Genomic DNA, 121,896 nt, shown 5'->3' with positions numbered 1-121,896 from the left:
TGTCTCTTTTAACACATGGGGAATTCTTCCTGAATAGTCTCCGTTTCATTCAGTGACTAAAGAGAAAAGCAAAGGAGAGAACGGTGTCTTCTCTGGAACAGTGGAGAAGGAAGCAGAGAACATAGTGGAAGGGGCACGGTGTGGGTGAGGAGGTACTGGGAAATGGGGTGTAGGCAGGGTTCCCCTTCCTCACAGCCTCCTCTCCTCGGCAGCTCTGACTTACCAGTCGAGGCGTGGTCCACTGGTGAAGACTTTTAATTCACTAACATTTTAAACCCAGCATTCTGGGAGTCAAGACTGGGAACAGGACGTAGTTCTGGGGGCTGGGCCTTGTGATCATCATGTGACTCTCAGATGCCACACACCCTGCTGTAACCAACCTGCCTCCTTAGTGCTGTGTCCTGGTGGCTCCAACAGCCTGGCCTGAAGCTGCCCCATCTTAGACCGCTCCTGTCCTAGGTCCTACGGGAAGGTCATGGCTAGAGCTAACTAGCTAGCCCTGTCTGCCCAAAGCGGTGCTTTTCTCTGCCGAGAGCCGGCTGGGACCCCATGCCAGTGGGAATCGCACACCAAGCCCTCCAGGAGTCTTGGAAGGACCCATCTGCCAGCCTTTGTCCCAGGTGTAGGCACTGAGATGGGACAGAGGAGCCGAGCCCTGGCCCTCCGCTAGTCCAAAGTGCTCCACGGCCGGCAAAAGCTCCGGCTGCCTCTTCTCAGGACCAGTCCTTGCCAAGGATTCTGGCAGAAACGAGTGCTTATAAATGGAGGAGCGAGCTGAGGACCCTGCCCAGGTGGGGCGCACAGGAGCCCCAATCACAGGCACGTGGTGAGCTCTGCATAGGGTCGGGGGAGTCCGTGATCCAGCTGCTGCCTTTACAGGCCTTCTTCAGGATGTGGGGATGTGGGCCCTTGTGTGGGGCAGTCAGCAGGCTACAGGGGCATCCTTTAATAAAAGTGTTGCTGCTGGAGCCTTCGGTGCAAGCAGCAGGTGAGAACCATCCCGCAGATCTGCCAGATGGAGAGAACAGAGAGTGAAGAGACATAAGAACCCCGTAGGCTGCCGGCTGAATGCTGGGAGGCTGTTGCTCACACTGCAGAGGGCTGGGGAGCCACACCCTTCCGTCCCTGCACATCTGGAAGGGCCTGCTTTTTTCACAGGATCCCAGGACATGCTCATGTGGCCTGAGCGCTGGGGAAGCTATGAGAAGGGCTCCCCAAAGGGTGTGGCTTCTGTGCTCAAATCATGAGAACCTGCTTACACAACACATTTCAATCCTGTGGGTCTGGGTTGGGGCCCAGTGGCTGCTACCCTTCCCAGAACCCACCCAGCCTGGCTACTGGCCTGTGGGCCTAGAGGTTCTCTATAGACAGCTCTGCTTATGTGGCTCTTCTGTGAGGACTCTGCTGCTCACACGGGAGCTGCCTGAAGCATCTCTGTTTCCTGCTTCCTGCTACCCCAGGGCTCCAGAACCAAACCAAAGCCACCACAATTCCAGGAGGAGCACTCAGTGTTCCTATGAGTTCAGCACGGGGACTCTGGCCTTGTGCCTTCCAGTACCCCTCCTGGATCCACAGCTGAACAAAGAAGGAACAAAGACACAGGAGATCCCACCTGCCCAGTTTCCTAGCCGGTTCTATTCCTCTGTAGACCAGGCTGGACTCGAACTCACAGAGATCGGCCTGCCTCTGCCTCCCATCTGCTGGGATTAAAGGCATTCACCACCAACGACCTGCAACAGTTCTATTCCTAAGCTACAGAGGAGCTGTATTCTCCAGCCCACGCTCTTTGCTCCCCCTTTCTCCTTCCCATCCAGGGATACCTTGAGGACAAGGAGACAGGGTTGTGACAGAACAAGGTGCCCCATTGCTGTCATCCTGGTCCTGATGGCGACAGTGCCGTTGCTTGGTCTCCACTCTGTGTGTAGGACAGGAGCCCTGTGTAGCAGTCCCACAACCGTCACACAGCACAGGGATGAAGGTGAGTGCCTCTATGTGAGCCCTGTCTTTCCCTGGCTTATTCTACAGGCCTGGCCTTGGCTGTGCGGGCCTGGGTGGCAGAGCAGGACTAGACCCATGAAGATGAGCATAGCTTGAGGCAGCTGCCTGTCCTTGTCAGGCTATCTTCTGGTCATCAAGGACGAAGAGGATGGAGACAAGATCCTCTGAATGGATGGGGAACACGGCGAGGGGGGGGGTAGTGGGACCTGGGAAGAATAGAGGGGGTAAAGAGGAAGGGAGTTGGTCATGGGGGAACAGGAAGTTGAGGGGGTGGGGGTAGAATAGGGGGAAGAGGGAATCATAGGATCGAAGACAGATCAGGCACCAGAGTGACCTCGAGTGATCTAAAGGTATAACATCAATTGGCAAGCTAAGCAATAGTGGAGGGACCACCTTGAATGCCCATTCCTGATAATGAACTTGATGTCTATAACCATCCGGGAGCCTTCATCCTGTGACTGATGGAAGCAGAGGCAAACACACAACTAATCACTGAACTGAACCCAAGGAACCCAGTGACAGAGAGAGAGGAGTGATGAGCAAATTGGCAAAGAATGGGCTGGCAAAACCAGCAGAGACAGCTGATCTGAACAGGGGAGTGCTCTTGGACCCCAGACTGACAGTGGGGAGGCCAGAATGGGACTGATCTGGACCCCCCAAATGTGAGTGTCAGTGAGAAGGCCTGGGCAACCTATGGGGCCCTGAGCTGTGGATCAGTGTCTATCCCTGGTATACAAACTGTCTTCGTGTGCCTATAGGACAAAGAGAGATGCTCTCTCAGCCTGGACTCTTAGGGGAGTGCCTTGACCCTACCAAGAGTAAAATGATAGACTCTAGATATCCCCTATGTGGAAGGATTTGGCAATAGGGTGGGAGGGAGGGTGGAAGGGGAGTGCGGGAGGAGGGGAGGGAGAGGGAACTGGGATTGACATATAAAACAAGCTATTTAAAATTAAAATAAAAATGATAATATATAAAAAAAGGATGGTTTATGTCTTCACCTTTCTCACCATTCCCCTGCCCCAGGTCCAGCCGGGTGAATAGCTGAGGCTACCCGCTGCTTTCAGTTTTAGCCTCAGTGCTAAGAGCCTTGCTAATCCACCTTGGGGACTCAGGCTCAGAAGCTCACAGGCGGCTTAGAGGTTATCTCACCTCCATTGGCTTTAAGTAGGCACAGTCACAGCAAATCCACAGACATGCACTCAGGGGTTGTGGCATGCTCCTCTCTCCATCTCGTTGCTGGATGCTTTTCTCATGGCTTATCAGGGCTTTTCTGATGCACACAAAGGTGCAGGTGGGAGGAGCCTCTTGGACTGGTCTATGTGTGCTGGAGGCTGTTTCCACCTCTCCTCAGCATACAATTCACTCTAGATGGTCTTGCAGGAGTCGAACTCCCTGACATGCATTATATATTTGAGATGGGTGCCTTTAATTGTCATAGCAAGTGCATGGGGTAGGCACTCTCATCAGTCCATGCAAAACATAGATGCATGTGATACATGCTTCACCCTGAACTCTGTGAAAGGATGCGCTCATTAATGTGTGCACAGGTCCACATATGCATGCATACATGCACATGTTCCTCATCCTGAATTGCATGGTTTGATAACACACACACACACACACACGCACGCATGCACGCACGCACGCATGCACGCACGCACGCACGCATGCACGCACGCACGCATGCACATCCACCCTGAAGTGTGCAGAGAGTAATGGACAGCATCCCACTAGGTTCCAAGTGAGTACCAGTGCCTCCCCTTTGGCAGAGGACACAGAGAAGCCAGCATGGATGATCCAAGCGGCCAGCACACTTACATGAAACAACAGAGACCTTCCTGGAGACAGTAGAACATAGCTGAGGGTAACCTATCTCTTGGGTTTGACTCCTGTCACCAACTCCCCTTGCACAGGCCACAGGGATCCCTGGAGGAGCTGCTGGGTACAGACTTGACCACACATGTGCATTTTTAACAGGGAGGCTCTGATGCTCTTGGTTTCTTACAAAGCTTCTCAGCAAGCACCCAGTGGTCTTTGGACCGCACAAAAGAAAGCCTGGTGTGGCCCAGGTGACCTTTCCGTTCACCTTTTAATAGCCTGCAGATCCCAGGCTCACCTGTTTTCCAGGCTCTAAAACACATTGGCATTCTACTCGCGGGCTGCTGCTGAGGTAGGTTTTATTTCAGCTGGGCACCAATAGGCTGTGTGACCTCGGAGTGATTATGTCCCTCTCTAAGCCTATCCTGGTAGGCAAATTCTTCCCTTGTTAGAGCCAAGCCCCGCTCACATCTGAGAGAGGCTAGCAGGGCCAGCAGGTCTCAGACTGACCACACTAGCCAGTCACATCTTTCCACATGCTACCCATAACTCCTCATCCACTCTGTAGCCTCTTCCTGCCATTTCCTGTTAACACTCCTCGGAACTTAGTATCCATCACCTCCTCCAGGAAGTCTTCCTGGCCTCAGGAATGGCCAAGGCGGCTTTCACTTTCTCCTGTGAATCCAATGCACAGGCTGATGAGGCCTCATTGTGGGGCAAGGTTCAGCTTACCTGTCTACCCCCTCCCCACAGAGGTGAAAGCCCCCACTCCTGCTCTCCATGGGCAGAGCACAGCCTGCTACAAAGCCAATGCATAGCGTGCCCCTGAGCCTCCTCAGAGTGTCCCCTGGGTGGGAGGTGCCTCCTCTGTATGTGAGGACAGCCAGAAAAAACAAATCCCGGGGCTACTATAACCTTTTTAAAGTTTCCCAGCTAGAATATTCTATAAATTGCTTTCTAAGATTATGCCAGAGTGGAAAGCCGCCCACAGGAGAGGAAGCTGGTGGAGAAGAAAGAGCACCAGGAATAGGAGGCCTGGTTGCCCCTGCCACGGTGGCTGTGTGATCTTCGGTGAGCGACTTTGCATCTCTTGGAAGAGTTAGTCATGCTTGGTGTATCTGAGTAAGAGGGCCCAGCAACCCTCTGCCCCAAGTGAGCACAGCCCTGGGCCTTGGGTGAGTTCAAAATTTGCTGAGAGATTCTACATGTGGCCACAGTAATGATTTCTCTTGTGCACACATGTCATGGTGTAAGTGTCATCATTTCCCCTGAGCAACAATTTGGTTGACATGTCTGTGAGGCAATGATGGACAGGCCACCAGGCACCCGACTGAGATCAGAGTGGGCAGCCCGGTACTTCCTGCCCAGTTTCTGGAGTTCACGGAGCATATGTCTAAGGTGGCTGGTCAGTGTGATAGGAGCCTTGTCAGACTCTCCAGGCCATAGAAGCTTAAGGTTGCTAAGGGATGGGACACAGCAGGAGATTCCAAACTGTTCTGGAAACAGCTTCAGGGTCATGAGAGCAGTGAGTGGTGGCCCTTATATTCGGCCTCCCTCCTGTTTCAATGCCAACATCTTGGTCTTCTGGGCCTAATGGACCAGTCTCTTAGGTGGCAATGTCCATTGGCTGCTGCTTTTAGAAATTTTGTCCAGTCTCTCTATCCTACTGATAAAGAAACCAAGGGACACCATCTTATGATGATCTCCTGACTTGCATGTGTCCGTGCGTACGTGCGTGTGTGCGTGCGTGTGTACGTGTGTGTGTAGGAGTCTGGTGTCTGCTGTGGTTGGGAGGAAACTACTCTTCTGGGGAAGAAGGGCTGATTTGGGCCCTTTCTCAAGGCTGCCTGGAGGACTGGGCAGATTAATATCCATCTCTGGCCAGTAGAGGGCACTCTAACCGAGGCTTGGCCATTACCAGCCTCTGCTCAGGGAGCAACTTGGGCAAGGGGTGAGATGCAGAGTCATAGTATGAGGAGGTGTCATTGCCTGCCCAGTGGCCTGGCCCTTTGACCTTAGACTTACATAGCAGCACTGATCTGCTCTGACTTTGTACTCTAAGCATTTGCAGCCCTATGCTTGGCCTTCAGACTTATTATCTTTGGCTACAATTTCTGCAGACGAAGGTCAGGAAGAAGTGGACAGAGGTGGACCAGGCCTGGTTAGTGTCCTACTAGGGAAGTCCCCTAAAAATCTGTGTGATGGGTCTCAGGAAACCCCAAGAGTCAGAACCTGGAGTGATGTGTTACCCTGCCCGGTCCCAGCAGCAACTCCTCTGGGTTCACTACAAGGGAAATGTGAGAAGGGCTATGTAACACCCCTGGGCTCCCTAGTCAAGCAGAAGGAGACCAAGGAGCCATTGGGGAATTTTGGGGAGATGATGGACCTGTGTAGAAATAAAAGCTATGAGCATCTTTTATGGGTTAACTGCATCTGCTTGACAACGAGGCCCATGATTTGCACTCATGATCGTCGACCAGAGGAGGCAGAGGACCACTGAGGCTCAGAGATGAAATAACTGGCCCTGGGTCACATGGTCCAGCTCATCGGCACCAGAATCAAGAAGGCTCTCCCTAAGAGGCTGGGGACTTTCCTTCCAGCATGTGAGGCTGCAGCTGGCAGCCTCCAGTCCCCCTGGGAGGGGAGTGGCATATGGTCCGGAGACATTGCCACACTGCAGTCTCCTCAAGCCAGGTGACGTTAGCATCCCATGCATTTCCTTCCCACAGGCCTCCATGTGGGGTAATGCACTAGAGAAAGCCAAGGGCCAAGCCAGGAGCTGTGCTGCAGATTTAGGTGGACGACCTGTGTGTAGTCTTTTTGGGTCTCGGTTCTCAGATCCGGGAAGGGAGGAGAATGCTCTATGACCCTGATGTGGGTCTTGGATGAGGATCCATTGGAACTAAGCATCTGAGAATCAGATGAAGCTGGCTCGCACCTACCCACAGAGACATGTGTGTGCACCAGGCACCCTATGTGGAGCATGCTCTGCTGCGCATCCTGGCCTCTTATGTAGGCAATGTGAGAATGAGGGAACGAGCCTCATTTTGCAGATGAAGTTGAAGGACAAGGAGGGTAAGCAGTGGCTCACGGTCACATGGAGCCAGAGCCAGACTGGGACCCCAGTGTCTGGCTATTCAGTTCCTTGGGGTGCCACTTTACAGCAGTGGGGTGGGAGATGCAGAGCAGGGCAGCAGGAAGCCTAGGTCCTTCTAGAAGGGCAGCCACCATGCAGCTCCCACCGTTGGAAGGAAACAGGCGTCTCCACGAGGGAGGAATACCTCCTGTGCCTGCCCAGCCCCTGAGCATTCCCTCCTGACTCCTCTCCTAAGGTCCCTTGGTTGGAGCAAATACTGGGACTGATGCTCACTTCTTGGATGGAGGCTGGAGGAGGGGTGTGTAGGGAGAGGCACTGAGAGCAGAGTGTAGCTCCATTCTCAGGGAGATGGGCATATCTTCCTGGAAGCATACATGTACACACATGGGATGATGTCAGCTACATGCATGCATATTTACACAGGCAACTTAAACACACGCATGTGCACACACTCTGTATCACATACACACAGACACATGCAGCCAGTCAGAGATGTTCACAAACCCAGAAGACTGTGCTTGCACACAGGGAACATGCCACATACCTGATCCCACACTCGGGTGGAGTTGTTCAAGGCTCTACGAGGACTGAGACCAACAATGTGGTTCATCCTTGCTTGCAAAGGGAAAGGGGAGGCAAGGGTTGGGCGGGGCCAGGCATGCGTGTGCATAGCATCAGCTACTTTCCTCAAGACAGGTGTCTGAGGCCAGGCGGTGGTGGCGCATGCCTTCAATCCCAGCACTTGGGAGGCAGAGGCAGGCGGATCTCTGTGAGTTCGAGACCAGCCTGGTCTACAAGAGCTAGTTCCAGGACAGGCTCCAAAGGTGTCTGTGACCTCAGCTGAAGGAAGACATCCCCTACTCCACTTACCTGAAGACAGGCCACCCCGATGCCCACTGCGCCCATGAGCAGCAGGTGGTCAGCCAGGAACTGCTCCAGCTTGGCCATGCATCCTCCCTGCAAGGTGGAGGTAGGTTACTCAGCCTGAGCCCAGCAACGGGCAGGGGGAGCGGGAAATGAATGACTGTCACCCTGTGTGTAGCTGAGACTGGGGGATGCCAGCCTTGGAATTTCTCCTGGCCATTTTGAGATCCTCAGGGGACAGGCCATGGTGTCTGAGACTTCCAGGGGGACCTGTTAGTTGTTAGTATTCTGTTGGACCTTGGAGCAGCGCCCCAGGCTCTGTGATCTCAAGCCAAGGCTTGTGTTTTACTTTCTGGGGGTCCTTCCCTGGCCCCTGGATAGCCTTGGCACTCACCTCCACCTTGTAGATGTTGGAGGGGTGGGCCCGCTGGCCACAGCGCACCACCACTGTCTTGCAGCAGCTGTCGGGCACCCGGCGACCCTGGGCTTCCCGAGACAAGATGTATGAGCTGTGCTGCCAGTCAGCTGAGCTGTTACTGCCGCAACATTTGAACTGCGGGGAGGAGATGAAGCTGGGGTGAGGGGCCTGTGTGGGGCTCCCGCCCCTGTGGTCCAGGGCCACTATGCAGGTTTTAGAGTCCTTCTCTCCTCTGTGATTTCCCTGTCCCTTTGGAGAAGGACAGGGTTTCCCTGGGGCCTTTCTCTGCAGGTCACCCATTGGCTACCTTGCGCCAAGTGTTCTGGGGGCAGGGGTGATCTATGAGGTTGGGGGGCAGACAGATGTAGGACTTTTGCGATTGTGAAGTTGGGTACCATTAGGGTGTACAGCCAGGGTCCAGGGTAGGGAGAGATCACAAAGGAGCTACTACCTGTCACTCAGGAGGCAGGACCTGGGAACAAGGACCTAACTAGCCAGAGGTTTTAGGATCCCCATTTGGGCTTTGAAGTTCGTTGGTCCCAAGACTAGAGGGGCATGGAGTGTGTCCCAGAAGCCAGGCAGGCCACAGGTCAGTCAGTACTGACCACAGAGGCTGCTGTGAATGCCAAGGACAATCCAGGAGGTCTGCACTTTAGCACACTCAGAGTGACTTAAAGAACAAATGTTGGCCACTTCTCCCCTCTGAGAGTCAGGACAGTGAGACCCTAAGACCCTGCACAAGGTACATGACAGCTGCACTGAGTCTGTCTCTTGGGAACGGGCGCAGGGACATTTGATTCAAATGTCAACCACCTACATGCCAGGAGTGAGGCTGAGGTCCTGGCTCTTAGCTTACCATTTTCTGTCCTCGAGAGGGGCACAGAAGAGGAAGGGGAGGTAGTTTGTCTGGGGTCAGCAAAAGCCTGTAAGTGTGAACAGAGAGCCTGCACATAACTCTGCATACTGAACATGCTCGCAATGTGAGAGAGCACCCATTGGGCATGCACAATGCAACAATACGCTCGGAGCACACACAGGACGTATCAGCTGGAGCACAGCGTGCACACAATGTAACAGCTAGAGCCCAGAGAGCGCGAAAACCATGCACTATCATCACACCCAGAGCACACACGTATTATAGCAGTGAGATGAGAGCATGACCACAGCTTATGACAGCTCACACGAGGCAATCACTGGACTGGGCTGTGCCGAGAGTCACATGCAGCTGTACACTGTGTGTGTATGTGTGCGTGTGTGTACATGCATGTGCGTGCGTGCGTGTGTGCGTGTGTGTGTGTGTGCATGCATGTGTGTGCGTGCGTGTGTGTGTGTGCATGCATGCATGTGTGTGCGTGCGTGTGTGCGTGCGTGTGTGTGTGTCTGTGTGTGTGGTGCCCCTGAGCTGCTGCATCATTTATAAAATGGGGACGTAGCCTCTGCAGTGGGGATGTGCATGAATGGACAGAGCGATGCTTGGAGAGCACTTAGAATCTGCACAGAGCCAGCAGATGCCGAAGCACGACTGTCACCATCCTCATTGTGTGAGGAATGGTTCATGTGCACGTGTGTCATTTATATACTATCTCAGGCCCAGTCCTTCCTACCTGGAGGCTGGCTGGGACACTGACTGCCCCAGCTTGGGAGCGGCCTGTGTTCCACATACTGATGCCATGGAGGCATGTGGGTGCAGGTGGGTGCAGGTGGGTGGCAGATGGGTGCAGGTGGGTGCAGACGGGTGCAGGTGGGTGCGGGTGGGTGCAGGTGGGTGCAGGTGGGTGGCAGATGGGTGCAGGTGGGTGGCAGGTGGGTGCAGGTGGGTGCAGACGGGTGCAGGTGGGTGCAGGTGGGTGCAGGTGGGTGCAGACGGGTGCAGGTGGGTGCAGGTGGGTGCAGACGGGTGCAGGTGGGTGCAGGTGGGTGCAGGTGGGTGCAGGTGGGTGCAGATGGGTGGAAGGTGGGTGCAGGTGGGTGCAGGTGGGTGCAGACGGGTGGAAGGTGGGTGCAGGTGGGTGCAGGTGGGTGCAGACGGGTGCAGGTGGGTGCAGGTGGGTGCAGGTGGGTGCAGACAGGTGCAGGTGGGTGCAGACGGGTGCAGGTGGGTGCAGGTGGGTGCAGACGGGTGCAGACGGGTGCAGGTGGGTGGCAGATGGGTGCAGGTGGGTGCAGACGGGTGCAGGTGGGTGCAGGTGGGTGCAGGTGGGTGCAGACAGGTGCAGGTGGGTGCAGACGGGTGCAGGTGGGTGCAGGTGGGTGCAGGTGGGTGCAGGTGGGTGCAGATGGGTGGAAGGTGGGTGCAGGTGGGTGCAGGTGGGTGCAGGTGGGTGGCAGGTGGGTGCAGGTGGGTGCAGGTGGGTGCAGGTGGGTGGCAGGTGGGTGCAGGTGGGTGCAGGTGGGTGCAGGTGGGTGCAGGTGGGTGCAGGCGGGTGCAGGTGGGTGCAGACGGGTGCAGGTGGGTGCAGACGGGTGCAGGTGGGTGCAGACGGGTGCAGGTGGGTGCAGACGGGTGCAGGTGGGTGCAGGTGGGTGGCAGATGGGTGCAGGTGGGTGCAGGTGGGTGCAGGTGGGTGCAGGTGGGTGGCAGATGGGTGCAGGTGGGTGCAGGTGGGTGCAGGTGGGTGCAGGTGGGTGCAGACGGGTGCAGGTGGGTGCAGACGGGTGCAGGTGGGTGCAGACGGGTGCAGGTGGGTACAGGTGGGTGCAGGTGGGTGCAGACGGGTGCAGGTGGGTGCAGACGGGTGCAGGTGGGTACAGGTGGGTGCAGGTGGGTGCAGGTCGGTGCAGGCTTTAGGCTGAACCTTTCCCTGTGTGTGCCCACCTCTCACTTGGGCAAGCCCTGCCCTCCCCAGGCCACACCCAGCCCCACCTCCCCTACTTTCTATTCTGCTTGGTGTCACCTGTTGTCCGCAGTTCCATGAGTGAGACTCTAACCAGGGCCCCTGCCCCACCCTTTGTCTCACACAGCTCCTACATGTGGGGCACAGCAGGTGACGGACTGTGTGGGCTGGCCCATCCCAGCTACTGGGCTAAGCACATGGGCATGGCTGCATGTGCCATGTGTGCTTATGTGCACACATGCCCTTAGCCATTTTCTTTGGGATCTACTGAGTCTTCTTGCTAACAAGGCATTTTCTTGTCCCTCATGTGCTGTTCAATGGCTCCCAACCAGAAGATTCTTTCTTACTCTGAGCCACAGTGGCTTGGCAACACTGGGGCCTTGGTGTCCATCTTCCTGAGGAAGGGAGAACTGGACAGGAGGACCCGAGAGCAGCTTTCTGTCTCAGTACATCCAGACTGGAAGGCAGCAGGCATGGGGTTTAGACAGAGCGGAAGGGGAATGGGGGAAGCTAGGGTTCACTGACTACTCTGTGGTGTCAGGGGACACATCTAGAGGTGATCACCATCGCTGTGCCCCTCCACTATACGGCTTAGGTTAGGGATGAACAGCAGGAGCTCAGGGAGGGGGAGTAAATTGTCCCGGGGTCATGCAGACTGGGGAGACAGACAGAGGCAAGATGTAAACCTGCATCTCTGTGTGGCTTACATCCTGCTGCAGCCGGTCCACCGAGGCTGTGATCTCTGCGGCCCTTGGCTGCCCGTAGCGCTTGGTCAGGGTGCTGTTCAGGTGCTGCGTCAGCTCATCACTCAGCTGAGGAGGGGGAGTGAAGGAGTGTCAGCAGGACCCCCACCACTACCACACACGGCTTCCTCTAGGACCCAGGTGTCTCCGAATCCTCACCAGGTATCATCAGGGAACCATATTGACTCAGACAATGCTGTGAGCTTACATAAACTTACATGACTGAGGTTGACACGGCTCATGCTGGGTCACATGGGAGCTGCCTTAAACTTGCTGTGGATTTGAACTCTGATTACAAGATGAGGTTCAATATGTGGGCACTTGTGACCCTGGGCAACTGCGTGCACACTGGCTTCAAATGACTTGCTTGTTGGGACATGCTGTCTATGCCAGCCCAATGCCACCCTGTTCTTGCCTTGAAGTCCTGAACCTGAAGCCATGAGCATAGGAAGAGAGTAAACTGGGCCTACTCCAGTCTTTACAATGTGCCAGTCCACCATTTGACCCTCTTCTGATCCCTTCTCAGTGGCTGCCTTAGCTAGTGAGTTCCTTGTTTAGGGATCCCTGGAGGGGAGAAGGATGAACTAGCCTCTCTGGGAAACTCTCACCCAGGCTCCCTTGTGGAACCCAGCAGTACTGGGGGACCTACTCAGTCTGGGACAGGAAACTGGGGTGCAAAAGTTGGCTAGCCCAGGAAACAGGACTACCACTGTAGACATCTGCCTCGGCCACTAGGGCAGCACGAACCCCAGCATCTAGCTGGCTCCCTCAGGCGCCAACAGCGCTGCAGCAGGACCTCGGACTTACCCTCTGGTAGTACACATGTGCCAGGACCCCCGCCACCAGCTCCACCAGGAAGATGACCAGCAACAGGCAGAAATACTAGAAGCGAGGAGAGGAATGGTCACCCTGAGAACTAGGGCTCCCTGTGACAAAAGCCTCTGCAAACGTGTGGGAGGTGGCAGGGACTCCTGTCATCCCCATTCTCCTCTTTTTACCCACATTCTGGGCATGACCACCCCTGCTGGCTGCCACCGCCAAGTTTCCCACTCATGCCTCTGTTTAGTGGTCCACGGACAGTCCAAGAACCCAACTACCCATCTAGACACGAGTGGACTCTGACTGGATGCCAAATGCCAGGTACTGTGGATAAGATGCTACTGGCTCATGCAGAACAGGGTGGGCCAATATGAAAATTATTAGCGCTCCGTGTTGTCAGTGTTTCCGTGGGGTGACCCTAGAGGTTCCTGATGTGACGGGGAGTCAGAGCAGGCTTTGTGGCGGTGGTGGCACCTGTGATGCCTTTCTGAGAGGGGTACAGAGGCATTGCCAGCAGAGAAGGGGAGACACACATGCCAGGCAGGAGAGGAGCACCAGCCCCGGAAGTGCAGGTCATTTGAGTTGGGACAAGCACCCTGGTGGCTGGTCCCAGGAGCCAAGGCTCTGGAGAGGCAAAGACAAAGTCCCTGGACGGTGATGTGAGGGGCGTCTCCAGCCCCGATACCTGCTTCCCAGCCTGCATGGCTTTCCCAGGGCTTTGGGCTGCCCTCACCATGCTTGCCTCTCCTAGGCTTCTCGGTGCCAGCCCCGACACTTCAGCTTCAGATGCCCATTTGTGCTCTTCCCTCCTGGCTCCCACCTGGCTGTGCGCTGTCAGCAGCACCCCTGAGCCTTGTGGAAGCCAACAGGGCAGGCCAGTGTAGTCTGGGAGAGGAACAGGGACTTGGAGGGAAAACAGATCACAGGCATCCGAGGGACAGGGGACAGAGAAGGTGGAGAGAGTAGAAAGAGTGACAGAGAAAAGGGCCACTAAGAAGAGCGTCTCTCTTCTAGAGTCCACACCTGGCCACCACAGGGCGGCAGCCGATGTGCATTGGGATCACAGTACTTGGAGAAGCCACCTATGGGTGCCTTCTGAGATGCCAGGCTCCTGAAGTAGGGGAAGGCATGTGGGCAGGAGGAGACAGCTGTCATGGGCCCTCAGGAGGACAACATAGAACCTGGAGACTTTTGTACACCTTTCATGACCTTGAGTCTGGACCCCTGAGGAAGGGAGGATACATGGATAGGGCTCGGGAAACCCAAGGGGCGTGGGGAGAGCTGGGCAAAGCTGCCCTTCACAGTAAGAGTTCTCAGCAATGCCTTTCCACCTCTTTCTTTCAGCACTGGGGCTGAAAGAAAGTGACAGGAAAAGTTCCTAGTCTCTGTAGGTGGGGGTTTAGCCTGCCTGTCACCCGTGGAGTCTGAGGCAGAGAGGATAAAAGATGTTCCTGGCCGCCCTTCCTCTTTTCTCCTATGTTGTTATAGAAAAGTACACACAGCTTGCCCATCCAAGCTCTCTCTACTCCTCCCTCAAGCCCAGATGCACCTTATCACTCCATGGCTGAGGAAATGGGGAAGACAGAGTGGGGTGCTGTGAGGGGTACAGGCTAGGGGAGCACATTTGGTGGTCCCATCTGCTGTAGGTTTTGTCTGGAGCTCTGTCTGTCTCTGTCTAAACAGGACTTTCCAGACTCTGGGTGTCAGGCTCAGGACCAGGAGTCGCGGAAGGGGCATAGGCTCTCCAGAGCACATTCCTCAGCCCCAGGACGCGTCACCCTGTTTGGGCAGATGGTTCTGAATGGGATCCAGAGTAATGGGGTCTGCGATGTCTGCATCTGCTCTCAGGAATGGTCTAAAGACATGGAGAAAGCTGGTGGCAAGCCTGGCATCTGAGGCAAACCCAGACTCTTGTGCTCATTGGGATTGACTGGATGGGCACCAGTGCAAATTAGAAAAACCCACTCAGACCAAGGTAGTGTGCTTCAATAAGAGCTGTGCAGGATGGACAGTGTGGTCCTGGTATGTAGGATACAAGCTTTGGGGCTGTCTGTAGTGGCCCTGACCTTGGGGTTGGGTTTTCATTTCCTTGCTGGTGGCAATGGTGGCATCACCCATGCTGCCTACCCTGACTGGTTAGAGAAGACTAGGTTGCCCACAGCTCTGACCTGCTTCCTCCCAGAGTGCAGCCAAGGGTAGGCTTGAAGTAAGTAATACTTATCAGACAGTATCAGGCATCAACAACCTAGATTAGAAGAGCTCCTGGAACTGCCTAGCCCATTGGACAGTGTGACTTCACTATGACTCACTCTAGAGACTGTCCCACCACTGCATAGTCTTCAGAGGCCCCGTGCTCCTCTCTAATGTGTCTGCCCTTTGGTTAACTTGAAGTTGTTCTGCAATCAATCCTCTTACTCAGATATACTACTGAGGGCAGTCTTTGTCCTGCTACATGGGACCTAGAGGTAGGGACTACTGGTCAACCCAGGCCTTTTGAATGCATATCAGCATACCCCCTAAGACATCAGGTGATGGAGTGCCTGTCCCTGAATAGCAGGATTGGGCTTCTGCTGCCTGCTTTCCTGTGAGCTGTGAGTCACTCATAGACACCAGTCCTGAAGAGGTGACCATTTTATACTGTTCCTCTGGGGGAATCACTGTTATTGCAGTCCCTGGAAACAGGTGGGGAAGAGGGAGAAGACATGAAACCATGTCGCATCTCTGGACTCCATGTCAGGTGAAACTAGTACATGCCAGTACTGGGATTGTTCAGAGGATCTAATAGGTCATGAGACACATTGGATTTTCTGTAGAAGAGTTACATTTGCAGTGTGTGGAATGCCCAATGGAGCAAGATGTGTTACTCCAGCATGAGACAGTGTCCCATGAAGCAAGGGTTGGTGGAACCTGTTGCTCTGAGGGGACTGTGGTGGCTATAGGTGACAGAAAGCAGTTCTTACCACAAGAGGGTTGCAGGTGTATGACTCACCTGGGTGGGGGAGGCCCTGAGTCACAGCTTCCCATGACAGTTCCCAGGAGACGGGTGAGTCTCAGAGGATCTTCCAGCTCTGAGCATGGGGCTGATTGGTGGTAGAAGGTTGCTGGGTCTGTGACAGGAGGCTGTGAGCCCTAATAAATGTCTTACTCATTTCACTTTGCTGAGCCCTGCAGATTCTCAGGCCCTCTGCATGCACCAGAAAAGCTCTGTTTGCAGCCCTGCACGTTTCTCACACCATCTGTCTAGCCTTCAAGCGTTTGCCCTCACCAATTCCACTGGCAGTGCCCACTTGTCCTCCATTCCCCAGCTCAGACTGACTCTACTATGCCAACCCCTGAAGATGTCCATAGCATCACCTGCATGACATCTGCCTGACTCAGCCTTGCCTGCTTGGCCGTCTGCTCTGGACTCGGTTGCTTCTGATTCCTTCCACTGCTCCTTTGCTCTGGGGAGGCCTTCATTTGACTCATGGCCGTCTCAATTGTTTCTGCTGCAGATGTCAGTCCTGTCTCACCAGAGTAACCGTGTGCTTCTTGGGATAGGAACGGCTTCTTGGAGTTCCCTGTCTCTTATACAGTGCCTAGTAGGGTTGGGTATATGCTCCGGAAATAACCCTGGGCTATAGGAGGAGTGTGAGACAAGACAAAACAGTAGCTAGGTCAGCCCCATGCTGGCCAAAGTGGTTTAATCTTATATCCGGAAGGCAACACAGCTGCTATCTCAGGTCAGGTTACTCAATCTGGAAAGATTTTGCCTCCAGAGGCCAGTCCTGGAGACATTACTCTGTTATCACATCCAGGACAGAAAGTACTGTGGGCTTCCAGAAGACAGAACCAGGGTCCAGCTGACCATCTTTGAGACATGGGACAGTTGCCACTGCACAAAACTACCCAGCAGACGTGCCAATGATTCAGAGGTTGGGAAAGCCTGAGATACACTCCCCTTCAGGTCCTCAGGCTGATGCTGAGACTTGATTTGCATATGTGTCCCTAGGTACTCTGGGATGCCCAGAAGAAGACAGGAGAAAGTTACTCAGTTGCCAAGAGGCCAGAGATGGAACCCAGAAACACAAGCATGAGAGGGATTGGGTCTGCCTGTCTGGGAGGACACATCTATCCATGAATCTACTCAGCTTGACCTAAGCAAGGGTCAGGAGGCTGGAGTGATGCCGTAGTGTTGTGTAACTACCGCTTTCAAACTGAAGCATCCTCTCAAGGCACAAAGAAGCTACAAGATGCATAGGCCTCTGCCCAAGGTTACATAAGCAGGAAATGACTGCTGGAGGGGGGGGGTGTTTGAGTGGTGTTGACTGCAAGTCGTCCAAAGAGCACCAGGGACTCTGCCTCTGTGCTGGAGTGGGCTTTTCACTAAGAAAGCTGCTTTTGGTCACCCAGGTTCCTGTAAGGGACACCAATAAACCCAGGGGCTCACCAAGCTGGACTTGAGTGAAATGCTACATGTTGGTGCCCCATGTAGGTGACCAGGTGTTGGCATCTCCCGTGAAAAGCCGTTTAATCCCTGGGGAAACTCTGCTCTCTGAAGCAGCAGGTCCCTCTGTTTGTTCTTGGGGACCCAGCAAGAGGTGTATTGCCATAGGGTTGGCATAGCAGTGGCATTTGCCTGAGTTCTGGGGAATCCAAACTCTAATCCCCACGCTCACACAGCAAGGCCTTTATTTCTTGGGATGATCTCCCTGGCCCCCTTAATAGTTCATTAATGGAATAGTTTTAACTAGAAGCAGAGTGGGACACTTTATAGAGTGACAGATCTGCAAGGAATCTGGGGTTGCACCGTGTCCTCTGAAATAAACCAGTGAGCGTTATGATGGGAGGCTCTGCAGGAAACATGCACAAGTGTCTCCCTGGGCCATGAGGGCGACTAAGTAGAAACAGTCTTTGCTGGACTCACTCGCCACTGGTGCAAGCTGAGTGCCGGGTAATTTCTAGGTCAGATTCGCTGGGGCAAATGGCACAGGGCAGCAGTTCAGCATCTATGTTGCTGTCTTTGTGGTCGGTTTTAAGGACTTTATAAAATTAGCATTTCAGGCTTTCTCTGTTGCTTGAACTCTATCACAAAGAAGGAAGCTGGGCCAAAGCGTTCCTCTTTTGTTCCTGTCAGCCATACCACTCTGTGTATGAGACTAAAACAAAGACAGTTTGCCAGGCTTGCCACCAGATGCCGGTCCAGGATGGCTGGGACAGGCGGAGACACCAGCTATCCTCAGAATAGTCTGGAAGAAAGAGCAGAATCAAGGCATGGCCGGAGTTAAGTGGCAGTGGGACGGGCCCCACAGAAAATTCCAGCAGCTGAGTGTGGAGAGATTACAGCAGCAGAGGGCGGGAGGGTCACACCAAGCCAAACCGGAAAAGTCAGAGCCAGCTGTTTAAGCAGCAAGTGACCTTGGGGCAAATTATTTTCTGACAATTACCCACCAGCTGGAGATACTTGGCTATTTGCAGAAGAGAGAGGATGTGGAGTTGGGAGCATCAAGCCATTCCTCTAACAAGATGTCACTGTTGGAAGGTCGAAGGTGACCTCTAGCCTTCATGGCACCAGTCCAGGATTCACAGACTGGGCCAATGGGCCACAGTCTTGAGTTGCTGGATTCTGGGCCTCAGCCATCCCACCTGGAGCTATGAGATTGTTGTGCCAGTTGGTAGTTAGCTCTCACAATGAGTCTGCTGGGGGACTGGGCATAATAGCACCAGAACTGGCATGAAGATAACTGGCTGACAGCTTGAGGGGGACTGGGATGCAACAGAGAGGGGCTGATAGACCCTGGGGAGGAAGGAGGTGTCCCAGAAGCACATGAATGACGTGTGACAGGGGTCACCCAGAGTGCATGGCTAAATGTTGCGGCCCGAGAGGGTCACCTTGCATGGATGCAAAACACGGTTCCTGTGAGACAAGCCAATGGCAGATGTTTCATGTGGGGACTTCTCAGGGTCTCATCCAAGTGGGATGAGTGACAACAGGATCCAGAAATGGGCACAGTGCCTACAACTGGCTGCAGGGAGAGGAGCAGGTTCCCTATGGGGGTCACATAGCCCAAGAAACCCCAGGGGATGCTATTGCTGATAGACTCATGTATGAGGACCTGACTAATCACTGATATATGAGCCCCTAGAATGACCTGCGCCTTTCTGTTTTCTTCCATGCTAATGGGCAGATGGAGTAGCATGTATCACAAGTAGAATATGATAAGGGCAGGACAAAGATGGTGGCAGGGTCCCAGGATGGGACCACAGCGTGATCTCTAGTGGTGAGAATTCTAGGCCGAGACTAATGATGGGGAAAGGGGAGCTAAGGAGGAGAAATTTCTACCAAGAACAAGAGAGAGGAGACCTTAGACTCCGGGGACAGATAGCCTGTGGGCTAGAAAAGGCTTAAGCCTGTGGGTTAGAAAAGGCTTAGGTCTTGGAGGGCAAAGTGTCTAAGAGTTTAAGCCCCTTTCAGAATAGGATCTTGTATTCCTCACTGGAATTCAAACCAATATCAAGGTCACAGTCCTTTTTTCTTGTTCCTGCATTGTGCCCAGAAGAGCAGGAAATACAGGAACAAATGTGCTGTAAATGCCTGTTAAGTTTGATGGTTCAGCCTCAAGCCTTCCATGTATTCTGAAGCTTGGAGGTGAGGGGTGATGGAGGAAGTTAACTGGCTATAAAATAATAACAACAACAAATCCAAAAACCAAAAACCTGCTTCTCTAGAACATGCCACTGCAGGTGGCAGTTATTAGGTTCAGAGAAAGGTGGCCCTGGGGAGTCCAAGCCCAGTCTGCCCCTGTGATAAGCTACTTTGTGACTGGGGTGAAGTTCTCACCATTTGGTGGTTTGGGGTATTTAACTATGTAAGTAAGGATATGTTACATTTGTTTATGCTGTGGAATATTACTTTAACTTTGTAATATGTGTTATATTTGTTTCTGCTGTCTTTTTTAATGATGTAAAAGCATGTTTTTGCATTTGTTTTTGCAGCATTTGTTTAATTATGTAAAGATGTGCTGTATTTGTTTCACCTTGCCTGCCTAAGGCACCTGATTGGTCCAATAAAAAGTTGAATGGCCAGTAGCTAGGCAGGAGAGGCATAGGCAGGGCTGGTAGACCAGGAGAATAAGTAGAAGGAGAAATCTAGGATTGAGAGAGAATAGAGGAACGAATGAGGGAGATCCCCAGGGCCAGTCAGGAAGTCACCAGCCAGCAGACACAGAGTAGGACATATAGAAAGAAAGGTAAAAAGCCCCGAGGCAAAACATAGATGAAGAGAAACAGGTTAAGTTCTAAGAGCTAACAAGAAAAGAACTAAGCTAGGCTAAGCACTCATAACTAATAAGAAGTCTCCATGTCATGATTTGGGAGCTGGTTGGTGGCCCAAAAGCAAAAGCCTGGTACACTTTGGGTCTTTTGCATTAAATGCAAGATGAGAGGGGAAGGGTGTGTTTGTGCAGCATGCTCTCCTGGCCAGGAAGAGTCGGACAGGGCCTGCATCCTGCTGTCATGCATGGCTTTCCACAACTCCAGCTCCTCTCTGTTTGGTGAGCGGGTCTTGTGCCCTTGCTTTGGGACCAGCCTGTCCTTGTGATATCACTCTGGTAGGCTGAGTGCAGTACATAACTATACCCAAACTAGAGGAACTGAGGCTGCTAGCTGCAGATGGAACACCATGTATTTTAATCAGCTTCACGAGTTATCATAGGGTGTTCCAGTTCCCTGACTTCCAGCTTCCGGGCTATTACATTTCAACTGACTGAAATGGCCCTTAAACTCCAGTGTGTAGGGCACTGACCACTGACAGTCATCATGAAGACTTTCCCTCAGTAAAGACTTGGAATGAAGGGGACATAGCCAAATATCTGCTACTGCCTCTCCTGATCCCAAGGTAGAGGGAGTCTCAGCCCCAAGGCCTGTTGCCATGTTTCTGACCCCGAGAGGAAGGCACTCTTTCTCTCTTGTATAGCTATTTCCTCCAAATTGAAGCCTTCCCTCCTAGAGGGGTGAGCTGACTCATTAGAGTCTGGAGCTCAGGGAACTTACAGGGATCAGGAGACTCAAAAAGATTCACAGAGTCATTCCTCAAGGTTATGAAACGAGTATTTGTGAGCCAGAGGAGGCTCTTCAGTGGAGCTACCTGCAAGTTATGAGGAGCTCAGGCACACAGCTATTTCGAGTTGGCATCCATACTGGGATGGGTCCTTTGGTGAGGCAGCTCCCAGAGGGTCACCCGTGTTCCTGCAAGTAACTGGGGTTCCTGTAAATTACTGGAAACATCCAAGGGCTTTCTCGAACCACCATAAGGAATGGCAGAAGTAAACAACACTCTTGGGTTGTTGCACATTTGGCTAAGAAGAAAACCTGACGGTGGTTAATACTCATCCAGAGACTACAGCTTTCAGGGTCTTGCCTGGGTGACAGTGTGGGTCAGTACTGGGGACAGGGTTGTTGGCATTGAAGGAGACCAATTTGTCATAAAAGCTCTCCACTCACAGGCCAGAGGAAAGCCACAGCTTGACACCTGGCTTCTCTTCACACATTGTCATCACCTCCTTTGCCTTCCTCCCTCCTGTCACGATGCACAGGACCATCTGTCCAACCATCCACCCACCTTTAAGACCAAATTCTCCAGCCTCCACAAGAACAGTCTAACTGCCCCTTTGTCTAGATGGCCTTCTTAGAAGGGGACCAGAGTCTAAAGATGGTTGTGCAGGGAAGGTGTAGAAACTACAAAGCCAGTGCCCTGGTCTTGCAGATACTCCTTGTGCTACTTTGACCTTCAGGGGGGCAGCCTACAGCTTTGCCATCTTGGGACGAGAGGCTGGAGCCCAGCAGCTGTTAGACGTATTTGTTTGAAGTGTCTGCTTAATTACAGATTTGCATCATACTCTCTGTAGACATCTGCCTGCTTCCATGAACATTCCAAACCATATTAGTGGTTTCCCTGGCTTGGTGTCACTGTTCAGTGAGGACAGGAAAAGTGTGTGTGTGTGTGTGTGTGTGTGTGTGTGTGCGTGCGCGCGCGCGAGCGTGTGTTGTATACAAACATGACTGCTAAGACTCACATCTTCATCATCAGGCTCATAGAAATACAGCCCAGAATCTTCTTTTTTCTGTGTTTCTGCTCTGCCTATTGAAGAAGCAATGACTAAAGTGGTCCAAGGACAAATTGGATAAGTAGAACACCCGCAGTCACCCACTTCCTGGCTCACTATCCTTTCAATCATTAAGCTCTGAGTTGTTTAACCAAGAAGCTAATGCCAGTGCTTTCTTGAACTAACACAAGCAGTTTTAAAGCCCAGCTTTGGTTTAAAGAGATGGGTAAATTGCTTTAGAAGTATTCTGTCTTTCTGGAGATGACTGCCTTGCCTTTATTCATCCTCCCCTCCCCTGTGTTAACTTCCTTGTAAAATCTTGAGTCAGATGAAGGCGGCAGGAAGCCCCAAAGGAGAAACACAGGGAGTCCAGCTCCTCACAAAGTGGTCCCGAAAGAGAAAAGGGAAAAGATGAAAGGAGGCATTGGAATGGCCGGCATCCAAGCTGAGCTATAGCTGGGGTGGGAGTGGCAATGAGCATCCCCAGGAAATGCCTTGAGAGGGGCTGGCCGGCTTGTACCAAGACTTGCTAGTCCTCCCTCCTATCCCTCTCTGTCCTGCCATGTCTGCTACCCCTAAAAGTCACTTTCCTAAGGAGACACTCCTTGGGGACAGGAATAGCTTATCCTTTCGGACGCTGAGGCAGCGATCAGCTTGGCATGAGGACTCCTCAGAAGTGAAAAGAATGGATTTTAAATTATTCACACCAGGTCTTCTATTTTAGCTAAGGCTGAGAGAGAGAGAGAGAGAGAGAGAGAGAGAGAGAGAGAGAGAGAGAGAGAGAGAGAGAGAGAATTCAGGCCACCTGAGCCTGATGACCAGGATACATGCCACCCAGATCAAAGGAGGGGCCTATTTTTAGAATTTGGAATGTGGGCCCGCAAACTTTTCTATCTTCAGCCAAACGGAGATCGTGATGGATGGCTCAGACTAAACTGGGTCTTTGTCAGTAGCTCTTTTATTTTTAGGGAGGGGATGGATAAAAGGAGAAGGTTCTAGAGCCCAGTTTCTGAAAACCAGGGACCCAGAATCACAATGTTTCCATCTGGGCTTCGGAGGCTTTCTTAGTCAGGATGACAAAGTCTAGAATTCAGGGCAGATGCATCTGGGCTGGGGCTCAAGAGCAGTTCTTACGCAGCTTGCCCACCTTGCCGTGAACCTCCAACCTGGATGAGTTACCCAGCTTCTAGCCACGTAGGGACCCCATTGTGACGGGGGGGGAAGAGACGGTATGAGGGATGTGAGGAAGCTTAAGGTCCAGGGAAGCCATGTTACGTAAAGATCATACAACATGGCTCTAACCAACACATCACAGCAAAACTCCTTTGAGAAAGGACCTACATTAGCAGTTATTTTTAGGGCTGCTACTCCCAGCGTGCCCACAGCCTGGATGAGACCACATCGTTCACCAGCAAGACATTTGAAGGGTACCAGGACCCAGCCCCCACAGCCTGATTGTGTCCTCCCCCATGACTCCCAAGTTGTCTTGCCTTACCCTCTACTAAGCCACAGAGTGGTCCACCGTGCTACTCTGTTTGGTGGCACTTTAATCTTTGATCTGATCCCCAAGGGTCAGATCCTACAGCTGAGACTCTAGTTCCCGGCAGAACTGAAGAGCATTTCCCAGATCAGCACAAATGCCCCAAAGAGCAGACCCTGCAATGGCTGCACGGAGACCCAGGGTCAACACAGCTGACTCTGTTGGGCTCACAAAGAAAGGCCCCAAATTGCAAGGGCTCAGATTTCAATGCAGGAGAATCTCACAGTGGCCTGCTGAAATGAGCCCTCCTCCTCCTAAGCCAGGCTCACATTCCTGTTAGCCCCTTCCACACACACTATCCTCCACGTCTTTCTCAGCCAGAGACACTTGCCTGGACCCAGAAAGACCGGTGAAGTCGTAAGCTCCAGGGTAGGGCCTTAGCTACTGCACAGACGGCTGTCTTCTCTACCTTGTGCCTCCTTGAAGAGCACAGGCCCACGTCCTTTTCATGACTCATGACTTCTGGCCTCTTTCCAAATGAAATGCAAAGAACGCAGGTGATTTCTGGGGTCCCTCCCTGGCAGCTCGTTCCCTGATCCACTCCAGAGCGGAGGTACTGGCCATGTGGTCAGTGCTGCCAGGGTGCCACAGACAGCATGCAGCCTGGTGAGGAAGGATGGGCTCTGTAATGTGTGGGTGGGTGATCCTTGAAGGGGGCCCTTGCATCCCGCCTCAGGTGGAGGTCTGATAAATTTTCAGAATGTGTTGGAAAAAGGAGGTTCAGAATGTGTGTGTGTGTGTGTGTGTGTGTGTTGTACACAGTCATAGGTGGACAGATAGTCTGCCCAATCTTGTCTCTAATCCGAGAGCATATCTGGAGATTATGCACTTCTATTCAGCTTTCGGAGCAGATTCTAGACCTGACTGTAGAACCATCAAGCTCGGGAGAAGTAGAGGGAACTCTGGCATGCTGAGTTCACTGACACTCCACATCTCCAGACCTAGCTCCTCAGCTGTAAAGAAGAGTGACTCTTTCCTCTCTGGGGACAGGAGGTACACCAGGTCAGAGTTCAGGAGATGGACCAGGTCTGCACACAGGAGATGGACCATTTGTTCCTGCCTATCTATAGGTGTGCATTGTATTTTTTTCACTGCCTCAACCCCCCCTCCCAGTTGTGAGCACCCCAGTAACTACTGACCAGGTGAATCAGACAGATAAGACCAGGCCCTATGATAAATTGCCCTTCCCAGCTTCCCCCAACTCTGCCCTGCTGACATTCCAAGGCACCAGGGGCATCCTTCTGGCCTCTCCTTTTGTGCTCCTCCCCTCCCTGACAGGTCCGTGGTTCCTGCCTCCGACCTGCATGGCTGAGCCTGTTCCTTTAGTGCTCCTCCCAGTGAGCCCTCTCTAGGTAGGTCACTTCACCCGGGCCTGCTCCCCAGCTCCTGTCAAGTGCACATCAGGAGTCTGAGCAGCTCCGTGGGCGGGTGAGGCCTGAGTGAGTTAGCATGCACCGGCGCTGGGAACGGTGCAGACGGCGGTGCCTTCGCAGGGTTGGTGGAGTGTGAGGAGCAGCAGGCGGTGCTCAGTGAACAGTGGCCATCTATGTCGTCAGCAAGCTGTGCCTATCAGCAGAGGCTGCTTCCCAAGGCTGCTGGGGACACCTCACCCCCGAGATGGATGGCTGAGTCAGAAGCTGGGTCCTCAAGGAACCGTGTCTGTCAAGAGGGAGCCCTGGTCTCCCCAGCAGGCTTCTCCTTCGTTTCTTGTTCCCTGAGATGCCCTGTAACGCAGAGTCCATGGCAGGAAGGGATGAGGCACAGGACTCAGCAGCTTGCTTTCCTGGGACAGGTCCCAGTGGCCAGGACAACAGCTCGCCCAGACCCTTAGGCCTCTCGGAGCCCAGCAGGACACAGACCCAGGAACTGAGTCAGCAAAGAAAAGAGATCTTTCTTTGTCCATGAGACTCTGTCCCCATGAGGTCTGGTAGTGAAGCCCAAAACAGCTCTCTGCTTGAAATCTTAGCTATAACCTAGTGTCTTCCTCCAGCTGAATGGTCAGATCTGGGGCATGCCAAAGACTCTCAGGGGCCTTAGGTGGCTGACTCTTCTTCATCGGTTGGAGACAGAGTTGGCCCTCTGTATCCATGGACTCAACCAGCCTTGGGTGGCATGTGAGAGACTCTGGCCTGCTGTGATGTGTCTGTACTTAGTGTGTACAGAACGTCACCATTAGCCCTTAAGTATAAGGCATGGTTACCTAAGTGGCATCTGCATGGTATTTGGTATTGAGAGTAGCTAAAGATGACTTTGAAGAGATGGACTGTGGGTATAGACTAGATGTGAAGACTGCACCACTCTGTAGAAGGCACTGGAGTAGCCCCTGGCTCTAGGTGTGTGTGAGGAGGGTGTGTGTGTGTGTGTGTGTGTGTGTGTGTGTGTGTGTGTGTGTGTGTGTGTGTGTGTCCCAAGACCCATTCCTATGGGCTTCAAGAGATGCCCATGCTCTTGCCAGGCCACATGAGGGACAGCAGGCAAGCTGTGGCTGTCTGTCAGCACCCCTGCTCCACTGCTGGAAAGAGGCTCTGCGTGGACCCTGAAGGTTGGTCCACCGTGGAACTTTACCCTACATATCACCACGTACCCTGACAGCACCCTGGCTGCAGGCTCTCCCTCCAAGCAAAATGAAGGAATTCTTCAAAATGGGAGCACCATCCAGCTGGGCCTGCACAGAGCGGCTTTTATATCCAGGCCAAAAACTAGGTCGCTGCTTTGAGAGCTGCTGCAGGGGCCAGGCCCCGGCCTCCACATGGCAGCCCCGGCCTCCACACGGCAGCCCCTGCCTCCACACGGCAACCCCTGCCTCCCGCTCCCAAGGACGTGCGCACGGCAGAGTGAGTGTCAGTCTAGGTGGTGTTGCAAGGTGAGGTGCAGGTGGATACAGGGAGCTCAAGAGGCCTGTGGAGCTTCTGCCCGTAGCTGCTACCTTTCAGACCCAGCCTGGTTTCTCTTTGCCATTTGGATCTATTTTGTAGCTTAGGTTTCCTCACAAAGTCCAGGCACTTCAGTCTTCTCTGTTTCTTCTCTTTTGAACACTGGACTTGTTCCTCTGAGGTGCATACAGAGAGGCCTCTAGGTTATGGGGTGTCAGCCACAGCCAAAGGGGACTGGGTGTATGGGGCCCGGGATGGTCTCAGCCTCAGGGTCCCTGCCAGGGCCTCTGTGGCCTCTTTCCTGACCCTGAGTAGCTGCTATGGGTGTCTCCCCAGACCCTCAGGAAGAAGCGTCATGGAGCCCATGGTGCCTACAAATGCCAGCCATGAAATGCTCTTTACAGATGATCAAATCAGTTAAGTCTGATCAGGCCTTTCCATGGAATTGCTAGGAGTGCTTGTTAAATAACACAGGGTCATAGTAAAAAAATTAGAAATCTATGAATGAAGCATTGGACTTTTCAACAAATGCAGAGATAGAAAGAGACGTCAGAGACAAATCTGCAAGTGGGCCTAATTAAACAAACTTCAAAAGAAAAACTACTTCATGGGTCAGTTGGGGGGGAGTCAGAAGCTACCTCATTATCTCACGACACTAGGACTCAATATTGACTGTGTTAGCTGTGACACAGGAGCCTCAGGCTCAGGAGACACATGCTGAAGCACAGATGACACAGTGTCTGGCGCTGCCTCACAGGGTGCAGGACATGGGGGGGGGGGGCGGGCGTGTGCACAGATGAGTGAGGACACTGGTGGACTCTGGGGGATGGGACAGAGACGGTCTGTGAGAACTGCCTGCTAACGTCTAGAAGGGGAAGGAGGAAGAGATGAGGATGTGGGGGACAAAGGGAAGGGGGTTAAAGGGGACGGAAGGACAAGATGGAGGAGGAGGGGGCAGAAGAAGGAAGAGGAGAAAGGGAAGAAGATTTGGAGAGGAAGAGGAGGAGGAGTAAAAGGGAGGAAGAGAAATAGGAAAAAGAGAGGAAAGAAAGGGAGAAGGGGAGGAAGAAGCGAGACCCTAGAAACTGCCATGGTAATTGCTAGAGCTGGCCTGGTTCAGGTCCAACATGCCTGCAGAGCATGGCCACCACAGTCTCCATAGCGGCAGCCTTGCCCTGGCTCCCGGTATCCCCAGTGCCCTACTTAGTATGGTAAGCGCAACCTGGGGGACGTGTGTGATGCTTCTCTGCCTTCCATGGGAGAATACGCACTGTGGAGAGACGGTCTCCACAGAGGGACAGAGGGACACTCACCATGGAGAGACAGCCCTTCTGCTCCCGGATGACGGCCCCGAAGCCCAGGAAGCCAGTTGTCATGACAAGAGCACCAGCAAAGATGAGGATGTAGGCGGAGGCAGCGAATGTGCTGGAAGCCAAGATACTGAGGTAACCGCTCTTCTCCACCAGTGTCCAGATGCCCACAGCCGTGACAGCCACCCCACCTACCTGCAGAGACACAAGGGACCCTGGGTGGCACCCGAGGCTTTGCCAGCTGCCCCCTTCTGGTGCTCACCAGGCGCCATACCCTTTTCAGGTGCCTTGTCAATTAGTCTTCCAGAGGGCCTGAAGGAAGAGTTTCTCTGTTAGTTTATAAAGGAGCAAATGAAGGCTTCAGGCCCTTGGTGGACTTGCCAGGCCACACACATGCACACACACACACACACCCCAGGTGCGGACAGATTTCAAATCTAAGTCTGAGCCCAAATTTATGTTTCTTACTGACCACAGGTAAAGACCCTTTGCCTTCCCCATGCCTCTTTGGGTGCTCTCTTTCCCAGAGTGCTCCTTGGTGATGCTGTCTTTCCCAGAGTGCTCCTTGATCTCTCCCAAATTTCCCAGAAGGCCTTCCATGCTGGTTCATCTCACATCTGAACAGTGGGTGAGGAAACAGGCTCACTGTGGAAAGACGCCCTGCCTGAGGTCTTGTTTCTAGGAGGGACAGAGTGAGGGAGGAGAGATCCAGGAGGGATGGAGAGCTAGGATGTGTCCCCAGTGTCTGCTCCCTGGAAGATGCCCATGTTCCTCACACTCCTGCACAGGACTGGGAGGGACCTGAATTTCCTCCTTTGCTAACTAGAATATATTGGTTTGGTCCTGAGATGGGACTGGATAGGACCATGTTCACTCGCTGGCCTGAGAGCTGCTTCTGAGGAAGTGTCATGGATGGAGGCCAAGAGGTCAGCCTCCAGGGGTTATGAGACCAAAGAACCGTTTTGGTGGGTGTGATGCTTAAGAATACATTTTCTCTACTATTTCTAGGACTCTTAGTTGGGGTCTTCCTTGTGGATTTTTTGGGAGTTACCTGAACACCAGGTTTCTCCCTAAGCCCATAGTGACTCTCTCTATTAAGATTTCATTGCTCTGAACTGGCCTACTCTTGTAATCAGATTGATGAGTACCGCTACTATCACCATAGAACCCTCATCTAGTAATCGATGGAACCAGACGCAGAGATTCACAACCAAGAACCAAACCCAGCTCTGGGAATCCAGTCAGAGAGAGAGGGGTGGGAACATATGAGCAAGGGAGGCCAAGATCGTGATGGAGAAATCTACAGAGACTGCTGAACCAAGCGAGGGAAACTCTTGAGCTCTAAACTCACAGCAGCAGACTCCAGGGGCCTGAACTAGGCCCTCCACATGTGGGAGACAGTTGTGAAGCTTGGACTATCTGAGGGGCCCCTGGCAGTAGGACCACAATCCAAACCTGGTACATGAGCTAGCTTGTTGGACTCTGCCCTAACCTATTATGTCAGACTATGTCAACTCCTCACAGGAGCCCTTACTTGTGAGGAGGAGTGGACTGGGGGTGGGCTAGGAGAGAGGTGAGGGTGATGGGAGGAGGGTTGGGAGGGAGAAATGTGGTTGGAATGTGAAATGAAATAGAAAAGTGAAAGAAAACAGAAGAATACATTTAGACACCACGTGTGTACTCTAGGTGCCACATACGGAACACAAAGACCATTTGCCCAGGTCTCAGGAGCGCCTGAACAGTTCTGCTCAGATCCTGGGAAGGTCAACTTCTCCCTGGCCTTCCCAGGTCTCCATTTAAGAATGGACTCTACTCCAGAAGGGCAGTGGAGGCTTCCGTAACCGTCTTAGTGTGGTCACAGCCTGCTCCTGTCTCTCCCATCTCCGCCCACACCTGGGATGCTCATCCCTGTACCACAGTGACTCCCTGCGTGCTCACCTCCCCACCCTCTGTTCTGTGCAGTCACAGGCCTCAGTGGAGCAATTCTTGGGGTTCTTCCAAGCAACTAACACACACCAGGAACATGGATCATGTGATTGGCATGTACCCTGACAATTCCTTGTCTAAATATTCCAACCGTCCTGGGGAAGGCTATGTTATCTCTGCATAGCAGATGGGGAAGGAAACTGAGGCCTGCAGAGAAGAGCAGCAGGCCCAGGATGACCCCATTAGTTCCAGCACTGACTCGGGGCCAGGTCTTTTGAGGACAGAGGCAGGACTGTCCTCGGATCCCACGGAGTGGGTGTGTCCTCGGATCCCACGGAGTGGGTGTGTCCTCGGATCCCACGGAGTGGGTGTGTCCTCGGAGCCCACGGAGTGGGTGTGTCCTCGGATCCCACGGAGTGGGTGTGTCCTCGGAGCCCACGGAGTGGGTGTGTCCTCGGAGCCCACGGAGTGGGTGTGTCCTCGGAGCCCACGGAGTGGGTGTGTCCTCGGGTCCCACGGAGTGGGTGTGTCCTCGGGTCCCACGGAGTGGGTGTGTCCTCGGGTCCCACGGAGTGGGCGTGCCGGCTCCTCCGCTTCTGCTGTTCAAACAGATGATTCCTTCCAAGCACTCTCTTATCTTCACCGGTACCTCCAGGTGGGAGAAACCAGCGTAAGGGCGCCACGTAGGACCACAGCTGCGCTGCTAAGTGGAACTGGAGAGGCTAACATCCCCTCCATCATGCGATGCACCATTTCCCTCTCCCGGTTTTACCTCTTTAAACTTAGGGTGTATCTTTGGATGAATGGCCTCTTACACTGTACTGGGTAGCACGTTTTCTTATTGGAGCAAACACAAACATCAACAGCCCACAAATGATGCTTAGAGTTGGGAGTCCCAGGACACAACAGACTTTTAGAGTCCTTGGATGGAGGTCACCTATGCGCCGCATAGTTTCTATGAACAAAGGATTTTCTGAGTCTGGGTGGATGGAACCGGACAGCAGATGTAACTGACTGACTAATGAGTACCCCTGTTGGTCAGACTCCGCGGCCACTGGGAATTTTGAGTAAACTATGACCTCCACAATTCCCTTACATAACTGTCTTGCCTAGAAAGCTTGAGGGAGGGTCTCCATTTTGATTTTCTGGGAGATGGTCCTTTAGTCTCCTTGGCCCTCAGTTCTTCGTCTTTCAAGTTGACGGAGCCTCATTAGGTGGTGGCTTCCATCTAAAACTACTAGAGATCCCTTTAGTTACTTTCTTCCAAGGATCTTGTATTTTGAGGTCTTTGCCTAATAAATACGGTGCATTAACTAAGAAGTAACTAATTTTTCTATCTCCCTCCCTCCCTCTCTCTCTATCCTTCAAAACAAATTATGTAAAGGCATAGGATACTGCCAAGCAGAGATTTGGAACAATGTGACTATGGCGAGTTATAATGCTATCAAAAAGCTGGGAAAGAGTGTTTAATTGGTATAATTATCTGTATGGCAGTAGGCACACATTTTCTATTAGGCAGGTTAACTCTGAGCCCTGACTCTTTCCCAAACCAGGGAGTAACCTGAGCACCCACATCTGGGGCTCTCAGAAGGAAAGACTCAGACTGGTCTGGGGACATTTAATCTGTTGGAGCACAAGAAGCCACTCAGAATTGACTAAAAGAATCATTTAACACATAAAACAATGCATTTAGGCAGGACCATGAACAAGGCCCATCCAGAAAAGTCTCCAAGTTTTCTCCATGTCCTCAGAGTTGTGACTGCATAATCACCTGGGTAGCCATGAAAAACCAGGGCTGGAACCCAGGCTAATCTGCACCCCAGGCGGGGATATTTTATTAAGTTCCCAGATGTTCCTTTGAGAATCCCAGCACAGGTCCAAGCGTCCCATCCTTCTCTTCCCAGTAGGTGGCGCTGTGTGAAGCCCTCCAGAACACTGCTGGCCCCTTCCCTAGGAGCAGCTGCCCCAGGAGCTGTTGACTTAGTTTCAGGGCTAGAACAGAGCACTTTGCTCCAGCACTCACCCCAGGTCTTGCAAAGTAGCTGATCCTGCAGGGACACTGGGTCCCCAGCCACAACACAGGGTCGGGGAGAGATATGGAGGGACATGTATCCTGGACAAGGGCTAGAAGACAAGCTCAAGCTACCTCTGATGACCCGAAGAAAGCAGGAAGAATAGTAGGAATTAGTGGGTCTGGGACCCCAAGGTCCCCCTCCCCAGAGAGTTCCATGTAGTAGAGAAAGTAGTTACAGAGGTTACAGAGGGGTCAGTACTGTAGTTAGCCATGAAGGACAGAGCACGTTTTTGAGTCCTTCAGGGACGTTGATTTCTTGTGTGGGATTTGGTCACCTCTGAACAAGTAAAACTGGTCAGTGCTGGCTTACCAGAAGGTGTCACCGGAGGGCAGAAGTGGGCAAGACTGGGTCAAGTCCTTTTGATGGCACGATTAGCTGTGTGAAAGTTGAACATCTTTTTAAAGTTCTGGTGCCTTTATACGCAGATTGGGCCACAGGGTACGAGCTGTGGGGGTGGGGCGCTGACCCAGAACCCGCTTTCCTGGCTGTTGGCATCAAGTTGGTTCACAGGTAGGGTTTCTCTGCTGGAACACAGGAAGGACCATGGGGCCTCTAGGAAGGAGGCCTTGGGCAGAGTTCTCTGCCCTCTGTGCTGGACAGCCTGAGGCATGGAAAGGCAGGAAACACCCAGGGTGGTGTGTGTGTGTGTGTGTGTGAGAGAGAGAGAGAGAGAGAGAGAGAGAGAGAGAGAGAGAGAGAGAGAGAGAGAGGGAGGGAGGGAGGGAGGGAGGGAGGGAGGGAGGGAGGGAGGGAGGGAGGGAGGGAGGGAGGGAGGGAGGGAGGGAGGGAGTGCGCAGGGCTGCTTACCACCTGTTTTGTCTGGGGTTAGGTAGGAAGGGGGACCCACTCAGGAGTACGCCCCTCATTCATGAACGGCCCCTGGGTGGCCTCTTCAATGGCACTGTCACTCATGTACCCAGCAGCCCTTGCTGGTCCCACCTGCTGTCAGGCCGCCTCTCTATCCTCACTGTACCGTCCACCTTGGCCTCTGTCCCAGGTCATCCTCCAGCTCTTGCTCCACCCAGAAATGGAGCAGGCTACTCATTGACACCTTCCCCCAGGCCAGAGCCTCAGGCCCAGACTCTCTTGCATGGCTCGGGAGCCTTTAAATATCTACCCTCACTTTCCTTTCTCCACCCCCTGGCTTTAATGGCCACGGAGGAAGTGTTCACTCTTTTTTCACTGTTATTTTCTAACGTGTGTGTGTGTGTGGGGGGTGTATGTGGGACAGTGGGTTGTACCTGTGAGAGTGTGGCTCCAAAGCATTTGTGGAGGCAAAGGGCCAGCTCAGGTGCTAGTTTTCCTCTTCTGTCTTGCTCACTCTGCTGAGACAGGGTCTCTCGTTTGCCACCACTCACACCAGACTAACTGGCCTCTAGTTTCTGGAGATTTTCCTGTCTGTGCCTCCCCTCTTGGTGTAGGAGCGATGTACTCTTCTGTGGTTGGCTTGACATGGGTTCTGGAGATCCGAACTCAGGTCCTCACACTCGCATGCTTACCGTCTCCTGATTCATCTCCTAAGCCCATGGCTGCTGCTCTTAAACCCACTGTTAGTGCCTCTGAAGTAAGGCTGTGCTAATGAACACAGCTGTGGACTTGGGCAAGGTGACAGGGTCTGGGTGCCTGGCACAGTGGCAGGTCTGTGTCCAGATACACTGCAACAGTGGCAGGTCTGTGTCCAGATACACTGCAATAGTGGCAGGTCTGTGTCCAGATACACTGCAATAGTGGCAGGTCTGTGTCCAGATACACTGCAATACAAGTGCTTTACCTCCAGTTAGGCCGCCCTTAAAGCACAAATCCCCACTCCCCTGTCTGCAGTCAGCTGAATCTCTGACTGCAACTTCAGTTCTCACAGTTCTCCAGTGTACACAGGAAGTCAGTGACACTCCAGTACAGCTTGAGGCTGGAGCTTCCTAGGCCTCAGGGCGACAGGAGGCTGCTCTGCGTCCTGTTAATGAGCAGCACTTCTCAAATGCCAGGCAGGCATCTCTCCTAGCTCTGCCCGGGTGTGGGTCCTATTGGCTGTTCGCTCTGGACCAATTGTATGGGAGCAACTTGGGAAGGATGGGCTTGATACAAGCAGGCCCAGGGTAGCTTTCCACCTATAGAACTTCACAGCTGTTTGGTTTTAAATATCCCTTGGTGAAATGAATTAACACATCCCTGACCCTCTCATCTTGAGTCCCATCCGCCCTGATGAGTGCAAGTCTCACGGGACACAGAGGATTTGAGCGGGGTCATGACACTCCCTCACCTTCCAAAGAAGCAGGAGGAAAGCTTGTTTGGAGTCATGCATGCCCAACACCCAGCAAATTGTGCAATCCCCCTACCAGCACCGAGCTTTGTGCATGTTTCTATAGTTACCCTCTTCAAAGGAGGTTTGTTTTGCTCACTACACTGAGTGTCTCCTCCTTGGCCTCTTGATTAATCTTCATTTACCCTGGTATCCCAGGGAGAGTGCTAGAGTGAGGGTAGATGTCTTCAGGGAAGAAAGGAGGAAGGAAGGGAAAAGGGGTGAAAGTAAGACAGGGAGGGAGAGAGGAAGGAAGAAAGGGAAAATAAAAAGAAAATTTCCTATTCTAGAGAGAGGAATTATGGCCCAGACAGAAGAGACATTTCTATGGTCACACCACTAGAGAGATCCAGGAATCTTACTGTCCCATTGGATGCTGCTGCATTGTGAGATACAAACAAACTCACCCCAAATAGGACTTGACACCAGACCCAAGAGACAACTCTGCCTAATGCCCTCAAACAGCTGCTTCACTGAAAATCTTGCCTGAGTACAGGAGACGGCTTCCTCAATGCTGCCAAGATGGAGGCCCTTCAGTTAGCCTTCCACACCCCGTGCACTCTAGTATCTGAGGCCATGTGGGGCTGGGCAGGAGGGGGTATGTGGTTGGATCTCAAGTGAGGGTCTGTTGAGGGGATATTCTCTGACCTTCCCTGCAGATGGTGCTCGAGTCTTCCATGTTTCTTTCAGCTCCCACTCTCAACCCTGAGCAGTCAGTCTGTCTGTCTGTCTGTTTGTCCCCTCCCCCACCGTGTGTGTGTGTGTGTGTGTGTGTGTGTGTGTGTGTGTGTGTGTGTGTGTGAAGGCATGCGTGCCCACACATACTCGGAGGCCACAGGAGGACTCTGAATGTCCTACTCTGTAGGGAGAGATCTTGAGGAGAGGGGCTCTCTCTCTTTTGGGGGTTCCGGTCAGGTCTTGAAAGGCTGCAGAGACTAGCCTGGGTTTTCGGTTTGTTGTGTAAGTAATTTCCCACAATAAATAACCAATAACATCCTTATCCCGTGTACTGTTACTTTCATCAACACTACTCCTCCCTTATACCCATGAGACAGGATCTCACATTGAACCTGGAGCTAGCCTGCAACCAGCAGACTCAGCGATCCTCTTATTTCCAGTCAGCCTCTCTGACTGACTTTGCACATAAGTGCTGTGGATTTGAATTCAGGTCCTTGTGCTTGCACAGCGAGTGCTCTTACCCCGTTGGACATTTCCTCAGTCACTCATGTTTCTTTAAAGAGATTCCCACTGGCAGCACCAGGGCCCGGGTGGACTCCCAAGGCAGGACAAGCTGTGAGATGAGGCAGCAGCCCAGGCTCCTGCCATAGCCTGGCAGAGCTTCTGGGAGGTTGGGAACATTTTGATTATTAACACAGCAAAGCAGCTAATTAAAATAATAAATTAGAGAACAACAGAGGGGTGACAGGAGCTGTGTGAGGCAGAGGGGAGGAAGGAAAGCGTTTCTTTGGCAGCCATGCAGAAAAGCCAGGCATGTTTGCCTTTCAGGGTCACCCAGGAGGTACAACAATGGTGACCCCTGACCAGACTCATCCCAGGAGGCCTCAGGGACAGGGTGAGGGGAAGGGTGGTGCCTGGGTCCTGCTGGGGGTGAGTAGAGTGGGGTCTACTCTGTCTTACTCAGAGGTGGGACTGTGTCCCGTTTGGGACTGTGAGTTGCATGTGATAATGACACTGCCATTGACAAAACAGCAAAGTCTCCGAAGGCATCACACCCCATGCAGGCAAGTTTTGCTTCAGAAGCAACATTTCATGTGAGCATCTGTTTTCTACACAGGTCATGACCCAGAAGCTCTAAGCCCAGTGCTAGGAATGTAGGAAGCTGCTGAAGAGATGGCCGTCACCAGTTTGTCCCATCCTACTTACAGCAGGGCACCAATACAGACATTTCCATAATAACAAGTTCTAATTCTTACCATCCCACAGACAAAAATACAACAAGAGAGTAGGTGTTTGGCCTAGCAGCTCGATTGTCGTGGATGATTTCAATGAGAAAGTCTCCCATAGGTTCATATGTTTGAACTATTTAGTAGGTGGAACTATTTAGGAAGGATTGGGAGGTGTGGCCTTGTTGGAGGAGGTACATAACTGGTTTCAAAAGCCCACCCATTCCCAGTTAGCTCCCCATGCATCATGCTTGTGGATCAGGATGTAAGCTCTCAGCTACTGTTCTAGCACTATGCCTGCCTGCAGCCATGTTCTCCATCATGATGGTCATGGACTCACCCTCTGAAACTGTAAGTCCCCAATAAACTCTCTCTTCTATAAGTTGCTTTGGTCATATTTTTCATAGCAATAAAGTAACTAAGACAACTGTCAGTGACTGACATGAGTCAGGTCCCCATCTATACAATAAGGATACTAGTAACACTAGTTGAATGAAAGGCCATTGGGTTGTCCTGTGCAGCAACTTCCAAAGCTGGGAATTGGGACCACCAACATGGCATCCTGGAATGCTTGCTCCATGCTGGCTTTTGGCAGAGTCCTGCAGTGTGGACCTACACTCAAGAGGCACTTTGAGTTAATGACAGAGGGATTTATACTTGTCAGTCTTTTGGAGATTATCTGGAGTGGGCACAGGAGACTTTATGGGTCAGGAAAAACGGTCTTACAAAGAAAAGTTTGACCCACATGGTGGTGGTTCATGTGTGTTATCCTAGCTAAAGCTAAGAGCATTGTCACAAGTCTGAGGACAGCCGGGGTTACAGCCTGGGTATGAGACCCTGTCTCAAAAATGAGACAACAACAAACCTTAAAAATACTCCAAAAAGATGGAACAAGAGGAAACCTTGAGTGAGGCAACCCAGCCACAGAAAGACAGACGCAGTGGATATTAGACATAAGGCAAAGGATAACCAGCCTACAGTTCACAACCCCAGAGAAGCAAGGAAACAAGGCTGACCCTAAGAGAGGCATACATGGATCCCCCAGGAAGGGGAAATAGACAGGATCTCCTGAGTCAACTGGAAGTGCTGGAGGAGGGGGGAGGTAGTAGGAGAGTGGTAAGCGGGGAAGGGGAGTGGGGAGGAGAACATGAAGAATCGGGAAGGTCGAGTTGGGGTAAGGACAGAAAGTGAGAACGAGAAAAGAGATGCCAACCTTGATAGAGGGAGCACTAGGGAAATTCCCAGGAATCCACTAAGAATCTAAGCAACAGTGGAGAGAGTGCCGTAACTGCCCTTTCCCCATAATCAGATTGATGACTACCTTAATTGCCATCATAGAGCCTTCATCCAGTAGCTGATGGAAGCAGATGCAGAGATCCACAGCTAAGCACTGGGCCGAACTCCTAGAGTCCAGTTGTAGAGAGGGAGGAGCGATAATATGAACAAAGGGGTCAAGACCATGTTAAGGAAAACTGTAGAAACTGACCTGAGCAAGTGGGAGCTCACTGACTCCAGACTGACAGCTGGGGAACCTGCATAAGACCGAACTGGGCCCCCTGAATGCGGGTGACAGTTGTGGGGCTTGGGCAGTCTATGGGGCCTTTGACAGTGGAACCAGTATTTATCCATAGTGCATGACAGGCTTTTTGGAGCCCATTCCCTATGGAGGGATAGTCTCTCAACCTAGATACAGGGGGGAGAAAGACCTTGAGCCTGCCCCAAATAATGTGACAGATTTTGATGATTCCCCATGTGAGGTCTCACCCTCTCTGAGGGGCAGATGGGTGGGGAGATGGTGGGGGGAGTGGGAAGATGGGAGGCAGAGGGATCTGGGATTGGTATGTAAAATAATATTGTTAAATAATAATAATAATAATAATAATAATAATAATAATAATAATAAATGAGAAAAAGAATGAGATAGTGGCATGCCTGGATGTATTATGGTAACACAGATCCCGATTTCCTTAAATAAAGACTGACTTATAATTTCTCAAAAACAAAACAAAAAAGGAAGAAAGGGGAGGGGGAGGGATGGAGAATGCTTGCTCTGCAAGAATTCTGAGCACCCTAAGTAGCTTATCTACGGGTCAAATCTACACGTGCAGTCTAGTCACAGCCTAACCTCAGTCCTCAGTCACAGAGCTTAATTATCTAGGATCTGTACCCATGGGCCTCCCTGTTCCAGAAAACTCTTTCCTGGGAAGATCAAAGCAAGTTATTTTATTTTTTTGTTCTCAGGAACTTTACAAAATACATTTAAGCGAACACCATGTCCATCATTTTAACAGATAGTATCTGATGCTATCAGTTTCCCCTATGCTTTGAAACCACCTGAGCTTGAAACCAATGTGACTCTATGGCCACCTGTGTTTCTGAGATAGGGGCAGGGTAGTTGTTTATTGCCTGGTACCTGGAGCCCAGCCCTGCCTCATCAGGATGTTGATTTGGGTGCCTTTTAAGGCTGAGAGGCTAGAGGTGATCTCCAAACTAGAGGTAGGGAAACAAACTCAGATCTGAACTAAGTCGTCCTGGGCCACAGCATCCCGCAGCTACCAGGGTCTCTGCAGATTGCAAACCTTCCCCCTTGTCTTTCCCGCGTCCAGTGAGGCCATAAAACAAAACACACAGTCAACAAACACCGAATGTGATGACAAGCTTATAAGCTCCGCAGCTGGGAGACTGAGGCAAGAGTACTGAATAGTGAGACACCATCTTCACAAATGGATTAGAGTAAAATGGATCCTCTCCATAGGCCCTCTGGGATTTGACGGCATCATGTTCCTAATTAAACAGGTAATTCTGTCTGGCAGACAGAGGCCACACTGCTGTGGGAAACCTGTGGCAGATGCCATAGAGATCATCCCTGTCACAGTGCAGCTCTGAGACCACAGCCAGGCAAAGCCAGTGAGTTTCAGTGGGAAGGGGACACCATCTCAGCAGTCAGGATAACATGGGCATGGTGTTCCGGAGTTGGGGAAGACAGATGAAGTTGCGCACGGACAGTTTGGCCTGTGTGTGTGCTGTGCTGGATTCCATGAAAGCTGCAGCTCGGATTCCACCTGCCTCCATAGCCAGGGCAGGGGTCACTCTGAGAGCCGGGCAGCATGGGTCCCATGTGGTCTTTGACTTGGGAGACGTCAACCTTGGCACAGTGACTGAAAAGTGAATGTGGCCAGACTGGGGCGGGGTGTGCCATGGCATCCACTTACCCAGAAGAAGAAGTTGAAGATGAAAAGCAGGTACTTCAGGTGGGCCAGCAGCCAGTCATCCTGCTCTGTCTTGCAGTGTGCCATGACGCCTGGGCCTGTGGAGGACACAAGCGTGCTGGCTAGGGAACACCGGGGATCCTTGGTGTCATCCCCACCCCAGCACCTGCAATGGCTTCGCCAGTCAGTGTTTCCCAGCGGGTTTGAGGCTGAGGCACTGGGAGTACTTGGACCCCAGATGAAGACATACAATCCATGGGAGGGGGATTTCTAGACTTTTGGATCTCAGTGGTGTTATTACGAGGCAAGGCTAACCCACAGATGTCCAGAGCTCCTATGTCTCTCCCCATCTCACTTCCATTGTGGGGCATGTTTCCTTGTCATACATACGCACACATGCTCACACTTGCTCATGCATACTCACACAGCTGACACAGCTACAGGTCTGAGCAGGGCCTCTGCGTGTGTCACTGCGCACAGGCACCTGTCTGGAAGGGACCTTAAGGAGTGTCTAGGCCACTTCACCTGTCCTCAACTCCCCAGCTCCCAGAGGAGGAAGCAGGTCCAGTTGGCTCGTGGCTCTGCCAGAAGACGTATTAATAGGGTCTTAATGAAAGCATGGAGTCAGATACAGGGGTAAAAGCTTAGAGGTCAGAGTGATAAAGGAACAAGCCACAGCCACACCTTACCTGGCTAACTTCCCAGCCGACGAGAGAGCGAGTTCCTGTTTCCTTCCTCCTATATGCCTCTCTCTGCCCAGCCATCTCACTTCCTGTCTATTAGCTAGTGGCAAGCTGCATCCTCTGATCTTCAGACACGCTTTAATTGTACAAACAAGGCATCACCACAAGAAGAAGTTGGGAGGCTTTGTCTGTATACTGACGGCTAACTTCAATTCTCTTTGTGTGCTGTGGGCAAGTCCATGCTCTCCCACCCAGGGGCCTCACCTGAAGGCACAGAGGTGATGTTCTGCTACAAGGCCCTCAGGAAGATCTGTGGGATCCTACCAGTCCAGGATCTAACTAGACTTCGGCACATACAGTGCTCAGTAAACGAGAGCTCCGCTCTACTCCCCAGATGCCCCCTCTCTGACTCAACACCTCCTTGTCTTGTTCCGAGAACTGTGAAGTCAGTGGGGCTCCAGAAGGCCTGCTGGGCACTGGCCCTCTCGACTTCTCAGTAGGCACACACCTCAGCGGGTAGTCTCTGCTCCTGGGATGTGACAGGCTACTTAATCTCTCTGTGCCCCATTACAATGTGAGGCGGCTTGGCAGCACTTCGTTGGACAGAAGACAGGAGTAGGGGAGGTGTGCTCACTTTGTTTTCTTGGAAGATCATTTTTCAATTTTAGCTGCGGACTTTGCCACCTGGAGTGTGTTGCTATATCCCAGCCTCTCCGTGAGGTATTGTCAGGGTTAGCCATCGGCAGGCAAACGGCATGTGAGCAGAAGGGGCAGATTGATTTTTTTGAAGGCATCATTGTTTTGTTTTTGTTTTGTTTGTCAGGAGGGGTTCCCTTTTACTTGGAAAGTATGCAGACCAATTTTTAGAGGTCAACGAGGTCAACTTATCCTATTGTGTGCAGGCTTGTTTCATTGGTTATTGGAGGTTTTTGGCAGACTCCTGCATTGATGTGAGATTTGTCAAGTCCTCCTCCAACTTCTAGTTTTCAGGTCATATATTCCTCAGCAATGTTATGGAGTCCTTACAGACTTGAATCTGTGACATCATTCTGATAGATCAACCCCTCTGCCATTAATAAGCATCATTCTTGACCTCTGACAAAGTCAGGCATCCTTACAGTGACAAAGGCTGTGTCTTCCTTTACCTTGTCCTGGTTGCTTGGCATGCCGATGCTATGGCTGGACTTCAATCAGCCACTTTGTGCTACAAACTGTAAGCCATAGGTTGACAGGGCAGCTCTGATAATTTTGGAGCTGCTACACTGTCCCTGGGCTGGTCACCTCCAGCAAACTTGGAGTTGCTTTAAACCACATGTCTGAATATGTGAGAACTGACAGCTACTCCCCTGCTCTGGTAGGACAGACAGTGAGGACCACGGCGTGTGCCAACATGTGCCAGGTGTGCTGCAGCTGGGCTGTGGTCAGAGCATGACGCTGGCCGTGGCCACTGAACATCTCATGCATGTATTTGCCTGTCTGTTTCATTCATAGGCCTCATGCATTTGCTTATACATTTTATTTGCGCATCTCATATATGTGGATATTTGCTTTGCATTTCATCCATGTACTATTGTCAATCTGCATGGGAGATACTAAGCTCAGACTAATTTTACCTCTGCTGAGGACCATAATGGTTAGGAGGAGGGGTTCTAGTGAGACTGTCAGTGTCTGCGATGGTGCATGGGAAGGATGCCAGTGCAAGGCTCAGGACTGAAGGCACAGAGAGCAGTGGGCCCAGCATGGTCATTGCCTGTAAGCTCAGGAGCTTGGGAGTGTCCAGTAGTGTTGAGTGGGTAGTCCCACGTTTCCCAGAGTTCGTTATTCTTTAGGAAGGGTAGAAATATGTGTCTGGCACTGGAGTCCAATGTGCAGATGATGTCAGGATAATGGACAGGAGACAAAGTACTCCTGGGCACAGTGGATAGTTCCCTGTGCAGAAGAGAAACACAGAGAAGGAAGGTGTGGCATGGGAAGGAGTGAGCAGAGGAACAGGAGGCAAGGAGGGGGCTAGGAGGCAGAGGTGAGGGTGGAGGGGGCTAGGAGGCAGAGGTGAGAGTGGAGGGGGCTAGGAGGCAGAGGTGAAGGGAGGGCTGGAGGGTGAGGACATAGGGCTGGGTTCTCAGCTGATGTCAGCTGTGCTAAACTAGGGTGCATACGGGAAGGGGCAAGAGAGAAGGTTCTCAAATGGGCAGGGGCGGGGCTGGAGAGTCTCACAGAGGGAACCAGTGCTGTAAGGCACAGTTGCTTGGCTCCCTGGAAGGTTTCTGGCCCATGCACCAGCTCTGCAGCCCCGGTGAGGAATAGATAGGACTAGTTCCACTGACAACCAATGTCCCACCATCCTGTCCTGGCACATTTACTTCTGTGTGTCCTTGTTTTCCCTGACCAGGTAGTGGGGGCAGAATAGGGAGAGGGGAGAGTAGTTGTGGTATCACAGAGTCTCAGCTCCCAGTAAGGCTTTGGACAGTCCCTGCCAACCACTGCCATCCTACCGTCACTCAGAGTTCCCAGGAGACAGGCTGAGTGCCCATGTACAATTCATTTCTGCTCATAAGGGTTGGGAGCTGGACACCCTGAGCCCTGGGAGGGTCTGTCACCAGGGGGTGGGGTCAGACTGTGGGGGCATGTGGGACTCCTGGGGATGAAAGGATGGCCTCTTTTGAAACAGTGTGCCTTAGTTTCATTTCTGTTCCTGTGATAACAAAAAGCGATTTCAGGGAGATGGGTTTATTGTAGCTTACAGTTTCAGGTTAGAGTCCCTCATTGTGGGGAAGGAGGGGAAGTGAAGGCAGGAGCTTCATACAGCTAGTCGCATCACATCCATACTCAAGAGCAGAAAGAAATGAATTTGTACATGGTCCCTTGCTGGTTTCCTTGTGCAGGGTGGACATCTCCTCTCATGGAGCTCACATTTACCACAGTTTCTACCGAAATGTTAAAGCCTTTTCACTGATCTCTGGGAGCAGTGGCTTCAGGCACCTTCCTGGGTCAGAGTGTTGATGGAGGGACAAAGCTGGATTCAGGGGCTGCGGATGTCACAGGCACGCCACAGCCACAGTCACAGCCACAGGCCATCTCAGCAAAGGGAGAGCAGATGCCTGGGTGGTGATGTCATGTTCTAGGCCATTCCTGAGGACTGGATGTCAATGTCACCAGCTGTGAGGCTTGGGGAGTGCTGTCTCTCCCGCTGCAAGCCCCACCCCTACCTCCAGGAAATGGGTCTCAAAGAGCTCAGAAGAGGAGAGGCCATAGAAGGAGCCCAGATGGGACTGCTGTCCTGAAGAGCCGTGCATGGTTTTGACAAGGCTGAGAAGCTAGAAGTATAGGGTTTTCAGTGATTCCAGAGCTGAAGGGGTGCTGGAGGGACCCACAAGGACCCCTGGCTCTGTGTGTGTGTGGGGGGTAGTCAGAAGACAACTTTAGGTGTTGATATTAATTTTTCTGAGACAAGGGCTCTGATTCACAGTTGCTGGCCCTTGAACTTCCAGCAATCCTGCTGCCTCTGCCTCCCATTTGCCATTGTGACCATGCCGAGGTTACTGCCCCATGAGCTACTCTCTGTGTCTTCTTACATCATGGGTTCTGAGCCCAGCTCACCAGGCTTTCACAGCAAGCCCTTTGACTACTGAGCCATCTTTCTGCTTCCTTGGGAACTGAAGCCAAGCCCTGGGTGTAGGAGGAGCCAGAGGTCATGCTGTGGCTTTGTTGACTACAGAAGGCCTCCACTCCTGATGGACAGTTCTGACTGAGGGCAAGAGAGGGAAGGGAAGCTGAGGGCCTGTGTGCTCCTAATTTGCGCCTCAGTCCCCTGGTGGGAATGTTAGGGTCAGCCCTGGCTGGGCCATGCCTTCTGTCCTGTTCCCTGCAGCTCTCGTTTTGGTTTCTTGCATATTCCTTCAGCTTGGCATTTTCCTGCGAGAGCTAAGAACTTGATATCTGTCCTGGGTGCACATACACTGCAGTTGGGTCTGTTGGAGGCCCTGAGTCAACAGAGCTACCATGCTGTGCGTTACAAAGGAACCAGCTGTGTTCACAGAACAGCCCTTGGAGGGGACCACACCACCTCCTTGTTCCTGGCTGCCTGAGTTTGAGGCTTGGAATCCTGTGCTTGTGAGTACCACAGTGAGACATGTGCTTGAGACTCCGTGTGTGTGTGTGTGTGTGTGTGTGTGTGTGTGTGTGTGTGTGTGTGTGTGTGTGCACGCTCATGTGTGTGCATGTGCGAGAGAGAGTGCATGTACGTGTGTGCATGTCCCAGTTCGTCAGCATGTTGGTGTCAGCTACTGCGCTGCACACACGTAGATGGATGTGGGCCACTGTTTGCATCATGCTAAGGGTTGATGGCTAACTATAGAGTCCTGCGGATGATGCTGGAGGTGGACCCTGAAATAAGATCTTGGCAGTAAGAATTCCTAGATTTTCTTTCCTGAGCGATGTTTTTATAAGTACAGGATGGGACTTTTTTTTCCTGCTTTTGGTCTCATTTACAACATCAACATGCATTATATTCAGGAGTCCACCCTCTGCCCTGTCCTTAGCTATGTGCTCCGATCTGGTTCCACATGCAAACACACACACACACACACACACACACACACACACACACACACACACACACACATGCACACATGCTCACTCATCAGGTTCTGTTTGTTGGTTTTGACTTTTTTCTTTCCTTTTAAAAAATTCAGCCTGGTCTTTGAAACGGGGACTTCCCACACATATGACAAGAGTCAGTGAATAAACACACACAACAGCAGCACTAATCATTGGGTGTGAACACAAGTTGTCACCCAGCACTGTGATCTTTGACAAACCAGATTACCTCCAGGCCTCAGCTACCTGCTTTGCAAATTGGAGGTGATGCTGGGACAGTTCTGTCTCCTTTGGGTAGCTCAAATGGGCTGGTGAATTTGCAAGAGCTCTGTACACTGAAACGTTCAAGGGATCCTTGAACCCTGAGCTCAAAGGCCTTTCTCCTTGAAGGAGAGTGGAAAGTGGGTGGTGTGTTAATTTACTGTCCCTGTGACAAAATGCCAGAGACAAGTAAACTTAAAGGAGGAAAGCTTAATTTAGCTCATGGTTTCAGAGGTTCCCATCACAGGTGCTGAAGGGCAGACTGTGCAACCTGCAGCCAGGGCTCCAGGAGGATTACCCATATGACCTCAGCCATCATAGTGGGCATGAGGCCATCAAGTCCAGATGGCTGTTGGGGAAGTCCTGTGTCAATAAAGCACTGCTGGCCAATAGGAATCTAGATAAGTGGGACTAGGAGTCCAGGAGGACTCTGGGAAGGGGAAACACGAGAGTCAAGATGTAACGCCATGGGGTAGGAAGCCCGGAACTATTCTCCGGTAAGAGAAATACATTAACAATTATGGGGTAATTACTTAAGTCAGAGCTAGCCAGTAAGAAACAAGCAAGGCCAACAGCTTCATAATTAATATAGCCTCCTGTGTGTTTATTTGGGACTGATGCGGCTCTAGAACCAGGCTGGCGGGAAGGCTTTCTCTCAAGGAAAACGTTTCCCTTTACAGATGGCAATGTCTGTTTTGGTGATTATGTCACCTTCCCCAACTCTGTGACTTCAGGAAGGCAGACTTAAGGAGACCCGGATTCCGGTCCCAATCTTGTGTCTAACTTTTTCTGTGATGCCAAGCTGCAGCTTCCCTGTGTATTGAACTGTAAGGACGACCTCCCTTACTGAGTCAGGCGAGGTGTCCTTTTCAAGTCCTTTGTCCACATGGTCATCTCAGACCATTTCTGCATCCCAGATGGAGGTGCCAGCAACAGTCATGGCTGTCACACACACACACACACACACACACACACCACAGTGACTCTAAGTATTTCATAAGTAAATCTCTCTAAGGGTCACAGACACCCCATGAGATACACCTCAGAACCAACTCCTGCCACAGATGCAGAAAAGGGCACAGAGGTTATACAGAGGTCACACAGTCAGTAAGCTAAGGGTGGTCAGGCAGTTTTAGCAGGTGGCATGTTCCTGTGTGCTCACACAACATCCCTGTTTACACCTATTGTGTCTGGGACCATGCCAGTCGGTACCTATTGTCTTGCCATTGTAATTATTAGTGATGTTCTGTTCACTGTTGGGCCCCGGCCCCATGGGGTCTCTGTGAGTTGCTGGTCAGCCTACAAGTGCAACTTGTTTTCCAGTCCAAGTGCTTTCTGTTTTCTAGTCCTGGCTTACTGCCCTGGCCTTGACCCTCTGACATCAACATTTAGTAGGAGGAAAACAACGATCTCTTCTACTGTGCTGTAAACCTGTATAAAAAGCTCCTCCCTCCTACAAGGGAGAGACCTCTTAGCACTTGCAATGAAGACACACACACACACACTCTCCTGGCAATAAAGGCAGCACATGCATTCTCTTAGTACAAACAAATGGACGTCTTGTCTCTCTTTTCCTGATACCTTGGAGTTGCTTGTGGTGCTGGCGCAGCAATTGGAGGTGCCACTGAGATCCAGAGAGACTTGAAAAGACTGGAAAAGATTGGCCAGATAAAAGCCTGGAAAAGGAGAGACTGGAAAAAAAATTAAAAACAGGTACCTCAACTTCTAACAGTAAAATTAATTGGATTAAATCTCCAGGCCTTCGCCCGACAAAGGTTGGGAAAGTAAAGGGACCCTGAGAGATTGCCCTCAGTTGGAGGGTAGATTGGATTAAATCTCCAGGCCTTTGCCTGACACAAAGGTCAGGAAAGAAAGGGGAACTTGAGAGATCACCCTAGGTTGGAGGGTGGATTGGATTAAATCTCCAGGCCTTCGCCTGACACCAAGGTCAGGAAAGTAAGGGGACCCTGAGAGATTGCCCTCAGTTGGGGGGGGGGTGGATTGGATTAAATCTCCAGGCCTTCGCCTGACACCAAGGTCAGGAAAGTAAGGGGACCCTGAGAGATCGCCCTCAGTTGGGGGGGGGTGGATTGGGTTAAATCTCCAGGCCTTTGCCTGACACCAAGGTCAGGAAAGTAAGGGGACCCTGAGAGATCGCCCTCAGTTGGGGGGGTGGATTGGATTAAATCTCCAGGCCTTCACCTGACAAAGGTCAGGAAAGTAAGGGGACCCTGAGAGATCACCCTCGGTTGGAGGGTGGATTGGATTAAATCTCCAGGCCTTCGCCTGACACCAAGGTCAGGAAAGAAAGGGGAACCTGAGAGATTGCCCTCAGTTGGAGGATGGATTAAAAGTGGGTGAATTGAAAATTGGTAACGGTTAATAAAGGAGGTACTGGTATTAAGGAAAAGAAAAGGAAAAGATAAAAGTATACAGAATGAAAAATACACAGAGAGTCTGGATACTGTGTACAGTTGTGGTGTTTTTAAATTGTTTAATTGCTGAGAAAGGAAAAAACTGCTAAAAGACAATTGATTATTAATATTGCTAAATTAATCCAACTTGCATGTTTTGAAAATGCTTTGACTTCTAAATTTAAATATAAGGACAGGTTACTTGGGAAAAGAATTTCTGCTTTTGTTTCCACAGAACATAAAAAGCTGTGGGTTCCTTCCAGACTAGTATGGTTTGATGAAGCAAGACCACCTGAAGCAGTGGCCCAGGTGATCCAACACCTAAAACAGCTGAGATGATGCAGCCTTACAGACCACAAAAACAAGAACTTCAACAGGGTTCTGGGTTTTGTTTTGTTTTTTTGTCATGATCCCCATGGTATTTCAGCGCCCCTTAACAGCAGGAAGTAGCTTGAAAAGAACGACGCCCACATTCCCAAATATTGTTTATAAATGTTTGTTTTTGTATACTAAGATTGACATTAACATCCTAGTCACCTGAGATAGGTACTAATTTATATATAAAGAAGGGGGGAGATGTTGGGCCCCAGCCCCATGGGGTCTCTGTGAGTTGCTGGTCAGCCTACAAGTGCAACTTGTTTTCCAGTCCAAGTGCTTTCTGTTTTCTAGTCCTGGCTTACTGCCCTGGCCTTGACCCTCTGACATCAACATTTAGTAGGAGGAAAACAACGATCTCTTCTACCTGGGGTTTTTTCCACTGTGCTGTAAACCTGTATAAAAAGCTCCTTCCTCCTACAAGGGAGAGACCTCTTAGCACTTGCAATGAACACACACACACACACTCTCCTGGCAATAAAGGCAGCACATGCATTCTCTTAGTACAAACAAATGGATGTCTTGTCTCTCTTTTCCTGATACCTTGGAGTTGCTTGTGGCGCTGGCGCCACAGTTCACTTAAAAATGTCCTGGTGGATGCTAAGTGCAGGCTCATCACCACTGTGTCAGGCCATCTGTCTGCAATGTTCTTTACTCCCCAAGCCTCTGTATCTTCCTATTCCATCCTGTCCGCCTCAATGGGTTTCTCCAGTTGTGTATTGCCCTGAAATCCATGGTCATCAAGCCCCTTTAGTGAAATCCAAGTTGCAGCCCTCAACTCCTATTATTTATGGTTGAAACTGGAACTGAGTTCTGGGTTCTGAGAGCATCGAACAGGGTACAGGATGTGTGGGCATCAGTCGGTGTGGGAGGAATGATGAGATCATTGGATAGATCCATGGAGGAGTCTCCAGAAAGCTATCAAACTTCTTGAGAGTACTCGGATAGTTCGCTGTCCTCTGCCTCAGATTTCCAGGGAAGTGGAGCTGAAGGTTGTGGAGGGGCAGGGAGTACACCTTGTATGTGGCTTCTGTGTTCCGTGCCTGTGTTGTACACAATGGGGATGCCTGCATAGTTAGCCGTGTGCGGCTTGGACTTCCTGGGACAGCCTCACCCAGGCTGGCTCTGGGCACTCCTGCCTCCCCCTTGGGTGTTCTCTGCCCTTCCCACAACATCCTCTTTCTCCTCTCAGTTTTATCCTCAAATGAGAAATTCAGACTTCTGTCCACCACACATCAAAGTAGACAGCCATTTTAAACTGATTTTGACACTCCCCCCCCCTTGGGAACAGGGCATTTCCCATTCCACAAATGAGAGCATCATAAGAATGAACAGTGCTTCCTGAGTGAGTCAGACCACAGAGGATCCCTGGCTGGAGCCAGGCATCTGACAGACCTTGAAAATGGATGTACAGTCATCCCCCTGCCTCAGTTCCTGAACCTTCTCTATCTGGCCTTTGTTATAGCCCTTAAGCTGTATCTACAGCAAAAGCTGGGGAAGCTTAGGACCCTGAAGGCTTATCACCAGGGGCACTCACATGGATAACACAAAGGGCTCCCTTTCTGTCTTCTACGTCCCTCCCCTTCCTTCCTTTCCCTTCTATATCCCAAGGCTAGAGATATACTGTGCTCATGGAACCTACAACAGCTCAGGATGTCCATAAATACCAAATCCAAGGAAAGTAGGCCATCCTACCTTCAGCTCATGGATGTGTGGTTTCTTTAGTGTGTAGACTAGGGAATTGAGGGCCTGAGAAGCCATGCAGACTGCCTGGCCAGGGGTCCAGAATCCTGAGCCCTCCAGTATCAGGCACAGGACTGCAGCTTCCCAGGCTGGGGGTCTTCTGCATTGTGTCAGTGAGTGTTACTGGGCCACAGCTTCCATTTTATGTGCATGGTAGACTCAGAATCAAGTCTGGGTGACATCGAAGCTATGGGTTCTCAGGTTTGAGGCCTCAGGCTTAGAGGAGAGAATTCCCATACATTCCCTTGTTGGATCTTGAATCTGGGAACTTGGAGACCCTTTAGTCAAGCCCTCAGACCAGGTCTGTAAGGTGATGAGCACCGACTACAGGAAGACCCAAGAGCTCTGGGTGTTGGGCTCATCAAGGGAGTGGGAGTGAGACAGATCCCACAGCCCTATTATCCAACTCTGGGAAGAGACAGCTACCTCTTGGTTCATGCGCATGGCTACTTGTGGAATTGTGCAGTGTGAGGTCCTTACAGCTGTGAAATCAATAAGCTTCCCACCTTTCCTTCTATCTCTCATTTTCAATTAGCCAGCATTGCTCCGTATTACCCATCATTTCCTGCTAAACACAGGTGCCCTTCTTCTGACTTTTACTGGAAATTGCTAAGCAGAGGCTAGGCAATGTGATGCATAATGGGTGGAAGGAGTCTAAGACTTGGACTGTGCAATCTCAGGAAAGACTGGAAGACAGCTGGGGTTGCTGTATTTGACAAAACAAACAAACAACAGAAAGGTGAAAAGAAAAGACCACAGATCCCTTCAAACTGAGGCTGGTAAGTAGTCGTCTTCTTCCAGAGATGGTGGTGACACAAAACTTCCTTTGAACCATAAGGTAGCCTAGGCTTCCCATGGTCTTCTAGAATTGCTCTCCCCTTCTCCCATTGTGATGGGTGTATAGCCGCCCAACCACAGCACTCCAAGCTCAAAGATCTGGAGGTGGTGAGTGTGGATGTAAGCCGTGGTCTGAATCTTAAATGTCCATCAGAGGCTCACAGTTTGAATGCTTGGTCCCCAACTGGTGGCTGTTTTGGGCAGTTGTTTAACCTTTAGGAAATGGTGACTAGCTGAGGATAGGTCACTAGGGGCAGGTCCTTGGAGTAAGTCTTCTTGGCTTCCCAAATCACTCTCTCTTTCCTGGTCTGCTATGATGTGAACATCTGCTGCTCACTCCTGCAGCCACAGCGGATTTTCTCTGCTGTGCCCCCCCCAGCCCCTCACGATGGACCGGAGCTCTTAGAAAAATATCTTTCTTCCTGTCTTAGTTAGGGTTTCTATTGCTGTGAGCAGACACCATGATGACAGCAACTCTTATAAGAAAAACATTTAATTGGGGCTGGCTTACAGTTCAGAGGTTTGGTCCATTATCATCACGGCAGTGCCCAGGTAGACATGGTGCTGGAAAGGTAAGAAGTGAGAGCTCTACACTGGGTTGGAAGGTAATAGAAGAGAGAGTGTCACTGGGCCTGGCTTGGGCCTCTGAAACCTCAAAGTCCACCCCCCAAGTGACACTTGTTTTCCCATAAGACCATACCTCCTAATAGTGTCAGTCTCTTAGAGCCTAGGGGGCCATTTTCATTCAAACTACCACATCTCCCTAAGTTGTTTCTCTCAGTTTTTTTCTGATATTTGGATGTGAAAGTAACATATACAAAATATACTCCATGCACTCAATGGCTAGGCACTTTATAACCTTTCTTCCTAAGAGCTGGAACACATATAGCCCTGAAATCCAGTTTGAACTGTCCAGACAAAGGGAGGAGAGGAGAGCACAGTAGCTCTCAGATTTAAGACCATTTTAGAGTTGTCTGGGTGGTGGCAGAAATACAGAGAGACCTGAGGCTCTGTCTCTATGTGGTAGTGTGAAAGAAAATGCCCCCCAAAGGGAGTGTCACTATTAGGAGGTGTGGCCTTGTTGAAATAGGTGTGGGGGAAGTTCGTCACTGTGGAGGTGGGCTTTGAGATTTCATATATGCTCAAGCCATGCCCAGTGTTGCAGACCATGTCTGCCTGCATGCCACCACACTCCCAGCCACCATGCTCCACACCGTGATGATAATGGACTAAGTCTCTGAACTGTGAGCAAGCCACCTCAGTTAATTTTTTTCCTTTATAAGAATTGCCTTGGTCATGGTATCTCTTCACAACAATAGAAACCCTAATTAAGACACCCCAGAACTGTAAAAGCCACACAACTGACACCACTGTCTATACCTGGAGGTGGACCCTTCCCTAGAAATCTCATTCATAAAGTCTTGAGGGGGGCAGTGAACACTTGTGTCTAGCTGGTGCAGCTGGTCTGGGCACACACAGTGTCCTTTGCATGACAGGTAGAGAAACGAGACCGTGTGATCCTGGATTCAGAACGACTATGCAGGGGAACTGCCTACCCATCCTGGACTGCTACACGGGAGATGATTCTTTATTTTCAAGCTATTGCCTTGCTGGGTTCTGGTTCAGAAGTTCATCATTTTTTTCTTTTTCTTACTGGATTGCATCTCTTGGAGCCAGTCTTCTCTAGTTAATGTCTCGCTCAAAAAGAAGACATGAAATTCTACTGTAGCTCTGCCTCTAGATGTGAGGACTAGACCTCCATTAGAAATAATGACAGCAATGGTGTGAGTTCAGGTATAAGGTTCAAAGTTGTGTCTAGTTGATATGTTCCCTGTATCTCAAGTCTCCCATGTGTTCCCAGGCCTTGCTTCTCTATAGTGTTTGATGAGGTGTCACTTTTCCTGTTGCTATGACAAAATGTCTGACAAAAGCAACTTAGACATGGTGACAGGAGTAGGAGGTGGTTGGTCACAGTGTATCCACAAACCAGACAGACAGACAGACAGACACACAGACACAGAGAGACAGACAGACAGGCAGGCAGACACACACACACACACACACACACACACACAGAGTGAGAGCGAGCGAGCCAGAGAGAGAGAGAGAGAGAGAGAGGGGGCTTCCCCCTCCTTTCATCTTTATTCAGTTCAGGACTTCAGCCCATTGGATGGATTGGATGGTGCTGCCCATGTTTGGGTGGATCCTCCCTCAGCAGTTAAGTTTGTCTGGAAACACCCTCAAAGCCACACCCAGATGTGTGCCTCCCAGGTGATTCTAAACCCAGCCATGCTGACAATGAGAATCAATCCTCCTTCACCATTGAGGTTGGAGGTCATGCCTTCATCCAGACCTTCTGAACTCACTGCTATCTGATGTCTACCACTCCATGATTCCCAGAGTCACTTCTAATGGTCAAGGAAGTAGCTTTTCGGTCTTGTCTGATGAAAGTGAAACACGGCCACCCCTTCCTTCCCCATCCCTTTCTCTCATGTGTGTTGGGGATGAAAGCTGAACTTGCTGTTTAAGCCACTGAGCCAGAAACCCAACTACACCTTCCTTCTGAGACACCCTCCCTGGTGATCACTGGTATGACCTGTGGTGGGCTGAATAAGAATGGCCCCCACGGGACCCTGCATTTGAATGCTTAGTCATTAGGGAGTGGCACTATTTGAGAAAAATTAGAAGAATTAGGAGGTGTGGCCCTGTTGAAGTAGGTGTGAGTGTGTTGGAGGAAATATGTCTCTGGGGGTGGACTTTGCTGTGTGGTAACGCTTACATCAGATGTACAGGTCTCAGATACTGCTACAGTGCCTGTCTTCATGCTACCTGCCATGATGACAACAGACTAAGCCTCCAGAACTGTAAGCGAGCCTCCAGTTAAATGCTTCTTCTTATGAGTCACCTTGGTCATGGTGTCTCTGCACAGCAACAGAACAGTGACTAAGAGATGGCCTCACTGGTTTCATGATCATGGTTTCTTCTGAGTCTTCTTGTGTGTCTCCAATGAGCCTTAATTACCATGGTTTGAAGATGGTCTGAATGCTCATGCATTAGAAGCTTAGTCCTCAGGACAGCAGAGAAGGAGGACCAGACGAGAGCCCATTAATGGCGTTCCCACAGGGTGGGCTAATTGTCTCCTGTGGATTTGTTAGGAAATGAGATTGGGCTTCCTCTTGATCACTGTTCCTCATCTCCTCTAACCCTTGTGTCAGTGACTTGAGAGGACATAAAGGCCCCCTCCAGGAGCCATCACCATACTCTTGAACTTCCTGCCTTCCAGAACCACGGCTAAATGCATTTCTGTTTGGGGAAATTTAGGAACAGCTGTCAGAATCTGCTGATATCCAGGCTTACCCAGGGCCACAATACATTCAAAATAGAGTCATTGGTTTTCCCTGCCACCCCTCTATCCCTCAGATGTCCTCTCAGAAGGGACCCTTCAACTACCTGCCATCCCTCCCCTTCATGGTCCCAGTGCCTCCCTTCCCATTCTCCTCAGCGGCCATCTTGGGAATCCATCCCATTCTGTTCCTTTCACTGCCCTGCCTCAGGCCTCTCCTCACTTAGCACAAGGAAGTTATTTATATATCTGCTTCTCCCAAGGTTAGATAATTAGACTATTAATTCACCAGATGTCTAAGGTTCCCATATGTGTGCACATGTGCTAGGAGGTACAGATCGAAAAGAATTAATGAGAAGGTCTCTGGCCTCCAAACACTCAGAGCTGGGCAACCGGCAGAGTGGTCTCACATTAGCAGAGTGCAAGAAGTTCAAGGCCAACATGTACTTGCAGGGAAGCTGAAGAGGGAACTTTGGTGATGATTTATAGGAAAATGGGCTGGACAAGAGTGCATACCAGGTTCAAGGCTCTGACCTGGATTTCATAAGCAATGGGGGTCTGTCTCCTCGGGTCCAGGGGTAGGATTATAGCCACCACTTTGGAGGTTAAGTTAAATAAACTCAAGTGGCTATCAGAGTCCAGGGGTAGGGAATGAGCATTCATTTAAATGAATTCTGAAAATACAGTTATCTGAAGAGACCATTAAGCATTAGGTGTCCTGCGGCTCTGCTACACATAGCAGAGAGCCTACCATGAGCTGTCCAACCCAGCCTAGTGCAACCACATCAGCCCCTAGCAGCTGTCCCAGGCTGGCCCCTGCCTGTGTTGATCCCACCAGGGAAGTGGAGGAAACTTAGGATGAGAAGCCAACCTCTGACCCCCACTTGCCCTAACCCTGAAACCACAACACAACCTCAGCTCTAGGACTCTGAGATCGTGCCTTTTAATTTTTTAATGAGCATTATCACTGCACAGTTGCCCAAGGTTAAAATGACCCCGGGCACAGCATGAACTGAAGGGGACTTATGAGGTCGCCTGAGGAGCCCTTCATTTTACAGATGGTTCAGCGGCTGCTGGTGTCTCTGGACCCCAGCCACACCCACCTCACCTATTTTCATTGTGATAAAATCCACACAACATTAAATTTACCACAGTAACTATTTTAACACATACTATCCAATGGCATTAAATACATTCACAATGTTGTGTAGCTCTCGTCCTCTTACATTTCTAGAACCTTCTCATAACCCAAGATGGAAACCCTGTACCTTGAGGCACTCCCTCCTTTGCCCCTCCCATGTCTTTGGAATCCTCTACTCTGCTTCCTGTCTGTGATTTCCTTAGTTTGACTAGTTCATATCCACAGCATCCTACGTCCTATGGTCTGTTGCATCTTGCTTTCAGGACACTTCTGGGAAGCCATGCCTTGTCCAGCTTCTGGACAATTACTCCCTGTGTTCAGCCCTCAGCTCGGACCCCAGCAACAGTGGGCTGAGGATGGGTGCTGGCTCACTTCCCTTTCCCAAATGCAGCTCCTGGATTGGACCCACACTGTTGCCACAGCTTTCTGGACCCTGTCCTCAGCAGAGGGCACTGAATGGATTGGCTCTTGGGGACTTGAGCTCTGAGTCCACGTAACCACACCGTGGCAGCTGTTGGGCGCCATTCCAATTGTTTCTGCACCATACCCTCAAGGGCAGAGTTTGCACCTAAGCAGGTGTTCCCTGATGTCTACCCAACCCCTTCAGGCAGGTGTTAACACCTCATCAAAGTTTACCAGACCCAGAGTTACCCAGTTTCAGCACAGCAAGAAGGGGCTCCTGTAGAGAGAAGCCTTTTCCTTGTCAACCACTATGGTTTTTTCTGTCGCCTGGGCTCTGCCACGTTGTAGTCCCCAAATAACACACAAGATGCTGTATTAATTATGAAGCCGTTGGCCTTGCTTGTTTCTTACTGGCTAGCTCTGACTTAAGTATTTACCCCATAATTGTTAATCTAAGTATTTCTCTTACTGGAGAAAAGTTTCCGGGCTTCTTACCCCTGTGGCGGTTACATCTTGACTCCCTGTGTTTCTCCTACCCAGAGTCCTCCTGGACTCCTAGTCCCACCTATCTTGCTTTCCTATTGGTCAGCAGTGCTTTATTGACATGTACACAGGACTTCCCCATCATCTCCTCTCTTCTGTCTAAACAAAAAGAAAGGTCTTAACTTTAACATAGTCAAATTATATATAACAGAACAGTTATCAAGTAAGAACACAGTTACAATATTTGTCCATCAACATTCAGCAAGATTTAAAGAAGCCCGGAAACTTTTCTCCAGTAAGAGAAATACTTAGATTAACAATTATGGGGTAAGATGATGTGATTCATTGAGGCAAGCGTGGACACTGCTATGGCTCCTGGTAAGCATACCACAGGTGTTCCATCTCAAGCCATTGGAAACATATTTCCTAGGGACTTGATAACGCCTAAGAAGAGTATTCGAATCCCCTTACAGATGAGCCAAGCACATAGATACTTGTCATTTTAAAAGAAATCCAACTTTTCTCTGCAATCACACTGTCACCCCAACTCCGCCCCAAAGCAAAACATATGTCTTCAGAACACCCTGGCTGTTGCCTAAATTGGTCTCCTGAACATGTGTAACCCCCCCCCATCCTTGCCTCGTCACTGCCCACTGTTTCTAAGGTTTACGAAGTTACCTGCAAGTCCCAGGTGAGGAAAAGTCCCCTTTTATCTTTTCGTTTACTAACTTGTGGGAGGTACTTATTGCTCAATGCTGAGCTTCAAATACAACTTCTGAACTCCCCTGAAATAATTCACACGTGTAGTGAATGCTGGGAAGTAAGAGATCTGACCACTGGTAGAGAGTTTCCATTCTCCTCCCTCCATGGGAAGGACATATTCCTGACTCCCCATCCTTCAGCAATGTAGCTTATGAGTCATTTATATGAGGATGTACATGAGTATCCTTATTACTGAATGAAAACACAGGGCATCTTGACCATGTATGCATACTAGCCTAGTTTGGGTCATAGCAGGCTCTTTTTACAAAAAGAAATTGACTTGCTGGGTTACTCTCACTTCGTTTGTGTATTTCTTTATTTAGTCTTTTCTTCCTATCTGTGGTGGTTTGAATAGGAATGGCCCCCATAGACTCGTGTTTGAATGTTTGGTTGAATAGGGAGTGGCACTATTAGGAAGTGGGAGCTTGTTGGAGTAGGTGTGGCTTTGTTGGAGGAACTGTGCCACTCCTGGCTGGCTTTGAGGTCTCAGGTGCTCAAGCTAGGCCTTGTTATGGCATTTACTTCTGCTGCCTGTGGATCAAGATGTAGAACTCTCAGCTCCTTCTCCAACAGCATGTCTGCATGCATGCTATCTATGCTTCCTGCCATGATGATAATGGACTAAACCTCTGAATAGTAAGCCAGCCTCAATGAAATGTTTTCCTTCATAAGAGTTGCTGTGGTCATGGTGTCCCTTCGCAGCAATGAAGCCCACACTAAGACACTAACGAAGGTGGTCTGTGTCACATCCCATTGGTAGGAGCTTGAAGGGGAAATGTGTGTCCAGAAGTTGGGCAAATAGGCATCTTACAAGATGAGAGATATTTAGGTAATACTAATGCTTGGTAGGCTACCTGCCTTTGACAGAAAAGAAATCATTTATTACACGTATAATCATCATAGCCCTACAAAGACAGTGTTTGTTTAGTTGATGCTTAACAATATTATCTTGAAACTTGTGTTTTTTTAAGTGACATCCAGTGATGCCGTGGAACATAAATGTGACAAAGGGACATATTTGCACACATCCACTCCTCCCTGCTGTTCCATGTGGGCGCATCATTCATAGCTGCCTGTGTGACCAGAATTCCAAGAGTCCATCTAAGATGAGGTGTTTCGCATACAATAGAGAAAAGGTCGGGTAGTTCTGAGACTCAGTGCTGGAACCAGAAACTGCTTCCAATGTACATGTCAAGGGCAGCATCCTGAGAAGCAAGTTACTGTGCCCTGTCTTCCTATGTACTGCTTCCTGCAAGAGCCAGCCATTTACACCACAAATGAAGCTGGCACAGTGGGTGAGAAGACAATGTCTGATATATCCATAGCTCTCCTCAGCCCTTCCTTCCTCCCCAGGAGCAGAAGGCTGAGTGCTGCTACCAACTGTGTCTGTAGAAGGATGGGAACTACAGTTGAATTGGCTTCAAGCATTGTTGCTTGGGTAACACACCTATGACCTCTGAACCATGGGATTTGGGTGATTCCACACACAACTCAAATGCTTCAGTGTTTGCCTTTTAAGTGGACATTGCATAGTAGAAAGGTTGGCGGCAAAAGTTATACTGGTCACTTAAAATCCATCTTTCTTTACTCAGTGTCGTTTAGTATTAGGAAACAGGAACATGATGAGCCAAGAGAGAGAAGGAAGAAAGGAAAGGCTTTCCACTTCTGTGCTTTGATTGGTTTCTCCTGCACAAGGGAGTGGACATCTGTGTTGCCATGCTGTACTAGCTCCCTCAAATTATATAACTGGTTCTGACTGGTGGAAAAACTCTTCCAAAAGCATATCTTCAATGGTTGGCGTTCTTCTTGAAATGTCCATGCTATGAGCATTTAGTGGATACCTACTCTTTGAGCCAAGCTTTGTGATACTTGATAGGGCTAAAAGAATCAATCATCCAATCCCATTTCTAAGTGATGCTGAGTGACACAAGTTCAAAGCCAGGGAAGGGGACAGTGGTCTTCAAGTGCAGGGAGACCGAAGCTCCCTCATTAGAGGAAGCTCTGAGAGAGAAGCCTCACCGCAATATTTCAAGAACACTCAGAGAAATAGAGACCCTTACATGCCAGATGGGTTTCACAGTCTTATTGTGGAGTATTAGTTTAAGATGTGTTACATTTGTTTATGCTGTGGAATATTTGTTTAATGATGCAAAGATGTGTTACATTTTGTTGTTGTTGTTGCATCTGTTTAACTCTGTGAAGCTGTGTTACTTTGCCTGTCTAAAACAACTGATTGGTCTAATAAAGAGCTGAATGGCCAATAGCTTGACAGGAGAAAGGATAGGTGGAGCTGGCAGGAAGAAAGAATAAACAGGAGGAGAAACCTAGGGAAAAGAGAAGAGGGAGGAGAAAGAAAAGGAGAAGCATAGGAGGATGCCAGGGCCAGCCACACAGTCAGCCAGTCAGCCAAAGCATAAGAAGGAAAGAAAAATACAAAAATACTTTATATTATCAGTAAAATTCCCACAGACTAAATGTAGTTAAAGAGAAACTGGATAACTTAAATTAGAAAAGCTTGCCAGAAACAAGCCAAGCTAAAGCCAGGCATGCACAGGTAAAAATAAGTCTCTGTGTATTTATATAAAAAAGCAACTACACAGTTTGACATAATTTTCTTCATTTTTGCAAGCCCCAGACATACTGGACAATTTCTGCCCATTTGCTTTGCTTCTCTTTAAATGTCCTTGAGCCTGCCCTCTTAGTGAATGGCTTAAACTGATTGTTTCAAATGAAAATGCCATAACAGAGAAAAGAGAACAAACAGTAAAACAAAATCACCAGGTATTGGCTCTTTTAAGTTTTTATTAAACTAGAGAAACAAGTATCTTGTGTGTATTAAAAATTGATTAACAGAGATCTTTTAAAACATGAAGTCCATGTTGACAGAGGAAGAAAGAACTCCACGTTGGTCATATAGGGTTGAGAACCCTGAACGGTCATCCCATTGCCTTGCCAAGAAGGGAGCCTGCCCACTGCTTCAGAACATAGCAGGGATTTGCCAGAGAGGTTTGCCTTACACTTCCAGAGTCCTCTGTAATGCTCTGAGTTCCTGTAGATCACAGCCTTCAAGAGAGGTAGGATGAGGCTATTGGAAGCCCCCACAGGTGTGCTTGAGGAGTAGGCAGTGCCTTAGTTATTGTTCTATTGCTGTGAAGAGACACTATGACCAAGGCCTGCCTCTCTGTGCCCCAGTTGTGGCTGTGTGTGTGTGTGTGTGCCTGCTCATCTCTTCCTGCAAGTGAAGTTAAATATCAGTGACCAGTACTTAGAGGGAAGCAGCTGTATCTTCATAGATTCCTTAGAGCTAGGAAGTTCAAGGCTCATGGTAGACACTTGATGAACACACTCTGTGGGGGAGGGACTGTGTTGCCACGTAGACCCTCTGTGAAAGCTAAATAGCCATTAATGTCTAGTTTTAATAGTATGTTTCAACATGGAATTGGGAACATGCCTGTATGTCTCTGGTCCAGCGGTTTTCTAGTTTGTGTGGGAGGACTTCGTTTTCAAAGAAAAATCCTACCTGGGAGCTGACACATAACATAATTTCAACTCTGGACTGTTTGTGCTCTGTCTAAGGCTTGCCTCCCCCACCCACAGGTACGGATAGGAAAACATGATTCACTTACCTAAACACACAGAACCTAATACTACTACGACACTCTAGGAACTGGGAGGCAGCAGAGAACAGGACCTGCTTTCTCCTCTACAGCAGACAGCAAAGGTAAGTTTAGAATGTGGCGATTGCTGTCAGTGGGACACGTTGGGGTACTGGCGTCTAGCTGTGAACTGCCCTATTTCAATCGGGAGACCAAGCAAGGCCTCAAGGAGCTGGTTGACACAGGAGCCAAGGTCAGAATGACACTGGTGATAACCTGATGCTGGCCAATGAGAACAGACCCACAGACTGAAAGTGACTTTTCCTAGGCACCCAGACAATGCTTAACTCTGGGTTTCTAGGCCCCTGTACCCAGGGTTCCTTCATTTCACAAACATTAACTAAATAGTTACCACATGTGAAGAGGTGACATCCAAGGGCCACAAGCCACCTCACTATGTTTTGCTGTTGGGTGCTGTCTGTGTATCAGTGCTGAGCTGAAACCCTCCCTCCTCCTTACCCTGGCCCAGGACAGGACTTGGTTCTGAAATCCCTGTTCCACAAAAGGCAGAATTCTGCAGGGAATGCCCCAAAACCTGTGTCCTTGGGAAACAACTTCTTCACCTCCTACTTTCTGGAGAGCAAACTGTAGGGCCCCCTACAGCCCAAAGCAAGATATCAGATCAGATCACCCATGTTCTCCTGGGGTTTGCTTTCTGAGGAAGGAAGGCTCCCACGGTGTTTGAAGACTTTCAAAGCCAGTTTCTTTGTTGTGCTGCCGAAGACGTTTACACAGAAACTGTGGGAAGCCTGTCTATAGTTTCCACATTTCCAACTGAGAGTCCAGACACAGACTCCAGACAGACAGACACCCCTCTGGTGCTGAGTGTAACAGCTCCCTTTCCTACCACAGAGCAAGTAACTACAGACCACCAGGGCTTTCCTATCCCCTTGCCTAAAACCCCGCCCCAGGCATCCCCTGCATTGTTCTTCCAACTATCTAGAAGACAAATAAGACCATGGTACTGGCCCCACTGTGCACCATAAGCCAAGAAACTCTGACAGTCTTTCTGAGAAACAGTGCCAAGACACAGTCATGGCAGCTAAATTCCCTACTAAGTTCTGCTCTAAACCCACCAGCTGTTTCCATAATGATTCATAAATTAAACACAGACCATCTAATCTGGTTCCATACTATCCTTATTCTCTCCTGACCCCTCTATCACCACCCTGTGCTCTGGAGTACACTTAGGAATGTTCTAGAAGTTGTCTCTTTTTTGATGTCCCTTCTAACCTCCTGTCCCAGTATGTGTCACTTGTTGCCGTCTCTGGTCGCTTCTTCCTGTGCACTCTGAGGTCTCGACCAAGTTAAGGTGCCAACCAGTCCTCCCCTCCTCTACTTTCCAGCTAGGTCTCCACGTGAGCACTGTATAATACACAGGAAGCTGGTACATCCCAGAATCTTCTCCCTTTGCCTTAGCCTAGGAGGCGGTCAGCTGCAGACAGAGGAATCAGCACACAGGTGACAGGCCTGCAGAACTCCGATTCCACTAATGCACAGCGGGGCCCTGGGGCCTGTGGACAGCCCCGTCTGTGAAGACAGACTGCCTGGGAACAATCCCCCAGTGTCCTGGACTCGGCAGCTGCCAGCAGTTAGCAGACCCTGCTTTTCATGGGGTCCTGCAGCCTTGCCTCCTCTAACAAACAAGAGGCAGCCCCCGCCATTTAGGGCGAACAAAGAGGGGGACATTTTCCAGAGGGACAGTTCTGTACGGGGCGTGCTGCGTGGTCCAGGCTCTCAGAGGCCCAGCGAGAAGTTAACAGGAGCCCTGAGCAGAAAGGCAAGGCGGACATTTAGAGTAGTACCGATCGCCCCCACCCCCTTCTGCTGAGCATAGTGCAACACTCACTCAAGCACCCTACCCGGGTCCCCCCATGGGATCCTGTCTCACCCTCGCTCAAGGGCAACTTCTCTGCCCACCGAGCCCCTCTGGGGTGCTGCTGGAGACGGGCACTGAGTTGGGGCGCCCTGCCAGGACAGCCTCCTGGCACTTGGTGTCAGTCCCACCAGCAGCGCGCATGTCCCCCGCCACCGCCACCGCCACCCCCACCTGCACTTACCGGGCCACAACGGGCTGGACGGGCTGGACGTAGCTAGGGATCAGGAGCCGGGATCGTTGCCTGTGGCTGTCCTGTCCACCCCGCGCTCCCTGTCTCTCCGGCTGGCGCCCCTCTCGCGCAGACTGACCGGCCAGCAGCGGGGACGCGCCCACAGGCCCGGGGCGGGCAGGGACCCGGCTGCTCTTTGTTTGGAACTCACTGCCCCCTTCCTCCTCCCCCCAATTCAGAGCACACGCAGCTCTTGGTCCCGGCAGTCGTGCAGAAGTGGCCCCGAGAAACTTGTGCGGAGGGGGGCGGGGCGGCGGAGGAGGAGAGGCGGCTGGCCCTCCATCCTTGTCCCACCCACTCACTCTGTAAGCCTGGCTCAGACTCAGATTGGTCCTCCTGAAGTGGGAGAGATTCAGGAAGAAGTGAACCCGAGAGGGGCTCCATGGGGGGTGTAGAGACAAGCCTCCCACTCCTTCCCTCACTCCCGAGACACCAGAGCCATCTCTCAAAGCCCCCATCCTTTTCACCCTCCTTGGAACCTTAGAAAAGCCACACCCCTTCCTAGACTGGAACACAATGGAAGGGCAGACAGCAAAGGCCCAGTCTTTGCCAGTGGCTGAAGCTGCTGAGCCCAGCTGCCCAGCAGTGGGCGAGCTCCCTGTGTGATTTACCAGACAACCCGTAGTCGGCCAACCTTGACCTCAGTGAGCAAGGCTTGCTGCTTCTTAGATATTTTCCATTTTGCTGTGTCAAAATACCTGGCAAGGGCAACTTAGGAAGGGTTTGTTCTGGCCCACAGAGTGAGGGTACAGTGAGTCACAGACTGAACCACACTGTGACAAGAGCAGAGTTAGTGGGTCACGTTGTGTGTGCCGTCGGGTTACCCCAGAGAGCAGGTTATGCTTATGTCATTTTATTTGTGTGTATATTCATGTGTGCGCAAGTGTGTGTGTGTGTGTGCTCTAGAGGTTATTACATAGCATAATTTCCCCTTTGTTTCCTGAAGGCAATAATTGCCTTCTTCCACTCTCTACCGCGTTGTTAACAGTGTGAGGCCCTTACAGGACATGAGTGTCCACTTTGGGGCTGCTTTGACCTGCAGAACATGAGCCAAGTGGACTTCAATTCTTTATATTCTTCAGTCTCAGGTATTTTGTTGAGGCAATGGAAGATGGACTTAGATAGTGGGATGGAGGGGCTTAGGGAGGTGACAGTGATAGTATCCGAGAGAGAGGAACCGGGTATGGGAGTAGTGGAAAAGATTCAAGGAGAGAGGTCTACAGAGCTGAGCTGGGGAGGAGGAGCCTGTGAGGGAGGGGCCTAGGGTGTGAGGGAGGGGCCTGGGGTGTGAGGGAGGGGCCTGGGGTGTGAGGGAGGGGCCTGGGAGGTGAGGGAGGGGCCAGGGGAGGTGAGGGAGGGGCCTGGGGTGTGAGGGAGGGGCCTGGGGAGGTGAGAGAGGGGCCTGGGGTGTGAGGGCGGGGCCTGGGGAGGTGAGGGGGAGCCTGGGAGTGTGAGGGAGGGGCCTGGGGGAGGGGCCTTGGGGTGAGGGAGGAGCCCGGGAGTGTGAGGGAGGGGCCTGGGAGGTGAGGGAGGGGCCTGGGGTGTGAGGGCGGGGCCTGGGGAGGTGAGGGGGGAGCCTGGGAGTGTGAGGGAGGGGCCTGGGGGGAGGGGCCTTGGGGTGTGAGGGAGGAGCCCGGGAGTGTGAGGGAGGGGCCTGGGGGTGTGAGGGAGGAGCCCGGGGGTGTGAGGGAGGGGCCTGGGGGTGTGAGGGAGGGGCCTGGGGGTGTGAGGGGGGGACCCGGGGGTGTGAGGGGGTGGGAGTTGATATACTGGAAACTTTAGAAGTCTGGAGGAAAGCCTGGAGTGGACAAAGCTGAGTTCATTGAGGGGAGCCAGTAGGGTTTGGGGTTTCTCAGGGGAAGGTGCACACTCGTGTGCTGGATTCTGGAAGTCCTAGGAGAGGGTGGACGCAAGAGATGGACTGATGAAAGAAGGGGCGAAGGAGGAATGCAGAAAGGAAGAGCAGACAGAACCGAAGACAGAACCCAGGTCGAAGGAAGAGATGGAGCCGAGGGAGGAAACGGACACCATTGAAAGCGACCTTGGAGGAAGGCTGGGGCAGCGGGGTTACAGAAGGTGAAGAGGGAGGGCCAACGGCCCCTCATTATACAGGGAGAGCAATGAAGAGGGAGCTCAAGAATACAGATGTAAGGTTTGACTTGGAATTAGGACTCTTGGAGGCTTTGAAAATAATTACTTAGTGCTGGCTTGTATAAACCAGATGGTCATTTGCCATGATTCGGGTCTTAAACATCCCCTGTGGCTTGAGTGTTGAAGGCTAGGTCCCGAATCATGGTGATTTGGGAGACTTGGACCTTTAAGAGATGGGTCTGGTGGAAGGTCTTCAGGGCACTGGAACAGGACCCTTACAGGGCTATGAGACCTCTGGCCTCCTCTCCTGTCTTTGCTTCCTGGGTGCTGTGAAGTGAGTAGCTCTGATCCACCACATCATCCCACTGTGGTGCTCTGATCTACCACAAGCCCACAGCAATGCGCCTGAGCAACCATGAGCTGAGAGCTTTGAAACCGTGAGCCAAAGGAAAGCTCGTCCTCCTGAGAAGTCGTTTATCTCAGGCATTTTAGCACAGTGATGAAGAGCTGCTCCACGCACTACTCTCAGCAGAAGGAACGTAGGGATCCTGGATCCAACTCGCTGTTGCAGGGATACAAAGGCAAGTCTCTCGGTTACATTCTAGAGGGCTCTGAAGGCCACTCCCACTCCGCAGCTTCCTAAAGGAAACCCCAGTTCAAGTCCATTCTCCACCTAACCCTGTTGGCTTCTGTCTTAAGGTTTTCTGGAAGTACTTTCTCGTGGACCTTCTACATGCAAATCTCCATCCATTGCACAGTATGGCAAGTGTGTCTTAGTTTATTTTCTGTTACTGTAACATGGCAGAGGTTATATAAAAAAGAAGTTTGTTTAACTTCATGGCTGGAGGCTGGAAGTCAAAGAAGCCAAGGCTTTATCTGTCTGGCTTTTGGATGTAGGGACACTGAGGAGGGGTTAGTAGTACAGAGAGCAGGCTGTGAAAATAAAGCTGAAACACCCCACATGAGCACTAGGATAATGAATAGTTAACCACAGGAGCAAGGCTTGGGCAAGCCTATGGTATGATGGTCTTCACCTTGACCTAAAATGAGGCGGTTCCCAGGAGCAGGGAGGGTCAGAAGAGGGATCTTTGAATGACCCTAGACACCAGAAGATAAGGAAACATCTAGGCTAGCATATTCCTTCTCTAGTAATATCTCTAGTAACATTGACTATCTAGAACAAGAAATACAGCTTTTAAGTTGAAGGTTGCCTGGAGCTATGTTTAAACATATGGAAATAGAGGGGGGAGGGGCAATGGTAAATGTTAACAGGCCCTCAGACAGGAGGAGGAAATATTCCTGCAAGAGGATCTGTTGCATGGCATTGTGGGTATAGCTAATGTCTAAGCTTGCTTTCACATAGTACCTGAGATTGGATAATCTACTTTTGAAAAGAGGTTTATTAACTCATGGTTCTAGGGACAGACAGCCAAGATGATGTGGTTGTATTTGGTGGAATGTGGCTAGCAGAGGGTGGGACCTGCAAAAGAGACAATGGCCAGAGAAGGGGACACAGTAACACTGCGATCTCAGAGAAATGAACACTGTCTCTCAAGGAATCTCAAATCGGTCTTAAAGGCCCCACTTCAAAACTCCCCTACACTGGCTATCAGCTTTCAGCCTGAGTTGTGGAAAACTGTTCAAACCACAGGCGCTCATCCACAAACACTGAATATTTCAGTAATGTGATGAGAGCGACCCTCCGATGCTCTCATCACAAAAAAAAGTCAAGTGCTGTGTGTGATGAATGGGTGAGTTAATTCGTTTTATCAAGCCATCCCACATCGCATTAAAAATCATAACATCTCCTTCTAGCCCATAAATATATGCAACTGTGATTTGTCTGTGCAAATTCAATCTGTAAAACACCAGGTGGAATTCATTTTAATGACGTGTTTTATTTAACGCGATGCATTTAAAATAGTATCGGTTCACACGTTAATATAAAAATTAATAATGGGATCATTTATACTTGACTTTCTCCATCTCACAGTTCTGGTGTGCCCTGGTGGTGCCGTGGGGGACAAATGATGGATGGTCCACTGCTCAGCAGCCCTCGGTGTGCCGGCTGCTTGCTTTTGCTGAGCATCTGAGTCCCGGCACTGGATTCACCAGAGCTTATGTGCGGATCGCAGAGCCATTTGAAAGCAAAGTGCAGTGACACTCGGAGGCAGCATAGGCACTCGAGCTCTCCAGTTACCAAACCAGATAATGAGTTTTACATTAAAGTTTAGGCTGAATGAACAAAAACAGATAGACAGACAGACAGACAAACCGTTGTCCTTGGCTTGCACTCAGCACCTGCTTTTGCTCACTGAGTGTCCCAGCTGGCCTTGAACTTCCGGTCCTCTTCCCTCTGTCTCTCAAGTGCTGGGATTACAGGCATATGCCTTTGCACTTGGATCTTCACACATCTGGAGAGTTTAATAGCTGCGTGTGCCTGTGGTTTCAGAGCAGGCAGGAACGGAACCTGAAAGTCACACATACCCGCGCATGTACACACACACACACACACACACACACACACACACACACACACACACACACAGGGTGGGAGGGAGACAGAGGCAGCCATGAGGAATGTAGCCTATTGCAGCTGGCTCTCTGAGCGCATGTAGACCCTTGGCTTGGCATTCAGGAGTTCACAGGTCAGGAACTGTACAACTTGTATCTCCACCTTGGAGCATCAGCCTGTCTCTTTCAGAACCATTTCCAACCACTACCTAGGAGACTTGGGAGGCCAAGAAGGTTTCCTTGGCAACCCAACCCTTGCCCGGCTGCCAGCTTTGCTTGGTTACACTGCTGACGCTGCTTCCGAAAGGCACCACGTGTGCTCTTGCGGAGCCATTCTAGGAGAAGTAAGTCATGCCCTTGATGTTGGAGGGAGTGATCCAGATACATGTCACAGACAACTTGCCTGCCTCGGTGGCGGTGCTTCCTCCTGACCTCACAGAGCAGAAACTGGCCTTCGTTCCTTGATCCATGGTTAGAAACAGGACTGGGTTGCCACTTTTTTGGCGCCTTCCCCTTTCCCAGGAGGCCTGGGAGTGACTGACTACTAACTGTTGATCAGTAGCGACCGGCCGCACTTAAGTTGCATTTGACCATGAACTTGGCTGGTGAAGCTATGCAGCTTTTTTTGTTTTGTTTTGTTTTGTTTTGTTTTACCTATGCCTAATGCTCAGTGTGTAAAGAAATGGTGGAATTCAGCCACGTGGTGTTGGTGTAATTCCCAGGAAAGCGATGTTATAGCAGAAGCTGGAGCTTTTGAGCTGCTGTTGGGTATACTTCTGTGACACCCGGAACCTTAGTCGCACTAATTAGTACCTGAAATAATTATTGATCTTCATTAGCAGTATCAAGAGCACTGCACAAGGGTCTAATTTCTTGTTGTGCTTTCTTGGCATTCCACATGAAAGACCTCACACATAGCCTGCTTTCCCCTCAGGAGAATAGTCTTTGAAGCAAAGCATAGAAAAACACATGTAGCCAGCAAACAAGACAGCTACGCAAGTATATAAACAACAAGCAAAATGATACTTAAAGATTTGCAGCTGTGAGCTTTGGGTACATGGAGAGTATAATGCCAACCTCTTCTCAGTCTCTGTAGGGAGCTCCCCTAGCCTGCAACTGGAGTATAAGCTTTCTTCATCCAGGGTCACATGCCTGGGAGGGAGGGAGAGAGGAAGGGAAGGATGGAGGATTGGAGGGAAGCTTTTGCATAAACCCCACAAATTTTCCTTGGGCTACTTAACATTTTATGTGAGGTTTTATTTTTTTTGAGGTTTTCAAAAATATTTTGAGATGTATTTATTATTCATAAATTTATATACGAAAACAATGTTTTTAGGTCACAATGAGCAGCATCTACTTCTGCGCATTATGGGAGAGTTGAAATGTCAAAGAAGTCATTGGAATTTGCAACCAAAATTATGGCTGTATCAGCTGAGAAAATATCCTTTTAATAGTAAATCACATTATAAATTTTATGTGGTTGACAACTTAGCAATTACTCCTTCAGATAAATTCCTAAAGGTGGAAAGAGAGAAATGATTTGATAGATAGACTCACAGCTGTGTGTGTGTGTGTGTGTAAACACAAGGTATGTACACATATACACATGTATACTATGTATATATAATAGCAAAAAGACAAAATTGTTATCCACTGACAGCTGCACGTCACTAGAATTGAAGCTATCTGCTGAAAACTTAAACATGATTAAAAGAGTCATAACTAAGTTACATAAATGTCAAAACTGCTAAAAGGAAAAAACCCACAATGCCTAAAATCTTACTTTTGTCCAACAGGAGTGAGACATAGAAGAAAGAGAAGAGACAACAGGGAACCGCAACAAGCAGGAAGCTCATGCTCGTGAACAAAAGAAGTCAGTGTACCGAGACTCAGGAGGAAAATGTTTTCAATTCGGATGGGGTACTATATTAGCTTGTTTTCCCGTGCTATAACAAAACACCTAAGAGGATGCCATGCCAGGGGCACATGGGAGGCAGACATTACAGGGCAGGTTACAAACCTGGAGACTCATTCATTCACTAGGCAAACTCTGCTATAGCTTCAACTCAAGTTCAGCAACAAGGGCTGTACAAAGCAGACGTAAGCACAGGCTCTGGAGGCACGCCTGTGCAGCAGCCACCAGGTCACTGGGCACCTTAGACAGAATAGGTTCCAATGGAGTTGTGCTGTAGGGGTAGAATACACAGTGAGTTTCTACACATCGGAACAAGTTTTAAAAATTTGGTTAATATTTTAAAATATTGATTACCAGATGAAAAGATCCTATTCTGGGTATGAGTTAAGCAAAAATCTAATCAAATAAATCCTACCCTTTTCTTTTTTGCAGTATGCAGAATGGTTACTAGAAATCCAAACTAAGACAGTTCACATTCTACTTCCACCGAGAAGAGGGAAAGAGTATTTAAATTGACACAAGTGAGGAATGCCGATGAGGTATGTAAAAGAACATTTTTTCTCACCTGGAGATTTTACATTATTTTATACCTGGATTTATAAATTAATTCACTACCTGATCATAGAGCCATCTCAAAATTGTCTAAAATTAGCTCTTACGTAGGCTGTGGCATCTAACCACAAAGCTTTTTCACAGGCTAAGTGGACCTTCCTGGTGTCTGTTCAAGGGCAGTTTCCCTCTGAGGTGGCTTTGGAGGAGGGCCTCTTCAGGGAAAGGTCTGTGGCCTGACCTTGAAGGGAGGGAGCTCTGCCTCTGTGAGAACCCAGTTATTTGAGGTTCTACACCGTCTGGTTCTCCAACTCATAGCCTTGCTGCTGCCTCAGAAGGGCCCTTAGCAGAGCACTGAGCAGATTAGCCTGGGAGGAGACCTCTGTCTGTGGACTTCTCTGTGTTTATGGAGGACTCGGGGGAAGGGGGGGGCTAGTGGCTGACCAATGGTGGCAATGAGTTCCAAGGCTTTCTCCACCAATTCAAACTTGGGGATTCCCCTGGGACTATTCTTACCATGTGTAGTTTACTCATGCCGTGGCTGGAGGGGTTTTTCCTTCATTAATCTGCTATTACTTTTTAAGTAGTCAGCCTCAGTATTTCTAGTCTGTAATAGAATCCTTCCATGATTTCCAGCTACATTGCACATTTATTCTTTTTTTAAAAAAAGGGTTCATTTTTATTTTTATGTATGTATGTGAGTGTATGCCACATAACTGCAGGGCCTTCAGAGGCCAGAAGAGGGCACTAGATCCCCTGGAGCTGGAGCTACTAGTGTCTATGAGTTACCTGACAGGTGTGCTTATTGCTGACATGTGTGCTGGAAACTGAATCCTTTCTCCTGGGAGAGCAGGAGGTGCTCTCAATCACTGAACCATCTCTTTAGTCCATACACATTTATTCTTTTTCTAAAATATAATGTCTGTTCTGTGACAAGATGTCAATTTGGGTATTTATCTTAGAACCAGTCACTTTCCCTAATAACAGTTTTTCAATACAGGAAGCTCTGCTGTATCATTAGGAACAGTGCAGAATGTGTGTGTGTGTGTGTGTGTGTGTGTGTGTGTGTGTGTGTGTGTGTGTGTGTGTTTCCATGACATAGTACTCAGAAGAACTGTGTGGTTGCAAGGGCTTTTGTATCATATAGCTCTCTCATGACAAGGAACAGGATTTTTGGAATTTCATCTAAAAGGGGGTTGTTTTGGTCACTGTTCTATTGCTGTGACAAGACACCATAGCCAAGGCCGCTCTTAAAAAGGAAAGCATATAATTGGAAGCTTGTTTACAATTTCAGAGGCTTAGATTATTATCATCATGGTAGCACACATGGTGCTGGAGAAGTTGCTGAGAGCTATATCTTGATCTGTAGGCAGCTAGAAGAGAAAAAGAGATTGGGTCTGGCATGGGTGTTTGAAACTGCAAAGCCTATCCCCAAGTGACACACTTCCTCCAACACCTCCTAATCCTTCTAATCCTTTCAAACAATTACTCTCCCTGATGACTAAGCATTCAAGTATATGAGCCTATTGGGGTCATTCTTATCCAAACTGCCACAGTAGTTTTGTCTAATTCCCCCTTTCTCTCCTTACTTCTTTCTCCTCTTTCTTGCTTAACCAAATGTTCTACCAAGGTCCCTGGTCTCCCTCAACCACGAGTGATGCTGGCTTTGTGGTTGTATGGGCATGCAGTCACACAAGGCTCCGAGCTCAGATGCACCCAACACTTCACTGACTGTTCTGCTGTCACTATCTTGAAATTCCTGCTATATTTTGAGCAAAAGTTTCCGTTTTGTCTTTATATACTGCATTGTGATTACTGGGTAGTTGGACCTGAATAAAGGCTTGCGTCCCATATGACTTCAGCTCACTTTAGCTGACGTCATGCTTCCTACATCTTAGTGAAAAGCTGAAAATGTATGCTGGGACCTGAACTATCATAAGATCTGGCTGTGATGGGAATGTTGGCTGAGTCTGGAAAGGAGTGTGACCAGAGTCACACCCACGGGTGCTCATTGGTAACATTCTGTCTGCTCTTGCGGCCATAGTTTCCTGTCCCAGTTTGCCTCAGCAGGCTGCTCAGAACACAAAACTCATCCTTTCTTCCCTGTTTGTCTAGCTGGCTCCGTGGTTGGGAATATCCTTAATGCCTTGTCTGCATGGTGAGCTCCTGTCAGTTCTCCTTGACATTGTGAGGCAGAGCTGGGGGCATGTTTTTTCAAACTCATTTCGAATATAAAAGAGAGAGAGTATGTGTGTGCATGTGAGTGTATGTGTGTGTGTGTGTGTATGTGTGTGTGTGAGAGAGAGACAGAGAGACAGAGAGAGAGGGAGAGAGACAGGGAGACAGAGAGACAGAGAGAGAGGGAGAGAGACAGAGAGAGAGAGTGTACATGTATGCTATGGTATACATGTGGAGGTCAGAGGACAATTTTGGTTTTTGTCTCTCGTCTTGAGACAAGCTCCTTTTGCTGGGGTTTGGCTGTGTGTGCCAGGCCAGTAGGCCCATGACCTTCTGGGGGTTCTGCTGTGTTTCAGCCTCCTGTCTCCTCATAGGAGCCCGGGAGTAACAGGTGCTCACACTGTGTATTCAGCTTTTATGTCTGGGAATTTGAACTCAGGTCCTCATGCACGCACGACAACTATGTTTACCTCTAGTTCCGTCTCCCCAGTTTTGTAACATAAATTTATTTTCAACTAGACTGACAGTTCTCAGCCTTGTGCGTGCATTCGTGTGTGTGTGTGTGTGTGTGTGTGTGTGTGTGTGTGTGTGTGTAATATTTCCCCCGCCCATGCAGCTCACTTGAAAGCCCTAAAGTACTAGACCCACATTAAAGAAGTCAGAGATAATTATAACGAAATCGCTGCTGCAGTAGGACGGGTCTCAAAGAGGCTATAAGATGTCCACTTTGCTGTATTATCCCTTACTCTTCCAGCTTTCTGATCTTAAATGTGCCCGTCTCTGTCATGTGTTTTATTTCCTTATATTCCAATCCAGTCAGTTCACTTAACTTTTCTCTTCCCGGTGACACATTTGGGTCTGTGCTCTATTGAACCACCACTGTTAACATATCCATCAGATGAAAACTGTATCTGAGGTCTCCATTGACGTTTAGCAGCCCACTGTGATCAGGAGCAGTTGCGCAGGTTGTTAATGGCACCGGGCCTCTGGGTCACAAGAGTAAAGGAGTACTGGTGCTTAGTAGGCAGTACTGGTGCTTAGTGGGCTGTGCTCACTGGACTGTATCCGCCCAGAAGTGGCATCTTTTCCTAATTTGCACAGAAGTGGCATTCACACTGATTCTGCGCCGGCTCCGGGCACTATGTCTACCGCTGCATGTCAGCAGGGAACTATGCAGGGCAAACCCTGGGCTCCACTCTCCTTTACTTCTCCCAGCCCAGTGCTGGCTGCCAATGGACTAATGACTGTGGAAGGATTTAGAAAGTGCTCGAGTGGGCTCTGCTGAAACAGGGTAGTGTGACTTGGCTGCTATTGAAAGGCCTTTTCCCGTCTGGTCTGCTGGCTCCTAAACATGGTGCCCAGTACACTGATAGCATGTGGGAGATTACAACTGTCTCTCCACTCCCCAGCCTGCTCCAGCCCACCCAAGTCGTACATAGCCCTGAGTCCTTCCTTTCGGTGTAGAAGTTCCCAGAAACCCATGGCAGGATTCCAAACTCTCCATCAAGGTCATTGTTATTGAGTGAAAGGCTGGGGCAGCTGCTTGGACTCATTCCTTACCGGATCTGTGGGTTCTGGATCCCTGCTCCATTGCCTCCGTTACATACAGGGGTGAACACGGCTTTAGAACCGAGGTCTGTGATAGTTCTTTTCTCATTGAACTGGCTATGTAACTGACAAGAAGCAACATAAGGAGTAAGGACCTGTTTCCAGCCAGAGTGAAGGGATTCAGTCCAGCACAGTGGGTGGAGGTGGGAGCACTCAATGGTGGGGGAGCATTTGTGTGGTGGGGGAGCATTTGTGTGGTGGGGGAGCATTTGTGTGGTGGGGGAGCATTTGTGTGGTGGGGGAGCATTTGTGTGGTGGGGGAGCATTTGTGTGGTGGGGGAGCATTTGTGTGGTGGGGGAGCATTTGGATGTTGGGGGAGCATTTGGCCACTGAAGGAGCGTGAGGCTGTTTGCTTGTATCGGGACTATTAGGGAGCAGAGAAAAAGAAATGCTGGTGTGCTGGTACTCATCTGATTTTCTACCCCCTCCCCCTTTATTTAATCCAGAACACACCCTGGGCATGGATGGTTCCCATGCTCTGATGGGCTGTAGCCTGGAACTGTGAGCTACAAGGAACCCTTGCTTCCTCAGTTGCCTTTGTCAGAATTGGAGAGAAGCTGGTGTGTGTGTGTGTGTGTGTGTGTGTGTGTGTGTGTGTGTACATGCACTTTCATTTCCTCGTTTTGTGGCTTTGCTGCCACATCTGGCCCATGAACTGCTCACTGTTTCCTAGTCCTGTCTTCTGAGATGGTACACAGAGGCTTGGAAGAATAGCCAATGGCAACTGAGTTTGTCTCTTTCCCATCTTGCAGTGCCAAGAGCCTTCTCAGCTTCTCTCTGGAGATGTCATGTAACATCATGTATATTGTTTGGATAAAGAGAACCTTCTGGATGGAGGCTGGGGCAAGGGGTGGGTGTCAACTCAGGGAGGGGACTGCAGAGGAGGCAGGAGAGTCCCAGGGTCAAGTACAGCATCCAGAAGCCAAATACACTCGCCTCCCTCAGCCGCAGAACTCCCACGGCATGCCTCATCTCCTCTTGTGTGGATGGAAGCCTTGATGGAGACGAGCTGGGGCCATCTCCCAGTCTTTGCAAGGAAGCCTTGGAGGCCTGTGCACGTGGGGTCTGGCAGTGCCACGGCACAAGGCTGGAGGGTTACGTCAGGGCTCAGGGATCTTCAGTCCGCTCTCTGCTCCTAGTGGCCCAGAAGTCAGTTTGTCTGCTGGGGGACTGTCCAAGGACATCTGCACAGGACAGTTAACTCTGGAGCTTGCATCAGGGATTCCAGATACCGAGCCTTCTGGAAAGAGGAAGTGCTTCCAGAGGTCATAAATGCAATGCAAGTCAATGTGAAATTCAAAGTAGGGGCTCTATGCTGCTGCTTCTCTGTGACCCAGGACATCCCCTGTCTCCCATCCGTTCTTAGAGATGCCTCCTACCCACAGTTCTGTGCTAAGAGTCACAAGTCACAGGGCTTGGCATGGATACAGGGGCCTGAAGGGAGGGATAACTGGGAAAGACAGTTCCTGGGCAAGTATTTCTTTGGTAGGTGGATGGAAGAGGAGAAAAATGTGTGACAATGGAAGGACATTAGCAGTCACGGTGGCCCTTGGCGATCAGAAAGCCTCCTCAGAGGGTCCTACCCCGCTGTCATGAGCTAACAAGACCCATATAACTACTTCCCTGTTCTTTCCCATTACTTCCTGTAATTCCTACTGTAAGATTTAAAGATTTGTTTTTATTTAATCATGTATATGTGTGTATTAGTTACTTTTCCAATGTAATTTTGTTGCGATAAGACACCGAGACCAACAGCCTACAATCCCATCGCCAGAGAGTCTGGGAAACGGGGAGGACCCTAAGAGAGATATGTATGGTACCCCAGAGGAGGGGAATGGAACAGGATCTTCTGAGGGGATTGGGAGCATGGGGGGAGGGGAAGGAAGAGGGAGCTGGGAGAAAGAGGTGGGGAGAAGAGGAGGGGAGAGGAGGACATGGGGGAGCAGGAAAGTTGAGTCAGGGGAAGAATAGAGGAGAGCAGGATGAGAGATACCATAATAGAGGGAGCCATTTTAGATTTGAGGAGAGATCTGGCACTAGTAAGATTTTCAGAGATCTACAAGGATGACTGCAACTGGCAATCTAAGCAATAGTGGAGTTGCTACCTTAAATGCCCTCCCCCGATAATGAGATTGATGATGACTACCTTATATGCCATCCTAGAGCCTTCATCCAGTGGCTGATGGAAGCAGAGGCAGACACCCACAGCTGAACACTGAACTGAACTCCTGGAACCCAGTTGCAGAGAGAGAGAAGTGATGAGCAAAGGAGTCAAGACCGAGTTGGTAAAACCCACAGAGGCAGCTGACCCGAACAAGGGGGGAGCTCATGGACCCCAGACTGGTGACTGAGAGGCCAGCATGGTACTGATCCAGACCCACTGAAAGTGGGTGTCAGTGAGGAGACCTTGGCAGTCTATGGGGCCTCAGGTAGTAGATCAGTATTTATTCCTGGCGTACAAATGGACTTTGGGAGCCCATTCCACATGAAGGGATGCTCTCTCAGCCTGGACACATGGGGGAAGGCATAAACCCTGCCCAGGATGATATGACAGACTTTGAAGATCCCCCATGGAAGACCTCACCCTCCCTGGGGAGCAGAGGGGGGATGGGATGGGGGATTGGCGGGGGGGGGGCAGGGGAGGAAGCTGGGATTGATATGTGAAGCAAGTTTGTTTCTAATTTAAAAAATAATTTAAAAAAAGACACCAAGATCAAGGCAATTTATGGAACAAAGGGTTTATGGTTCCAGAGGGATAAGAATCCATCCTGGAAGCAAGCTACACATGGCTGCCAGAGCAGCAAGTTGAGGGCTCATATCTTGAATTGAAAGCACCAAGCAGAGAGTACAAACTGGAAATGGCATGGCTATTTAAACCCTCAAAGCCTGCCTCCAATGATGTACTTCCTCCAACAAGGCCACACCTCCTAAATCTCCCCAAGTGTTCAAATAGCTGAGCATATGGGGGCCAATTTCACTCAAACCACCACAGTTTGTGTTTTGGAGGTTATGCACACAGGGCTACAGGTGCCAAAGAAAGACAGAAGAGAGCATAGGCTCCCTAGGAGCTAGAGTCATAGGTGGTTATGAGCTGCCCATGTAGGTGTTGGAATTGAACTTAGGTCCTTGAAAGAGCAGCAAGCAAGCACTCTTAAGCACTGAGCCATCTTTTTGGTCCCTTATTACAATTTTTGTTTGCTTGTTTTGAGACAGGTTTTTTTCTGTTTAGTCTTGACCGTCTTGGAACTCATTCTGTAGACCAGACTGGCCTTGAACTCACAGAGATCTACCTGCCTTTGGCTTCCAAGTGCTAGGCTCCTTTGTTACTAGTTTGACTGCATTTTTGACATTTCTTTTTCTTGTTTGATGTTCACAAGGTTGCTAAATCTATAAAGGCAGGAAGCACACTGGTCCAACAGCACCTACCTAGACCAGTACACACAGCATGTACTTTATTCCAGAACAACCAGGGTTTTTTGTTTTTATTGTTTCATTTTGAGACAGGGTAGCCCAGGCTAGCCTCCAACTTGTGATCCTCTTGCTTCTGATTCTCGGGTGCTGGGATGAAGGCGTGCACCACCACACCAGTTTGAAGAATGATATGAACCAAGTTAGCATTGACTACTGTGGTAGTTAATACTATAGACTTGTTAAGACCATTCTAGAATCAACTAGAAGATGAGATACACTCATTTGGGGTTATTTGGAATAGGTTAACCTTTGGGCAGGTTGCTTGGGGATTATCTTATTAGGTTAATTAAGCAGGAAGATCCCTCTAAAGGGGCGTGTCACCATGAGTTTGGGTCCTGCACTGCAGAAAATGGTGGGAGGGGAGAGCATTGGAGCTAGTCAGGAGTGGACAGTCATCTTTCTCTTCTTCCTGACTGTGAACAGTGTCACCCCTTACTCACTGTGAGCTGAAATAAACCCTCTCTCAAGTGGCTTCTTACCTGATGACTTGTCACAGTGCTGAGAAAATACAGGAATCCAGCCACAGAGCAGAGGTGTATAAGTGCTCACTGGGTACAAGTTTAAGCCCAATGTAACCTCATGGATGGTTTTGACCGATGGCCCAGACTGGGAATTACCAAAGAATGAATGTATTTTCCAAAGAGCACAAGTTGATGACAAGCACAAGGTGGTGCAGATTTTGTTATTTTTCATACTTACACACAGTTAGCGACCAAGTTGGGGACAAAATAGTGCGTACTTTAGAGTTGGTTTTCCTTTTCGTAGACAATTATGTCGACCACGCTTTGTCATTTGCTGGTTTCCTGGGGCCTCTGATTCTTCCTCTTTCTTTTGTGGTACCGAGACTGGAATCTGGCCTCTGAGACCACCCAGTGTGGCCCCCTCCACCACACAAGGCCAACCTTCCCAGAGGACTAGGGGTTCTGGGGTGGCCGAATCTGTAGCTCCTCTATTTCCCATGGTCACTATAACAACCCGTCATCTACCAGATGCTGATGTTGGAGAGAAAGACTACAATTAAAAAATGAAAAAAAAATTTGGCCTAAAACTGAGAGCTAAACAGAAAGCAATACTTTTGGAGGCAGGAAGGCTCCAGACAGGCTGGTGTCTCTGCTCCTTGCTTAACAGCTGGATGACTTGACCATTTTCCCGGTTCCTATGTGATCCAGCTTTGGCACGTGGGATAAAACATCCTGCACGTTCGCAGATCTGCAGTGAGGCCCACACGAGTTAATGCGTGTGGAGTGGGTTGGCTGCCAACTGCCTTCCCATTGTCTGAGCTTGAGCACAGCACACAAGTGACCCAATGCCTGGGTTCCTGGTATCAGCCCACACGCTGTTCCCACAGAAGTGGGACTTGTGGCCCCCACAGAGCTGAGAGGTAGGAGCTGGGCTCAGCTCGGTGAAGGAAAAGAAAGGGTTAGGGTTAGTTTTGCCCCTGGCTCTTCTGGTACACAGCTCTCAGCACTGGGGAGTTGAGAAGCATGCCTCTGGTTCCTTCCTGGTAAAGGTCATTTGCATTCCCTCATGGTACAGTCTGCAGTTTTCCCCAAAGTGAAGCCTTTGGGAGGGATGGCCTGCCCCGCCTCGGAAAAGATCATGTACGTATTTGTGTGTATGACTTTTCATTGAGTGACCACTGTGGGCCAGAGTGTGTAAATGTTTTAAAATATGGGGCCAGACATGATAGATTGGCCCACTCTGCCTTTCTCCCTTTCCTTCCTTTTAAAATTTTTATTTTATATTGTATTTTGCAATGCTGGATGGAGTCCACCGCCTCGCACATGCTCGGGAAGCACTCTACTCATGAGGAAACACGCTCCCCCCCACTCCCCGCCCCCCAGCCTTCCTCTTTTATAGAGCCTGGAAATCTATGCTGTAAAGTTCCCAGTGCTCTGCTGGTGGCCACATGATAGAGTTCTCAATGGTTTATAAGCAACATTTTGTGCAAGCGTTTCTTCCTAAATAAGAAAGAAACCCTGGTGTCGCTCACATTTCTTTCCTCCTCCTGCCTGCAATGCAGATGTGATGCTTGAACAGACAGCAGCCATTTTGCAACCATGAGACTAAGGATGGAGAAAATTAAGATTTGGTCTAGCTCCTGGTACAATCCTGGTTTTCATGGGAAACATAGTCAGTATTGCAAGCCTTACCGTTGAAGGTCTTTCCTTACTATAGTCACACAGGTCAGGAAGGAAAGCTAGTGTTCTGCGGTGGGGGGGGGGGGTACCTCACAGGCTCTGTGGCTTTCTTGCAAGGCATAGATAGCTTAGGGGCAGGGTGAATGACTGGACAGTCAGCCACACTGTTGCCCCTGAACTTGACTCACAAGGATGCTTCCCGAAACTGCCAGAACAAGAGATTCCATCCTGTTAGGCAGAGCCAGGCTCTCAGGGGGGCAGCCACCCCGCTGGCAGCTCTCTCATCCTTACAGGAAGTGTATTTTCTCCTCTTGCGTGCGCACGTTGACCTGTAAAATCACTTGACATGTCTGGGGGACACTTCAGAAGGGTAACTGCCCTTGATGTGGGTGTGCAAAGTAAATCAAGTAAAGTGGACACGTGTAAAGGCCAGGCTTCGTGGGGCATCTTCCAGACTGGCCTGTGAGGGCTGAGGCTCAGGAGGCCTCGGGGCTCCAGCCAGGTGGGATGCAGAGGTACAAGAGCAAAAGAACCACTGATTTTCTCCTCAGATCCAAAGAAAACAGCAAGTGCTCTTTCTCTATTGGGAGGATGCCTCCCCAGTGCCCTTCCCCCATGCAATGCAACACCCCCCTCGCACCCTCCACACCCCCACTCCCAGTCCAGCATGCTGGCTGGAGAACAGACCTTGAGAAACATTGCTTTTGAACTGCTGCCTGTCACTCCAGCTCCAGCCAGTCTTGGCTTTCCAAACTGAAACTTTCCCGTAAGCAAATTTATTAAGGGGCTGTGAACACACAGGAAGCCCTCGGATTGCAAACACATGTGGAGCAATGGAATTGATTACCCAGGCTGCGTCAGCCAGAGAGGCCCTGTCTGCACCAGGGAGGGGTGGGGACTTGTGTCTGCCCTGGGCCAGGCTTGGAATGGGGGCAAAGAGGGTGAGATCTCAGCCCCGTGGTGATGTTTTTCTTGCCTTCTCTCAGGGCACCCGGGATCTTGAAGCCATGTGATGCTGTCATCCCCTTTGTCTCTAAGTCCAGGCTGCGCTGCTATGGGCTTCACAGCGTCCTACTGGTGGAGTTTTTAAAATCAAGCTTCTAGTTTTGAGATAAATGTAAATTCACATGCAGATGTAAGAAGCAGCCCAGCAAGGTTTCGTGGGTCCTCTGTCACACTTCCTTCAGTGGCAGTACAACCGGACCAACGACCTTGATTCAGTCAAGAAACAGGACATTTTGGTCCTAAGGATCTGTAACGCTGCCTTCTGCAGCCATGTCCACTCCTCTCTGCTTTATCCTTGGCAACCTCACGTGGCCATTTCTGGAAGGCTACGTGTGTGTATTGCCTTTCCATTGCTTTGACAAAGTACCTGAGACAATCGACTTAGAAAGAGAAAAGGTATGTATTGGTCTCCGGTTTTGGAGGGTCCACGGTTAAAGGGTCCTATTGCTTTGAGCTCATGGCACAGAGCGGCAGGGGACGAGCCTTGTGGAAGGAAAAGAGGGAGGAAGAACATGGGCACACCCTCAGTGGCACCCAAAGATTCTGCCGTCTTCCCGTGCTACCTTGGGAACACATTCACATGGACCTTTGGTCCAAAGGCAATATGCCATAAATGGGACAATATGGTCCAGGACATTCTGAGACTGGCTTTTTGCGTAAATGTCACTCATCCCACTTATGGCGTGTGTCACTAGCCTTTTCCGTTTGAGTAGCATTCCAGGGTATGCTGTGGTCTGCTGAACTATTTACTCAGTGAAGGGGCCAGAGCTGTCTTTAGTTTCGAGCTTTTAAGAACTGCTAAGAACACTTCACATAGGTTTTCCTGTGAACATGCATTTTTATTTCTCTGTGATAAAGGCCCAGGAGTGCCACTGCTGGCCACACAGCAGTCACACTTTGGAAGAAGTTGATGAATGGTCTCTGCACATGGCTGTCCCATTTGGCAAGTCCAGCAGTTCTGAATAGGGAATCTAACATCTGCCTTCTTCCTGGTTCTGTCCCTTGACAGGAGTGTTTGCTGGGCAGTTTGAATGAGCTTCCCCCAGTCACTGGTGAAAGTCTCTATGTGCTCCCATCTGGGCAGCCCCTGGTGTAATGGTTGTTCTTTTCTTTTGCCTGGATTTTAAGCATTTTCATATAACTTCTTGAAACTAGTCCCTTTCAGACAAGTGGTTTTCACATACTTTCTCTTTCTTCCTCCCGGCCTTCCTCTCTGTTTCCCTCACTCCTTTCCTGTCTTCCTCCCTCATCCTTGTTCTCCTCCCCTTCCTTTTCCTGATGAGCTGGGAGTCCATCAGAAGTGTCTGTTATGAACTCAACCATACTTGAGGATCTGAGTTTGGATCCCAGCATCTACATGAAATCCAGGAAGGTTGTGACCATCTGTAACCCCAGTGTTGGGTTCCCTGAGCTGGCTGATCAGCCAGTCCAGCCAAGCAATGACTTTTGAGTTCAGGGAGAGACCTAGCTCAAAACTAGGTTGGAGAATGATTGTGGTAGATACATGATATCAATCTGTGGACTACACATGTATGTGCACACACACAGGTATGCACACACCTGCACATGTGCACATCGCAAGCAGAACACACATAACCTACACACACGGCCACATGGCCACACACACACACATGGCCACATGGCCACACACACACACACACACACACACACACACACACACATGGCCACATGGCCACACACACACACACACACACACACACACACACACACACAGGTCACACAAAGATAAACATAACTCTTTTTGTTGTTAGTCTTTTTATTATTAAATTTTGTATTCATTGTATATACCAATCACAGTTTCCCCTCCCTCCTCTCCTTCTTGTTTCCTCCCCCACCTCTTTTCTATGCCCCTCCCATTCACTTCTCTGAAAGGATAAGGCGAGTCAACAAAGCATGGCATATCTAGTTGAGGCAGGACCAAGCTCCCCTTCCCCTACATTGAGGTTGAGGCATCCCACCATAGGAAATAGGTTCCAAAAAGTCAGCTCATGTGCCAGGGACAGATTCTGGTCCCACTATTAGCTCTTAAATATCATTTGTTCTTTGGCTCATGCTTTTGGTCTCATGAATAAGAGCTTGCTCTTTCTGTCTTTCTCTCTCTCTCTCTCTCTCTCTCTCTCTCTCTCTCTCTCTGTCTCTTTCTTTCTTTCTTTCTTCCTTTCTCTCTCTGTCTCTGTCTCTCTCCCTTCCTTCCTTCTTTCTGTTTTTCACACCATGTATCTTGATCCTGTCCATTCCCTGTCTGTCCCTTTGCATCAGCCCTCTGCCCCTGCACCAACCCCCTGCCGAATATAACAAAATTCAAGAGAAAAAATGGAAGAAAATAAAAGATGAGAAAAATAAAAAAGGAAGGACTTAAAAATCTTGTCAAACTCTTGCTAACCCTAGAACATGAAGATTTCTTCCCTGGCTCTTCCTAGAAGCCTGTGGAGCATCTCAGGTTAGATTTTATATGGCAAGATGCTTCTCTCCCAAAATTTTTCAGTCACTCAGCACTGTTCATCGAAGAGACCTCCTTCCCTGCATCCAACTGCTTCCACACCCATTCCAAACTCATACATGTTGCATAGTTCTCTCTGGGTTCTGCGAGGTTGTTACATGCCTGTCCCACCAAAGGTACCATCCAGTCTCTATGGCTGTAGCTCTCTCTTTTGATAGTAAGTCTTAAAGTTAAACTGATTCCTCCCACTTCGTTTTTCCATCTCAAAATGGTTTCAGCTATTCTGGTTCCTTTGCCTTTCCCTATGAAAAGAAACCTATATTCATGACAATTTTCCTGTGGTTTTGATGGGATTTATGGTAAACCTGTATATACATTTGAAAGATAATTAACACCTTTTCTCTATGGAGGCTCCTAAACTATAAACACAGCATGTCTCTGCTCTTATTTTGATCTTAGCTTTCTCTTCACAGAGTGAGTTGTATAGCCTTCAGTATACAGAGTTGCTGTAATATGACTCCCAGTATGGTTTGCATCTGAAATGTTCCTCACAGGTTCATGTTTCTAGTGCTTGATCCCCAGCTGGGGAGACTGTGGAGTGAGGAGGTGAGGCCTGCTTTGCAGGAAGTAGCTGTAGGGGCAGGCCTTGGAAGGTTTGAGCCTACCAGAGGTCCTGGCTCTGTCTTCTGCTCTTCTGTGATTTGAGTAGCCTCTATCACTTGCCTAGGTTGCTGTGAGCACCATGCTTCCCCCAGTTTGATGGGCTGAGGCACTCTGAAGCATGAACCAAGAAAAATTGCTCCTGTCTATGTCAGATTTCGTGGTCATAGTAATGCAGAAGTAACTAACACAGACAATTGGCTGAGGGTGGGGAGGGAGTTTCTGTAATAAATCTGACTTTATTCTCTTTAGGCTTTTGGAAATAATTCATCGAAGAGTTTGGAGATGCAGGCTATAGAAGCCCTAAGATGTTGTAAACAGAGCTTAATGGGTGATTCTTGTGGGAGTTCAAGATGCTAGCATGTGAGTAGAAATGTGTACAGAAAAGACCTTGAGGCGTCAGGTGGAGCAAACTTGTGGCTATTTGTATTACACTCTGACAAAGAATATGATCATCTTAGAGTTTCTACTGCTGTGGAGAAATACCATGATCAGAGCAACTGGGTAGGAAAGGATTTATTTGACTTACACTTCCACAGCACTGTTCATTATTGAAGGAAGTCAGTGCTGGAACCTGGAGGCCAGAGCTGATGCAGGAGCCATGGAGGAGTGCTGCTTCCTAACTGGCTCAGTCTGCTTTCTTATAGAACCAGAGACCACCAGACCATGGATGACATCACCTACAGTGGTCCAGACCCCACATCAATCATTAATTAAAACAGCTTGGTATTGGCATAAAAATAGACAAGTAGACTAACGGAATAGAGTTGAAAATCCTGTTATGGACCCACACACCTACAAACACCTGATTTTTGACAAAGAAGCTAAAAACTATACAATGGAAAAAAGAAAGCATCTTCAACAAATGGTGCTGGTATAACTGGATGCTGGTGTGTAGAAGACTGCAGATAGATCCATGTCTATCACCATGCACAAAACTTAAGTCCAAATGGATCAAAGACCTCAACATAAATACAGCCACATTGAACCTCTTAGAAGAGAAAGCAGGTGGTACCCTCTAATGAATTGGTACAGGAGACTTCTTCCTGAACATAACACCAGTAGCATAGACACTGAGATTGACAATTAATAAATGGAACCTCCTGAAACTGAGAAGCTTCTGTAAGGCAAAGGACACAAGTCAATAAGACAAAATGGCAGCCCACAGAATGGGAAAAGATATTCACCATTCCCACATCTAACAGAGGGCTAATTTCCAAAATATATAAAGAACTCAAGAAGCTAGTCACAAAAATATCAAATAATCCAATTAAAAAGCAGGGTACAGAACTAAATAGAGAATTCCCAATAGAGGAGTCTAAAATGGCTGAGAGACACATAAAAAAGTGCTCAACATCCTTAGCCATCAGGGAAATGCAAATCAAAACAACTCTGAGATACCATCTTGCTATTGTTAGAATGGCTAAAATAAAAAACACCAATGACAGTTTATGCTGGAGAGGATGTGGAGAAAGGGGAACACTCCTCCACTGCTGGTGGGAGTGCAAACTCCTACAGCCACTTTGGAAATCAGTATGGCAGATCCTCAGGAAAATGGGAATCAGTCTACCACAAGATCCAACAATCCCACTCTTAGGCATATACCCAAAAGATGAACATTCATACAAGGACATCTGTTCAACCATGTTCATAGCAGCATTATTTGTAATAGCCAGAACCTGGAAGCAACCTAGATGCCCCTCAACTGAAAAGTGGATAGAGAAAATGTGGTACAGTTACACAATGAGTACTACTCAGTGGGGAAAATTAAAAACAACAACAACAAAACCAATGGAATCTTGAAATTTGTAGTCAAATGGATGGAACTAGAAGAAACCATCTTGAGAGAGGGAATCCAGTCACAAAAAGACAAACATGGTATGTACTCACTCATATATAGATTTTTAGATACAGAGCAAAGGGTTATCAACTTACAATCCATGCCACCAGAGAAGCCAGGAAACAAGGAGGACTCTAAGAGAGAAGTACATGGTCCCCTGGAGAAAGAGAAAGGGACAAGATCTCCTGAGCTAATTGGGAGCATGGCGGGAGGGGAAAGGGAGTTAGGAGAAAGAGAAGGGGAGAGGAGGAGGGAGAGGAGGACTTGAGGGAGCAGGAAGATTGAGTCAGGGGAAAAATAGAGGAGAGCAAGAAAAGAGATAACATAATAGAGGGAGCCATTATAGGTTTAAAGAGAAATCTGGCACCAGGGAAATATTCAGAGATCTACTAGGATGACCCCAACTAACAATCTAAGCAATGGTGGAGAGGCTTCTCCAATAATGAGATTGGTGACTACCTTATATGCCATTCTAGAGCCTTCATCCAGTAGCTGATGGAAGCAGAAGCAGACACCCACAGCTAAACACTGAGCTGAACTCCTGGAACTCAGTTGCAGAGAGGGAGGAGTGATGAGCCAATGGGCCAAAACTGGGCTGGAGAAACCCACAGAAACAGCTGACCTGAGCAAGGGGAGCTCATGGACCCCAGACTGATTGCTGGAAACTAGCATAGGACTGTTCCAGATCCCCTGAACATGGGTATCAGTTTGGAGGTCTGGCTAATTTATGGGGCCTCTGGTAGTAGATCAGTATTTATCCCTAGTACACAAATGGACTTTGGGAGCCCATTCCACACTGAGGGATACTCTCTCAGCCTAGACACATAGGGGAGGGTCTAGGCCCCGCTCCAAATGATATGACAGACTTTGAAGATCTCCCATGGAAGGCCTTACCCTCCCTGGGGAGCAGAAAGGGGATGGGATAGGAGATCAGTGAGGGTCAGGGAAGGAGGGGAGGGAGAGGGAACTGGGATTGACATGCAAAACAAGCTCATTTCTAATTTAAATTAAAAAATGGGGGTGGATGCCAAAGTGTTGCCTACAGTTTGATTGTATGGAGGCATTTTCTCAATAGGCTCTCTCCTCTCAGATCACTGTAGTTTATGGAAAGTGGATATAAATCTAGCCAGCAAAATGGCTATGTTCTGCCTGTGACTTGAAAATTTCAGTTTGAGGCCAATTAGTTTAACAGAGAAATTTTAAGACAGTGCAGTAGTTGGGCGGTAGCATGCTTATAGCTAAGTTTATAGTGAGAGTCAATACAAAAAGCAAGCAGAAGACTTTGATAAACACATGGTTAGAGAATGTGTTTAAAGCTGTAGACAAACCAAAGGTAAACACAGAAGCTGAGATTGCCCAAGAGTTTAGTACCATTAAGCAGAAGTTATTCACTTTGTTCTGTGGCAATAGGAAGGCCGCCTTCAGGACAAGTCCCTTCCCATCAAAGGCTGGGATACAAAAAAGGAAAACTCACTTGAAACTTTTCCTTTGTAAAGACTGTTGTTGGGTATCTTTATGGAAAGGGGCCATCTGGGGTCCCTTTTCCCAGGTTCAGCCATGCAGGCCCTCCGAGGCTGTGACTGCTGTCTATGGGGTTCTGGCTAAATCTTGAGCTGGTAGCAGAACTTGGCAGTGTCTATGTGACATTACGTTTTTAGATGCGAAAACGACAAGAGTTACAGGGTCATAGAAGTTTTGTAGATTTGGGAGAAAAACCTAGGAGGCCAGGTAATGAGTGAGCAGGGCTGGAGTCCTTGCATGGAGCACAGAATAGCAAGATGCATGAAGCTGTGAGGGTGAAGCCTAAGCGGCAGTGGAGACCTGAGGATGCTGAGATAGATGTGAGGACCTGAGGATACTGAGATGATAAATGTGAGGAGCATGGAGTTTCTGCCGAGGATACTGCAGGCATTGAGGAGTCCTAGTCCAGCTGTGGAGAATGGAGACATTGTGTGGAGGTTCCCAAACTAATGGGTCAGTGGTTCTCAACCTGTGGGTCATGACCACTGGGTGGTTTTTAAAGGACTTTTTCACAGGCCCTTTAAAAACAGAAAACACAGATAATTGCAGCACAATTCGTAACAGTAGCAAAATTACAGTTATGATGTAGCAATGAAAATAATTTTATGGTTGTGGGTCACCACATCATGAGGACTGTATTAAAGGGTCACAGCGTTAGAAAGGTTGAGAAGCACTTGTGTTCTGGATGCTAGACATGGAGTTGAAGCGTTTGATGTTTTCCTTGCTGGGTTTTGGCCTTCTTTGGTCCAATCTTTCCTTGTTATCCTGTTTCCTCCCTTTTAGGATGGGAGTGTTTGACTTGTACCACTGTATAGTTATAAAGCCCTTTGTGATTTCTCAGGGCTTTATAACTTAGCCTCTAACTCTTAGAGGGTACCTTGGGTCTCAAAAGAGACTTCAAACTTTGGACTTCTGAAGTGAGAGTACTGCCCAGGCTGTGGGGATTCATGAATTCTTACTGGGCATGTCTTGCATGTTGAGGTGGCCATGAAACTTTGGAGAACAAAGATGGTATGGTGCGGTTTCAATCTAGAGAGGGCTTATGTTTTAAACCCTCATTCCCCAGCTGGTGATGTTTTGAGAAAAATTATGGAGTGGGTGACTAACAGAGGTTAGCCATAAGGGACAGACATTTCAAGTATATAACCTAGCACTGGTTCTGGGATTCTTTGTTTCCTTCCTGGTCCATGGGCTGTGAGGATCTTTTGCTAAATGCTCCCACCATGGTGGAGTGAGCTACTTTGCCTTGCCCTCCCCACTGAAGATGAACTGAAATCTCCTGTAACTATGAGTCAAAAACAACCTTTTCCTCTTAAATATGTTTGCCTTAGCAACGCAAAGAAAACAATAGACCCCCTCAAACTAATATGTTTAAAACCTGGTTTGCCATAGCAACACAAAATAAACAATAGACCCCTCAAGTTAATACATTAAAACCTGGTTTGCCATAGCAGCTCAAAGTAAAAAATAAGAGTCTTCAAATTAACAGGTTAAAACCTGGCTTCTGGGAGATAAGTAGGTCACGGCTTGGGTCAGCTCCTGGGATGGTTAGTCTTGGTTTTCAGCTGACTGGATCTCCAGTCAGCTGAGAGACAAGCTGCTGGAGGATTTTACTAATCAGGTTATTTGAATTGGGGGGAGCCACCCTGAATGTGGATGGTACCTTTCTTTGGCAGTCCAGATAACAGGGCTGAAGGATAAAGCTTTGCTGTTGACTTCATTGCCTTCATACCTTGTTGTGGAATTTTTGTCTGGGTTCTATTGTTGGTTTAGCTCCCAAATGACACACAAGACACTATATTAATTATGAAGCTGTTGGCCGTTTTCTTGGTTTCGTACTGGCTAGCTCTGACTAAGCATTTAACCCATAATTGTTAATCTAAGTACTTCTCTTACCAGAGAAAAGGGTTCGGACCTCTTATTCTGGTGGCCTACATCGTGTCTGACTTGCCTCTCTTTCCCAGAATCCTCCTTGACTCCTAGTCCCACCTATCTTGCTTCCCTATTAGCCAGCAGTGCTTTATTCAGTTATATTTTTAAACACACTGTAAACCTTTTAGAGGTTTTACTGTATCTGAATCTGACTTTATTGTATAACTTTGTTTTTATATTGTTAGCAGGGCCTCTTAAAAGAGCCATGAGGTTTGATCTCCCTTGTCAACACCCCACCAGTGAGTTGAGTTCATCTACGTCTGTTGCTTCTGCTTCTGCTGCTGCTGCTGCTGCTGCTGCTGCTGCTTTTGGATTCCTTCACTCATGTCAAAACCTGGTTCCACTGCTGACTGAAGACTAGGCTCAGGCTGTCTATCCTGAAGACAGCCACTGTTGGACTACTCAGATTGCATCATGTAAGCAGATCTGATAAATCCATCAGAATCTATTCTGTTGGTCTTCTAATGAACCCTGAGTAATACAGGAATAATAATAACTTGATAAAACGGGACACAGGGAACTTGTTTACTGTCCTGCATAGGAAGACACAGCCGGAGAATTCCCTCTGTGAAGCAGAGAGCAGCTCTCTCCAGACACCAAATCTGCTGGTGTTTTGATCTGGCACTTCCTAACCTCCTAGACTATGAAAGATGAATTCCACTCAGGCTGATGAATTTTATTACAGCAGCTCAAATGAACTGAGCCAAAGTCCTGACCACGTGTTGTTACATTGAAACACAAATGTTTCCCGTTTAGTTTTCCTTGAACTACTGTAAAGATAGCTGATGTTTTGTTTAAATATGCACATAGTCTCCAGGAGTATATAGAAACAGAATGTGTGCATTGTTGAATCCATCGACCCGCTGATTCTAGGAGTAGAGCTTTGGAAGTTACTGCAATCATGTCATATGCAAAGAAGACTTTTTCGTCTCTTTTTTCCAGTCTGATAACTTTTATTTCACCTGTTTTGGTTGTATTGAATTGCCTCTAGTCCCGTATTGGAAAAGATGGGTGAGGAAAAGTACTTTTTGATGGATCTGAACCCCAGTCCTCTGCAAGTGGACTTAAGTGCTCTTAACAGCTGAGCCATTACCCTAGGCCCTGGATTTGTCTTCTCAATCAGGTTTACTTTATCTCCTCTCTGGGATCTTGTTCTAACAGTGATCTTAGATTGGAAGGGTCCTTGGAGATGATGAGAGTACTTTTCTAGGTGAAGGCACTGAATTCCAGCAGACTGCAGTGCTGTGTTCCTGGTTGGCCAGGGAAGTGACGATACAAAGCCTCTTTCAGTTCAACAGTGTACATTAAAGGGTTTCCAATTGTTGTCTTTCCTTTCTTTTTTAAAATAGATGCATTTAGTTTTATTTAATGTATATTGATGCTTGTCTGCACACATATCTGTGCATCACACATGTGTAGTGGAGGCCAGAAGAGGGTGTCAAATCCCCTAGAACTGGAATTATGGTTATGAGTCACCGTGTAAGACCTCTGCAAGAGTAGCCTTGCTGCTCACAGAGTAAGTGTAGTAGTTACTTTTTTCACTATAACAAATTACCCAGCAGACGCAACATAATGGAGGAAGGGTCTATTTGACTCAAGGTTTTAGGTCATCCCGTCTGAGGTAACTCGGCCCAGGTGCTCAGGTGGCAGGAACAGGTGTAGGGGAGATCACCCCTCACTTCACGCAGGCCAGGAGACAGTTGGCCTGCATTTTCTCTTTATATTCTGTCAGGGAATCCCTCAGCCAATGGGATGGTGTCATTCACATTTGGAGTGAGTCTCTCTTCCTTAGTTAATCCTCTCTGTGGCACACCTAGAGGTGGGCCTCCCCATCTCCTAGGTGAGTCTAAAGACCATCAAGATAGGTGAAGACTGCCACCACAGTAAGAGTTGATGTTGAGAAAGACTGCCCTCACCGATTTGAGGATCTGCAGAGGGAAGGGGAATACATTTACTTCTGGCTCTGCATGACTGGGGAGGGGCGAGAAATGAAGAGGATGATTCAGCCATATTATTTTCCTTTTCCTGAAAGAAAACTCATTATTAGATCAACACTTTAACTATTAGGCTATGTCTTAATTACAACCCAGGCACTACAGTTCTTAGGAAAAGATATGATTAGAACAAAATTAAGATATGGCATCCAGCATCAGTTTCTTATCCAAGCACCATTCTAAATTATGCTGTGTCTAAGCTTTGCATTTCTTTTGTTTCCCAAGTGATTCCAGGAATTGTGAACCTCTTTCCCTGTGCAAAAATATAGGATCTATGGTAGCCATTGCAGGTTTTTGTGTAGACATATTCATTAAGGAAGCAATTCTCTGGACATTACTACTTTACCTATGTTTGGAGTGACTCATAATTGACCTCTGTATTTTTTGGTTTACTGTTCATCCATCTATCTGTCCGTCCATCCGTCTGTCCGTCCATCCATCCATCCATCCATCCATCCATCCATCCATCCATCCATCCATCCATCCATCCGTCCATCATTCACTCATGTCTATATAGCTATCTACCCATTCAGCTACTATTTCATTAACTCACGATTTAGTGGAGGACTTCTTTTAAATTTTATTTTATTGTTATCTTTTGTGTGCATGGACTTTTTTGCCTGCATGCATGTGCACTACATGTGTGTCTGGTATCCATGGAGGTTAGAAGAAAGTTCCCTGGAAATAGAGTTACAGATGGTTGTTAGCTACCAGGTGGGTGCTGGAAATTGAACCTAGGTCCTCTGGAAGAGCAACCAGTGCTCTTAATGGCTGAGTCATTTCTCCAGCCCCAGTAGATATTTCTTATTGTGAACTCACTCTGTTTTATATTCTACACAGTGTTCAGCAAAGAGATGCAATGGCTTGTTTGGTTTATTGATTATGCATTTCTTCCTGATTGGTTGTGGTCCATTCTAGCAAAGACAGAAAAAGGTCTTACTGATCTTCCTGCACCCCAAGAACCTGGCTTAGAGTGAAGTGCCTATTCAACCACTGTTTATGAAGTTGTGTTGTCTGTCCAATGGGGCCTAATTTTCTTCTAAAACAAACATTGCTTTTCTCCAGCTAAGCTTCATAGACATTTAAAAAGCACAGAGAGACAATGCTTTTATCAGAGCATGAAAGAGGATACAAGAGAGTGAAACACATGAGGATATTGCTCCCATGAATAATCAGAGGGTGTCACCATCATTACGGCAATGTGGGTGGATTTGCCCCCACTCCTCCAAGAATTTAATTTACTCTTTACACATTGAATCTTCATTATCCTCTCATAATCCCTTTCTCTTTGCCATCCCATGCACAGCTCCTATTGTTCCCTTAATTCACAAACAGGAAAACTGAACCCCAAAGGGGACTAGTGGCTTGAGACACCCATGTGGAGTGGGAGAAGCTGTGATGTTGGAATGTGACAGGTATTTTAGATTTTCATGTTAGTCCCTTCATCGCCAGCACATCCTGTTTGCCACCAATCCAGCCTTTAGCGTGTGATAAGAGCTTTATATGGATTATCCTGCCTCCAAATCTTTATTTCAAAACCCAAACCAGCAGCCTACAAAAAAGCTGTAGGACTACACAAGGAAGCAGAGAGGCGTAGCATGCATTTTGTGCAATCCAGCCACAACTCTTCCATCATAGTGGAGTGCATTCCACCAGGCCACACCCACAAAAGTCATGAGCTGCTGCTAACCAGGTGATGGCTACAGGGTGTGAAGGCAGATGACAGGGGAACACAGAAGATGACCTGACTGTCCCTGAGAGACACAGCATCACTAGTAATGTTCTAGAATTACTAAGGTCATCAGACAGCAACAGACTGGAACAAACCACAGAGGAGAGCAAGGAACAAAGCCAGCCAGACCAGTAGACAGATAACTTACACTGTCCATAGACCATGAGATTCCTGATGTCCCAGCACTAAACACATCCTAACATATATCTCATCTCTCTCTCATGAGATTCCTGATGTCCCAGCACTAAACACATCCTAACATATGTCTCATATCTCTCTCTCATGAGATTCCTGATGTCCCTAACACATCCTAACATATATCTCATCTCTCTCTCATGAGATTCCTAACATATATCTCATATATATTTCTCTCTCTCTCTCTCTCTCTCTCTCTCTCTCTCTCTCTCTCTCTCTCTCTCTCTCTCTCTCTCTCTCTTTCCAAGGGGGGCTGGAGAGCGGGCTCAGTGATTAAGAACACTTGTTACTCTTGCAGAGGACCTAGGTTTGGTTGCCAGCACTCACATGACAGTTCACAAATGGAACTCCAGTGTTACAGAGTTGTATTGTCTATACAATGGAGCCTACTTCTCTTTTAAAACAACCACTGCTTTTCTCTGTTGAAGTTTCATAGGACATTTTAAAAGCACAGAGAGACAATACTTTTAATCCAAGTATGAAAGAGGACATGAGAGTGAAACACTGTTGTACTTCGACATGTCCTATTTACATTCAGTAAGTGGTAAGAACTTTATATGCAATATTTTGCCCTCAAATCTTTATTTTAAAACCACCAAAAAAAAGCTACACAAAGTTGTAGGAATATACAAGGAAGTAGAGAGATGTGGAGAGGGAGGGTATATCCACCCACATTACCGTGATTCCAGTTTCAGGGGATCTGATGCCCTCTTCTGACCTCTATGGGTACCATGCATGTAAGTGATGTACTTGCATACAAAACCTTCATATGCAAAAAATGATGCAACAGATAAATCTAAAACAAAATTTAAAATATAAAATGAAGCATCCAGTTCTAAATGCTTATTTTATACTTAGTTTCATATTTTGTGCTTTCTGCATATAATATATATGTAACACAAATAAATATTAAATATATGTGTATACACACACACACACACACAGTTTCTTTATAAATTACCTACCCTGAGGTGTGTGTATTACAAATAATTCTGAAACCTGGGAACTCTGGAATCAAGGCACCACCTGGAGAGGGTACCTCGTATGTCTGTCATCCATGGTGAAATGCTAGAAATGGGGTGTTGGGGACCAGGTCACTGAATCTATTTCTTGCCTCAAGGCACTTCCCAAAACTTAGGCCTAGCGCCTAGCGCCAATATTTTGTTAACACCTGTACTCCCTGATGAGACCTCCTGCTCTCTCGCATATCAAACACTCCCTTCCCCTAACAACCCCCTGCCTCACTTCCAGCATCTCCGGTCTAACAACCTCCACCCCATGGCCAATGCTACATTCTCCTATTTAAGCCTGCACAGTACTTTCCAGTATTCTCATCAAACTGCAGCTCGATCGGAAGGTCTGTCTTGCTGTCCATCTCTCTCTTGTCTCTTGTCTCATTCATTCCAGGTTCCTGTGGGCTCGAACCCGTTGTTCCCTGCTGGCCGGGGCATGGGCGTGAATGCATCCCTTTGTCAGGAACTCAATCCTGAGTAATTACCCTGTTCTCATGGTACCTGCATTAGTCCATCAGTTTAGGTGGAGTCCTCCTGACCTAATCACCTCTGCAGGGTCCCATGCTTTAATACAGCTGCCTTGGGAGGGGCTGGGATTCAGTTTTAAAGCACAGTGATTCTCAGGCAAAGCCCAGAGGTTTTCTTAATAATCACCTTATTCTCCCCTCCTCCCTTCTCCCCTCTCTTCTACTCTTTTGGTTCAGAATCTTGCCAACTCTGCACTTAATTTTACACTTACATTGCACTTAGTTTCCACTTCCTCTACCTCCTTTAGTTAGAACCTTTTCCAAATCCCCTGCTTTTCAAGGCACTGAAGTTTCAAAGAACGCTTGTGAGCCACTCTGCCAAATTGCTGTTTGAATCTGTGCGATGCTACCTCACAGGAAGTGTCAAGTCAAACACTGTTGGCAGAAGACATGCGAGTGTTCTGTTCTTAGTGTATCACCTCAGGAGGTGTGAAATGTCACTGTGTCACCCTCCTTGATGACGCTGGGCTCCCTTGGTCAAAGCACTATTTCTCAAGAGCCTGCATGGTGGAGGTGTTTTGCTTTGCGGTTAGTGAGTGCCACTGGAGGCTGTGTGTCTGGCTTCTATCGGTCATTCCTTCAGCAGTCTCAGCATGTGCACCTGAGAATTGTGTGTACCCAGTTTATTGTCTCTCTTGAAGAATGCTGCAGTCATCCTCATTTGATCACACGTTGCTAGATGGCAGGTTTATGGAGACCTCTGTATATGTGTATCTCTTATTTGTTGATGAATAAAACACTGTTTGGCCAATAGAGACAGGAAGATAGGCAGGACGAGGAGATGAGGAGAATTCTGGGAAAGGTAGGCAAAGAGTGGCCTCTAGGGGATGCCATGTAGAGGCCGGGAGGACAGGATGCATCAGGCATTCTCTGGTAAGATAAGGCCATGTAGAAATACATAGATTAGTAGTTGTGGGTTAGTAGTTAAGACAGAGCTAGCCAATAAGAAGCCCTAGCCACCGGCCAACAGGTTAATAACTAATATAGCGTCCATATGCTTTTTGGGGCTAACCGGCTGTAGGACCAGACTGGGAAGAGAAACTCCATTAACAACAGGCCATATTCCGTGATATACATCATTAGGTGGCATTGTATATCCTAGAAAGGTTGTGACATCACTGTGGGATGTATAATCCCACCAGCCCTCCCTCATATAGGCCCTCCATTGTTCTTGCTATGTAGCCCAGGTTGGCTTCTCACTTTGGAATGCCCCTGCTTCAGCCTCTGGAGTGCTGGGACAACAGGTCTGTGCTACCAAACCCAGCAAGAACATTTTTGTTTTCTTGTGCTGGGGACTGAACCCAGAGTCTGGCTCATGCTTGCCAAGTGTGTTATCATTGTCTACTCCCTAACCCGCTCTGTCCCTTAGGATGAAGAGGTCAAGGTTCCGTGTCTGATGAGAGTCAGAGCTGGGACTTCCTTTGGGTCTGGCTGTGTCTAATCCTTCCTTTTTCTGCTCTACTATCTGGAGCCAGTGTCTCATCTCTTTTGCTCCAGGCAAGACAAGAAAAACATGATATTTAAGAGCGTTTAAGACACAATTCATTTCATCTCTCTGATCGCCTTATTCCCCAGGCACTTTCTTCCCCTGAAGTACAATGGCTCTCAGTTTGCTCCTCTCTGTCACCCAGAACTTGAAGAGTCAATCAAGATTTCAGAACTATGAAGTCCTGCTTGGATTTAAACTCAAGAATCTGCTGCCCAGCATCACTCTCTGAGTGCTAATGTCACCCAGGGCTGTGTTCTATTCGCTACATAACTCAGTCCACAGGAGTAATTGCAGGCATTCTCTGGTATCGTCCTTAGTTGTCCCACAAGGGGAAACCCTTGGGCAATCTAAGATGTGGACAGGGGGCATATTTTTCTAATAGTATCAAATTTGCAAGCCAAGAATTGGGTTTGAAAGCTATAACATATTAAATTGGAAGGAGTCTGATAACTTCTTGAAGCTGCCTGCCAACTATTTAGGAGAAAGTGCAGGTGACAAAGCTGATTCTTGGTATGGTGAGCCCACTGTTCAGACTTATAGCTAATGAACCCTGATCTGGGAACTCAGGCTTCCAGGCTCACGTGCCACATGGGCCCTGTCTGACCCTTGCTCAGGACACAAAACAACTCCTTCCTCTTACTCTATCTTTCTATGACCCTGTCCCCTCCTGCCATTCCTAGACTAGCTCTCTGAAAACATTGCCTTCCTCCCACCCTGTCTCCTTCCTTCTGTTGTTTCTTATAAGCCCAGATCTACTATCCTGCTGTGTACCAATGCTAGGTATGGGAGATCAGCAAAAAGAGACAGTGCTAGCCTTTGGAGCCTTTGCTGAGAGGGGGAGAAATAAGTCTCCCCTCAGTATTCACCAGATGCTGACTCTTATTTTTTTATTTTTTATTTAAATTAGAAACAAGCTTGCTTCACATGTCAATCCCAGCTCCATCTCCCTCCCCCTACCCCCCAGTTTACCCCCAGTCCCCATTCCATTCCCCAGGGAGGGTGAGGTTGTTCATGGGGGGGGGGTCTCCAGAATCTGTCATTTTGTTCAGAGCAGGGCCTAGGCCCTCCCCCAAGCAGACACTGACTCTTAACAACATCTGAGGACACTCAAGTCCCTTCTATAAAATGACACAATATTTGCATGTCACACACACACACACACACACACACACACACCCTCCTGCACACTTTAAATCTCTCTAAATTATTCACAACTCATAATCTAATGTGAATGCTTGTGAATAGCTGGTGCATTGCATTATTTAGGGAGAAGTAATGGGTGGAGCCTCTATGTGTTAGGTATAGACTTTTTTTTTTTTTTTTTTTGGTTTTACGAGACAGGGTTTCTCTGTATTGTTTTGGAGGCTGTCGGTCCAGCCTGGCCTCGAACTCACAGAGATCCGCCTGCCTCTGCCTCCCGAGTGCTGGGATTAAAGGCGTGCGCCACCACCGCCCGGCGGTATAGACATTTTTTTAAAGAACATTTACATACACAGTGGTTGAAATCACAGATACTGAACCCAAGTGTCAACCCATAGCCACAGCTGTGTTAAGTTCTAGATGCCACTGATTTAGTGTTTTTGAATCACAGAAAAGAAAGGATGCCACTTGGGAGCTGTCTGGGCACTGTGGCACTCCAAAGGAAAGAGAGAAAGGCATGGGAATGTACAGGCATGATGAATGTGTGAGGGGGGATTTAGGAGGAGTCCAGGAACAGTGCCGTCAGCCATGGACTTGGGGACTGGTAGGGCTGTTCCCAGCTGCCTGCATTGGAAGCTCAGAGCCCAGTGTTGACTCTGCTCAGTTCAAACGTTGAGGTGAGAGCTGGAACACTGTCCAAGGCAGTGAGTTTCTGTGCTGGTCTGGTGTGGGAGCCAAGAATGAAGCCGAGAGGGCGGGGGAAGCCAGCAGAAGCCAGGCCATAATTGCCTGAGGGCACTAATTGCAGCTGCAGCCCCAGGAGGCCCTGTGATCTTCCTGCCTGCTGGGCTTGCACTCTACATAATGGCTCTTTAGTTAGGGTATCCACACTAAGCCCAGATCTTGTTCTGCACAGGCAGGCAGGACAGAGTATGCAGGGCTGATTAGACTGAGGCTCAGGGAGTAAAAAGTCCTGGCTGTGGTTTTTTCTGTCCCTGCTGGTGACACAATACACAATCCAGGCCAGTTAGGGAACATCTGCTTACCCGTGAAGCCACTGGTGGAACCACTTCCTATAGAATGGCTGTGCTCTGCTGGAGCCCCCAGAGTGAGCCCTGCTACTTACACAGTGACACTTGGGTGACACCCACTGTGTGTGTCACATGTTAGGTGCTGTTCTAAGCAGAGCACTGGGCAAGACAATCAAAATGCCTAGAACGGAGCTTATAGTTCACCGAAGGAGTGCTGTGACAAAACACCAAGGCCAAAAGCAGCTTGGGAAGAAAGGGTTTATGTCACCTCACAGTATTGTAGTCCATTACAAAAAGAGGTCAAGTAGGAGCTCAAGGCAGGAACCTAAAGGCAGGAACTGAGGCAGAGACCAGGGAGGAGCCCTGATCTTTGGCTTGACCCTCATGGTTTGCTCTGTTTGCAGTTTTAGAAATAACCTGGAGCCACCTGGTGAGGGGTAACACCACCCACAGTGGAGTACATTGTCCTATATCAACCATCAAAAAAAAAAAGTCCTACAGACTCACTTACAACCCAGTCTGAGGCCCCCTCCTCTCAGGTGACCGGAGCTTGTGTCAAGTTGACAAAGATGGAAGCTACAACTGGCCCACGATAAACCAATGAAACTGCACCGTGAATACAATGGTGTCAGTGCCCAGGGAGAGGGGTGGGGGCATCAGAAAGTCAGGTGGTATGATTGTTAGTGTTAACTGTCAACTTGACAGAATCCGGAACCACCTACAAGGCAGGTCTCTGGGCACACTTGTGAGTGTTATCTAGATTAGGGATGGCTTCTGAGACTGTGATAGTGCTGAGTGACATGGAACACTCACCGTAACTGTGGGCATGGCCACTCCCCAGGAAGGGGATCTTGGACTGTGTGTATACATCCCTCTCTGTTTTCTGATGGGGGAGGGAGGTTCGACACACCCAAGGCTGGGTAACTTATAAAGAAAAGAAGTCTCTCTCTCTCTCTCTCTCTCTCTCTCTCTCTCTCTCTCTGTCTGTCTCTCTCTCTCTCTCTCTCTCTCTCTCTCTCTCTCTCTCTCTCTCTCTGTCTCTCTCTCTCTGTCTCTCTCTGTCTCTCTCTCTCATTTAGCTAACATCAGCATAGGGATGAAATGTCAGAGTGAATCCAATCTTTGGAGGATTTGGACAGTTGCTCATGGGCCAGGCTTGCAAGGGTTAACTTTTCAAAACACCTGGTTGCTCTGTATAAGTAGATTCGAGAAGAACATGGAAGAGTGTCCACTCATGCGCTATTTACCTAAAAACAAGGACTCTGTGGGCTTGGGAAGTGGTTTTTAAAGAATCTGAGAAGTGCTTCATTTTAGAGATAGAAATGTTTGAGGCAAGTGAGGACCCAGGAGCCAGGACAGAAAGAACTTCAGGTGCCTTGAACGTAAAGCAGTGTAATACAGTTTAAAGGATTGGTACCACGATCCTGGCTTAAATTTCGGGGTGGGGTGGTAGCATGGGTTGCTGCATCTTGACCTCACTCTGACTAAAAAGAAGGTTTATGGAACCACTCTTCCCATCCCGGGAGGGCCTAGATCAACACGTGGGAATAAAGGACAAAATCCCATTGACTTGGTTTGTTTGGCCCTCTGGCTACCTTGTAGGTGCTTTGCAAGTTCGAAGGGGGACCCAGGACCTAATGCCATTGCACCTGATTTTTTCCTTTCTGAGTGAAAACAATCCTTCCTCCTTCATAGGGTTGTGAGGATTAACTGAGTTAATTCATGTGCAAATACTTAGAGCAGTTCCTGGCAAGTATCAAGTAAACGTTTTTTCTATCCCTTTTATTAGCTTTGGAGACAGCAGTCCCGCTGTTCAGAAACCATTTCCCATCAGAGCTCTGGCCAAGTGTGGAGGGGCCCATGGCTAAGGCTCTAAGAGGAGGCAGACATCCTCAGTTTCTCCTTTCTCTGCTGCAAACACTTGGGAAGGCTCTTCGGCCTTCTCTTTAGCAGCCCATCCCTAACCCCTGTGCTTGAAACCTTGGAGTTGATAGGGAAATATCTGTGGTTAGGGAAAGGGGAGGGGGAGGCAAGGATTACGCATCCCTAAGGCAAATGCTTCCGGTAAGGCAGCCCCATCATTTTTCTGATGTCTTTCGAGTTCCAATGAGCCTGTGAGATGACCTCACTGCTGCTGCTGCTGCCAGGACTCATTCTTTCCCTGACTGGAAAGAATGAAATAGATGCTGAAAATTGTATCCTGTGTCAATCTTCATGCCTACAGCAGGTTGGGGGTGCCGGTTGTAGTTGTTGACTTTGACAAACTCTGGCCCTGTTCAGCTTTTCCTCTGCTCCCCTGGTGGTGCCCTTTCTTTCTCCCTTCCAAGTTCTTCTGGAGCAGATCCAGCAAGCCTCGCTCTGGTGGCTTTGGTCCCCTCTGGAAGAACGGGTAGGGGTGGGGTAGGCCGATGGCTGGAAGAGGAAAGGGGTGCAGCTGTGCTAGGGAGCAGGTGATGCAGAGATGGTGAGTGGCCTGGAAGATGGAGTGTTTAAATGTTAAGGGGTGGGTAGAAAATGTACCGAGATATTCTGAGGGCTAAATTTGTTCTGGAAGTTAAATGCATAGATCTCGATGAATCAGAACAAGAGCCACTTAAGATTGTTAAAGGCACTGGGTTGCCCAGGTGATGTACACACATTCTGTGGATGGTTTGTTATTAGCAGATAACATTTACACAGCCCTTCACCTCCTCAGTACAGGTCTGCAGAGCCCTGGAATGTTGGCAGCAGCAAGGAGACCAAGACCCAAGGAGGATCTACTCAAGGCCGCAAGCAGTTTGTGGCAGGGCTGACAGATGTTGCTTAGCTGCAGGGGATTTGTACCCTGCCTGCTTCACTGGCCTCTCATCGCCCAGTAAATAGGAGACTGGTTGGTGGTGTCTTTCAGCCTAGGAATGGAAGGAGGAGGAGGAAAGGGGTCCACATTGATCAGGCAAGAGGGGGTCCTTGACTTGGATCAGGAACGACTCCCAGAGGCCTGTGTGTTGAGGGTGTTTTGGATACTCGGACAGAGGTGCTGAAGCCTGTAGGAGACAGGGCAGGGGGATTTAGGTCATTGGATGCTTGAATGGACCACCTCCCCGCCCCAGTGGTGTTTTTTCTTCTCTTCAGTGAGGTAAGAATGTGTGCCCTACCATGTGAGCTCCGCCATGGTGTACTGTCTGCCCTAGGTTCCGAAGGAAAAGGGGCCAGTGGGTCATGACCTGGAGCCTATAAAACTGTGAGCCAAAGGAAGCCTCTTCTTTTCTGTAAGTCGGCTACCTCAGACATTTTGTTAGACTACCGGAAGGCTGGCAAACAGCTTCGAAGCCCTTTCTGAGCCCCAGCGCCATAAGCCCTTTAGTTACTCGCCTGCCAGTGTGAAATGTTCTGTCAACTTCACCACTGACCAGGGATGTTTTTTCCTTGTCAACTACCACGCTATGTCTCCTTGGTGCCGAAGGGTTTTTTTATTCCATCTGTTCCATATTTGATTCCCTCCACCCTTTTCTCTCTGCTGCCACCACTGTCTACCACCACAGCTACCTCTTGGCCTCCTCCGCCCCCTCTCCATCCCCTTCCGTCTATCTGCCCATCTCCCACTTTCCAAAGTCAGATGAGGTCCCTCTTTGCTGGAAAACCTTCCGTGCTTCTTGGGGCTACAGTTTAAGTAGAGTCCCAACAATCTCACCGGTCCACACTCCTCGGGCCCGTGCATAGTTTGGCACATGCTCTGCCGGGCAGCCAGAGTGCCGTCCTTTGACCCCATTATACGTTGACAGCTGGAGCAGAAGGATCAAGAGAAAGATGGCAGATGTGAGCAAAGAGAAGAGGGTGAGCTCGGAGGTCGCCTGTGCTGCGTGGCTTGCCTGACCTTAGGCACATGCTCCCCTCATATGAGTCATGCCAGCATGGAGAGCACTGTCGCCAGAGAGGCAGATAGCATCCATGAAAGCTAAACCCAAAGCTCCCTCACTCCACAAAGCATGTCCTGATTCCCTGGGTGAAGCACCCTTAAGGAAGGTGACATTTCTTACTGGCTGTGGGACACTGAACACATCACTAAAGATGTGAGGCTGGACCTTTTCACTTTCCTCCTTCACTAAAGATGTGAGGCTGGACCTTTTCACTTTCCTCCTTCACTAAAGACGTGAGGCTGGACCTTTTCACTTTCCTCCTTCACTAAAGACGTGAGGCTGGACCTTTTCACTTTCCTCCTTCACTAAAGATGTGAGGCTGGACCTTTTCACTTTCCTCCTTCATTCCCCACTGACCTCTGTGCGGAAGAATTTCTGCTTGTTTTGGTTTCTTGGCATTTGTGTGGCGTTCCTAGGTTGGAGATCTCCACTGTATGAAGTGATGGTGGTGGTGGCTAGGCCAGGAAGCCAACAAAGGCCTCTGATATCCCTGGAGTGATGAGTGAGCTGCCTGTGTGAGATTGGGGTGGGTGTCTTTGATCTGAGGACAGCAGAGAAAGTGGGGGAAGGCCACTGTTGGTGCTTACTCTGCAGTCCAGGTCAGGGCGCCCTGTAGAATAAATGTATTTTTATTTCTTTCTGTGGTTTGTATCCTGAGACAGGGTCCAGGCTGGACCCAAACTCGTAATCCTATGGTCTCACCCTGTCTAGTGTTGGGATTACAGGTACATGCCGCCATGCCTGGCTCAAACTCGGTTTCCTTCCTCTTTGTGTCTGGTTGATCCTGGGAGACACCAGTTTCCTCCCCAGAATTCCATCTGTAAGTTGGCCAGAGTCAGATTCTGTGTCTAGACCCAAGAGTCTTGGTGCAAATAGTCATGGCTTTACTTGGTGCCAGGATGGGAGCAAGAGCTGTAGGAGGGGGTACTTCAGTGAGATGTGGGCCAAAACCCTTGGACCAAGCCCATACTGTCTACTGTACATGTATATAAACAAAAAGCTAAATGAGCAAGTAACCAGTCCTATCAAAGCCAGGCGAGGTGGTCCATACACTGGACCCAGCACTTGGGAGGTAAAGTAGGAAGATATCTGTGAGCTGAAGGCCAGCTCGGGCCACAGAGCAAGATTCTGTCTCCAAACCCAGAACAAAGTCAAATAAAATGAGCCCGTATCACACCCCAGGTATTCCACTTTGGGGGCTGAGATACTGTGAAGGCTCTGTATGAAGGACAAGGAAAATGTAAGGCACCCTCCTTATCTTACCAGCAGAGAGCCCACCCACTCCTCCTCCTCCATGTCTTAAATTTAGCTTAAGAACATGCTTGGTTAAACCGAAATGGGGAGAGGCACATGTCCAATGCATAGGCCTCAGCATTCACTTCTGCAGTGGGGCGCTCCGCTTTCAGGGCCCTGTGTCTCTGCAGCCTTCCATGTCACCTTTATCCTGTGGCCCAGAAGGCAGAAAGTCACTCATCTGGATGGCCACGTGCCAGGATCTGCCATGGTAGAAACCTTCTTACACTAAAGCATGGGTTCCCTAAGGGCTAGCTCTCCAGCCCTGTCCACCTATCCGCCCTACCTCTTCAGAGACACAGTAATCAATTCAAACATCCAAAAACACAAACCATGGAGATGACAGGTGACCCAAATAGCAGGGCTTGTATATAAGCATGGCCTCTTGAGTCCAAACCCCCAGTACCCACATAAACAGCTGTCAGTGACCTCATGTATCAGTAACCCCCAGGAGACAGCCCTTAATAGGGCAGAAAGTGAGGGGACAAGACACCCAATGTCCTCCTCAGGCTTTTGTGTGTCCACAGCTGTGTGCATCTGTGCACACATGTGCACATGCACCTCACAGACCACACACACACACACACACACACACAAGCACAGACATTACACATGTATACCAGCACAAGCTAAAGGACTTGACTTCCAGAAAAGCAGTGTCATTAATGTCATGAAGAACTACAACCAGGGACCAAGGTCAAGGCTACCTCCATGGTGGGGCATTTGGAAGGTGTCTACGTGGAAGATGTCACTGAGCTAGTTAAGTGGCTTCCCTTTCTTGGGTGGGGGGGGGGAGAATTAGAGGCAGTTCGAGCTGGAGCACTGTCCATGGAGCATGAGTACCTGGAGTTGGGGTGGAGCCTTAGCTGGATGGGTCTCAGTTCCCTCATCTGGGAATAAGGCTAGCTGTTTCCTGTGCTCATTCTTAATTCTAGTGTCTATTTCTCCCAAGCCTCTGGAGTGCCAGACTGCAGTTCAGAGGAATGGCCTCAGGCTCGTTCTCCACTCGTCATTACAACAGGCAGATGCCTGAGGCCCACAATAGGACCCAGGACAAGTGCCTCAGTACCTTTGGATTTATTGGGTAATAAAGGGGTACAGGAGCAGCAGCTGCCTGGACATCAACTGGCTGTCAGCTGCTGTCTCAGACCCAACTGATGAGGAACTTGGGATAGACTGCCAATGAGTCCCTGATCTCAGACCATCAGAGTGCAAGCAGTACAGGAAGCCATTCTATTGACTGAAAATAAAGAAAAGGAACAAAATAGGAAAAAGCAAGAACAGAAACAAACCCCTAGAAACCATCCAGAAAGATTGTTTTATTGATGCTAAGTTTATTTAGTTATATGCATAATACCATTGAACTTAAAGATAGTGTGAAAGGTCATTGCTTTCTTCCAAGCAGAAAGTAAAACAGAAGACAGCCTGTTGCTAGTTCCAGACAGCCTGGGGTAGCAGTCATATTTGCCTCAAAGAAAGTAGTTCAGCTCAAAAATTGATCCATTCAAACCACACTTCAGAACCTTCATCTTTCTTACCTTGAGAAAAAAAGGAAAAAAATCATCATGTTGTCTAATTAATGCCTGTGAGTGAATCATACCACAAGGTTGTTGGCAGGGACACACCTAGTGATGTCTGCTGCTTCCATCTCTGCCTTCCTTCCCCCCAAGACTGACAGATACGGGTACCCACAGTACTCTGTCCCAGTGAGGGTTATGTGCAGGATCTATCTGCTCCCACTTTTATAGACATCTCCTTGCACGTAGGCCAGAAAATTCTTCCTTGTAGAGAGCAGACATCTGACTCTCTTCCTCATGGGGGACAACTCCCTGAAATGACACCTCCAAATGTCTCAAGCCCCTGAAATCACCATCACCCTTACTATTCTAATGGACATGCCCCACAGGACATAGAACTGGGCAGTGTGGCCTCTGAGTGGTCCACAGAGACATGTCTTAATTTCTGTAATCATGCTGGTTGAAGTGTCTGTACACTTGCTGATGACTTTTCTGCCATCTTCCCAACTTTTTAACCCATGTGGTTAGTTTGGCAATCATGTGGCCTAATATGTTGGGAAGAGCATGGATTTTGGGGTGCTACAGGGGCTTGTATATGTACAACATGGGGTGGGGGCGGTGAAACCATTTAGTTGTGTGCCCTCAATGGAGACACCTTTTCTATACCTTAATCTCAGATCTACAAAATGGAGAAAATACTGGTTGCACACTATTTAGAGTGCTATAGAGTTATCTCGGTAGTAGAGCACTTACCTTGAGGGCTTGTAGATCCTCATATCCCCTTGACCAAAGAGTAGGCCTCCTCTATTAGGAAAGTTTGTCCTCTTCAACTGAGTGCAGTTTGAAAGAGGCACATACAAGCAGGGAGAGAGGAAGGGGACACCTGCTTAGTTCCGCAAATCCTGATGATCAATGGGGTGACAGATATAACAGTTGGCTAGCCCTTATCTTCTAGAGCACTTGTCTAGCACACAAGGCCCTGAGTTCTAGTCTCTAGTAGAGCAAGAAACAAAGCAAACAACCTTTTGGAGTTTTCCAGCAGTGAGTAGATGCTGTAGCAGTTCCTAAAGATACCTATTAAGAGACCATAAGTAGCTAGCCAATAAGCAGTCCCTGTTCCCCCATACCTTTGTCCCCTCCCTTTTTAAAACTTGCCAAATAATGTGTTTAAAAACATCTATCTAACCAGATACCAAGATGTAACCATAACTAGTATACTTGAGGCAGATTTTGGAGTACAGAGTAGAGCATCATTTCACTCACTCACTCACTCACTCACTCACTCATCTACCAATATTTCTGTAGATCACAGCACTTTAAGAGTTTCTAGAAAAGCAGAAGTAAAGGACAAGGTGTTCACATCCTAGTTAGGGGAGCAACCAATATGGCGCCAGAAGCATTGAAGAGAAGCAGGGTCCATGGCCTCTGGGGAGATGAGAACAATCCTTCACCCGAGGCAAAGGTAATGCAGGGAAGGTATCAGAGCTCAGGCTGCCATCCTAGGGACGGGACTGCCATGTAATTAATTGATATTAAAGCCAAAGAATGGGTGGCCTTGAACAGGAGGGTGCTATAGATTGTTGTTTGGGAAATATCCACTTATCTGCATTTCAGAGACTGGGCGGGGGAAGGTAAGAGGCTGCAAGGCCATTTGGGGGAAATTACAGCAGTTGCTCACATGGCTCTGGGCTCAACCCCAGTGACAGTGGACTCAAAAGGGAGTGGCCTCCTCAGAGGGCCAGGTAGATAAAAAGCCCCGGAGGAAGATGCCCAGAGACAGAAGCCCAGGGTTACAAAGTCACTATGAAGGAGTTCTGAGGAAGTCAGGATCAAGAGACCACAGAGGGCAGGGTGGAGTTGAAGACTTGGGGACACTCCTATGTAAGGGTTAGGAGGCCGGAGAGGCCAGGAGAAGATGCTAACCCACCAGAGAACAGTGTCTGCAGACACTATGTTGTGGCCCATCACCGTGGGCTGTATTACCTTGCGGATCTCACGGTTTTGTGTATGAGGAAAGAGACTTCCCAAGTAACTTCAGAGAATTCTCCTGGAGAAAGACCACAGGCAGATAGTGAAAGATAATGGAAAAAAAGACCCCTGCCGGGGGAATCTGGTGACTTTGGGCAGCCAGTGCTGGACAAGCACTGTTTGGTAGATGGCTGCACTAATAGTGTGTCTTGGAACTTTGGGACAGCCCCTTCCATCTGAGAAGAGAGGCAACCTGGGACTTTGTTACCCTGTCCCAGGAAAACAATGACTACTGCCCCTCACAGTCAGATCTGTGAGTCACCTGGCCTCTGTCTCTTATTGTCAGAGCAGTAGGGATGCGGACTCTTTCCGTTTGTTCTTTTCCTTTGCCACTTTCTGTTTTCTGATTTCTTTTAGCGCACAGGGAAACAACGGCAGTGGGTTATAGACTCAAGTCAGGTTATAACGAGGGACCAAAAATTAAAATTAATAAAAGTTGAAAAACTTGGGCCCTAATCTACACAGAGAAAGGGAACTTATAATGGAAAAGGAAACTCCTTAAATTAGAAGCGCCATGGCTGGCACCTGTCCACCACTCCTGCTAACATTCCTTGCTAATTGTTGGTCATAAAGATCCCCAGCCAGCTGTAAAGATCCCCAGGCCCAGGGGACAGCTGACAGACCCTGTGATCCCTGTAACCCTGCAAGCCCATGCCCTGTCTTATCTTACTCAAATGTATCTTGCTTGAAATATAGTTACTGCTTTACTCTGTACTTTGTATGAAACTGAAATTTGTGGCCTTCAGCCTTATGGTCTGCCCCTTTAAAAGCTTCTGTTTTTGTCTGGTGGGCATCTCATTTCCTCCACCATGGAAAGAGATTCGGCTGGCCAGCTGAACGATAAATGGAACCTTCTGCTTTTGCATCAGAGTGTCGACTCCTTGGGTTAGTCTCTGGGATTCCACGAACCTGGCACAACATTTTGGTTCCCTGACAGGGAACCCAGGACAATCCCAGGACTCAGAACTCTGAGGGTTTCAACCCCAACTAATTGGGTGAGTAAATATTTTATGTCTGTCTGTTAAGTGCATGTTCTTCTAATGTAGGAATCAAGGTACTTCTAGGCATCTAGGTATGCTAGTGTAATAGATAATAGGTAACAGGCCAAGAGCTTGGCAGACATGCCTACAAAGCCAGGCCTGGGGAAGCGAGGAGACATCCCCAACTACTCATCTCGGGCAGGTATTCAACAAGAGTTGGATCAAACCTGCAATCTAGGTAAAACAGGGGTCCATTGAGGACTTCTCTAGGTGAAACAGGGGTCCATTGAGGACTTCTCTAGGTAAAACAGGGGTCCATTGAGGACTTCTCTAGGTGAAACAGGGGTCCATTGAGGACTTCTCTAGGTAAAAAAGGGGTCCATTGAGGACTTCTCTAGGTGAAACAGGGGTCCATTGAGGACTTCTCTAGGTGAAACAGGGGTCCATTGAGGACTTCTCTAGGTAAATCTAGGAATCTAGGTGCGGGCCCTTTCTTCTTTGTCTCAGTGCTGTGTTTGTTGGTCTGTTTGTCTTGTCTTGTCTTGATGGATGCTGACTCAGGACAGAATCTAATGGACAGATACCTTCCTCCCCTTTGAAAAACAGACTTTCCTGCCGCAGTGGCTCCAGACTGGAAGTCACAGTCTGGCTGAGAACAGTACCCCCTGGCTCCTTGCTATACAGAGGCCCCAAGACAAGATAGGCCTGAGACCAGCCTGTGCTGCCTGCCTCCTGACAGAACCTCACCAGGCGGCCCAGGAGCAGCCCCTGAGGCTCTTGGGCTAGGCAAAAGTACCTGGGAACGGGTGGGCAGAGCAGACTGGTCCGGGTTGGCTCGGGAGCTGGTACAGAGCAGGAATCGCCTGGCCCATCTCTCCCTGCAGGTGGACAGCAGCCTGCCGGTGCCTGCAGGGCACAAGCATCCTCCACTGTCTGTGGTGGCTGCATGGGTGACAAAGCAGAAGCTGAAAGATGCCCGTGGGGTGCTCACCGGGCTGGCCAAGGGGCGGGTGCCTCCAAGTCTAAGTGCACCACACTGGCCATCCATTCCTGGGAAGCTGAGGCCTCAGCGGGTCTAGCGGCGGGGGGTGGGTGGGGGGGTGGGGGTGGGGGCGGTGGTCGCAGGGGGCTTGTGACTGTTGGAGGAAGGGGTGCCATATGCCCAGTGGAGTGTAGAGGGCAGGACTGCAGCACGGGTGGCACTTGCCTGCGCCTGAGGCCTACAGGGCATGTGTGGACCTTTGGAGACCATGCTGCCCCTGGGAAAGCCCGGGTTCCCCAAAGTTGGCACTCACTAGCTCACTTGCTCGTCTTGGCTCCCTCCTGCTCTAGTGGATGGGATTTCTGCACCCTGTCTTGACAGATACCCACTCCTAGACAAACAGGCTTGGCTTTGTAGTGTAAAGTTACAGCCTATGGGTGCTAGGGCCGTTATGACACCGTAACCAGACTTCCCTCCACCAGGGCTGCTCTGCTCATTCAGATTCAAGGGTTGGTTACAAATTATTATTAGGGTAATAAAAATTGTTTTTCAGAAACGTTGGCAGCCAAGGATGCTTTGTGTCCACCAGCACGGCCTTCCTTTCTTCCTAAGCTAAATTATGTTAAATTATGCCACTTTGTATACTTTGGGAAACTTTGACGTTAAAATAAAAGTCAAAGATATAGTATGCTTAAAAATGCTTTTGTTTCCACAGAAAGATGTATATGTATAGTCATTTAAACCTAATGGGCTACATTTATTTGTCATCATTTTAAAACATTTGTACATGCCGGGTGGTGGTGGCCCACGCCTTTAATCCCAGCACTCGGGAGGCAGAGGCAGGCGGATCTCTGTGAGTTTGAGGCCAGGCTGGACCGACAGCCTCCAAAACAATACAGAGAAACCCTGTCTCATAAAAAAAAATTGGTACATATTATTATTAATTAAGAAAAAGGGGGGATTTTGGTAAAGGTTAAAAAAATAATTAAAAAATAAGAGCCATATAAAGTTTTTCTGTCAGGGTCAGGGAATACAGTGCCAACACTATGTTTCCTGTGAGGACTGAGATAGAGAAATAAGGCTAAAAAATAGTTAGCGCATAGATGTAATGGCTGTGTGCAGACTTGTTATGATCAGTCTGATGCAAAGAAGAGCAAATGTGATAAAACTATAGATGTATAGGACAGGTCAAATGGGGGTGCAAATTCGAATGTCCACAGAAGACATCGAAGAAGCACAGAGAACATCAGAAAGAGCTTCAGGTGCTGAGAGGACAACTCTACTTCTCTGGGCAATAAAATGTAGAAGAGGACAAAGGACTGGCCAGAGCAGGAGAGCTATAGGGAGGTAAGAGATTTATAAAGTTATGTAAGAAAGACATGAAAGGAGAGCTGGAAACTTCACAAGGAACAAGCAGTTAAGAGAGCGGAGGGTGCAGAGAGGCTGGGGAAGGCAGCATGCTGAGAAGGTGCACTCAGGATTTAGAGGAAAAAGAGAAGATGAGGTGTTCACTCCAGCCATGCACCCCTGAATGAGAGTCACCGATAAGAGTGGGAAAGAAAGAGACAAAGAGAAAAGGAGAGATTTGTCTGCGAGGATCAGAAAAAGAGCGTAAGGGACTATAAAAAATTAATTAAAGAGAGTCAAAGAAAAGTCGTAAAGGTGTCAGAGGAGGATGTAAACTCTTTACTGTGGGCTCTCATATCTGCAAATACTAAATTTAAAATTAATAATATGGGTTAAAAATTTTGACCATTCCAGGTTGATTCTGTTTAAAAGTTTTACTTATTTCTCAAAAGAAAATTATGTATACTTGTTAAAAAGTTCTATCTATGTTTTCTGGTATGAATGTAAGTTTTACTACAAGGATAGAGCTGAAACAAAAATGGTTTAAATATTTTTGCTGTCTAATGCTTACAGCAGCCAGTCATTTATAGACATAGCTCAAAATATATCACTCATCTCTGGTCATTAAAATTGGGTTATAAAAAATTCAGTTGTCTTTTTAATAAAGATGGTATTAAAACTGTATTATAGTTAAATCTGTCAAAAATTAAAACTAGTTAAAAGGTTAAAACTAGTAACATTGGGAATTGATAACATACATTTAATAGTCACCCAGGTGATAATGGTTTTAAAGACATAAAGGATGCTTTACTTTTGATGTGTTTAGGTCTATAAGGTTATAAGATATTTGTGCTTATGTTATATTGTTGATTTTTGTACTTAAATCAAAGAGCTAAAATTTAAGAGCACAGCAATATGCTAACCAAAAGTTGAGATATTTCTTATGGTACAGTAAGACAATGACCTAAGTTTAACAAAGGGCTTAAAATAGCTTCTAAGCCTATGGGTCTCAATTCTATAAGCTTAGCCTAGGATCACCAGCATGTCAGATGTCTGCATTGATAATAACAGAAAAAAATTGTAATAAGGATTACGACAACATGGGAAACTTCTTTAAAAGTTCAAAGCATTAAATTCTTAAAGGTAAACCTTAACAGTATAAAGTGCTAATTTCATAAAAGCTGCTAATCCATTGTAAGATGTTAAGAAATTCAAGTTACCAGCCATCCTTATAAATAAACAAGTTTGTTGGTTATAGTCAAGCTAAGTACTAATGATTTATGTGGGGATAAACCTTACTCAGTCCCCTGTATATGTTTTCAAAGGTTAAACTTCAAACAAGTTGTCAGATTTTACCTAAGCAGACTTCTACTACTACAGAGATCTACAGAATATGGCATTTAAAATGTTGACTAGAAAGCTTATAATATCAGACAGAGAATCCCAGATCCTGACAGTGAACCAAGGTCTCTAAAGAAGATTATGGAGCACCACACAGATTGTGATGACTCTGACTATTGAGAAAGATGCTCAAATGTGATGCCTGTTGCCAGGCAGGACCGGGCTCAGACTGCGGACAAGCTACAGGATACTGGAGAATTGATTGCACCACCTTTGCCTAGATAAAATAAGGTCAGTCTTTTTATTGTCCCTCTTCCACAGAGAAAAAGGAAATTCTCACCTTATAGACCTGGCGAAGATTTATTTCTGCCCCCAACGCAATGGAGACTTGAGTGTGGCTAACTGTATATGGACTGGACCCTGTCATTTTTTTTTAGCATACTCAAAAGTTACATAGAATTTATCCTTCTAAGTTCTCTGATAGTATTGTTAACTTTGTCAGCTTGGTAACATCAGGCAGCCTTGATACAGCTCTTAAATAAGGATCTGAGTATATAAAGACATATAAGTCTTAAAGGTATAGAATAATTTAAAATATAAAAGTTCAGAGCTTAATATTTAATAAAGCCCTGATAAGCTGGTAGAGCAGTGGCTACCTATTGTTCAGTCACAAGCTCAAGGTTTTAAGATTTATTTTGGTTGTCATCTAAGTATAAACGTGGAGGGCTTTTCATCAGGCCTAAGGTACCTCTGTCCAATCTTTACCTGGATTTCTCTGGACAGAAGAAAAACTGTACAAGCTTCTAACCCAAATCTGTAGTTTTTGCTAGCACTCAAAGGTATAAGTATACTTCTGCTGTTTTACAGATGTTGGTATCTGCTTTTTCTACAATGTGGGTTTCAGTAAAGATTGGTAATGATATGTCTAAAACTTTTATATAATAAAGTTCATATAGGCTTCAGAGGACCAAAAGTCATAAAGCTTGGATCCACTTTTCACAGGTTAAAAGGACTCCAGATAAGTACAACTTTGGTTATCCCACCTGTCCCTGAGGATGGGATTTTCTCCATGGTCTTGGGACTCCTGTCCTTCTTGATCATTAAAACTATGGGCCTAAGAGTTCCAATTGAGTATATAAGTTTTAACTTCTGTTCCCAGTTTAAACATGTCTCAACAGATTTCCACTGCTGGGAGACGAGCATCAGTTGCTGACTACAGCCTGCTCCTAAGGACTGCTAGCCCTGGAATTGCTATGGATGTGAGCTAGCCCAGCAGATGTGAACACTCCCGCTGTCTTCGACAGAGTCTGAGAACTAGATGCCTCTGAAATGTGCCATTCCTGAATCCCCTTTTTGCTTTGCTAGCATTTCAGCCTTCCCAGGGCCCCTGACAACAACACCCCAAAGTCAGCAGGAAGTAGTACAGAAAAGAATACATTGCCCCTTTTCCCTGGTTGAGGCGCTAAATCAAAAGGAAACTCCCATACATAGGGAACAAGATGATAATAGATACAAATTTACTAACCTGTACCCCAAACTTCCCCAGGGTTACCTATAAAAAGAAAATGGGGAAATGAGGGATCAAAAATTAAAATTAATAAAGTTGAAAAACTTGGGCCCTAATCTACACAGAGAAAGGGAACTTATAATGGGAAAGGAAACTCCGTAAATCAGGTACAGCCATGGCTGGCACCTGTCCACCACTCCTGCTAACATTCCTTGCTAATTGTTGGTCATAAAGATCCCCAGCCAGCTGTAAAGATCCCCAGGCCCAGGGGACAGCTGACAGACCCTGTGATCCCTGTAACCCTGCAAGCCCATGCCCTGTCTTATCTTACTCAAATGTATCTTGCTTAAAATATAGTTACTGCTTTACTCTGTACTTTGTATGAAACTGAAATTTGTGGCCTTCAGCCTTATGGTCTGCCCCTTTAAAAGCTTCTGTTTTTGTCTGGTGGGCATCTCATTTCCTCCACCATGGAAAGAGATTCGGCTGGCCAGCTGAACGATAAATGGAACCTTCTGCTTTTGCATCAGAGTGTCGACTCCTTGGGTTAGTCTCTGGGATTCCACGAACCTGGCACAATAATAACATGGCTAGAAAGAGATGCAGGAAAGCTGAGTAAGGCTATTGTGGTAAGAGCCACAGGCCACAGGGTCTGCACACCCTTCCCTCCCAGGTTCTCATCTCTAGGACTTGGCAGCATCATCCGAATTAGTCTCTAGCTCCAGAAAGGACCTTAATTGGCAGGTCTCAATCTCACTCCCAGAAGAAACGGCCGACAAGCCGAGCTGCTGGTCCTCGTCCCACAATGCAACTAAAGATGCAAGCAAAACTGAGTCGGGAGTCAGGTAGACACAGGATAGAAAGAATGCAGAGTATGTATGGAGGTGAGCCCCGGCTGAGGGAAGAAGGGGCTTTCCACATGAGACGACGACCTTTTCTTGTCACCCTGGATGATGAAATGTAGCCCTGTGGATAGAGGTACACTCCAGGCTCTGAATTTAACAGCATCAAGACAGGGTGAAGTGATCTTGACTGGAGGGCTGAGTCCTTGTATCAGCTTGGTTCTCAGTGATAAAATACACTGACAAAGGCAATCTAGAGAAGGAAGAGTCGGTGTTGACTCACAGTACAAAGGTGCTGTCCATCACGGTGGGGAAGTCAAGGTGACAGCTGCCTGAAGCAGGGGGTGTTGCCTCAGAAGTCAGGAAGGAGAGTTGTGAATGCTGGAGCTAGGGGGGCCTTCACCTTTTTCTACTTCATTAACCAAATCTAGATAACCCCTGCAGAGGCATGCTCAGAGGCTAACTAAATAATACCTTAGGCCATTTCAGGTTCTGTCAGGTTAACTGTGGAGCACTAACCGTTACATTCTTCCATTTCTGTTCTTCCCCAAGCCTAGGAAAAAGCAACTTGAGAAAGAGAGGCACCTAACTGGGGGATTACTTGAGAGTGGGGCTCCTGTGAGCTCAGGAACACTTCTAGAGTGTTCTGCCCTGCTGGAGGTTCTTCCCTGAGATGAGAACCTCTTTGCCTTTACCTCACTGCTGAGGCCACAGCCGTGGAAACCCAGAAGTACACCTTCCACTGTGGCTGTCATTGGCCATGTGGTCCATGGCAAAGGAGCTGGCTGTTAAATAGCCGGGGCTGGAAAGAGCAACAGTAATGCATTGAACAAATAAGAATTTGGAGCGAACACTGTATCTTCAAAGAAACACATGAGTATGTTATTAAGCAGGGAGCACAAAGAGTAAGCAGTTTTGAAGACCCACCAGCTTAGGTAGAAGACTCACTATCTGCAAAGAACCAGAGAGCAAAAGGCACCAAGAACCTTCAATGAGCTTGAAGGTGGAGTTTGTTCTCCGAGGAGACTAAAGGGGAGAGATGAGGGGAAAACCTAAAATGGAGACTAGGTGGAAAAGAAATGCCAAGGTCCATGAAAGATGTCTCAGAAGAAGAGATACAAATGTGAATAATGACTAAATATTAAAAAGAATTAAAGATGCATATAAGACTTCACATTGGAAGAGGTCATAGATATAATTTTTAAAAAATCTTTCTAGATACCACTATGATAAACCAGGAACACAAACCTGGAGAGAGAAAAGGCAAACAACCCATTCACCATAAATCCAAACCAAAACAACAAAGCCTCTCTGAAATTAATCAACTAACCAACAGATGGAAAACCAGACAGTGGGCTGGAGAGATGGCCCAGTGGTTAAGAGCACTGGTTGCTCTCGTAGAAGCCCCCGCTTCTCTTCCCAGTACACATACTGCAATTCACAACTATCTCTAACTCCAGTTCTGGGAGATTCAACCTTCTTCTAAATCTCTGAGGGCACTAGGCTCTCATGTTGTGGTACACACACACACACACACACAACACACACACACACGGAGGAAAAACACCCACACACATAAAATAAACCTTAACAGCTAACCCCAACCTAACCAAGCTCTTGGTAGGCACAATCAGTTGTGCTTGTCTGTAACCCCAGCGTTTGGGAGACTAAGGCAGGCAGTTTGAGAGTTCAAGGTCAGTGAGAGCTCCATAATAAGACCCTGACTCAAAAAACCACAAAACCTACAAACAAACAAAACCAAAAGCAACCCAACAAAGATCAGCAGCAACAAGTCTCTATTATGCTCAAGGAGTGCCTTGAATCTTGGATCACAATGGCACGAATCAGTAACTACTAATAGAGGCTCTGTTTATGAGGATTCTCTCCTTTCTGGAAATAATTTCCAGCTAAAGAGGTTTATATAGGGAAATGGAGAACAGTAAAGAAAGAAACCTGACCTAACATCTGGGAGAAAAGAGTTCATCACCAGACAAAAAGACAAGTCACTCAGCTGAGGCTGCTAGAAACAGGACGACATAATTACAAGATGCAAATAATTAGAAATCAAGTCATAAAAATGAGGGCATAAATTAATGAACCAGAAAGTCATGACATTGAGACATTTAGCCAAACTAAAACTAGGCATTTGCAAAAAAAAAAAGAAGAAGAAGAGAAAAAAGAAAAGAAAAGAAAGAAAAGATGATCAGGAATAAGTGACACAGAAACAAAATAAAGAATTGGGAAGGAAGAGGGACTGGCCCACATAACAGATTAGAAGTAGTGACAGAGTATCGTTTAGAAGGCAAAACCTTTAAACCCCTGTATGATTTGGAGAATATATACAATATCCATAATGTAGAAAAACAGAGCTATGAGAAGAATTGAAACTAAAACCATGCCTTATGCCCCGGATAAAAGGCCATGCATCTGTGGTTGCACCGGCCAGTCTCACCAAGCTTATGGAGTCAAAATATTTCCGTAAACAGGAAAAGGACTGCGCCTGCCGTGTTTCATGGTGCTGGATGATACTTGGCTTTGAGATCTGATAAGATAGTCAAAGAAAATCATAGTCTACCTACTTTGGGATTAAATATTAACTTCATGAATCCAAGAGCATATTTTAAAGTATGTAATGGACAGATAGATCAACTTTAGTAGTAAATTCATGAGTAATCACATGTCATTCAAAATCATGAAATCTATTAAAGAAAATGGCCATATGGCTGGGGACTCCTTAAATTTGATAAAGTCTACAAATTTGTTGTTAATATGTATATTAACAGGGAGGCTATTAATGATCCTGTTTTATCATCTGGAACAAGACACAGTACCAACTAAATGCAGTTGCTTTTTAAAAAATAGTAGTAGTAATAAAGTATCTTTCAGACTTGGGAAATCCATCAGAATCAAGAGAGAAACTACTAGAATAAAATATCAGCAAAGTCATTAGCCAAGAAGATCACTTATAAAAAACCAAGCGTTCTTTATAGCTAACTAGAATGCAAAATAGGAGAGGCAGGTGCTACCTTCAGGGCTAAAAAATTTTGATTTTTTTCCCTTTGTGAAAGTCTAACAAAGAAAAAAAAGTCTAGCAAATAATGTGGAAGACATTTAATGACAAAATTCTAACTTTTATTAAAAGTAATGAGACTTAGGAGTATGTTTGTTACAATATGGGACATATAAGTTCTTTCCAAATGAATCCACACATGAGGGATACTTTAAGAAGAAAGAATGGCAGAGTGTGGGACCCTGACTTAGAAACTATGTGTGTTTTGCCTACATGTATGTATGTGCACCATGTATGTGCAGTAGCAATGGAGGACAGAAGAGGGCATCAACTCTTTTGGAACTAGAGTTACAGATGGTTCTGAGCTGCCATGTGGGTACTTGGAACTGAACCCAGGTCCTCTGCAAGAGCAACAAGTGCTCTTAACCACTGAGCCATCTCTCCAGCCCCTTAACAAGTTTTGTAAACTGTATGAGCTAAGAGAGGTCCATTGATTTCTAGGACAATTTTGAAAAAATAGGCATGAGATTCTCCTGTCACCCACTGTGATGTGCTTCAGTGTGGAGATATGGTGGTGGCAGCAGAGAGATGGCGGAGGCTGGCATGGCCATTAGCAAAGGGCTAGGATGTTGCACCGGTGACAGTCTCTGATTTCCAGAGGAAAATATGGATGTGAAAGATAAGCGTGATATTGAGAAGGAGGGGGTGTTGTTGTTGCTATCAGTGGTGATGGTGGTGTATCTCTCTCTACCTCTGTGTGTGGGGGTGAACACATAAATAAAATGCAATGAAATGATGTTTAATAAAGGACCAAGGTGACAGATTAGTGGTGGATGTGAAGGTATTTCACCTTTTAGAACTGAAAACCTTATGTTGTATTACAGGCTTGTAATCCCAGCTACTTGGAAGTTTATTCAAGAAGATCCAAAGTTCAAAGCCTGCCTGGGCTAATAAGTGAGCTCAAGGCCAGCCTAGACAACGTAGAGAGACCCTGTCTCAAGATGCTAAAAGGAAACAGAGATATTTTTCCATGAGAGAGCAACTGCCTACCATGCACATTTGCCCCCCCCTCAGTACTGCAATGAAAACCCAAAATTAATGAAATCCGACAGCAACAACAAGAAAATTGACATGGAGGTTTCTAGAACACAACAGTGCCTAGCGCAAATCAGGGAGGAAATGGCAGGGAACTGGTTAGAAAGTCAGGTAAGCGACCTGAACTCACAGGAACCCAACAGGCACATTGAGAGATGCTCAGCCTCACCAGTGACGGGGAAATGGGAACCAAACACGATGCTGTGTCTCAGCCACCTGATTTCCTGCCTCAGAAGGCAAGCTGCTACCAAGTGGTGACGATGACAAGGGGAACTACGACTTTCAAGACAGCTGGTGGAACTCCTGCCGAAGCAGCCCAAGAAGGACAGACATGTTCTTTCCAGGGAAGTTGCCTAGGTGACTGTCTCTATGCTTGAGAGCAGCTGATTCATCTTTTGGAAATCATTCACTACCCTTACCGAGTGAATGACTCAGAAGAATTCATGGACACTGAGCAAGGATGTCCACAGCACATTGTGTGAGGTTAAGGAGAGCTGCCTAACCAACACACCCATCTTCAGCAGGGGTATGCAAGAGCAGTAATACTGTGAGGCAGGAGGTAGGTTTGTTTTAGTACTTATTGTGAGCCAGGTGGTTCTCAAAGCTCTTCTCATACGTAAAAGCCCATTTTGAACCCTGCAGTGTAAGCCTGCTTGCTGTCTCGTGATGTGTATTGGGAACCTGAGGCACAGGGCGATCACACAGCCTCGTTAAGTGAGTGGAAGAACTGACCCAATGGGCTTGCTTAGAGTGGAATACAGTGCCCTCTCCTCATCAATCACCTCAGGTTAGTCACAGTCTGAAAACATTAATATGGAAGATTCTAGGAAGAAAACAGTGCAGGCATTTTTATTTACACACTGTCCTGTTATGCCCTTCCTGGGAAGTGAGCCTGGCCATCGTTCAGCTTATTCTTTCTGAATACACTACTCATCATTCAGTTAGTGGCTGCCTGCTCTATCACACTGTCAGTTATGGTACTGAAACAGTTGTGTTCAAGGGAGTTTTACTCATTGGCCTGAGTGGCCCTCGTACCGCCACCCTGTCTCAGCACAAGACGAGGAAGGTGAGTACAGCATAATAAAATGCATTGAGAGGAGACTATGCTCATATAATAGTCATTATATTGTCATAATTGTCCTGATTTACTATCATCATTCTCTTGCTGTATCCAATACCTAAATGAAACTTTATGGCCCTGGAAAGATAATTCAGTGGTTAAAGGCCCCCACTGAGTTCCCAGAGCACCCACATTTGGTTCCAGCACCCATCTCGAGGGCCCATATCTCCAGATCCAGGGGATTTGATGCCCTCTTCTTGCCTCCATGGACCTTCTGCAGGCATGTCCACACACCCACACACAGACACAGACACATAATTAAAAATACTTTTAAAAACAAAGTATTAAATATTCTTCTGTATGTGTGTATATTAGTTGATTTTCTTATTACTGTGACAAAAAAATGCCCAAGAAAATTAGCTGATGTAGGGAAGGCTTACTTTGAGGGCACATCTCTTCTCGGCAGTGAGAGCTGGCGCAGAGAACTTGTGAGGTAGCTGGTCACATTGCACCTACAGTCAGGAAGCAGACAATGATGGATGCCAATGCTCAGTTGCTTTCTCCTTTCCCCTCAGTCTGGGATCTAAGCCTGTGGGATGGTGCTGCCCGTGTGGGGGAGTCTTCCCACCTCAGTTTCCCCTTGGTAGAAACAACCTCACAGACAGAGCTTTGTCTCCTAGGTGATTTCTATATCTCATCAAGTTGAGAGTCAAGATTGACCATCGCAGTACACACCAAAACATCCAGCATATGTTTAGGCAGTCATCGGGGTGTGGGGTGTGGGGTGTGGGGTGTGGGGTGTGGGAGTGACTGTGTTCCATGCCCTCAGAAACCAGGAACCAGGTTTGGCAATAAGACTGTGAAATCATTAAAGCTGAACAAAAAGTGAAGCATGGCTATTGAGTTGGCTCAGCAGGCAAGGGTGCTCACCACCAAGCCTGATGAGCTGAGTTGGATCCCCAGGATCCACGTGGTGGAAGGAAAAGAACCAACTCCTGTCTTCTGACTCCCACTTGTAGGCCTCAGCACACACCCATCCCCAGGGGATGGGGAAAAAAATGTCAAGTGACATGTGTAACTTGGCGTCACTCTCATGTCATAATCAGGTTAGAAATGTGTGTTGACTGTCACCCACTGACTGGATAAACTTCCAAGGACATTTGGATGAGTCCCTATAGGTGGGAGCTAGGAGGAAGATGAAAAGAAAAATTGAGGGCTGTCATACAGTGACTTGTGTACCTATTATGGCCTAGAGGGCACGAGAAACTCAAAACTTGGGGAAACCACTGCCTTTAAAACCCATTTGAGATGCTGAGGGACACAGGAAGGTATTCCTTAGAGGACAAGACTGACAGTAAGTGCTACAGGGAGACCCCTCTTCTGGCCCTCTCCTTGCCAGGCACAAAAAGGAAACACACATCTTAGTCAGTTCTGGTTCACCTTGTGATCTGTCCCTGTACATACAGAGAAAAGCAGGCCAGCATTCCCCCCGCTGTCTAAAAATGGTTTCTGGGCCATCTTCCTCACTGCTATTTCCTGGGCATACTAATTTTAACACAACCCTGAGCAACAGAAAATTAGGGAGCAAATGCTATTTAAACGCATGACACAAAATGGTTCTGCTTCCGGATGCTCAGCGGCCTCATGGCTGTCTTTTCCTCTCCCTGTGGGGCACAGCTGATGTACCACGTTCTGGAAGGAGTGTCCCAGGGCACACAGATGCTCCAAGACATTGTACAGAGGTAGGGGCACAGGGTGCATGCCAGCAAAGTTGGCATTGGTGATGGTGGGGACTCAGATTAATCCTCCCAGTGGAAGACACCCAGAGTGCACAATGGCTCCTGGGTTACCATTCTGGGAAGGCAGGGCTAGTTGCAGGACCCCCAGGAGGGATGCTTGCCTGATATATAAACAAAAGGTCCAAATAAAAAGGAGTCCCTCACCCCACTCTTTAATGATCAGTTCCAAACTGTTCAGAGTTTGATCCACTGACTGGCAGAGCCTAACTCCCAACAGTCCTTGGAACCTCACTCCAAGTGACCAGTCTTGGGTGGACAGTTGGTAGTGTTAATGTGGGGAGTCTTGTGATTATCTCTGGGTTCTAGGTTCTTGGGGACATTATCGAAAAAAGAATTGAAAATATACAAACAACAGATACTGTGTGGTTCTGTTAGAAAATAAAGAAGCAGAATAAAGTAGATACCCTGCAAGCCAGTGCCAGGCTCCTTACTTCTTTTTCAAGGTTCTGTTGAGTTAAGAGATGGGGAAGAACACGGATGACCCCAGCTAAGACCCCTAGCAATAATGGAGAGAATGCCTGAACTGGCCTTCCCCTATAGTTAGATTAGTGGCTATGCTAATAATCATCATAGAATCTATATCCAGTAACTGATGGAAGCAGATGCAGAGATCCACAGGCAAGCACTGGGCTGAGCACCTGGAGTTCAGTTGAAGAGAGGGAGGAGGGATCATATAGCAAGGGTCAAGATCACGATTGGGGAAAACACACAGAAGCAGCTGACCCATGACAGTGGGAGCTCACATACTATGGACTGACAGCTAGGGATCTTGCTTGGGATTGAACTAGGCCCTCTGAATGTGGGTGATAGTTATGTGGTTTGCTCTGTTGGGGGGAGGCCCTGGTAGTGGGACAAGGAGTTATCCTGAATGTGTGAACTGGCTTTTTGGAGCCCACTCCCTATGGTGGGATACCTTGCTCAGACTTGACTGGGGGGTGGGGGAGGGAGGCTTGGTTCTGCCTCAACTTGGTATGCCAGAATTTGACGACTCCCCATTGGAGGTCTTACCCTTTCTAAGGAGTGGATGGGGGATTGGATGGGAGGGGGAGGTGAGGGGCCAGGAGAAGGTGATGGGGGAGAACCGGGGTTGGTATGTAAAATGAAAAAAATTTAAATAAAACATTTTTAAAAAAGAGGAACTGACTCCTAGGTATGGGAACTGGGTGGACCCTTGGTTTGACTGACAGGTGGATTATCATATAACTTGGGATGTTCTGTGCACTTCAGACATAAAACCCATAATTTTAAACTTTGCTCTATGTATGTACAGGCCATATATCTCTTAACTGTAGGCAAATGTCCCTATAATGCATATGTATGAGATAATACAGTTTTTCCCTGGACAGGCCATTTCAGGGTAGACTTGTCCTCATTGCACTAGTGCTAAACACAGGTTTAAACTGGCCTTCTTTGACTATAAGCAGGTACCAGATCAAAACTAATCACTGATGGGGTGGAGCAAGGTGCCGCCCTTCTGGGGAGTGACACACAGGCATTCTTTCAAGGCATTTGGCTGGGTCACTGGGATTTTTCCTACACTAACCTGCCTCAACTTTCACTCTTCGAGAACTTTCTCCTTAAGTCTTCATGAGTGTGCAACAGGATAAATTTTGGTAACTGCTTTCTGCTGAAACAGGGGTATTGTAAAGTTCACAAGATGGTTTCTGTAACTAAAGGGTGGAGTTCCTGAGTTCCTAAAAGGAGTCTCCCCGGGGCAGGATTGAAATTGTCTAAGTAATTCCTTTCCAGTTGGGCCACTGTTCCCGTTAGTCCAGTAGGGTAATTCATCAATATCTCTGGGTCTCTTCCTGGAATTGGCCTGTAGTCTCACTATAATACCATTCAGAACTAGATTAGTTGAATCCCAGAAGAAAGGAACTATCTGTTCATTGAGAATATATGGGAGAGGGCCAGGGTCAGTAGAATTAACACAATCAGAACAAACACAATCAGAGAAAGGATGTCAGTAAGTCCAAAGTTTTCCAACCTGTGTTTGAAAAGGTATTGCTCAAGTATTTGACTGTACTGTCTTCAAGGATATTTTTGACATTTTGTTGGACTTTCTCTGTCTTGTTTATCTTAGAAGCAGCATTTTCTTGTAAGACACAGGCAGGTAACCCATGTCCTGCTGTAAGTCAGTCTAAGGCCTGCGATGCTGTTATTTTCAGATTTTTATTATTTTTAATTACGTGTGTGTGTGTGTGCGCGCGTGCGCGCGCGCGTGCGCGTTTATGTGTAGGTATGTGCACATGGGTGCAGTTGCCTTCAGAGACCAGAGGCATCTGATACCTCTGGGGCTGTTGCTACAGATGGTTGTGAGCTGCCTGGCCTCTAGGACTTGAACTCTGGTCCACTGAAAGAGCAATATGCTCTGTTAAGCTGGCTGAGCTATCTCTCCAGCCCTGGACCCCCTTCTTTGTTGAAAGACAACCTCTGTAAGGGAATCTAGTTGATATTGAATATAGGCGAGACCCTGTGCTGCTTCCCTAAGAGTCCCTGGCTGTCTCTTTTGGTAGTTGTTGTTGGATTCCTGGTGACTTCTGCTAGTGGCTATTCTGCCAGTGCCAGGCCCCAAGT

At 48.4% G+C, this 121,896-nt stretch overlaps 1 protein-coding gene across 4 annotated transcripts; it reads right to left on the bottom strand.

Moving 5' to 3' along the window:
- Nucleotides 1–239: 239 nt before the first annotated feature.
- On the bottom strand, nt 240–62,032 carry Tspan11 (tetraspanin 11). 4 transcript variants are annotated; one of them, XM_040738365.1, is made up of 10 exons: nt 61,567–62,032; nt 45,932–46,041; nt 38,814–38,908; nt 27,404–27,595; nt 12,583–12,657; nt 11,740–11,844; nt 8,175–8,333; nt 7,787–7,873; nt 7,461–7,527; nt 240–1,008 (listed from the first exon to the last, which is right to left on the bottom strand). In XM_040738365.1, the coding sequence occupies exons 3-9, from the start codon at nt 38,895–38,897 to the stop codon at nt 7,495–7,497; spliced, it is 735 nt and encodes a 244-aa protein (XP_040594299.1). In that variant the 5' UTR covers nt 38,898–38,908; nt 45,932–46,041; nt 61,567–62,032; the 3' UTR covers nt 240–1,008; nt 7,461–7,494. The 4 variants fall into 4 exon arrangements, with proteins under 4 accessions (XP_040594299.1, XP_040594298.1, XP_040594300.1 ...); XM_040738364.1 differs by lacking the exon at nt 7,461–7,527 and having other exon boundaries at nt 61,567–62,025; XM_040738366.1 differs by lacking the exon at nt 7,461–7,527 and having other exon boundaries at nt 45,932–46,000; nt 61,567–61,698.
- Nucleotides 62,033–121,896: the final 59,864 nt, after the last annotated feature.

This window comes from Mesocricetus auratus, unplaced genomic scaffold, assembly GCF_017639785.1.
Source record: "Mesocricetus auratus isolate SY011 unplaced genomic scaffold, BCM_Maur_2.0 Super-Scaffold_100676, whole genome shotgun sequence".
Classification (NCBI taxonomy): domain Eukaryota; kingdom Metazoa; phylum Chordata; class Mammalia; order Rodentia; family Cricetidae; genus Mesocricetus; species Mesocricetus auratus.
The sequence above is the reverse complement of the archived record's forward strand: the minus strand, read 5'-3'. Positions and strand labels throughout refer to the sequence as shown.

What these genes read in the sequence shown, in the direction of transcription:
- Tspan11 (XM_040738364.1), bottom strand. Translation starts at nt 38,897, where the DNA reads ATGGCACACTGCAAGACAGAGCAGGATGACTGGCTGCTGGCCCACCTG. An exon ending in CACATGTGTACTACCAGAGG is followed by an intron (nt 11,845 to 12,582) that starts GTAAGTCCGAGG and finishes CCCCCTCCTCAG; the next exon opens with CTGAGTGATGAGCTGACGCA. An exon ending in CCAACATCTACAAGGTGGAG is followed by an intron (nt 7,874 to 8,174) that starts GTGAGTGCCAAG and finishes TCCACCTTGCAG; the next exon opens with GGAGGATGCATGGCCAAGCT.